Source organism: Dermacentor albipictus, chromosome 5, assembly GCF_038994185.2.
Source record: "Dermacentor albipictus isolate Rhodes 1998 colony chromosome 5, USDA_Dalb.pri_finalv2, whole genome shotgun sequence".
Lineage (NCBI taxonomy): Eukaryota > Metazoa > Arthropoda > Arachnida > Ixodida > Ixodidae > Dermacentor > Dermacentor albipictus.
The window spans coordinates 147,103,723-147,227,881 of NC_091825.1; the positions used below are offsets into that span (position 1 = coordinate 147,103,723).

Genomic DNA, 124,159 nt, shown 5'->3' on the forward strand with positions numbered 1-124,159 from the left:
CAGCGGAGGATATAAATCAGAGAAAGCGAAAAGAAATGAAGAAAAAAAAACGTAAAGCTGCAATTGAGGAGTTCAACCATGCGTTCCAACTTTCGGAAGATTTACCATCGCGAGTGCGATCCGCTGTGCGCACTTTAACCTTTCATCAAAGCGCGAGCGCCGAGTTACCAGCGCGTTATAGCCTAAAAGAAATGAGGAGCAACGAAGTAAAGGAAGGTTTTTATCAACACCGGCGCGTTCTGAGTCACGTTCTGCACACGGTGCCGTAGCTCAAAGGGCGTTCAAGAGTTTTCGTTCCCCTCCATAGGGCGCGTATAAAACTGAGCAGCGTCGAGTGAGCGCCGGGTTGTATTGAGGTGGCCTCCAGTGCGCACGGTGCCGAGTTATAAGGCCGCTCACGCTGCATATTTGTCATTGTCAAATGCGCCTACTCGTCAAAGCACTTCCACTGCATGCCGTATGTTTTGCAGCGTCGTCTGCTTGCCGTAGCCAAAAATGGACGACGGGGTTGCATACGTGCGCAACCGTATGCAATAAAACTGTAGGACGCTTATAATAGAATTACACAAAGAATGTTGTCGATGTGATATTTGTCGCTGAAGTGATATCATTTGCTGTTCTAGGATTTAACAAGGGTAATACGTCAGAGTGAGCTGTTGCGTTTTGTATGTGCTCTACTTGCATGGGGGTATACCTGCTGTGGAGCACAGATTGTCTTGCATAGATGTCGGGATCCCGGCAAGGTGCAATGCACTGTTAGTCCTGTGCCCTTTGGGGTTCCTCTGTTGACAAATAAACTTTTTCGGCGCTGTACACAATTTTAAACGCAACAGCCCCATCATCACTCAGATTACAATTATTCTAAAGGCTGTGTGAACTCAACACTTTATCCATATTTATCCATCGTCGTAGTAGTTCAGTGCATTCTGATCCTACATACGGCGCCGCAGATTCCAATGCAGTATGTGACAATCACATTCCGGTGGGAATGGAATGCATAATACCCCGTGTACCTAGATTTGTGTGCACAACACATGAGCCTACAGTTAGTCTAACTTAACCCGGAATCGACATATTGACGAGGTGTAGCATCGGGACGTTTGATGGTATACATAATAAACGAGGTTTACTCTATGCCTCGAAGAAAACCATCAGAAAAGCAAATACGTGTCCTCGACCTCAATATACACTCTCATGATCTACGTAGACGTCAATACGTTGCAGCTCACTGAAAGCAAGTTCGGTGTTTCGTGCAGTGTTGGTGGCACTGCCACGCTTCGGGGAAACGCATTTCAGGTGCACACTTCCGTTGCTGGTTGGCTGACATACGCCTCTGTCATGCTGCACGCTTTTTACGACATAAAACGCAGACGATCACGGGACCTGGTTACACGGCCCGAAGCATCAAAGATCAAAGTGCGGAGGCAGTGGAGAAGGGTAAGCGGTATCCACTCTCTCGCCCGGGTCTCCAACCTTTCCTATCCCGTTTGCAGAGGTATCGGGCAGGTATTGCGACCTGAAATGAGCGTGTACAGGGCACAATAGAGGATGAATACAAAGAGTATCCGTTCACTTCTGGCTGGGCTCTTTGGAAACGCAATCCCTCTACATGAATCGCGAGGGCCTCTCGGTTGAACTGAACACTGAGATGCCGGAAATCGTGGAGGTTCACCAATGAAGCAAGCGCAGTTTCGTGTTTTGTAGTTCGATATTCGTTGGCGTAGTTAAAGAAAACGAGCGATCCAGAAAAAAAACGAATGGTTCCTGAAAGCTTGACTCCTTTTTGAGAAAAAAGGAAACGGCGCATTTTGACGAAATGCGTTCCCTGAGAAGGCGGATCAAGTGAATGGGGAAAAGAATGAAGCGTTTTATACAGTTGCGTGAAGCACACACAGAAAGGTATTTACAAGATATACTTGCAGTGTCACAGCAAGCGGCATCAAAATGGCGGTAGACTGAAATCGGCACCGATTCATCTCCCGCCTGTTCACAGCAGCCACGCTGAGGCGCTATTTATCTGCGGCGGTGCCGTATCTATATTACCTGTAAATACAACTCTTTTTAGAAGACCGTGAGCTATCTTTTTTGAAAGCCAGCCAATGAGCGCGGGCAACTGTCGGGTATATGCTAGAGCGTTAGTTCTTCGATCTGAGTGTGTCTTTCCAAACAAATAATGGTTAAGCTACCGCAGCCATGTTTTGCGTATTTGCATAGGCCATTCGCTACTTGGTCCCTTTGTCTTCTTTTATTTCTTTGTTTTTTCGAGAGGGGGAAGGGTGGCAGCTGCGTTGTCTTAACTTTTTATCCGTGTATACGCAATCTAATGCGTAATTTCAAATATGGTAGTAGCAAATTAACACTTGAGGTTAGTTACTGATTGTACTATAAATTCAGATGTCCGGAGAGGCCCAGTAAAGATGTGGTTTATTCCCACACAAGCTTTTTGCTGCTGTACTTTGAATGCAGCGATACCCGCAATCCCGTAGCATTACTTGAATCTTGCCATAAATTGGCCCTATCCGTGGCTTTAACGCACACTTCGCAGTAAGCTTGAGAATGGAATCGTTGCGAGGCAATGTTGAGCAACCCAATGATTTCGAAAGCACCAGCCAAACGTAAGCGACGTCCAACCTTTTCCTTCTTTTTGCCACACTTTCTGCCATTTCATTTTGCCGTCTCGCAAAATACAACAAAAATCAAATCTGAAAATATCCAAGTATGCGAAATAACAGTGAACACGGAAAAAGAACTGCGTGAAAGCCTTTCGCACGTCTGTGAAAGCAATAAGACATGCTTGATTATGTGGTCGAAACAAATGATAATACGTGGGCTTACTGATGAGCTTCGCTCAGAAAAAGAAAACATTACTGCAAGTATATCGACCCCAAGTACCTTCCAAAGTATGCGGTAAATTATTCAAGGCCCCCTAGCTAAAGTTCTCGGAAAAGCATCTGTCTCCACGCCGCGAAAATTACAAAACCCGCTTTCCTGGTAGCGATATTTGGCTTCGCCACACGCACGTTATTATAGCAGAAAAATGATTTCTAGTTTCGACAAAATTGCAAGAGGTTAGCACTCAGATGGCTTCGCCTCAAGAACACCCTAACCGCAAAAAAACACGCTTTACAGTGTTACACCCAATTGCTTTACAATTGTTTTAGTTTGTTTGTTTGTTTCATTCTTCCTTTCTTGTTTTCATTCTTTCTTTCTTTCGTTCTGCGGAAGCTACGTTCTGACTTGCGCGTCAAGGCGTAGCATGTATTGTACCAATATTTCGGCGGCGCACTCGGTGATACCACTTTCTGTGGAGCTTGGTAGCACGCCTGTGTTCGACCCCGAAACACACCGTTGACTACTTTGTCAGCGTAACAACAATTTTTCCTCCTGCGTGACAAATAAATCTATTTCGCAGTTTTCTACTAATTGTTAGGTCACGCGTGACTTCGGAAAATACATTTTGTTGTCCTGGCAGTGCCATAGTGCTTCGCTTAACTCAGGTCCAGCAATCATATCCAGATGTGCGCTCGCATTTAAACCTACAAGGACACATAGCATGGTTTCATACAACAGAGCGCTTTGCTCGATGGCAGTAATAAATACGTAAAAAAATGAAATAAACGAAAAAAGCAGCACAGCACGCCTCCAAACTTTGGCGATGGATGTTGCTATTGGCGCTGTGAAGTAAGAATAAAGATAACATCAAATGAAAGGAAAATTTTGACTAAAGCGCAATGCATTTTTTTTTTCTTCGGATGACCAGCGCAAGCTGGTGGACCGGGTGAAAAGGCGAGCTCGGTGCCAGGTGCCAAGGCTTCCTGCACTAAAGCAGACATCCCACCATAGGGCAACAACAACCGTCTGCTCAATTAAAGTTTATTCATCATCATCTGATGATAAGTGTTATAAGCATTGAGAAAAATGATTCGCACAACTGCTACGCAGGCTATAGGCAAATTTTGTTTAAATGTTCACCGAGGCTGGTTCACCGAGATGACCACTCATATGAAGCTAATATTATCCACCGTATAAATCCATCCTCACCGTCTCGTCTCGTCTCGTCTCGTCTCGTCTCGTCTCGTCGTGTATGGTGCGACTAAAGCGGGGGCTAAGTCGGTGCTTCACCAGTTCTTTTTGTAGTGCCCCGAAACATAAAAAAGTGAGCAAAATTACCTTCCAAGTAAGTGCTTCGGCGTAAGACGTTTCGTACAATAAGTTATATAGATGTGTCGAAGCCCATCAGCTTTCATCACGCCAAACTACCTATCCAACGAAGTAAATATTCCATCGTGCGCAACAGGTAGGGCACGCTCAGCAGATTGTCTAGCGATGTGCGAACGCTTAAAGGATATAAGTGGTCTCTCGAGAGCTGCTAAGATTCGCGAAGCGAATATAAACATCACATGTCGTGACGGATGGTGATATATAAGAGCTGCATGTTACAGAAGTAAAAAAACAAAGTCAAGGACTTCTGTGCTTTCTTGAAAGCACTGGAATTATGTTGACATTTTTATAAAAAGAACAAGTCCTCACTTGTTTCCTTGCTAGGAATATTTTTACTTGATAGTGTCGCTTCGAACAATCAAGTATATTTTGTGTTATCACAACGTCTGTTGTATACAGGCCTGCCATAATAAAAACGTGCCGTCTTTAATATACTCGCGGAATGGTTCTCCTAGCAGTGTAAGTGATTGTATCTACGTATAGAAAAGCATGTCCAAGACAAGCGTTTCACCGGAACATCTTCTGAAGGTTGTAAGCGCTTCTTGCAAGAGCCGACGGATTGCTTTAAACTGTGCGCACAGCGTAAAACTTCTGCCCTTACTGTAAAGGTCACGTTGATAACAGCGCGACCACGCAGCGCATGGGACGCTAGTGTTTCCAACACGCGCTAATGCTTCGCGCTTTTACGTTTAATGCGCGCACCATTTCTACGGCCCTCAAAGAGACTAAAATAACTCGAGTTTGAGTTCGTCCTGTATAAGGTCAGCCAACTACGACTCCGCTTGTCCCACGTCTACGGCTGGCGGCCAGCCTGCGTACTTTCTCAGTGCTTAGCACAGCTCTCGAAAAAGAAAAACGATAGTTGGCAGTTAAAAATGTTTAAATATAAGACGAACACTCACAGCGCAATTAGGGTACGTCTTCTGTGTATTCCAATTTTGCGTTCACCTCATATTTTGCACCCACGTACATGCCTGTCATAAGATTGTCGCACTCTATAGCGATATTTGTTGGCAGCGCTGCCGTAAGGCAATAAAGCAGGTGTGGAAGGTTTGCTTTACTGCACGCGTTGTCACTAAACATGAAATAGTGCTAAAGATACAGCGCGTGTCAGAATACCGTCACGTAACAATTATTTGTTGAGTAAGAGTAATAATTAATAACTGAGAATACAGCAATAATAAGGCGAACGAGAATACCGGCGCAAACGTTACGCGGAGCCAGACGACGCTGAGCATAATCGCGACGTAATTAATAACGCTTATTCGATGCTCGATTTGATGCGCGGATATTCCGGACAGTCTTCATTACATTGAAACACACGATCCGTTACGCTGTACTTTATAAGGTGGAGCACGCAATATTGTTCACATCGGCGCTCACCGTAGTTTCCGCAGTAGTGTACACCACTAGTGAGAAAGGATGTAGGTTGCGGCTCCGGCTCCAAAAACGAAAGGCTCTTATAGGCCACGGGAGACTCGGCGAAATTGTTCCTGTTGGCCGATACATAAAGCACGTTCATCAAAAAAAGAAATAAAGAAAGAAAAAGAAATGGAAATGTAAAAGCGAGAACCTTCCACCGAAGCAGTAGATGTTCAAACTTACGTACGCGCGCCTTGGGCAGAACGGACGGTTGTAAAATCGCCACGAGGCTGCGGCCGGATCTCGTACAAGGGTGTCACGTATCCGCATTTTCATAGCCACAAATTTTGGCTTCCCTGCGACGGCCCCGTAGCCTCGATGGCGAAATAGTTTCTCCTGAAAAGAAAAAAAACAAGAAGAAAAAAAACGAGGTATGAAAGACACCGCCAAGAGGAAGGAGGGAGAACTCGCGCACTAAAGAACGCCCGTTTTCTAACGTACGGGCACTTTCCGAAAACAGTGGCGAGTTAAAGGCGACGCATATCAATTGGTGTCTGCACCATGTGCGACTAAAAAACGTGCAAGCCACGAAAACTGAGAAAGAGCTGCCACAAGACACACAAGGGACAAGTCCGCACATGTGTTGGTACACAAGAGCGTTCCGCAATGGCCTGGCGCAGTGCACTTTACGATACTGTGACAACATAACACCAAATCATGCCTGTATATAATCCTTGCATGCTGCCGGCACGTCTTCATTGCTGCACAAGGCAATCGAGCTGCAATCAGGTTTTGCTCGTCTAGTTCTTTGACATTGGCAAGAAAGTATGACTTACACTTGTTCGCGTATACAACGGGAGTTGTGACTGACAGACGCCAACTCGCTCGCTTCTATCCTTATGTCTCACTTTATCTCAAAGCTTGCGCTTCGTTTCTTGATAATCATGCCTCAGCAGAATTTCGTCCATTGTGGAAGAGTCAAATACGCGCTACGTATCTCAGCCAAGATGCCATGTCAGGCTAGTACATGCCAAGTCATATTGCACGGCACAGAGAGACAGAGCGCAGGTAGAGATGAGGTAGGTAGAGATGTTTGTCTCCCTTATGTCACTAGCATTTCGCCGCCTTCTAAAGTGGCGCTTCAATCGTGTCTACAGCGTGTGCACAGTGTGCCGTTAAAATTGCCGCCTCGTGATTAAGCATCCTCAATTAGTTGGACAAGGTATGGACAATTTTTCTCTTTCGGGCACTTTCTTCCGCCTTGCGTGTTTCCGCAGAACTGATTTGCATAATGTAACATTAGAAGACTTCGAGGCCAATCTTCAATAAATCTAAACGCACGTGAAGAACAGAGCAACTAGCGTTGTTACGCCAATTGATGGGAGCAAGTATAAATAGGCCGCATGGATCCGAAGGTGAAATAGAGCAGCTGATATTGTAGCCGATATTGAGAGAAAGTGGTGATGTTCGACCACTTTTACATTCGTATCTTCAGCTATTATTCGGGTCTGTACAATCGATGAAAACTCCGTTAGAAAGGTGTTGTCAAGCACTTACAGGAGAGAGAGGGGGGGGGGGGGGGGTAGGCATGTTAAACAGAAAAGCATCTTGTTGGCTACATTACGATGGATGAGGGGCTAACGTCAACTTGCTCCCTGAACAAACCCAGCCGCCAAATCAATGCTATGCCATACCACTAAGCAAACACCAGTACAAGCTTCACCTTAGAAAATAATGTGGCAGCCTCTTCCAAGACATATCTTTCTTTGCAGAACATAAGCGAAGAATACATCACCGCAGATATCTTAAACAGTCTCGTAGCACACTGCGCTGGAGCTCAATGACGCTTATCTTCCACTTAGATTTCCGCTATCTTTCGCGCTTCCACTACATGAACCACACACTTATCTCAGCAGCGGTGCGTGGGACTACCGACTCCTGGCTCGGGCAGGCAAGGACGCAGCGGCCGTTCTTAAGCCTGAGCCGCCTCGTCTCCTTCCACTGGTTGGCGCGCTTAATGGTGCTTGGTCACGACACAAAACACTTGAAACGACGTAGCGTGAGGAATGTCTGCGTGCACATGGCAGTGAGAGTACTTTTACCCCAGCACTTCTTTAACTAAACTCCGTGCCTAAGTCAGATTTACGGCTCAACTTATCCACAACTCTTGAAACAACGATGCAGAGTAATAAAGAGCAGCTACGCACTTCACCGCTAATTCCGGACAGTTTCATAGATGCTAACTCCAACTCACTATAAGTTTCGCCCTCGCTCTGCTGTTTGCGCGGCAGAAACGCTCTCGAATGACCAGTGCCCATGTAACGAAAATGTGATTACCGACGATTCGAAATTGCGCGCTTGCTGTGCAATGCTGCACTAGCAAAGAGACTTAAAATAAAATTGAGGACCGCGCAGCAATTCATGTAACGAAAACTGATACAGGTAACATTGAGAAGTGGAAAGAAGGTAGAGTGAGTTGGACAGTAAACGCTGGTAGCGGATAGTGTAGTGTAGATTAAGAGGAATATGGCAGACATGTCATGTAAAGCCTGGAAAAGCTGATTGGTAGTTCCTTAAAAGGAACTTAAAGGGGAAAAATAACTTCCTCAGTTTACACTGATAAAGTAATTTTCGAGCCCAGCCTAAACTACTGGTTGTCCGAAAGGTAACTGTGCAGTGGAAGTGGAGGTATTAAAATTTGAAGTTTTACCAATGGCGTCGCAGTGATCACAACAGCAGTTGCTGTATATGTCCGCTAACGGCTTGAAAACATGTCGGCACATGACACTACGTATATTCAAGCATTCGGTGGAGCCATCTGGGAAGTGGCAGGAGTCATCTGGGAAGTGTGTTGGGTAAGGACTGGCTGTAGCCCCAACAATGTGAGGAAAATTGTTCTCGTACACCAATCTCTTCAGCGCATCCAACAGACGTTATCAGACAAACTACAGGTCTTTCGCTATAATACCGCATGTGAAACTGCGATGTCATTCACCATTATAATCAAATTATTGTTTCGGTTGTCACAGTATTGTTATTTTTATACGCCCAGTATTTTTCTCTTTTAGTGGCACATTAAAGCAACATAACGGGTTCCAAGAGTGTGAAAACGCAGTCAAGGGCGACATAGGATGAAATAAAAAGGCAAGAATGAAAAATCTTCACGGACATGGATTCAGCTAGCAATTTGTTGCAGATTCATGGGGGAAGCCTTCAGCCAACAGATGGCCTAATTCGGCTGCTCATATAATGCACGCGTACCAGCACGCTTGCAAATCAGTTGTGCGGAAGCACAGGGATTAAGGTGGAGAATAAATCCCGAAGGGAAACAATGCTTCATTCACCCGAAAGTAGCCGGAACTGCAAAGGAATCCCATACCAGTATTTCAAAATAATAATATTAATAAAAATATTATTATTATTATTATTATTATTATTATTATTATTATTATTATTATTATTATTATTATTATTATTATTATTATTATTGTTGTTGTTGTTGTTGTTGTTGTTGTTGTTGTTGTTGTTGTTGTTGTTGTTGTTGTTGTTGTTGTTGTTGGTGGTGTTATTATTATTATTATTATTATTATTATTATTATTATTATTATTATTATTATTATTATTGATGATATGATGATGATGATGATGATGATGATGATGATGATGATGATGATGATGATGATGATGATGATGATGATGATGATGATGATGATGATGATGATGATGATGATGATGATGATGATGATGAAGCTTAGAACTTGCGTAGGCTGAGCAACCAACACACTTGCGGGTCGGTTGCTCTACCATTTGAGCTAACAAAGAAGCTGGTCGATCTTATTTTGTTGTAGAGCAAGCTCAACGAGAAGGACAACAGAAAGGCACATCTGACACACAAAGCGCTATGTGTGGGCCAGATGTGCCTTTCTGTTCTCCTTGTCGTTCAACTTGCGCTACAACAAAATAAGATGTGCCGTACCAACAAGCCCCTATAGCTATGCTCAGCTGGCAGATCGCAAAGTGAGGACCAAATAATCGACAACGTGAAGCACAGGAACACAGAATATTGCAAATTGGTTCTGCAGAAGCTTGCAAGGTTGGAAAAAAATCATAAAAGAAGTTTGTTGGTTGTCTCATTCAACAATTTTTTTTTCAAGCTGCACGCTTGTGCCCATTGCACTCTGCGCAATAGTTACAGAGGAACCAGTAGCTACTGAAACGTAACTTCAAGGCAGTGGCAGTCTGCTTCATACTCACGTAATAAAATAAACATGATAGCTGCTGCGATCCTTACAATCGATCCCTACAAGTGGTCACATGCAAACAGCTTTGCGAATCCACATTCTGAAGTAGCGACGACATTTAACGATACTGCACAGTTTTAGTAAAACGGATAAAGTGTGGTGAGGGATGCGTCCGAAGACTGGAGCGAACACTGGCACAAAGAAAGTTATCGTCTGCGTTGAATGCCGTCCTTAGGGGACCATATGTTTCCTCCACCATGCCACGGCAACGACACGGAAAGAGCCTCCCGAATCTTCCTTTCACAACACTCCGCAGCAGCGTTCGCCCCGAAATTGGAGCCATCGTTTTCACGAGCTCCCATTTTCTCTCTTGTATCTATCTAGCTCTGCTGCAACCGCCATTTTGATGGCTGCTATGAAAAAAAGCTCCGTCCGGGGGAACCCCTGACCTGCGCGAGTGGACAAGCTAGTGTAACAGTCCGTGACAGATATGAGCAGTCACGGCTTTTTTTTGTTGATTTGCTTTTTTTTTCGACGCAGAAGTGACAAATCGATGCGCCTTACCAATATTTGTTTCTTCCACCGCAGTTTCCTAAGTACGTAAAGCATACCCCATTTAAGCGCACCTCAGAGGCGACCAAACTTGTTTTCCTTTAGCCGAAGTTTCGCTTAGACGAAGCTCACAGTGTCTTTCTTGTATGACTCCTTTATGACAAGGTACTATTAGCTTCACTAAAATGTAGAATTTAGATCAAAACAGTCTATACCACATCTTTCGATGCCTTTCGCAAAATAATGTATGCCGTACAAAAACGTTTCGTACACGTCATGTGTCAAAATATCTACAACTACTAAGCAAGAAACAAGAAGTGTCGCCGGGCCCTCTTACAGAGCCTCCATGACGCATCGACCACAGTCGAGGGACAACATGGCCAAAATTAGTACATGACCGGGGTAGTTAGAGAAGTATGGGAAAGGCCTTTGCCCTGCAGGGGGCAAAGGCCTTTCCAGGCTGATGATGATGATGATGGTGATGTAAGTGAAACAAACAAATTTTGCACAAACGAATTCACGCTGTTCAAGCGCTCATTCTGTCTGAATACTTGATCACAAGATCGTATTCGGAACGCGCACTCTTCAATAACGCATTAACAAGCAACTTTCTTCAAACATTCATTCCTCCATTTTTATTTTATCTGGCCACGAGCAACTCTATCACATAAAAGTACTGAAATAACATTGAAATCGGGAGGCAGAAGTTGCCCACGATGCAGCTCGAACAAATGTAAACACAAAACTATGACGAGATTCTTAGAGCTTTGTTTTGCGCCTATTTCCATGGTCGTTTATAGCCTATACTTCGTTTTGCTTCTTGGGGGGATATGTCACCACAAACAAAACGAACAAGCTAATTGACCATGAGAGCCGAAACTTGGCATCGTACCGAAAACAGCCAAACCGTCCTGAAGCCTATTCCGCTAACAGCACGTTTCTTATCTTTTTCACACATCTCGAACATAAAGTGGGCGGTACTTCAAGCTGGCCGTGTATATCAGTGTGCGTACATATGCACCGCACCCGTCAGCCTCCGCACCCGCAGCAGCCATAAAAGCCGCAATGCATTCGCCGGTGCCCTCACCGGACCTCCATGGGTGCTTCTCCAAAAAACGCAACGTTCGTCTGCGGGAAAATGAGCTGAGCCATTTGGACGGGCTGGGGTGTACCGCACGTCACTACCACAAACAATACATGCTTCCATGATCAGGGTTAAATTAGTCATGCGCCATGAACGTATTTCTCCGTGTTTTCGTTTGTTGCTTTTGTCTTCTTTTTTTTTAATGCGCAGCATTCTTTGGCTCATCACAGGCACTCTGAAGCATAGATACGCAGGCAGGTTCCTGTCTCGCGTCATTTCGGGCTTCATTAGTAAAACGAAAGATTCGAGTTTTAGATGGTGAGATCCACATTTTTGTTTTCTTTTAATCAAGTCAAATTCAACTGCAGCCAGTGCTTTAAATGCGAATTATTCAGAAATGAGCAATCAGTCTTAGAACACGTGTACATATTTTACACTGTGCTTCGTTATCGCATTTCACTAGTGTTTCTTGTGTTCTTATTCGTTTGCTTATCTTTTACCAGCTTTCTATTTGTGGACATGCGCTCGTGTACGTTTCATCGCGTCCGTGCGTGAGTACACGCGTGTGAGCGAGCTCAAATGTTTGTTTGGATGCGCGCCCGCTCGTAGCTTCTTGTAGTTTCAAATTTCTCTAAATTCTCGTAATTGTTGCCATCACGACAAGTACGCGCCCCACGTCTCACGCGCAAACAAACACGGAATAGCATTGCCCTTTTCTGAGAACAAACGAGAAATAATTCAACAGAAAGTGAACATTCGCTTTGAACATCCCGGGCGATAATCTCGTTAGGACAAGGAAGTTAAGATACTCACGGAGCGTTGCCTTGGTAGATTGCCAGTGTCCGAAGTAATCCAGTTCTGACGATATAGCATCCGTGTTCCCTCTCACTACACCTTGAACAGACGATGCGAAACGAGGAAATCCATGGCAACAGGAACAAACAAAGTTACCGGCTTAGTGTTTATCGTCCAGTACGATAGTCGCCGCAGACGACACCAAACTATTGTCTGCAACGCACAGATGGTGCCCGGGCGAAAAGTTGGTCATTCAAGCAACGCGCGAGTGCATGACCTTAGTGGTGACACGCCGCGCAATCCCTCACAAGCTGGCACTCCCGACACACGAGGCCGCGCTTTTAGCCGGAATGACAAATCGTCCGCGTGGGACAAGAAAAATAAGAGTACGCGCAATCTGATATCGGTACTCAGAGTGGTGAATGGCTCGACGTCACAGGGTCAGCGCCTAATGCGAGGGCCGCTGAGGTTGCACGGCTGTTTTCATTCAGGAAACTTCCACGGCGAAGGGAAGAGAAAACCGGCCCTGAGTGGCACCATTATCGTTCGCATCGATGGCTGGATTGGCGCGGACAAGGAGCCGACGATGATAACAACGACGTCGGAGAGTCGCGAGTTCAGTTGCATCTACACGCCGCTACTCCATCAATGATCAACGGCCGGGGAGAGGGGAGCCGAAGGGAGCCGAGGAGAGGGGAGCAGCAGAGGTTCAGCTTTCTAGCAGTGCGCTGATCACGCGGATCGAACCTGCTTCGAACCCTTCTTTCGCGTAGAGGTCACGCCTCCCTCTCTCCTCCGACACGACACACGTGATGAGAGGCGCCTTGGGATCGCGCAGGGAGTCAATGCGAGCGCAGTGCGCCACAGGGTCGTTTTAGGGGCGTGCCCGCCCCTAATCGCTGTCGTTGATGCTCCGAGTGTCACTGCTTGTCAAGCAGCGGCCATCGCGGACTTTGCATGCCGGCGCGATCCGCCGCTTGCTTCAGAGCAGCATGTACGCCGAGCCACAAGTGGTCCATCCCGAGTGCCATCTACACCATTCCGTGCACCATCCCGAGCCATCCCGTGTTGGGAACAACAGCAAAAGCGAAGCGCAGATTCCGAGACCCTATGCTTCACCGCTTTCCGCGGGCTTTCTCAAGAAACGGCTCTTGCATACCGAAAAAACAGTAATCTCGGATCCATCACGACGTTTGAGAAAACCAGTGCTTCCTTTGCAGACTGCGTATAGTGACGAAAAAATTCGAGGACGATTAAGCTTGCGCTTTAAGAGTGAAACGCGATAACATTCAAAAATCCCTGACTGCTTCTCATGCTTCCTGGCAACTGCAGCGTATGTAACCGTAATGTTTAACGCGAAACGCTGGCGGCGAACGCTATGCACCAAGGCGGGCTTTCTGATTGAAACGCGGCCTCGTGCACAGGTCGCGATGTGGTGGAGGCGAGCGCCATCTGGAGGTGTTGCAAGGAACCGAGTGCGCCGCTCCGTGGTCTTCAATATCTGCGCGCGCCGACTTGCGCAAATGACAGACGCCGTGGCCGGTCTATGAATGGCAGAAACGTTGGAAAAGGAGTTTGTCTGAGTTTTCGCGTAACGGAATTGTTTTCTCGTATATTCAAAGTAAAATCCGACGCTATCATTTCTGTAGGTTGTGTGTAAGTAGTACTTTACGATTTTCTGCGTATTTTAGGTTGAGAAATTCAGTTAGTTCAGTAACTTCCTTGCGTCACATGGAGGGCATGGGTATGCGTGGTTCGAAATTCCTTTTGCCAAAACGACGTGCGACGCTGGACACCAACGCCGAATTTTCTGCGACACGGGGCCCTTAACGTTATCGCGTTAAAAAAACATTCACTTACTGTGTCTGTCCAACAATATTAGTCTGTTCGCGCGTGATACGCCATAGTGGCTCAGTCGCTGTGCCATTCTGCTGATACGCACGAGGTTGTGGGTTCAATTCCCTGTCAGCATCTTCAATGGGGGTAAAATGTCAAAACATTCGAGCACCATGAGTTGGGTGCTCGCCAAAGGAACCTTGGCAATCAAAATTTATCCTTAATCATTAACTACGACGTAGTTTATTTTTAGCCTATTTGTACACGATGGTTGTAATGTTTCAGTTTATATTGGCAGCCTTCATGTCCTCCGTCTCACAGCTCTTATCCATGACACCGGCATTAAGGAAACATGTCTAATTAAATAACTGGGTGCTAAGCAGCTTGGTGCGACGATACATCCAAGTAAAGCCTGTCTTTTTCTTTTGTCTTCCTTTCTTTCATATTCAAGACTTACTCTTGCACAGTGAGTGCAGAGGTATTATTGTGAAATGAGTATATCATTACAATCATTACGCAAGCACTAATGCCCACTACAATGGTGGGTTAATAGATATAGCTGTGCCCTCGGCACGTTCGGCCCTTGAAGAAACAATGCTTTCCATCCCTAAGCAAATATTGCACCTCCGCGATCACGCACACAAGACGTTCATATAAACACCAAGGATGACTCTGCAACGTTAAATTGGAGCGACCGGTCAATGTGAAGCATGAATAGAAGTTATCATCCCTATTGACTCATGTCGGTATATACATGAAAAATCCTGAAAGACCTAAGTCTGCATCCGTTTTTTGGGTACGGACCATATATTTCAAACTGGCAAGTTTCACAATTTACTTCGCATTCACAGTTTAGTTCGCAAGCTAGAGTGGCCATTTTTGACAGGATGTGTATCACTACCGAAGCAACCGCTCAATAATAAGCAGTTCTCACGAACGAAAAGGTTCGTAAATTCGACACTGAAATGCGCGATATGAAGAAACAATCTCTCACATTCACTTTCATCTTCCATACTCAGGAAAAACGGTTCTCCAATAAACTCAGCAATGGAAAAGGCGAAGGGGTAAATACTGGAACGGGCACAACGACCGGGGCAGCAAAAGATACCCTCGAAATCTAATTATCAATTTTTTTCTGAATTCTGGGGTTTTACGGCCAGAACTGCGATATGATTATTATACACACCGTAATGGAGGAGTCCAAAATAATTTTGACCACCTGGCGCCCTTTGACCCAATGCACGGCGCATTTCTTTTTCACTTCGCCTCATCAAAATGCGGCCGCCGAGGCCGCGATTTCATCGCGCGCCTTCGGGCGTAGAACCCCAACACCAAAAACCACTACACCACCACGGCGGGTCTACTCTCGACATCCGCCATATTCTGCACTGGGCCCTACTTCTTTCTTTCTTTTTTTTGGTTTATAATACGTCGATTTTCCGTATTTTGTGATATTCGGCCCCCAATACCTTTATTGCTTCAATTTTTCTGGACCTGCTGTGACCAAAGATGAGTCTTCTGTTATCAATATTTCTTTTTCCTCATTTTTTCAACTTTTTCGCAAACCATAAAATTTGTCGTGTTAACATATTTGCGTATGTATTGTTTTTACGGTACTAAGACAATGTGATGCCCCCTAACAGCGCGACACATAACCGCAGCATATGTACAGCAAGTACATATGCTGCGTGTTCATGTGAACATAATCATGTGTAACGCAACTTATATGTTTTACTCAAGCATTGCACCAAATCTTAGCACCAAATTATCGATCCCATCACATCGACCACATCCAGAAAGTTGGAATTGACATTTGTAACACTAAGCATTTCTTTCACTCTTTTTTGCCCAGGACTAGTCCCGATTGGAATCACCTTCCTCCTGATGTTGTATCTATCAGTGATAACCAACACTTCCGAATTTTTCTAGCTAACAATGTATAAACCGGGGCTTTGTAATGTTGGTTTTTCATGTCAATGTGCTAATACTCTACGTATTTTTTCAATGATATAGCTAACATTGTATTATGAGCGAATATTGTATTTCTTACATATTGCTTGTATATTAAACTACTCCCCTCTAAAATGCCTTTGGCCCTAAGCGTATAATAAATAAATAAATAAATAAATAAATAAATAAATAAATAAATAAATAAATAAATAAATAAATAAATAAATAAGTGGTCTGTTCTGTGAACGTAATCATGTTGTGGTCAAAGCGAACGTTCTCGGCCCACGCAGCATCATGTAAATAGGCACGCAATTCTTGAATATATCTGTTATGTCCCTGGTAAGCTGGCTGGAGCACATTATACGCCATCTTAGAGTCTTCGCTACAATTAAACATCGAAGACGGCGTCTACTTGCATGCAGAACTTGAGAGATGCAACTAAGAGCATCGCACAGGCAAAATGACAAATGACAAGTGAAAAGCTTACCGCTGCTAGCGCAAGCATTTCTGCAGTAGCTGCGTCTCAACGTTCAGTTTCAGTGCATCATTAAACGACTGAACGCTGCAAATATACGGTGTGCTCAGGAAAATAAGATAGACAACGAAAGGAGTTCACCCTATGGCTCACATTTCTTCGATAATTGAAGTTTCAGAAACGCGTATGGCCGGAATAACCTTCGAGTCAGAGTGGTGTACTGCTGTCTCGGACCCCCAAATGGAATGGAAAGCGATATCTCTCAATGGCTTGACCTGTATGCGACAGTTGCGGAGCAAGTCGTTTTTGCTTCTCTGCCTCTCGTTCCCAGTGTTTCACTCTGCATATCAACGAGGTTTACGAAAAAGCAACACTAAGCAAGAAGAGATCTTAGATTAGTCTGGTTAAGCTTTTCTTCAAGACTCTTATTGCATTCATTATGAGGGGAAAACTTCGCTATTAGAGGGGGTGGGGGATCAAACGTAAAGATTCTGTTCTTGAATTTTGCGCTCGCACCGGAGCGCCGGTACATTAATACGTGGTCATGGATTTCAAAGTATTTTGGGTGTTCGGGCTGTTTCCATTAGTTCATAAAAAAGTTACCGGAATTCGCTCGGTCGATTACTTAGTTGCCTTAGGAGTCAACGCAGTCCTTGTTCATTGATAATCTAATAACTAGTCCTTTGTTCGTTTTCTAGAACGACTGAAGGAGGTCTCAGGTGAAGGCTTTGTGACGACGAAACATGCAGCGCTGTTGAAACTAGAGCAGAGTTCGGAGTTCGACTGCCTTCAAAGGATCCTGGCGTCAGCAACCCCGATTCCGGCACGCGATACCTCCTTTTTCAATGATCGTGGACTGCGATCGAAACAGATCTTGCCTAACGCATATTAAAAAGCATGTTTACATGCGAATGTACTGCTCCTTGCTTTGAAACTTTAACTCGGACGTCTGGTGAACAACCTGCGGCCAAGACGGAAGTTTGGCAATTACAACACGTACGAGAAATACTAATTTGGGCCATAACGCAGGCGCCAAGATATTGCATAAGACTTGTTATTTCGCGCAGACGGATTAATGAATTTGGCGTCTAGTTAGTCGGCGCTATAGTTCTGGCTTGTGCGAAGGCGCCCGGCTTATTGACGGAGAGCGCAGCGCATGGATTTCTCTAGACGCAGGAAAAGACTACGGATGATAACGATGGCCGGATAGACGAAGTGGATTCGCGCAGCAAGGCCGACTCCAATCGATGCTCAGACCTGCTGAGAGCATCGCCACGGTCGTTCATACCGGTCTCAGGACCGCCAGCGTCATTAAGGCTTGTCGGCAGTGCCACTTCGCTCTCTACTTGATCATTTGTATTGCGGGAAAGAAGGCTCTACAAATTGGCACGCATCCGGGATTTGCCACGGCAATATCCCTCTTACTGGTCCAGTTCGGAAGGAGCGACTAAGAACCGTAAGGCGGAGCGGAGTTATTGGGCGCTAGGCGGTGGCACTGTTAAGTAGTGCCAGAAGCAGTTCGTAACGAGAGAAAAAGAAAGGAAATGCAGAAGCATCAACAAGGCGCCGGTCCGGTTTGCTGCCCTACACAGGGAAAAGAAAGAAAGAAAGAAAGAAAGAAAGAAAGAAAGAAAGAAAGAAAGAAAGAAAGAAAGAAAGAAAGAAAGAAAGAAAGAAAGAAAGAAAGAAAGAAAGAAAGAAAGAAAGAAAGAAAGAAAGAAAGAAAGAAAGAAAGAAAGAAAGAAAGAAAGAAAGAAAGAAAGAAAGGAAACACTGAGAGTGTCGCTTCATCTGTAGGCTCACGTCTAAAGCCGCTCGCTGAGGTCTGTAGACTTCGGAAACTGTAGTAAGGTGCGATGCCATGTAGCCATGATCCAAGTGCTTTTGTCACCGTGCTTGATCCTGGATTCAAGTTATCTATGACGCGGTGCGTAGTAGAAGGCGCTGGTTGTCGTGGCTGGGACAGCTGCAGAGCAGACGCGCTACAAAGTTCTCGACAATGTAAGTGTCGGATGTAGGCGTCGCTTGTCGCGTTTGTAAAGGCCTGCTCATTCATCATGGCGAACTTGGGATGGGTATAACGAAATAAACAAACTCAGTGCCCTTTCGCTCCGCGAAGAGGGATGACCAGCGAAGCAGTGTAAGTGGGCCCCTTAATTTCGATCTGGACCTCCGCCTCGGGTAGGCCCGGCATCGCACTATTTTTGAGATCGGCTCACGTACGGACAGTATTTAACGCCTGCTTCACCTCAGCCGTGGGTCGGCTCGGCATCGCACTATCTTCGGGACTCTTTTCTACAGGCGGACACGATAGCGGGGAAACCAGCCCTTAACAGCTTCGCTCTAAAAGGACATTACATGGAATGACGTACGTACTTTCTGCGTCGTCGTAGAAGGGACAGCTGTCCGTTCCACGTGCACCTGTCCTTCAATTGTCCCACTACAGTGGCATTAACCCCTTACTGCCGAAACACATGAACCAGAATTATTTATTATTTTCGCGAATTACGTGCCCTATGTAGCAGCGGCACAAGGGCCTACACTGTCGGCATCAGAAGCAGTAAATTAGGACACAGTAAAGAAATAGACGTGGTTCTTTGACACCTGTATACCCACCTCGCGCTTGTGGATGAATATTTTGCAATTGTTTTATGTGCAAAGCTAAGCATTGTATTCCAGAGAAGCCAGAACAGAGGCCTTCTGAGCAAGCTCGCAAGCCTGGGGGGACCTGTCCTATGCTAGCACAAAAATATTTTTTCGATTTCGTTCCTACAGGAACGCTTACTTTACGGAAAATATCAAACCAATGATGCCCATCGAACCTATCATCATAGTCGTCCGCTTAATGCCATGGTCGTGCGTATTTCGAGGCTACTGCAAGCGAAACTCTGCATTTACATTTACAAATTGAACATGCACAACCTTTTACATCATTTTGATTGCTATACTTGTTCTGTTCCGCATCTATAAGTGTGGACGCGAAAAAGAGGAAACAGTAGTAAAGAGATGAGCCTAATGTAAATAATAACCATTGTGTAACTTCCCTGCAATACCCGAACTCAGCAATATAGGAAGCACGCAAAATTTAAGGAACACTGCAGCACCCCACCATAATATCAAAAATTTAACTATATTTTGAAACTTGGAACCATTGTTTTAGCCTTACACTGTCACGCCGATGCGCGAGTCCGCCTCTTGTGCCGAGCAGAAACCACCAGCTCTCTCTGTTCCCTTTCGATGTTCGTCTTTATTCCGTACAGGGCCCCGTGGAAACCAGCTACCACAGGATCTTGAAATCGTGCATAAGATAAGGTTGACCTCCCTACCTTTCCTTCCTTCTTTTCCTCCTCCTCCTCCTGCATAACTAAACGAATTTTTCAGTCATGTCGCAACGACTTGCATTACCAACAAGGACAGCCGTTTGTAACTTGTCCCTGACATCGCCCTCACCGTCAATCCGCATTCTATTACACTGACAATTCCAGAGGTGTAAGCTAACGAAGTCTATGAATACCTGTTAATGTGGTTTCAACAACACGCACCGTGCGTGTTCATTAGGGCGCAGATGTCGCACCGGGGTCACTGTGAGGCTGCACTCTCGAAACCATAACGCACAGGGAACGTCACCTGGAGTTAGGTGAGAAACCGTTGAAACACCGCCGGGAGCACATGAAACTTTCACGCATTGCGGCGTGGCGAGTGAGTCGTGCTGATGAAAGCCGGCGTAGTCCCTGGGAATTACAATGCTCGCAAAGTTTCGAAAACGCAGTTGTATCGGCTCAACGAAGTTCGCGGCTACAAAGAAAATGAAGCTTTTCAGGCGGAGCAGACGTTGAGCACGTGATGTCTGCTTCTGTGGATGCCACGTCGCCAAAGTTAGTTTGGCGTCTGCGATGGATAATATACTATTAATGTTTGTTGTTTAAGAAACAAATGCTGCAGCTATGCAGCCGAATTACGGCAGTCGTTGTTCGCGTAGATGTGCTCCGTCTGGATGACGTTGCTGACTTCACAAGCTTCTGAGCACGTCTGCACCGATATTGTGAGCGCGCTTTCATTCCGACCTTAACAGTGCCTCCGAATACACTCCGCACGCTGAAGAACTTATTTTTCCCCCCAACGATAATCGTCATCAATCTTTTGTACGCTTCTTCTTAGCGCGTTGCACTCGCGTGTCATCACCGTCATCTCACGCTGACACGCGTATAATGTTCTTGGCTTTGAAGTGTCGGGCACTCAGCGTTAAGGTAAGAAAATACACAAGATAGATTACCATTATTGTTTCGGGACAAGATAGGGCCCGAAAGGTGCTAATTTTTTATCAGATGCTATGAAGTGTTGAGCCTATGTTTTGAATCATGCATGACGGTATCACACAGTTCTTCTCTCTGAAGGTGCGTATAACGTGGAGAACCTATTTTGCGCTACTGAGGCCGAGGTTCCGGGTTCGATTCTATAGCTACGGAGACCCCCTTTATATGGGGACGAAACGCAAGAAACGCTCGTGTACTTAGATTTCGGTGCATTTTAAGAACCGCAAGCGGTCAAAATTACCTGAAGTCGCCCACTACGCCGTGCGTCACAATATAATCCCGAGCATCGTCTTCCCAATTTCATTTGTGTCCACTGTGAAACAGTCTTCGTCGTCAAGGTGCTTAGCTGATATAGATTATTTACTTAAAATCCACGAAGTGAATAGCAGGACCAGTAGATGACCGTGGTACAAGTCTTCTAGAAAATGTTGCCTCTTCGATCAGAAATTATTACAAAAATTGTTTGCCTTGCGCATGGAGGAAGCACATTCCGTTCGCGACGTAGGCTGTTGGGAGTGTGTTGTGGAACCTTGAATATCTTAGGCGGGGCCCGAGTCGGCCTCGCTGTGTTATAGTGTGGTCTACGTCACCTGAAGAACTGACAGTTGGCCAAGGTAGTACGGGTGTTCGTTTTAAACACAGCGCCACAGAAAAGCATGGACACTGCTTTTGTGCTATCGCGTCATTTAGTGTCCACGTTTTTCTGCCGCACCTTTTTAAAATGAAAAGGAATAAGTGAGGGGCTGTTTTTGGCTAAGGAGAAAGGATACATGGTGATCCAAGCATCCTCGTTTCCACAGCAACTGCGCCCGTGAAGTGCTCGTAGCTATCGGCCTACGAAAAGCGAGAACAGTTTTCGTCCCGGGCCTATCTCGAAGCACATACCGTTCGCGACACAAGCTGTTGGGAGTATGGCGTGGAACCTTGAAAATTGTCTTTGGGTCTGTGAACTGTGAGTGTTAGCCACCGGTGCGGGTCCTTGTCGTCTTCTCTATCGTACCACGTTGAAGGAGACTCACAGGTTTCATTCTGATGCATGTCAGTAGCGCACACTGCCGGCGGATCGACAAAATACAAGTTCGAAGTTCGCACAAATATGTTCCGGCGAGATGATTGGAAGCGCAAAAGGCAGAGTTTCATACAATAATTACTAGACGTAACTCTGAAGCTAATGTCTACGAGAGCTACAAGCGGGATGCTTCAGCCAACATGGGAAAAATGGGTAGTACATGTATTTGGCCTGAACTCCATCTTTCTGGCTTCAAACGGCTTCGTGACGTTGTAAACTCGTCATTTACAACAAGGCACAGTGTGACAAAGTGTTTAATAAACATTATCAATATTTTCTGACGGCAGAATTTGAACATAGGACCTCTAGCGCAGAAGCCCAATATTAAGACGAAAGCCTTAAATGTCTCATCAGACGGTGGCCTTGAAGACGGGGCGCGCGGTACAGAAAGACATGTGAGCTTGCCTGCGCAGACATGCGCTCGTGACACAGCTCGCGCGTTTGTCGTCTTCTTCCACAGCTGGCAACGATGCCGCTCATGATGCCAGCGTTCCCATACTGCCACTCGCACTTGTGCCACTACGCTGGCGTTCGTCGTCGCCTTATTCCACAGCTGGCTCCTATGCCGCTCATCATGCAAGCGTTCCCATAGTGACCCTCGAGCTCATGCCACTGCTCTCGCGATTATGAAAAGTGAGTGTTAGCTCCAGTGTAAATATAACACGTCTTCGAAGTAGTTATAAAGAAAATGGGAAGTAGCGTAGGAGAAAAGGAAAGTAAAAAGAAATAAGGAAAGCAAAGCTTACACAAAGAGAAGATGATCATAAATAGAGTAAAGGCAGAGGTGGCGTTATCAATCTTCCGCTGTAGCGTCGCAAACTATAATTTTTTTCTTGCTTACTAACATTTGTTAATTGTGCAACAAACCAGAAACAATTGATCTGGTTTCATTTCACCACTACTCCTTCCTCCGCTGAACGTTCCTCGTATTTCCTACTTGTAGTCTAGGTTTAACCTTATCAGCATTAAACTTATTGTCCTTTGGTGCGTGTAAGTTTGGCACAACCCACAGGCCCATTATAGCAGCTAGGCATAAGTTCATTGAATGGTGCAGGAGGTTACGCTGCTAAGGGTGCTGATCGGGGTGCATTTTCTCTTTTACGAGATCTACCCCATCGTAATTTTGTTGTCCTTATGTCACCCAGTGTTTCCTGTTGATGTGACTCGTCTGTTTCTTTCATTTGCCCTTGTGTGTACTTTTCATCGCATTCATTGGGGCCGATTTTCCTCGTGGGTATGAACCATGTTATGAGACCGCAACAGTAACGACAGCTTTTAGTAAAGGCGACGTGCTCTCAGGTCAACGTAAAAAGAGTGAAGCTGAAGAGCATAGTCACTCAATTCCGGAATTCTATAAGTATTAGTATGGCTCAAAACAAGCTTCGAAAAGAAAATTTCTCAGAACGTGATGACAAAAGAGAAACCCTAATACGTACCATTGTCTGCTGGGCTGGTTGGTATGTACTTTATTTCGCTGTAAGAAGGCGCAAAACTATGTCAAGAAAGATCTGCGGGGCAGCAAAAAAACGTCTGCATTGTGTGCTGGAACATTCCCCAGCATGCGTGGCAGCCAAGAAAGATGCATCAGAACCGTCATTAACAACTACTCCATGCAAAAGTCGTCGGAACTTCCTAGTTGAACGCCCATCTGCTCACCACCCTGCGCCGCAGTAGAATCGGTGAAATTACATCGATGGCGTAGGTGCGCATCCTGACCTTGAGGATCGTGGCCATTGCCTCTGCCTGAGGCTCCAAAAAATTGTGGCTAAAAGCGTGCGTCAGCCGCAGTGTCTCGGGAACCATAATGGGCCGGCGCCAGTTAGGTATCCTCTAATTAGGCGCCGCCTCCGCCTCCTTCGTTAGCTTCGTGTCGATGCCCACGACTGCCTCCATCGCACCCTTCTCTGCACTCGAATCGAAGCACGCGAAGATTTCAGGCACCCCAATGCACAGAGCTGACACGCGTTTTTTGTTTTGTTTCGTTTTTTTTTTTTTGTTGTTAACTGCGGGAAGCACAAACTTCCCAGTAGGCGTCGTAGTTGGGAGGCTTAGCCGCAGCTGCTGCAGCCATCGTGAGGAAGAGAGTCGAGCCTGGCCACTGTTGCAGAAGAGTCTATGACGTAACCGACCTTAAGCAAGAAACAGGGTTCTCCCCTCCTGACCTGATCTTCGGCAGTGGTATTTACCATGTTAACGAGCGTCTAGGCTTCCTAAGCGAAGCTTCTCGATACAGGTGCTGCAGAAACGGGGCTGTATTTTTTGTTATTAAGGTGCAATCCTTAAGTGCCCCATGGGTCCAAAAAATCCGCTGTTCAGCCTTATTGAAAAATTGACCGTCAGGCGTTATGGCACCAAAATTCAATGGCACCAAAATTGATGGTGCCACCATTGATGGTTGAACCCACGACCATTGGAGTGAGTCGAACCCGCATTCTTTGGTGTTAAGGCGAAGTTAATTAAGGCGCAGTGAATTAAGATAGAGTTAATGAAGGCACTCGAAACTCACGACCTTTGCTGGGAGAAAGCAAGTAATAGGAAGTAACAGCGCATTCGAATGAGAATGTCAAGTAATTTAATTAATGTATCGAGAGCACGCAAGCGTTTGCCTTCATCCTCTTTAGCGTATGCTAAAGTGACTGCCAGCTTTTTTAGCTGTACTTAAGGAGGTGTTGGGGCATGCAAGTGACGTCAGCTACTCCTTTTCTATACCAGAATAATTCTGCTCTAAACTATTATATTATTACAAGAAATGACTAGAAAAATTCGGCAGAAACGTGAAATATGATTGTCAAATTAAGCTATAGTTTTTCCGGTTACCCTGCTGCGTTTCTCATGCTGCATTTCTTATGTCTAAATGGTTCTTCCCGTTGCCCGCCCTTCTCACCTGTTTCCTAAACCTCATGGAGTGCCATCAATACCTGCGCCAACCAATCACGCGTCTGCCTTTCACCTTCACCTCTTCTGCGTTCGCGTTTCCTTCTAAATTAGTTACTTTTCTCCTTAACCGCTCCTGCGCTTACTTTTTACTCTCCTCCTCGTCATTACTGTTACCCTCTGGCCTGGTGGATCGCCCTCCGCCAACCACAAAAATTAGGGAAAGTAGCTAAGGAAAGCAGTCTCCTAAATACAGAGTCATCAGTTCTGTAATTCACGTATAAAATAAAGTTGTTCCTGGGCAAGCGCAAATGCGGCCCTTCGTAATAAATGTTTACGCGCATGTGCAGATGACGTCGCTTTTGTGTGTCACATCCAAAGCACAACACTCGCGAACACACACGCAAGAAGCTCGGAAACAGCAAGGCACTATGAATTAAAATTATGAAGCTTTACGTACCAAAGCCCAAAACCTGTTTATGAAAGATGTCATAAAGGGGGTTCCGGAATAATCTTGATTTGAAGCCTATTCCTAACGAACGGAATAAGTTATTTTCATTTTCCAAATAAACAATGGGATGCAGATTCGGGAGTTTGTTAGCATCTGCTAAAGTTAAAAGTAACAAAGGCCGCAGTATGGCCGATGCACTGTCATGAATTGCGTAACTAGATCTACACGTTTACCTCAGAGAGTTTTATCTAAGATAACGAACCAGTCACAATGCCCTCTACTACTAACGCTGTAAGGTATACAAACACGATTCCCAGGTTAACTCTAACCACACTCGAACAATACCATTGTATTGTGGACGTGGAAATCATCAAAGATTTAGCAAAAAAATGGACAGGCAATAAACTTGGTAGTATCTTGTGCTGTAGCGATAACAACGACATCTCTTTTTGTCCAGTGGCACCGCACACAGTAAACCAAGAAGCGAAAGCGTGGTCTAATGGGAAGTGTCACGAGAAATCTCTTTGGTGATCTTTCTATTCAAAGTCCAACTATTCAAAATATCAGCTGCCAATACCTAGCACCGAGTGACTGTATGATTTGGTCACACACACTCGCGCGCACATGCACACACACAACGCACACACACGCGCACGCACACACACACACTGCCTGCCTGTATGTCTGTCATTTACATTCACGCGTTATCAGCGCTATGAGTGAGAACTTTAACTGATGTGACCTAGCAGAACCTAAGTCCCATCAAGCAATATCAGCTGAAGATAACCACAGTGAAACTGTATAGTCATGTTTATTTTGCAGTCCGCAGACATCCCACGAAAAAAAAATTTCGAAGTTAATCAGGGATACCTTAGGAAGGATATGTTTTCAGAGTTCACCATGGAACCTTTTTCTCTCTCTCTCTCTCTCTCTCTCTCTCTCTCTCTCTCTCTCTCTCTCTCTCTCTCTCTCTCTCTCTCTCTCTCTCTCTCTTCTTGTTCTCAGAGCACCAAAATTCAATCGCAAAGCAGTACGAGTTCATCCCAGGGATCGATTCTTCGCTGCAGCCTAAGGCACAGAAAATAAGATACACAGCCACTCCGGAGTTAAAAACGACAAGCCAAATTGCGGCAGTAAACAGGCCGGAATCAATACCACGGCCGCCGGCTCATAACAATGCTGCCACCCGACGAGAAGCGCGAAGGAACAGGCACGAAAGCTGGAAAAATAAATGCAAGGGGGAGACAAAAATGCTACAGCCAGGCGAGAAGCATAGATCAGGCGCCATGTTCCTGCCCCCTTCGCAATTTTTCTTCTCTTCGCAGCGAGCCAAACAGCAATCTTCGTTCCACCACATAGTGCATGGGCCTCACATTTCTTTCTCCCTCTTTTTCTTTTCTGTGCAGTTTCGGCAGTACTTTCGCTTTATTTCCTTCTAGCTCGCGGCGCCGTTAGCGTTGTGCTTCTCTCTCTCTCGTCCCCCCATCACGAGCCGGTTCTTTCCTGCGTAAACACATCCCGCGATCGGCAGAGCTCGCGTTTACTCCCTTCATACGCATCGCGCGAGTTATTTTCATCCCACGCTCGCCGGAGCGTCTTCCCGCCGCATGCGCCTATCCCATCGATGCTCCCGATTGCTGTTCGGTGAGCCGAGTGCCATTTCTCTGAAAATGCATCACCCACCCGAGCCCTATACGCGTGCTAGCATTTTTTCTGGAGTGCTTGCGGGGCCCGATTAAGGACCCAGCTCGCAAGCCGTTCGATTGCCGAGCTCTCCTACCTTTTCGTTATTTTTCCACCAGCAAGTTCAGTTCATCAAACTCGCATCTCGAGTCAGCTTTCTTATGCACTGAGTTTGCTTTAAAACTTTCGACACCACTTTTGGTGTTTTCGTGCAGGAACGATAATTTTCTGGGTTTGTATGTGGAGTTGGGACGCTAAACTTGCACGTGAGCGTACTTTTGAGCAGTGGCCCTTAAGTGGCTGTATGCTATCCACAGGGGGCAAAGTACCAAACAAAAGTCACAGGCCTGGTCGGCACACGCAGCGCGGTCACAGCGTAAGCTGCAAGCGCGGCTCCATAAAGACCGTTATAAACTGCTTGATGACGCTAACTGCAAGTACTGAGTATACGGGAAGTAGTGTTTTAACTTGCATTGCGTCTATCGAAACACACTCAAGTGTTCTTTACGATCTGAAAAGTAGGTCGTGAGGAACATGCAGGGGAAAACTATGGGTACCTTGTTGTTTGTAAATACAAAGTCCAAACAATACTCTGTGCACGAATAGCTGCACTTTCTGCAGCACTCATTTTAGGGTCTTCGGGGAAAAGTATCTTTGCGTTGTTTTAACAATAACGAATGGAACTGTCTGCCCGGCGCCGATGGCGACCTGCGGCTTGTACTGCTCTATGCACAATGGTCTACTGCGCCCGACGTCATCTGGTTGAAGCCGCGCGCGTAGTTCTACAATTCGCTTCTTCAGCTGTGGTTCGTACCTTGCGTGGAAACGCCATAACGTGTACCGAAGAGTAAACACAGGTATCCAGACGACGCGGCGCATACGTCGCATGCTTTGACCCGTGGCACGATACGATGAAGCTGCTACTTAACGTGCCACCTGGTGCAATAATATGCAACTGCAATGCAAAGTGTGCCCGTATCCACGCTGCGCAGCGCATCTCATATTGTGTGACACATCGCGAGCTAGGAAGCCTGCCGGGCATATTTCCGCAGCAGCTAGCAAGCGCTGCCGTGGTGCAGTGGTAGAGTAGCTAACTCCCGCGCAGAGGGAGTAAGGCAGAGACTCTCGTGTACTGTGCTTTAAGTGCACGTTAAAAAAACCCAGTCGGCCAAAATTACTCCTGAGACCTTCACTACAGTGACCCCCGTAATTCACTGCGCAGTTTCGGGACGTTAAACAATCCCACAATTTAACTTGAGAGAGTGCTAAGTTGGACCGGTTTGTGCCTAGTTGTATGAAAAAAGAAAGAGCGCTTTAATATAGTACCACCACAGTCAGCGGTCGGCAGCAGAGAACAGGCAGCGACAGATGACTGCACAACGCAGTCTGCACTTGTCCGGTTGAAAAGCGTGGGTCTTACTAGTTACCTGCCTCGCTCGATGCTGACGTCCTCGGCAGAAGGAGAGCAAACAGCGTATCACTTTTCCAGACGACCACGCCACAAGTACAAGATTCACCAGCTATGTTCGGCTAGTTCACAATGATCTGATAAGAACCGTCGCATAGAGCAAAACATAGCCGATGACTAGTAAGAAGACGTTGTACAAAGTTCTAGTAAATGTAAAAGACTATCTTCGAATATACGTAACGAATAGATTTTATAGAATATGTGATGCGACGATTGTTTAACGCTAAAGCTAAATTTCGATTATAGTTTACGGCGAATTCACGCTGTAAACTATAATTTACGCAATAATAGATATAGGTTCTTGAAAAACAGCCCGAAAGCCATTTGGAATGGCAATAATAAGTGAAATGTGGCTTGATTGTTTGAGTAAGTGACTGACCTTTATTGTGAATTAAATAATGTCGGCAACTATCATGCCGACGCGCAACGCAAGACATATTACGAAGGAACGCCCACTCAAGCAATTACGCTTCAAAAGTCTGGCGGCGAACGAATTCACGCGATATTCTGTTCCATCTGCAAGCAACAAACATAAAAGCACACGCGCACAGTTTCAGCCCCATGCCCACCCCTGCCCCTAGTATAGGCGGCACCTTGAGCAAAATTACGGGCAGCGGTAAACGAACTTCAAGAAGTCCGTGTGGGCGGTGGCACACTAGGACACCGTATGTGCCCCGCGAGTGGCTGCAGTTAACGCTGCGGACACAGAAGTCATGTGTTAAAGGATATTCTTTATCAGGTTACCACAATCACATGGATAACAATTTTCCTTTTCGCGGACTGTCCTCCACCTTGCTGGCTTTTGCAGAGCTGATTCGGCATATTCAGAGTCCCCGTGCTTCGAATTGTCGAATAATTCCTCTCGCTTTGCGATCTGCTAGCCTCCTGGTTAGTTCAGACGGTAGAGCTACCACCCTGCGAAATGCGTTGGTTCCCGGCTTCGAGTCATGGACCAGGACGAATTTTAATTCAACTTTCTTGCTGGAAAAACCGTTTAGTTTTTTCTTTGCAGCTTCGGGCTGCAGTCGGGTGGACGACAATGTTTCCCTTTCGGCATATTCTTTGGACACAACGGTGGAACTTAGGTCAATGTTACTGAAATTTCAATAACAATGACGGGCCTCTTTTTCAACTGGTCGGCGAGCAACTGTGAAGCCTTAGCCTGGAGCCAACTTTTCTAGAAGGGAACTTGCCTTCTGTTGCCCTGATGATGACGAGCCCCCTTGTCGAAACAACGGCGTTAGGCTTTCAATTCCTACGGCTTTGCCAGCGCGTCCATTCGTCTTTTCGTTTTATTTAGTTCTTTTTTCAGAGCTTCAAACTGTACTGGGAGACAGACGGGTGAGGTCATATCAGAGTTCTGCCTTTACACAGACCTATCGAATTACACGTCGTCTGTAAGCTTACTTTCAATGGTATTTCAGCATTTACTTTGTACAAAAACACACACGCGCGCGCACACACACATATGAGGATGCTGGGACAAGCGCAAGAAATGGCTAAACTGTAGCTTTGCCTTCTTGCACCACATTGGACGTTAGCTATATTATCTTCTTGTACCGTAAATTTGGTAAATGCCAAGATTTTATTATACTACATTTTGTCGGTCGCGGTCGTCCGAATCAGAGCCCCCAGAGAGCTCACGAACACAACAAAAATCTATGGTCAGCAGCAATCTCTTCGTGACTCCGCGCCAACACTAACTGGTAAGAGATATGGTTGCGTTAGTCAGCAGTGAAGCAACCTCTGTTTCCACGCTGTTTACAAAGAGGAGCGCAGTAATGGATACAGGCTCTTGGAAAACAGCCCGAAAGCCATTTGGCCTGAAGTTTATCTAGAGGTCTCTGGTTTCAACAGGCCTTAACAAAAATAAGAACACAACAGGAAGCCTTCCAGTATTACGGCGCTACACGGAGGCTCAGTTGCACGCTCGAGATACGAAAAGTGACTGTAAATGATAAAAACAAGAAGCTCTTTGTATGCCCAGTGCTAAAACATCTTCTGCTGCTTAACTATTCTTGTTCGCAACATTACACGCTTAACCCGTTGGTTACTTCTTGTTCGTTGTCGCGTCCTGGGACCGTCGCGCTTTCAACTGGCTTGGACTTCCTGGCTCACTCAATATCAGGCATAACTTGATTTACTTATCAAGGTCTTGAAGCTCGCCTTACGAAAATAAAAGTCAGGCCAAAAGGAAGTAGTGGCATTGCTACGTGGCAAGGTTGGAGTCAGAAAGAAAACAGTGCTTTCATCTCTCTCCAGAGTATCTTAGACATCGAATGTCATTTAGAGTCGTTTTATTTCTCTCGCGTGGTTCTCCGCCCACATGCAGGCCCATTCGTTCCCTCAGCTGCTGTACCGTTCACTCGCTCAATCGCCATACAACTTCCTCGCTATCTTGTTGTTTTTTTTCCCGTCAAGTTTTGGATGTGGTGGAGGGTATTCCCTGCGTCCAAGCCGATAGTGCTGCAGTAGTGCTATACAGTTACACCTGTCCACAGTGCAACGTGCCAGACACCCATGGCGCGCCTCTTCCTGCAATGCAAGAACACCCGAGCAAGCATCACAGCGACACAACTAGTAGCCAGCAGGCGCAGGCCCAAACCTCCTCGCTGAAACGTGGGAGGCTGCGATCTCCAAGCCTGATCTGGTCGACCAGCGCAAACTCGTCGCCCGGGCCCGGAGGGCGACGCAAGCCAGAAGATTCCTGGAATAAGGGACCCTCCCACTACGACTAACAAGTCACTGCTTCAAATAAAGGTTTAATTCTCTCCCTCTCTCGTGAAGTTCTTGCGAAAAATATGCTGACACCCTGGACGAGAAGTGCACGCGTGCAGAAGGCCACAAAAGCGCTACGACACTTCGTGAAGGAAAGTGCTATCTACGGCCATATTTGACTGGCGTTAGGGAAGGTTCGTTTGAGTGGCTGAGCGCAAATCACCTATCCATCTTTCTGCCGCGAGCTTCCTTAAGCCGGTGGGACAACGACCGCTCGAGTGGCCTAAGTTACCTGGACTCTCGTTTCGAGAGTCGGCTACCCAACTTGGTCGCATAGCCCTTCTCAAATTATTAAAGTCGAACTGTGCGACCATCTTTGAATGCGCAGGTAACGCCGTCGTAGCTGCGTGGGCGCGCGCATCACTTTGATACTTTCTTTTCTCCTTTCCTCAGTGGCACTGTTCGAGTTCACCAGTGCAAAGTATCAAACTGAAGTAGTGAAGTAGTAAAGCCCGCTTCACCTCAGTGCCTTTGGTTGGTAGACTTATTTTTGTACGAATTGAAAGTGTTGACTACAAACACGCTATGTAGCCGGCTTCACCCAGACTAAAAATTGTTAAATAAATTAAGTTGATGATTGGTGAAGGGAAACATTTCAGCTATATAGCGGCTTCCAGCCAAATGCAAAGCAGTCAATTTTGATCAAAGTAAAATAAATAAATAAATCAATAAATAAATCCTGTTCTTCATAGTCTGTCGTGTGGACTGTTTTTCGCTGCCTATTTTTCCCGCTGCCTCTCTCCCTCTCTTCATTCACTCTCTCCCTTAATCCGACTGCCGTTCAGTCACTCATTCACGCTCTCATTCCCCATGTCAATTACTCGCCCCCTCTTCCCGCACGCCCTTTCTCCGGCTCGCTTCTCTGTCACGCCCCAGTTCACGTCCCATATTAGCCTATTCGCTTCGCGTCGGCCTCCACGGATCCGCTGTCGAAGACAAATTCTCCCCCGGTGGCACGCTGCTACAAAGACAACCGCGGAGCGGCTCACAAAGCAGGTCTTCCATCACTGACGTTCCGGGTGCAGCCAGTGCGTCGCCTCCGCGATCGGCGATCGTTAAAGCCTCCTTCGCCGAGAATGCGGCACGGGGATACGTTCTCGCACCCGTAGTTCTCGGGGGGTCGTTACGAAAGGAGGGGTGGTCGAAGGGAGAGGCGAGAGAACGGATGGGAAAAAAAAACTCCCTCGTTTATTCGCAATCAGCTCGCTCGACAAACGCCAGCCTACTCGTTTCTCGGAGCTCACAGCGTGACGCTGATTGAGCGAGGCTTCGGTTTCGCAACGAAGGGGTATAAAGCGCTGGAAGATATTGCTGGAAGACAGTGAAGAAAATTTCAAAAATAAGACAGCAAGGATCGAGCGTAAGTGCGGTGAACAGTAGCGAAAAGAAACATGACAGAATTTTCCGACCACCCCAGTTGCAACCACTGTTTCCAAAACGACAATGACTACAAAATCCAGGAGTGGGTATTTGTATTTTCACAGCCGATGAGACGTAACGAATACCACCGGTGTAAATAGACAGTGCAACGTCTCTAACCAACAACGCCCGCTCTTACCAGACTAAAATCCTTATTTGGGAGATCCTAACACACAGTGTCTCGCGAATTCATCGTTCTGCGATCACGTACGGTGTGCTGACTCCGCTCCGTCGTGTCGAAGTGCATACTTGCAACGCTTCCATTGCAAGAGTGCGCCCCTGCATTCAAAGGAGATCTTCAAGTGTGTTCAGAAACGAAAAAGAAAAAACAAGCCAGAGCTTGTTCAGTGGTCGCCGCTTCGCTTCTCGGGGCTTTTGATAGAAAACACTTATAGGTGACCACTGGCTCGAGGGACCTGCGAGACGATTTCAATCGACGTAGCCACAGTGAGCGCGCACTTCTACTCCGCCATCACGAGAGCTTTTCTGTTGAAATTCGGTATGCACTTAGCCGAAGTTTAACTAGAGGATGCAGAAGGAAAAGAGCGAAACAAACGCATGTCTTCGTAAGCACGTACAAAGTCGCCATTTCCTAACGTCCCGTAAGAAGTGCTTTCTCGTAACCACCGGCATTCGGGTTTACCATAAAAACAAAAGCGGCAAGAATAATAATAAAAAATCTTGAAGTCGATACAAAGGAAACCATGGCATGACCTCCAATGTCCTTTCTTTCTTTCTTTTTCTGTTCTCAAAGTCCGAACCCTCGCAACCCTTAAAAGAAAACGAAAAACCACCGGCAAGCCTCTGAACGTCGTAAACTATTCATTCTAATACTTGTCTCTACGAGCGAGTTTCGGTTTCAGTAGCCAGGAGGAGGATGCGTCATGACGTTAAGATAAACTGGCGTAACGTCACGATAAACTCTCTCCTTCCGTTCCTCCAATCGCCGCGGCTCCAACACGCAATAAAGCGCCACCAGAAGAGCTGCACTCAGCACTATTCTTAATTTCTTTATGACTGAAGTAATCATACCTGGCCTTACTACTGCACGATTTCAGCAAATTTTGCTTCGCGTCATGACGACACGGTAATATCGATGCCGAGGTGGCATTTCGAGAGCGACTTTGTATTAGAATAAAATATGCAAGCAGCGCTATCCAGACTTCATAGTTTTCCAAATGTACATTCCACTTGTCGACTTCGAGCGCTTTGGCGCGCACTCACGGTGCGGTTTACATTCGGCTGATCGAATTACAGCGTTCAGACTGTATTCGCCTAGCTCATTCAGAGCGCCGCGCTGCCATCTTGAACCTGAGAGTGCGAGCGAGATCCAAAGAAAACTCGATCACGTGACTACTCCCTTTGCTCTGGGAGCAGCTTGCACGTTCCGCTGGGAGCAGGCTATTCAGTGGCTCCAGTTTCGAGAGGGATGCTCCGCACCGCTACAAACCGCGTTGAGCGTTGTAGAAACCAGTCGAATGTACCGTATACAGAGTGATCATTTTTAAGTTTTATGGAATTTTTAAAGATTACCTGTGGGAGATAGCATAATACTTGTCCATGAGCTGGATTACTCGAAGAAGCCGAGATTACTAGCGCGAAAAATTGAAACACGTATTCAACAAATTAACTTCTTAATTAATTACTTTTTGGCACATGTTGAAATTTCCGAATAGTAGCCAGGTGAGCTTGAAGCATGTATCCACTTGAAGTTGATTTCCAGTATCACACCGTTCCTCCACGATAGAGATGAACTGCACAGTCCAGGAACAAAAAAAGAAAAGAAAACGAAGAATAGCTAAATTGACAAACCTTGTCTGCAGGATGACATGAATACATTGGTTTGGTATCGAGAACGTGAAGAAATAAAGTCCCTACTCGGAATTATTTATCTGAATGAATGCGCCAGATTTTACTGGGAGCTCCTCAACATCCCAAAGTACACTCTCAGATGGCGCAGACAGCAAGATAATCTCGTGTACTTCGGACTTCCACACTCCAGGTAGCGTAATCAGCATAAAAGAAAGCATGCAAATCGTGCCTAGTGAAAATCTCGGAGAGATAGTTCACTTCCATACCACCTAAGTATTATAAATATTTCTTGTTGCGCTTTCTTTCTTCAAGTGGAAATCAAATTGCAGCCATAATTCCCAGCACTTCAAGAACTGACTGGTGTCGTAAGTCCGACTTTACTCCGATTTTTTCTTACGCTTAGGGAAACGCTCGAGTCATGGAGGGTTCGTGTCACTTATATTACTACAGAAGCGAACACAAAATCAAAGGACAAAGCAGCACCAGAAAAAGGAAATACTTTACAGAATCTATATTAAACTAACGCGAAAACAAATGGAAAAATATTAACTGCACGCCTGACAGCACACAACTTATTGATGCGCATCAAATGCATCGTCGGAAGGTATGCTTCAATTCCTTCCTTAGCTCACTCTCTCTCTCTCTCTCTCTCTCTATATATATATATATATATATATATATATATATATATATATATATATTCGCAGCACTGCTTGTTAAGCGACGCAGGGTCTTCGTTTGACATGGCACTCCCATAGCGGGAAAATTAAATTGCCGCGAGAGATGTTCGGTACTTCGTCTCCTGCTGCTAAACATGCAAATGAAAATCAAGGTCCTTTCACATGCGTTTTCACGCGTGCACGGAAATGCAACGGATTCTCCCTTTTCTTTCTCTCTGTCTGCTTTCGCCTCCTGTGTATTGGCGAGAAAAGAAAGAGCGGGTTTGCTGTATATCAGAACGCGCCCGACTCTTTGATGGAAGCGCGTTCATCATTTCCTGCATTCGCGCGATGCGCGTAATAAGGTTCACGAGCACTGACATGCCGGTGCAGGACACCGAAGTGTGCGCGAAAGAAAATTTTCTACTCGGGAGTCACATTAATACGTGTGCACAGAATCCGCGGAGGGCCTTCCGCCGTCACAAAATTCAGTAAAACTCAGTAAATTCAGTACGTAGCCGATTAAGCGCACGAGAATTTTGCATTTTTTTGTGACGTAGAGTGCCTTGAGCGAAAAACATTAAGTAAAAATATACTTAGCTTAGAAGGTGATTATATTCTACAAGTGCATACCCGAGCACTTCGTGAATGGCGTGTCAGATTTCGTTAAAGCTTTCTCTCTGACCGATATCATTACAAAGATTGCATGTCGATACAGCCGCAGTCATTAAACCACAGCAATCACATCATAGTCCACTATTACACCCCCTTCTTTTTTTTTAGTGTTTTCCTCTCTGTCATCTTTCTAACCCCTATCCCCCATCCCCAGTGCAGGGTAGCAAACCGGAGACTCATATCTGGTTAACCTCCCCGCCTTTTCTCTTCATTCTCTCTCTCTCTCTTAATAGATGTTAAATTCAGAAGAGAGAGAGAGAAAGACCAAAGCAATTGAAGTGTATAGGGGGGGGGGGGGGGGGGGGGCTAACGAGAGGGTATCCGCTGTTTGCTTCCGAGTCTTCGGAAAGGATACAAGGGATATGAAAGCTTAGCTTCTGGCTACCATATGAAAATAAGCTATTGAATGGTGAAACAAACACATTGCTTTCTTTCAGTACAAAGACACCCTTCTCTTTTCTCCAGACGATTTCGGTTTTGGTCATAATATATCGCTTTTATTGGTGCTACCATGGCACTGTTTTCTATTGGCACTGAACGTTGTTCTGGTGATGCATAACTTAAAGAAACTGCTTTCCTTGCCGGTCCTATATTGGTTTAAACGAGAATTCTCAAGCTCGATACTTCCTTTCTTCGATTTTTCTTCCTTTCTTTCTTTAACGGGAGCAAACAGAAACTTGACATGTTTCCAAGAGGGCCGAAACTTCAGCGACCTGCATTATATACACCAAATTTCAGTCATTCTTTTCCTCACAATGTCCCTAATTACGCCTGAGATTGCAAAACGAATACAGCAATATTCATAATTGCCAAAGCGAGCACTGTCTCCTTACTGCAGAGTCAGGCGCTGATCAAATATTGGGTTCAGTTATTGTCGTTTGACTGCAGAGCAGCCTCAAGAGGTTGCAAGCGCCTATTGCCAAAAAAGAAAAAAAAACCGAGTGACATTGTAGTATCTCGCATATTTCTGGCTCGCAAGACGTAACATGCAACTTCCGAAAGAATTTTCGAAAAATGACTCATTCGAATAACTAATATGTCTTCTTCAACCGTATTGTTAAACAGGCAATGTATATCTCAAGCCCAATGGCCCAGCGCACATCCTTGAACAGTTTAAGGAGAGTTTAACCAAAGTTGCCATCACACAAAAAAGCAACTACTTCCCCAGTTGCTTTAAGAACAAATACTTCGTCTGAGTTGCTTTAGCGAGGAGGAAGTGCTCACAGACGACGCCAGACGCCACCCGCATGTAGCCAAAGCGAGACGAAAGAAAATAGGCATAAATGAAGGCACAGAGTCAAATACATGGAAAAAAAATTGCCTTCGTTCCGGCCAGCGCTGTCGTAGATCATTGTTCTCCCACGTACAGCAGGCAACGTTAAAAAGTAGAAATGCAAAAAAATGAAGGGTCTGACCACGGCTATGGCTTTCACGGCTCTTCGTGGTTATAGTTCCTTGCGCTCTCTCTCTCTCTCTCTCTCTCTCTCTCTCTCTCTCTCTCTCTCTCTCTCGTGGTTATAGTAATCGAGGGAGTGTACAGGACATATGGAAAGACAGCGATTCACAAAATAAAAAACAAATAATAAATTAACAAAGGACTGCGAGTGAAAGTTGCCAGGATGTGCAGTAATAACATTTGGTGCCATGCTACGTCTTGGGTGGTGGCGCCCCAAATTAACAGCGCCACGGCGAAAAGTAGAAGAAATGCCCCTCCCCCCCACCCCCTCCCTTTCCTCGACCAGAATGATATATAATGCAAAAACGTTAAACCATCAATAAAATTTTGAAAATAATAAAGCTTGGGTAAAAATTGAGTCAGAAGGATAGCGACAGCGATGAACCACGCAGATTACATCGGCTATTCACAACGCCGAAGAAAAAAAAAGACGGTGAGTAAGACAGGGGGGAATATTTTTTACATTAATAACGCTAGAAGCAAACCATGAAGATGGAATACGCCAGGCAAACGCGACGGAGCGTGGTAATAACGGGCGACGAGCCGACTGGAACTTCCCAAGAGAAAAATGATCTTGAAAGAAAAATAAACAGACAACGGCCCGGAGAGTAGAATACTGAAGAAGCAGCAGGCAAAAAGAACAATGGAGGCGACCATGACAAGTGTGAGAAAAGTAACGCACGGATTACTTAAAACAAGCAACCAAGATTATGCATGTAAATATGGAAAGACAGCAGCTGCAAACACTACAATAATTAAGAAAGCGCTGAGTAAAACAATCTTGCCCCCCCCCCCTCCCCCATGCGCGTATTTCGCGTTCATAAAGCATGAAAAAATATAGATGCTAGAATGCTGGTTTCCTTGGTGCTGGCGGGTTTCTGCCGTCGGGGCTATCGTTATCTGGCTAATTCTATGAGTGCCTAGCAAATATCAGCAAGGGAAGTTAATGTCAAAGGCGAGAAATTAGCTTTACAAATACGCGGTCGTTTGGACGCTTCTGAAGTTCATGCATGCCTAAAGGTGAATGACACAGGCAATTTTCTCGGAGCGCTCCGATAGCAAAACCAACCACAAAAGCATCAAATAAACTTAAAGAAAATAAGGAAGGTAGGCTGGTTACGCGTATACATAAAAAAATATGAAAAAAAATCAAATCTATAGGAGGCATGCAATTTGAAGGAGTAGAGAAAAATGGCGATGTTATATAAGCACTCCTCATCCACTGCGAGATGGCGTCTCAATTATCTCTCTCTCCTCAGTGCTTCACAATTATGTGCACGAAGTTTGTTTCGTGCATGAAGGGCAAACAAATTTCTGTTAACCCAGGCATGCAAGAATTCTGGGGAATGGCCTCATAGGTGCAGTCTTGACCACTCTAATGTCCTTCAATTTCCTGGGATTTTCTGCAAAATGAATTCGGTTCATCGCCCTCGGTCAATCATAATTATTTCGTTACAGACCACACCAGCAAGCCGGTCCACCGACATTTCTGTTTCTGTAAAGACCGCACTTTCACACAAAACGTGCCTGTGCAGGCGCGAAACTTTTCTAGCAAACACTTTTCTCAAAGAAATGAAATTTATTTTCTTCTGACTCTTTCATATATAGTATTTTTTTATATTATCTGCTTTCTTCCTTGCCCCTTCAGTTTGTTCTTCCTTCTTCTCTATTTTACTTCAGTGATATGTATCGAGTGAGAGTAAGCCGCATCAAAAAAAAAGAAAGAATCTTGTCTGAAAGTTGGATGCAGAAAACGAGTAACAGCGTTGAACTGAGACAGACAGCGCTTCGTCTGTCTCAGTCACGTTCGGTTGTTCAGCTCTGTTACTCGTTTTTTTTTCTTTTTTTCAGACATGTACCAACCAGCCCAAGTTAGCACGTTTTTGAAGGTTGGAGCTGTAGCTAACTTCTTGTTCATTATTCACACAACCCTCAACCAAGCCACAAAAGTTAAACATGGCTCGACCTTGAACATGTAAGCATTGCTATAAGCTGCAGGACTTTCAAGTGAAAAATAAATGCTCCTCCTATACGCCTTCTAATCTTTTTTTCCCTCGTGACAGAAAATAAAACATTCCTTTAGATATCAGCACTTGTGACAAGTCTCACATTCATCGCACTACCTTCACTACCATTTTTAAAGATGTTCGCATATCTTACGCATTTGAGGAGTCAATGTTATTGGGAGGCATTTTATCTCATAACGCATGCCAGGAAAAATTGGGGAAATGTTTCTTACGTATACTGCAAGTAATGTCGGATCTGCATATGATATGTTAAAACGCCGGGAATTGGTGAAATCGGCACGCGTCTGTTTAGTCGGCAACACTTGAAATCCTACCCGCTTGCTGCACCGAACAGTCCTTTATTAACATTTCGAAGTGTTTATGCTATGATTATGACACAAGTAGTTTGAGGTGCTCCGGTAGACGGATCCATGCTGAATGCCTCATTGAGGGCACGCGCACTTTCTCGTACTAAATGCAAGTCCTGTCAATTCTAAGCATTGAATGATTCGTACGAATGAAGTTTCTTAAGCGCGGATACAACACAATATTCTTAACAGCACTGACGATACTTGTACGAATGATAGATACGTCTTTTCGTTCGCGTGGCGACAACAGAATCGCTAAAGAAACAGACGTGCTATCGATGATACAGAACGAAATAAGCACCACCTGAAAGAGCAACCATTTCAATATGTTCAATGCGCAAAGCACGGCGCTCCCTTACGCAACGCTTTTTCCTGCTGCTCGCTGTCGCGTAATTTCTACGAATTTGGAATAAGTGCTACGCCTGAGAGAGCTTCGTGCCTTCAGGAGTAGAGATCACAGCAATCGTGTAGTTCAGGAATCGTAATTTCTCGATTCGACCACAATGCTCAAACATCCCCAACATATCTGAAAGGTTGCGACACTAAGATCGCCTTTTTCACAGTCATCTATTTACCGTAAAGGTGGTGTGCCAGCCCACCTTCATTTCGACACGGAATGTAAAGGGGGGGGGGGGGGGGGGGGGGGGGAATTGCCCTCGACTTCATACCCGCTGCAAACATACCCTTTCGAGCTTCGCCTCGTCCTATATCGAATACTATAAAATAAATGGGTTTCAATGCAACAGAGGGCGCCCCATTTGTCTGGCCGCACGTCTTCTTTCGCGAAAGCAAGAGCCGTACAAGAAATGTAAGTGCGCAAGCAGCTGGCAGCAGTGTTCGTTTAGCGTTGCCCTGATATTCCATTCTCGTTAATGGCGTCTCGGGCAAAAAAAGAAGTGCGCGTCATCATTTTTTCCGCTAGCAACAGCGAAACAGATAGGAACGAGCACTGAAATATGGTGTCTATCAAGCTCTTCTGTGTTTTATTATGTTTATCACGACCATTTTCTGATCCCTCTATCTTAAAAAGTTGCGTCATTACGGTCGCTGGCGATTCCAACAAATGTATGTAGCACCGGCTACAACTACATTCATAAATAGAGAGCGGTCTCTTGTTTCTGCGCTTGCAATCCCCTCTAACCTGCAACTTTTGAATTTCTATTTCTCTTCAGACACGCTGTATCACTAAATCAGTACAGCATGGTGAAAGCTGGTGATAGCCTCTGTCTTAAGCACGCACCAAGGTCATTCTTGTCCGCGAAAAGATTTTGATCGAGAAACGACGCCCCTGTCGAAGTATCGTCTACTTTCAGTGCATATTACACAGTCACTGGAAAACTGAGTGTCATGTTTACACAGGAAAAGCTGCTATACGGCTGCCGTACACCTCATTACAACTGTTGCACAGCTACAGAACAACTATGGATACATGTATCGCTACCACTAATGAACAACTATTATGCAGCGATTGAACAGCCATTGCAACAGCTTCAGCACTAAATAGCTACAGTTACTGTACAGTTATTGTGCCACTCATTACAACTATTGTACAGCTATTCAGCAGCTAGTGCTACAGCTACAGTCACTGAACAGCTAGTGCCAATCATTACAGATGTTGTATGGCTATTAAGCAGCTATTGAATCGATATTAAACAGCTATTCCAACGGCTACAGCTACTGAAATGCTATAGCTGCTGAACAGCTATTGTACTAACCATTAGATAATGCCGGCTCTCACTGCAACTGCGCTACATCGTATTACAAAGTATAGCTTATAATTCACTTGTCGTGGAACTTTGTTTCCCTTACATTTTTGCTCCAGCCAAGCCCAGTTTGTTTCGAAAGTTGACGTCCCCACCAGACGTCCAGTTTCTGACCAGACTCACATCCTCGGCCCTGTCTTCATTTTTCACGCCCATTCGTTCTGAGTCGTTGAACACGAGCTGTTAACCAACGCCTTGCTTTTGGCGCGCAGAAAGAAACGCACAACGTCAGCTTACAAGTTCGTTTTCGTTTTTTTTTTTTTGCGTCGTACAGGCAACGACGTGTTTGCACATTAGTCGCTCCCTGAACAAAGCCATGCGCGACGTTGCGTGCAATTAATATTATTATTATTATTATTGTGTTTCTCCCGAGTCCTAACATATAACACGGACGCCTGGCACATACCAGTTTGCTATATTTACATGTTTTCCGGGAAAGAAGCATAATCAATTTCCACCCTTCTCCTCCCGCACCCACGTTCATTTGTTTTTTTTGTTTTTTTTTTTGCAATGCATGTTGTTATGTAGCTTTTCCCATTGCCTTTCATTGTGTTCAGCCATCTTCGTTTCGTATGCATTTTCTGTCCTCTCCTCTCTAAGCTAATGAGAGCGTTGTGCCCCTTCTGGAGGCATCTAGTAGCCGGTCTTCGAAACTTTTGTTTATGTTCCCACAGAGTGATGATAATGATGATTGATGACAATAGCGCTCATAATAATGGTAATAATGGTAATAATGGCGATGGAGGTGTTTTTTACGCCTTTGTGGCAAAATGTAGTCCGCTCCTTAAGCCTTCTTCCGTCACAGTTATATGACGATAGCAGAAAACAACCTTACCACTTTCGAGTAAAATATTATTGATGATGATCAACAAGGAGGAGTTCAGGCAAGTATTTCATGTGCACATTCAGTAAATTTAAGTGTGCGTGCAGCACAGAAACACTGATGAGGACAACATGCGGGATATTTGGTCGCCTATGACTAGGTGTTTTATCACCTTTAAGCTGTTATTGACTAGGCTCTTCTATCTATTGACATTGAATTATGGGACTCAACTTTCGGAAACTGCATAGTGGGCTTCAAAGGACACTAAACTGAAGAGCTCCGAATTAGTGTTCACCAAGTGTGAGTTATTTCACGTGTACCTATGTCTGAATGCATGAGCGGTTTTTTCTTTTATTTCTTTTTCCATTTGGGCCCCCATCGAAATGCGGCGGCCATATCCATGATTAATTCCCGCGACCTCGTGCACAAATGCAGAACACCACTGACACTGAGCCGCCCTGGCATGTCTGCTCGTACAACCCACAGAAGAGCTGAAAGCGGACTATATCACAACATTGTGTTTGTGTGAAGTTTTGTGCGAAATTGTTCGTAAGATATCGCGGAAGCATTGCCCAAGCGGCCGTGAATTGATTAGGTGCGCAGTAAGCAGAACCTTGGACAGACCAAGTTGATTATAGTGGGTATTTTTTTTTCATTCACGGTATTTAGTGTAACTGCCCATTCCCAAGCATTTTATAACGAGGGTAACGATATGGGCATTTTGTTTAGTCATCATGGAATGGTATCTGGTATAGCGCTTGTGTCCGTGTTTTGCTGCGCTACACCAGATATCATTCCATGATTTTATAACAGCTGATTTCGTGGCCGCTGCCCCCTTAGTGAATGAGCACAGTTCCTTCAGGAACAAGCAGGCAGGCAAAGAAGATTTCTGTCTGCACTGTGAGGGAATGCCGCTGTCGCAGAAATGAGTCCAGGGACGATGGAATCGCTGTAGTTTGCCGTTTCTTCTCCCCTCTCTCAGTCGATCTATATCTCGTTTTTTGTTTGTTTGGATTGCATGAGCAAAGATGGGCGTAATGAGCAAGGGTCAAAAAGATAAATCAAAAGAAAAATGTCAGAAGTCTTTTGTTTATCAGTTCTCGATTTATATTCAGCCTGTGCATCTCTTCAGATATATATATATATATATATATTATCTAGTAGACCCTCGCCTCGGCACAGGAGCATCAAGAACCGGTGAGCGAAATAAGAACACTGCCAGTAAATCAAGCATTCAAGCAATACAAGAAGCACGGACAAATAACGAATGTCAAAAATCAAAACAGAACCACAATTTTCAACAACCAATGTCTCGTTGGAAAAATGCTTCTTTTTGTATATCTTTTTCTACGTACAACAAAAGATTAAGAAAGCAGTAAGGAGCAAGTGAGCGAACAATTCAAGGTAAAATATAGTTGATGCAAAGAAAGAAAAAATCTGCGAATCTGCAGGCAACAGGCATCCCTCTCAGTCAAGCAATGCAATCACGGAGCCTATTGTTGGCGAAAAATAGGGGCCCGATTTGAAGAGCTTTGACATGAGGGTAAGATAAGACAAGATAGAGAGATGAGCGAACAGGAGATAAGAATGCACAAGAAAAAAATGAGGAACATAAGGAGTCCAAAAGAAAGAAACGTCGTAAGCATTCTTGTTATGTATCGTGCTGTAAAAGATGCCCCCTCCCCATTTCCTTTCTTTCTCTCTTTCTTTCTTTCTCTCTTCCTTCCTTCCTTCCTTCCTTCCTTCCTTTCTTTCTTTCTTTCTTTCTTTCTTTCTTTCTTTCTTACATGCCCCCGTGCGCTTCTGGTACACCCATCCGCGAAAGGCCTGCTCTCTGTAGGCCTATCTCTATGACCCTTCCACCCCTCACTCACTTGCCTTCTCTCTATGTTTCGCCCTCCTTTCATTCGAGCTCCACACTTCGAACAATTTTTATCCGACTGACACCTTCCAACAAAACTGCTCGGTTTCGGAAGGCGTGGAGAGAGCAAACTCACCGCCCGTGCGCACTCAAGAAATGAATTGTTCCACCCTCTCGCATTTTTTCTTTTCTTAGATTTTCCATTCTTTCTTTCTCTCTCTTTCTCTCTCTCTCTCTCTCTCTCTCTCTCTCCCTTTCTCTTTCTTCAGTTGTGTTTTCCGGCTGGGGCCAGTCCTGACAAGAAGAGAGAAGGGTGAGGGGGGGGGGGTTCTTTCGAAGTGCGCCACTAGTGCGAAGAGCTGCGCTGAAGAAGGCAGGGCGGCACCAAACAAGCGGAGCAATGGCGGGGTTAGACAGTGCGCGAGGCACAAACCGATTGTCCGTGTTATTGCTTCCAGCCGAAATTGGAAAAAAAACACAATAATAAGAGAGGCGCTCCGTCGCTGGCTGCTTATTTCATGCGGCGACGCAGAGCGGCCGTGTGTGCCTTGCCCCGCCTTGCTCGGCACGGACGTGTGACGGTGAAGAAAGCGAGCCTGGCGTCGATGATCACCTTCAGAGACAGCACGAATGTTCCAGGAGGAATGCGTTCTCTTTCGCTTTCTTATAGTTCCCTTTTTTTTTGGCAACCAAACTTCTCACACGCCGGCTGCGAAAGTAAGAACTTACGCTCTGCATGGTTCTTTTTTTTTACTTCATAAACGCTAATGTTTGCACAGCCGAATTCCTTAGCATACGGAACGTCATTGTGCAAACAGCGAAGCGAGCGTATGGGTGCATTAGCATATGGACAAAGAAACACTTTGTTCCTTTTCTCTTTTTTCTCTCCTTTCCTTCTTTTTTTTTGTTAGTGGGCGTTGCCTGCGACAACACACGGACAGCGTTCCCCAAACGTTGTTTTTAATGCAGCTGCTACTTTCTTGCATAACACCAGCGTCCCCCTAGGGGCAACAACCGTTTCGGGCACATGTAAGTGCTGCGGCGTGTAAACAGACCAATAAACAAATGCGCGCTATACGCCTTGGCTACAGAAAAGTCACGTACGACGCGGCAATTCTCATTCCGGTGAGGGCTTATAAGCAAACTCCGCAGTATACTTAGGTGAAACATACAAATAACATGAAAATGGAAACGATGTCCATCGAAGAAAACAGCGCTAAAACACGGACTAGAAAGCGAGAAGACAGGACATACCGACGAGCTCGCGTTCACGCCCTTTTAAGAAAACAATATAATGTTGAGCACCTGGCATAAAACAAAACCTCTGATCATCCTTTCTCCTATAACCGTTCGTTTTCTCATCTATATCGACGCAAAATTTCCCCAAATTTTCGAAGCTGCAACACTGCCGCATTGGATCGGAATTAGCTTTTAGTCAATATTTCGAACAAAACGTCCTGAACCAACGATGCCCCCACCACGTCCCAACGAAACTACAAGCTAAACCAAACTTACACTGCCCGTGCCGACACGTCAGTTTTGGTTTGTAGCTTCGTCTTCGACGTCTACGCAGGCAGCGAGCCAATTAGGCCGCAGGCAGAGCGAGCCGCGGTGCCATTAGCTCGTCCAGATACTGACGCTGCACTGATGGCCTCCAAAAAGAAAAACATAAATATTGACATTAACGAAGTTTACTGTGTACGTTCGGTTTCGGGAATCGGTTATTTCGGAATGGCACCGAAAACGGCCCACAATGCGTTGGAGGGAAAGAAGGATAAATGCCCAATGACGCGTGGATAAACAAAAAATATAAACGGGAAAACGCAAGGACAACACAGTCAGTCCCCGGGGCATCCTAAGCGAACCCCATGGCAGCAATTTGTCCAGAGGTGCCAGCGGGCCCGCGCTGTGCAAACACAGCCTGACACAGGCGCCAAACCGTCGTGCTGTCGTATCGAGCCCTGCGGAACCCACATGGCGTTCTCTCAGCTTGATGCCAATGTCAGCCTCTCCAATCAACGGACTCCGTATCCCCGTGTCTTTCTTTTTTTATTAATTTTCCTCGCAAATAGACTCCGGAGAAAGTAACAGTCACCCCAGGGTTAATCTCACGGCCGAAAAGCCTGCATTGCACCAATACAAAACGTGTTCAATTCAGCGGCATAAAGAAAAGTGGTCAGGTAAGCGCGCCAGAATCTACAGAATAACTGTTTTGCTTTGGCCTTTCTCACTGAAGCAAATCTTGAGGCCGTGGTCTCGCACATCTAAGCTGCAGAACGCCACAAAGCTAGTGCTGCATTTCTCGAAGCCAACCGAACTGACCGACTGACTAATCAATTATTCGCCTTCTCTCTTCCTCTTAATATTTTCCACTTCTTATTCATTTCCCATGTGCGGAGTAGTCAACTGGCCTCAGTCCTGATTAACTTCCTTGCCTTTATTAGGAAAAGCGAGCTAAGCAAGTTTGTATGGATTGATGTCGAAACTTTAACGCAGCCACAAAAAAAAATTTCAGCCTTCCATTCATTCTTTTTTCTCGTCCGTCCGTCGGTCCGTCCGTCCGAACAGCTTAGTACGGAGCTATAAGTTTGGACCACAAAAGCAGTGTCAGTTGCAGAAGATATCTGCGGAGACGCACGAACAATGAGCCTTGGGCCACCACGGCTTTGTAATCCTGCCCTTTAATGTCCTGCGTTTATCATCTTCACACCGGTTTCACCCTGTGACGTAATGAGGCTTAGCTGCACAGAAGTCACCCTCCCATACAGAGTAAAAATAAGATTGGATTACACACCTGCCTGGGCGCTTAAGGTCGGTCGCGCTGCATCTCCGTCTTACACTGAGTGCAACGAGAGGGGCGTTCCAGAGCAATTCGTCTGGTCGCGGCAGCGCTTCTCTTCTGAAAGGAAGAGGCTTCTGCACAATATGAGAAGAGAAGGGCCTCCTCACGAGCGCGCAGAATAAGTAGCTTACGCTGAAGAACCGCGCATAGTACACCAGGATGTGTCGTGTGTTCCATTCACATTTCTGTGAGAAACTGTATTTATCGACTCATGATGATGTATTCACACCATGGAAAGATACCCTTAGGCGCAGCTATTGCCGGCCAAGTCTGGCAGTTTAACCTCATCTGTACCAACATGATCACCGCCACCATCATCATTTAGCGCCCTTCATTGACCTTGTCCGTGACTTATTTCTTTCTCGCGTACCTCTAGTTCCACTAAATCTGCTGCCTTGACTGTCGCGACGCCGTGCTCCTCTTATCGACTGTACTTTGTCGACGTCCTGTTGGCTCTGGTTAGCTTTAGCGTAATTTTTAGATACACCCATACCAGCCTTTACACAAAATGAGGTGGATTTTTTTATCTTGATTTCGCAAACATTTTATTTCAACATGAGGACATGCTGATGAGCATCGTCATGCCGTTACTAGAACAACGAATGACGCCATGGAAGCAGCTGGAGAATCCTCACAACAGTTATAGCTGCAAAATAGGAGGACCCACAACGCCAATAATATGTTTTTTTTTTCTAATCTGCCTCCATTCCACCCTGTGAAAGTAGATGCACCACTAAGCTGGTGCGGACGTTAGAAAATTAGCACCACCACCCCAACTGACGTTAGACGGCTTTACACAGGCGCCACCATGACAAGCGACGTACGTCACGCGCACACGCACGTGTGCACGTGACGCTATGTTTGTAATACGAATATACAAGAAAACATAATTCTGTTATGCGGCAACTTTTGAAAAACAAAGCCCTTTTCCAGCTGCCATTTGGTGTCCATCTTCACTCATCCTCATTCTGGTAGGCCCTCCGCCTGGCGCAAATGATATATTGAACTAATTGAGTTTCTTAGAGTAATATGTCACAAGATTCTTAAAGTAAGACTTACACACAACCCACAGACATGATAGCATCGGACTGTAATTCGAATGTACGAGAAAACGTCATTCTCTTACGCGGAAAATCAAACACAAACCCTTTTTCCAGGTGCCATTGTTTTTTGGGTGAGCACGCCACGAAAAATCCCGACCAACTAGAGGCTAACAGCTTCGCTGTAAAGGAGAAAGAACATTTTACGCTTGCTACTGCGGAAGATGTAAAAACGTCTACTCTCTGTTAGATATCACGTATCGCAGACGTTTGCTATTTAGAACCGGTATTCAAAAAACTTCGTCTTAAGGTCGTCTGCGAGTACGCATCTCTGCTTCGATTGTCTCTCAGGACGTGGATCGCACCATAAATGGTGGGCGTCCGGACGCAATAAAATGAGAAAATGTTCTCACGTAAGAAAAGCTTCGATAGTACGAGCTCATATGCGTGGAATCACGGTAAATTTAGGTGGTGCGGAGAAGAAATCTCATTACTGATGACTCAGTCTCCTACGCCCGTTCACTGATATTTATTGGCTTGAAACATTACGTGCTTGCCCGCGGCTACCGCTGCGCAAGTGAATCATTGCAACGCTGGTTGTAACACAAATGCTCATAATACGCCCCTTTTCATTTATAGGCAACGATTCGAATTTATCTTCTTCGGTGCAACATCCGCCAAAGTAATCTTGCTTTGCTAACGACGATGTGATACAGGTCCTTCCACGCACTGTGTATTAAAAGGCGCCACCTTTCTGCCTCTCTTGGTCTTCGCAGCTCTGCGATGGTAGCAGGACAAAAATCACGCGGCCCAGCGCTCACTTTTATCGTGAAACGTAGCAACATCAAAGCTTTCGGCTTAAAACACTATGATGTTGTTGTTAATATGTCATTGATTGTATTCTATAAAGTTTGGCCAAATGTAAGCTCATTCATCTAGCCCGATACCATTGCTTCGACATAATCACCATTGCCCCTGCCTTTTTCCACAATGTCTGCTCCTGCAAATTGTATTTATTGTGGCAAAGCACCCTTTACAGGGATGTAACGACTTCGCCAGACGATTACTGAGCTATATTTGCTGAAAACCTAAGCGTTCAGTGCGAGTTCCGCCTACAAAACAGCAATGCAACTGCCCTCCGGGACTCCACACTCCATAACGAAATTCCCGAGAGACTCCTCCACTGCGGCGGACGCGATGTTGAAAGTACGTCTGCGCCGTGACGTCGCGGAAATGATCGAAGGTAATTGGCCGGCTCATCAGCACACTTCATTCTTAGTTTGTCATGACATAAAGTTAGCTACTACCTTCATAGAGTTCAGCAGGCACATTGGAAAATTATTTAAAGAAAGGGGGGGGGGGGAGTACGTTCTGCATTGTTAATTGAGAAATGTGCCGGGCCTTTTCCTTCAGTGTCCAATTTGTCTGCAGAATTAAAGAAAAGATACGACGTTGATCGTCTGACTAGGTTGTATTAGCGCAGAATACGTATACAGGCACAAATGCAGATTTGATAAGAACGGGCATTACTAGCCACTGAAGCCATCGCACCATGTGGGGCGTATTCGCCCCGCTACATCCTTGCGTAACTGGATACTGGGAAACTGTTCGTAGTAGCTATAGCTGTAATCGTTGCTTGCAAAGTGCTGATGCTGACCTGTACGTATTTATTTATTTATTTATTTATTTATTTATTTATTTATTTATTTATTTATTTATTTATTTATTTATTTATTTATTTATTTATTTATTTATTTATTTATTTCGGATACTTTCCTGGCCCGAAGGCATTACAGGAAGGAGTGGTAAGAGAAAAAAAAACAGTACATAATTATACAATAATAAGTGTTACAAAACGGCAGAAAATACAGCAGTCTTGAAGTTGTCAACGTCAGAAATGCCAGCGATAGAGAGAGGAAGGTCGTTCCTGTCAGCGCTAGTCTTAGGAATAAAAGAACCATGACACACTTTTGTTCTAAAAAACGGAACACCAACTTTATACATGTGATCGAAGCGGGATGAAATGTATATTGGGCGAGTAATAAGATGATCCTTTAATAGTGTGTTAGGGTGATACAGCCTATGGAAAAGACACAGTGTGAAACGTTTACGGCGCAATGAAAGGTCCGGTAAAGTAAGTGTGTTTTTCATGGAAGTAATGCTGGCGTAACGGGAATAGTTAGATAAGATGGAACGTGCTGCGCGATTCTGGGTGGATTCTGGTGTGTTTATCAGTGTGATTTGATAGAGATACCATACTGTGGATGCATATTCTAGCTTTGGTCGCACTAATGTTTTGTAGAGAGTAAGCTTTATCGACATACACGCAGCAGAGAAATTTCGACGCAAGTATCCAAGAACCCGGTTAGCGTTATTAGTGACGTGTTTGATGTGTGTATGCCATGATAAGTTACGTGAAATATTAACGCCTAGGTACTTATACGAGTTGACGGATTCAAGATAATTATCGTGAAGTAAGTAAACACACGTGTTGTCAGTGTTAGTGCGGCCCGATACATGCATTGTTTTACATTTATTAACGTTTAGTCGCATGAGCCATTTATCGCACCAGTTGTATATGATTCTAAGATCGTCTTGAAGCTTATCAGAATCAGTGTGGTTAGTTATTTTGCGATAAATGACGCAGTCATCTGCGAAAAGCTTGACAGATGAATGGGGAATGCTTTTAGGAAGGTCGTTTATGTAAATCAGGAAAAGCAGAGGTCCCAGTACCGATTCCGGTGGTACAGTGCGAGAGGATGAACGTTCATTAGCCGAAACGTACTGAGTTCGATTAGACAGAGAGCTTCTTGAGCAAGAGATTTGAGCAAAGAAACACCGCTTTTGAATAGCAAACAGCAGACGCCACACACAATGCTCGTGTGTGTCGTTTCCTCCAGTCCCCTTCAAAAGCGCTGCTTCTTCGCTCAAGTCCTTGTCAGTTTTGACTTTGTTCTTGCTTTGGTTTTAGTATTTCGTGCTAACACGTCTAGGTAAAATGCCAGACAAAAATATTCTGGTAGAACGCATTTAGCGATGAATGTCGACGGTAATGTGATTAGCATTAAATTAATGGAGCGCCACACCGTAATGTCATCGCCAAAACGCGCCATATGCGCAGCATGTCCGCAGCTGGATGGAGTCTTCCTATTCGACCTTCCGCGGCCAGTTTGGCCAATGTACACTTGGTACAGCTGAGAAGAATCTCGAAGAGTACTTATGGGGCAAAGTATATTAATGTTATGATGTCATATGGTAATCGCATTACCGCCGATAGTTATCCTCTTCATATTCAAGCTCCCGCTGCTGCTTGCGGACGAAAGCAGCAGGGATACATGTTGGCGGCAAAGAAGTCCATTAGAGAGTGGCACATAGTCTGTGGCACATACGAAGAAGCCCATGTTGCCATGAAAGGGGGCACACTGAACAGCTGCACTACCCAGCTCTACATATGCAGTGACACGAGTTAGTTGAACGGTTGGTTTTGAGCCCCATTCGCTTAGCACAGCAGTCCGAGGCTCTACTCCTTAGGCAATGAAGTGATCCAAGTTGGCATAAAACGGTTAGGCGCAGACAGACAGAAATAAACGCCGCAAATTGGGTGAAGTTCCCAAACATCGCATTAATAGTCCAACAGTCCGTCCTTCTTCCGCCATCTGAAGAGTCACCATGGCCTTCACTGTTCCTGCAAACACCGTAGGCTGCGCTCTCTTTTAACCTTCTGGACATGTTCAAGCGTTGAACGTACTTACAAGTATTATGATATTGCAGCCTGTTAAACATGGGCTTGTTGCAAAAAAAACAAGAATATAAACTTCAATATCTAGGCCTCAACAAGAGATGCTAATTTTCATTCGTTCACGAAAGGCAAGAGCCCGTGCCGTTAATGTACGCGAGTGTTCTGCGTTACTGTAGGCCTTGCAGATCCGCTAAAAACGTGTGCTGTCAACAACAGCATACGTGACATCCGCACGCATAAAAGAAGGACATCTATATTTATCTCCATTGATGTACTTAAAGAACACAATATTTTAAAAATTTCTTGAAGCGGTATGAGCCTTGGAATAGAAGATGAAGAAGCGCAGGAGTCTGGGTTCAGGAGAAGAGAAGAAGGAAGTGAGAATAAAATGTAGACAAGATGGACGCCAGTTCCACAGCAATGCTTTACGTTTACTGTGTCCTTTAAGTAGGAACGCTACATTATTTTGGCGCAGTCGACAGCGAACTCCAACATGTGGGTGAGATTTTTCCTTGAGGAGACCTCCGCGGACAAGATCATCTTTTCGAGATACCAAGCTGAAGATGAACCAGCGGTGGAACTACCTCGCGAACTCAACTCGGCAGAACTCATGAACCTGGTTTTAGAGAAGGCTTCCATGGACCCTGATGATCTACGTCGGAAGGGTGCTGTGAACGTGAACTTGCCTCTGGTGATCTTCGACGAATTAGTTCTTCAACCGATGCGTCGGAAGGACTCTGGATCACAGTCGTCGACGGAAGAGGTGAGCCTCGTTTTGAAAGCACTTCGGCTACAACAAGAACAGATTTCGCAACAAAACCAGCTGGTGACATCGCTTATAAGCTCTTTAAACACTGAGAAGCCAGTGACTAAATTTGTAGAACCTGATGCATTCGACGGCATGTCATCAAGTCCAGAAGGTTGGCTTGAATTCTATGAATATGCCGCTGGAAAGAACAACTGGCACTCTAATGAGGACAAGATTACTAACATGCGTAGTTACTTAAGCGGTGTTGCACGGAAGTGGTATGATTTGCACATTATTGAAGAGGCTGGCAACTCTTGGAATCAGTGGAAAGAAAAATTCTTGACGACATTCCGAAGCAACCCAGTGCAAAGGTGGGACGCCGCGCTTAATTTCAAATTCAAGCAAGGCTCCCTCGTAGAGTATTTCTTTGACAAATGCCGCCTTTTAAAGCTGGCCGAGCCTATGCTTCCTCCGTCTGCCGTAGTAGCACTAATAATGCACGGACTGCACGCGCAAGTCCTGAAGCAAGTGCAACTACGGTCACCTAAAACTATGGACGGGCTCCTGGAGTGCCTTCACGACATATCATTTACTTCAGAAGAAAATATAAACGCTAGCTCAAGCGGTCACTTCACACGGTCCGGCACGGATTGGTCAAGCCGTAATCAGCGAGAACCGCGCCGCCTTGCAGGCGGCACAGAGAGCTTGGGTTGGCGCGCTCCCAGAGGTCGGGTGCATAACATCGACAGCGACCCTGTTCCCCTACTTTCGGACGCTGAAGAGGCTCCGACGACAAAAAACTGATAAACAAGGGTGATCAGTCCGACCCGATGACCACAACTGAGACTGTTTATTTAACTTGCTCTAGCCTACTTCACATCCCTGTGAAAGTGGGAAACAGACACATGATGGCTTTGGTTTACAGCGGTGCTTCTGTGTCTATAATAAATGCCAAGCTGGTAGATGCAAGTCACCTGCATAGTGGAAGAGTACTGCGGGTGCAAGGCTAGGATGGAAAAGTGACAATGCATAATCAGTGGGCCTCAGTAAACATAGAGTTCCAAGGTCATGAAATAGCGAGTGAAGTACTGGTGATTGAGGGGGTGACGTATGACTTTCTGCTATCCAGACCAGATATAAAGAAACTAAAAATCAACGTATACTGGGACGATGCGGTTTTAGTGGAAGGACTATCAAGGCAAGAGACACAGCCGGATAGAAAGGATAACCTGCGAGTTGTCAATTGCGCGGAGGATATTGCAACGACCTATCCTGAACTAGTATGCATAGGAAGCTATCCACCGGCGATGACGTCACACAAGGTGCCTTTCGAACTCACCGACAAGACCGTCATCCGAAAATCACCTTACAACATGTCAAGAGAGCGCAAGATATGGTTGAAGAAGGAATTGCAGGAGATGCTAGGCGCCAATATAATCCGGCCTTCGGTGTCACCCTTCGCCTCTCCCATAACTATTGCGCCGAAAGAAGATGGAACTTTCAGACTGTGCACAGATTACAGGGTTCTCAACCGACAGACAGAACCTATACCATTTCCCATGCCGAAGATAGACACGATTATAGATGAGACAGGTGGTTGCCGATGTTTTTCACGTATTGACTTGTGCAAAGGTTTCTGGCAGATCCCGCTAACCGAAGAAACAAAAATGTACACTGCTTTTATCACGCCCTTCGACCTGTACGAGTATAACCGGCTTCCTTTCGGCTGGAAAAACTCACCAGCATGGTTCCAGAAGATTATGAACGAAGTCCTGAAGCCTTTCCTAGGTGTCTTTTGTAACGTGTACATAGACGATATTATCGTCTTCTCCAAAACAGAGACGGAGCATCAGGCACACCTGTCCCAGGTATTAAATGCCTTGAGCTTGGCACACCTCAAGGTTAATTTTAAGAAAAGTGCGTTCTTTCAAAGAAAAGTGGTGTTTCTTGGAAGAGTCTTTGATGGGACTACCAAAAGCACGAAACAAGAGTCCGTCGAGAGGATATCCCAACTGGTAAAACCATATGACGTACACTCATTGCGTGTATTTTTGGGATTAGCAGGACATTTCAGGCCCTTCATAAAAGACTTTGCCATCAAAACAAGATGCCTCACGCGCCTAACACAGAAAGAAGTTCCATTTGAGTGGAATGAGGAATGTGAGAGAGTCTACCGTGATCTGGTGCACAGAATATCTGCTGACCCTATTCTACGCATACCAGATTTCACTTTACCCTTTGAACTGAATACCGACGCCTCACACTATGGGACAGGTGCAGTCTTGTACCAGAAATGTCCAGAAGCATCCGGCCGAGAAAAGCGACACGTAGTAGGTTACTACAGCTACACCCTCAAGCCACCTGAAGCCAACTACACCACTACTGAAAAGGAAGCTCTTGCAGTCCTCAAAGCAATTCAGTACTTCCGTACGTACCTAGCAGGTGCGAAGTTTACTTTGTTCACCGATCACCAAGCCCTCACTCATCTCTTGAATATGACCCAACCTAAGGGACGTATCGCCAGATGGGTGAACTATTTGCAGCAGTTCGATTTCACCATTTCCCACAGACCTGGACCCCTTTTGACTGATGCAGATGCATTGTCTAGACTGATGATACAGGCCAACAACGAACAATCGGCAGAAATCAATGAAATTAAATTGTGGGAAGGCACTGAACAATTGATTTTTAGGGAAGGTCGCTATCAAGTCCCGCCAACGCTGGTTTCCAGGGTGCTTTATTTGTACCACGATAGCCCAGAATCTGGAGGACACGACGGATTTTGGCGCACCTACAACAAGCTAGTCAAGAGATTTACGTGGCCTCACATGAAAGACGACGTCAATCGATACGTTCGTTCATGCCACATTTGTCAAATCAACAAAGTGAAATATAAGCAGCCTACGGACGCCATGATAATACCTTGCCACTCAAACGTGCCTTTTGAAGTTATACACCTGGATTTCGCCGAGCCAAATAAGAAACGAGAAGGAGTCCGAAAAACGCAAGCTTTTCTTCTGGCCATAGATGAATGCACCAGGATGGTCGCGGCACGGGCAGGAAAAGAAGATGCGAATAGTGTCATCGCCCTTCTCGAACGGGATATGTTTAGGACAACCAAGACAATTGTATGTGACAACGGTCCAGCGTTCAAGAGCGAAAAGCTAGCAAGATGGGCTCGAGACCATAATATATCAATCCAGTTCTGTGCGCCATACCATCCCGCAGCGAATGGGCTTGCAGAGCGTGCTATACGAGATGTTAAACAATACATCAGGATGTACGATAGTTTCCCTGGTGGTTGGAAATGCTCTTTAGAAGCAGCTGTAAGACATCACAATCGCTCCTACACCAGCGGCTTGGGATGCAGCCCGCAATTCGCTTCTTCAGGAGAAACCCCTATTCTTCAGGCGGACCGTGAACTTGGGCTGTTAGAAAATCTCCAGATCGTCGAGGAAAGGAAACAGAAATCGCAGGAGGAGAGGTACCGTAAACGAATGAAAAAAAATTTTGACAAGAGACATTGCTCAGATATTCCAGACATTCAAGTCACCGACCTCATTCTAGTTAGGAAAGGAGTAAGAGAATCCAATGCCAAATTTTATGGTCCTTACTCTATGACAAAGACGGCCACTCAGAAAGGAATATTGAAGACTGTGTGGTACATTGGCGAACGTGGCTCAGTTGAATGTGCTTCGATTGGAAACGTTTTCAAGTATTACCCCAGGAGGGGTTAGCAAAAGAAACCTGGAAGGGTGAAGCGGTATGAGCCTTGGAATAGAAGATGAAGAAGCGCAGGAGTCTGGGTTCAGGAGAAGAGAAGAAGGAAGTGAGAATAAAATGTAGACAAGATGGACGCCAGTTCCACAGCAATGCTTTACGTTTACTGTGTCCTTTAAGTAGGAACGCTACATTTCTCCTTTTTGCCGAGATTCTCGCAGAAAACAAATCATTAGAGATTCAAGCGCATATTGATAGCGTAACGCAGTACCACGGTTCACCCAACAGGCGAACATTAGAAGGCACTACAGAAGAATACAAATTCGTAGGAAGGAGGCAGACCTTAAAGCAGTTTACACGTGGCTCAGCAACATGATCCAAAAAAATAACGTAAAATTGATTTCACGAGGATATGATGTTTTTCTCATTGCTTTGCGTGCTTGAAGTTTACTTTTTTTTCGTATATATTTGACATCCGGTGCAGCGTGGAAAATCGCTCGACCAAACGGCACGCGCTCCGGGCGAGTAAATAGAAAGGAGGAGGTTCCATGCCTCCTTTGTACACGTCTAGCGCGCGGCCACGTATTTCTTCATGCTCACGTATCGGCTTCGGCACAAAGTTCCGCAGAGCGTGGACTACTTCGATGTCAGCGCGATCACCCCCCTATAAGAGAAAAAAAGGCCAGCTGAATACCGGCGGAAGGATCAAAAACATTCGCAAAAGCAGCACAGCTATCCGTGTTGCAATTTTATATACATTGCGATGGGTGGCTTAAGTAAAAACAGAAAGCCAGGAAAGTAACGTAAAGTACAACGCATGTGTTGTATCCAATTTCAACTGCGGCATTCACGGGGACATACTTCGTATTACTTTCGCTTGCCTCCTATTTATGCTTTCTTTATTCCCGTGGAGCTTCACTCGTGCAGTTCCGCAGAACGTTACTGGCTGTGTGTCTATCGTGCGCTTCTGTCCCATGGACTCTGGACAGTTATGTGGTGTGCGGACTCTTCGAAGTGAAACTTATTTCAGCATTTTCGTGACATTCTTTCTCCGCTTTACTTGAGACGGGGTGGTGCCAACAGCTGCTGACGATTCTGGATTGTCAGAAAAAGCTGTGTTCACGCTTGTTCTCACCACATAGAGAGAATCACCCATGAGATTAACCGCAGAAGCCTTGATTTTTCACTTCGTCTTCCGAACTAAATACGTATACCGCAGTAGAAATGCTGCATTTTGTATAGCACTGACTTGTTAGCCTTTAATTTGCAAATATATGTTCACGTGAACGAATGTAAAAGCTTCGTATTGTGCATCAGTTCCGAATCACAACAAAGACGAATAAAAAAGAGAACATGAAAGTTTCCTAGCTTCCTTGGGCCGTTACACGTACCACCAATGGTCGCTGCCCCTGTTCAAATCGAAGCCCTGAAGTTTTGTCGCAGACGTAACTTGACCTCGTGACGAGGTGCTCCTCGGGATCTCGTCTATGTGGAACGAAGCACTTGACTACGGTGAGCTAGGCAGTCTCAAACCAGAAGGTGAAATAATAAAGCGCCGGTTAAAGCAGGGAGGAGGGTGCGGCCTTACTCTACGGCACACCTGCACTTTGCGGTGAAAATTGCGCTGCAGGCGGCATACACTGGACAGTGATACGTAAACACAATATGGATTCAGGCTGCATGTAGTTATCAGCATGATGCCAAAGCTCGGTTTCGAACTGATTACTGTCCTACCACACATTTTACAGCATCACCTTTGTGCACGTAATCTTTTGCTATCGGTCAAATATATACATGTATGACGAGTGCCAAGCGAAATGATAAACGGCTGCTAGCACGATAGGTCGCAAATTAAGCCTTGCCACCTAGCCCGCCTTGAAGCACTTCAGAACATCTGAACGATTCCGCAGCCAAGAAGGTACTATCAATACTCACTGCGCTCCAAGGTATTTTTCCTCCAGAGAACTGATCCTCTTAAATACCGCTTAACTTCAATTACCTGTCGCCATCCGGCGTGTTCAACTTTACAAAAACGAACGCTGCAAAAAAATATATATAGCTCCACCTATTTGCACGCCAATGCGCCACATATGAGTAGAATTGAACGCACTCGAGACGTGTCCGACTAGATTCCCTGGATCATACATTACGACCTGGAAAGCTTTCGCTTTTCATTAAGTCAGCCCCCGGAGAGACGCTAACCTTTTGTACATAGTATGGTTGAGCGTGGCGCTCGCCAACGCGTTCAGTATAGTGATATCGGACACCGTAGCTTTTTGGCAGTTGCAGTGACTAGGAGGCTGTGCATCATATTCTGTGTCAGTGCCCGCAGAACAGTGCACACAGACGCTCCCTCTCAATCAAGTTCAACCAGTTGGACGACCGACCTCTGCCGGAACCGGCAATTCTACAGCATCGACGGACTCATTTGTGGCAGCAAAAGGTCGCAGAAATATTAATGCGCTTTTCGTGATTCTCCTGCCTGGTTGAGCGGCTGCAATGGGAATGCCTTCTTCCCATACAATACTTTGCAGCTGCACACAGTTACGCGTATCTCCTCGAATTCTTGTACACAAAACAAAGGGCGACATCACGTAATATCAGAGGCATCATAAAGTTAACTTATTTATTTATTTATTTATTTATTTATTTATTTATTTATTTATTTATTTATTTATTTATTTATTTATTTATTTATTTATTTATTTATTTATTTATTTTTTGTTTTATTTTCGTACACTGAATCGCCCGAAGGCTTCTAATAGAGGAACGAGTAAGGACGAACATGTGTGCATTAGCGGCTGTCTCGAAAGCTTTTGCAGTTAGAGAAGACAGTGAGGGGGCCAAGTAGGTAGTTCTAGTCTTCTTCTGAGTTGATTGTGAAAATGCATCTCAGTCTCTCGTATAGGAGCTACAGCTGATGAACTCCTCCTATAAAGGCGGCGTCCGCTTTTGAAAGGTCACTTGCAATGCATATATGCCTCGTCGAACAGCCTCTTACGTGCGAAAAAAGAAAGACTGACCGCATATCAAAGCCCCACCGGTCTGTGTTGTCGCCGCGTTGAACACAACGAACGGAACAAGGACAGGGGAAACTAAGAACAAAGGGTTCCCCTCAGAATAGAAAAATAGACATGCACTCACGTAAGCACACGCAGGAAGCAAGAGAAGATTGACGAACGTCGAGAGCAAACCTGATGGAAGAGCAGTCGACGAGAAAAGGCAGCTTCAGACCAAGAAGCGAGATCAGAGACGGAAAGAAGGACAAAGAGAACCGCGTGGGGAAGTGAATTCACGCTAGCGCCCTCCAGTAATCAGAACCGCGCCGGCCACCATTAGGGCTGATGAGACTTGCACCAACCTCCCACGTGCAACACATCGTTCGCGCTGCTGCAGTGGTTTGCGCTTCCAGATTGAGCGGCCACGCGTTTGGCAAGTCACAGGCCGCGCAACACGCCGGTACTTCTTCTTTCCGGTCGCTAAAACTTTGCCTTCTGCGAGTGTTTAGTACTTGTTAATTCATGATGAGTCGATTCTCGTGGCCTACTGACTCAATTTGGACCCACTTCCGCATGGGAATATTTGAGAGCTGAAATGACACCGGTAAATGGAGAGGTGTAAGCGGGTGTAAAGAATGTCTTAGAAAATACGCACCAAATTCTAGCATTCTGCGAAGCTTTCAACTCATGATTCTTCCAGGCGAACACTCATTTGAAAAAAAAGAAGCGGAAAATGAAACAGTCTTCTCACTTCAGGACGAACAAACGATGTTGTTCTTGCACTCACCTATAGAAAGAAAGAAAGAAAGAAAGAAAGAAAGAAAGAAAGAAAGAAAGAAAGAAAGAAAGAAAGAAAGAAAGAAAGAAAGAAAGAAAGAAAGAAAGAAAGAAAGAAAGAAAGAAAGAAAGAAAGAAAGAAAGAAAGAAAGAATCGGAGTTCTTCCGTTGTACATTGTACCACTTTGAGACATCTGGCTTATGATGATGGCTTATTAAATCGACGAATGACATGACAAGATCACGGTCGCAACCTTGTCTTGAGCTTCGCTTGATTGCGGAGTCGTTCCTTTAAGATTCAGCTCGTCGTGATTAGTGCAAGCACCACGTTTAATCAGTCTAAGTAGTTTCACCTACTCTATGACAGGGCAGGGCCCGCTTCAGGGTGATAATCCCTAAACATTTCAACACTTCGCCTTCGGAAATCTTCCTTCGCATGTCTCCGTAATCAGCAAAGTTGAAGCAGTGATTTCTGTTTCTCGCTTTTTTTTTTCTTATTCATTTTAGCATGCGCTCCTCAACCTCGATTCCTAACTTGAGCGACGGCGCCACGACGGCGTCGCCTTGGCAAAGGAGCTCGGGGAAAGGGAAATCATAACGCGGGGGCAGGAACCGGTATTAATGCGGGTACATCGCGCGGATAAGAAAGGCTCCAGGGAACCTTTTAATTGCAGCGTTTTTACGGTCTAAGCCCCGGTTTATGGCAGACTGAACATAACCCGGAGTCACGAAACACGGCCGCCGACGTTTCCTTTGTTTCTATTAAAAACCCATCGCCCCGTATTCATTCCTTTGTGAGAGCCTTGGCATTTTCTTCAGGTGCTCCTCGTTACCAGTCGAATGAGTGAAAAATAAAGCTCAAACACGACGTTCTCTTTCTTTTTCTTTTTTTTTATAGTGAAGTGACGCATATATGCTCCAGCACATTCGCAATTAGTCACACTCTTCGTAACAAAGTCGTTAAGCAGCTCTGCCGGGTTCCTTCTTAGTGCAAACTCGTTAACGAGGCTTCATCACTGCAAGACATCCAACCCTCGGAGCCAAGCTGCTGCGAAATCTTACTCAGTGTGCTTATTATGCTGTTAAAAACGTAAGCTTTCTGACACCCCGGAGCACTTAATGTGGAATGAAGGTGAAGAGATTCGCACCGTATAATTTGCACTTACAGGCGCCTCGCAGCCCAAAGTGTTTCCCTAAAAATGTTTTCCTTAGTGTTTGTGCTTGGAGGAGGCCGAGAAAGGGAGAGGGCGTTAGGGTTGCACCATGGAGGCAATTTTAATTTCGGTGTGTTGTTTTATGCTGGCCCTGCTGACTACTTCATGAATGCAAATTTTCAGTGCGACAGCTCTTAAGTGTAGCCCAACCAAGCAGTACAGTGTTTTCAACACTTATCATCATACAGCCAATTACAGCAAGCTAGCACAACAGGCAATTATAGTATTGGTCCTCGGCAGTGGGATGCCAGTAAAGGGAATGGTTCAGAACCATGCTAAGAACCATACATAGAAATTAATCCAACGAGCTACGCTCGTGCGGAAACTTGTAGTAAGCTTGAGGTATTATGGGTTCGCGAATCCTTTTGACATAGTTCTTATTAAAAAATACCTGCGTTTAAAAAAACGATAGCTGCGGTGATCCATGTGCTTACACCAATTAGGGCAGAAGAAAATATAAAGATGCTGCGTATAGCAGGTATTTTGAAAGAACTTAGTGATCATTTCAACAACATCAACAGAAAGAGGAATTATGTTATAAATGGGAAAATGGTGCGCAACAGCTGTTTTTAAGCACCAATGAAATTTTCTTTATTCATACCGATCGTACATGACGTTTTTTTTTCACTCTCTATATATTTGCGCGGTGGGTGGCGGTGGGGGGTGTTGAGAGAGAGGTACGCACTAATCCTCAGAAAATTATGTTGGTTTATTATGTACTCGCGTACAAACTAGAGTCTATATGTTGTGGCACAAGCTGTTTACGTGTGTCCCTGTACTACACCAGCTGCCTGGCCTGCGTAAATACACAATGCCCTTTGTTTGCCAGTAGATAATACTTGTGTAAGTTTTCTACGGAATAAATGAGATTTTATTTGTATATTTAGGTTGACGAACAAGTCACCAGAAAATAGAAATACACGTTCCGGATCAGGACTCCATCCCGTGCCCGCGTTGTTCAAGACCAAGTTATCGGGTTAATTTGAAAAGCGCTTGCACTGGAGATGAAACCGCTGTAGCTACTCTGATTGACACTTTAGCTGCACATCACGAAAACCAATAAGGCACGTGATCACGCTAACGCCTTTTGCAGGGTATGCATACGAAAAGCAAGCACGAGGTGTCCTGTTCATCGTCCCTTTTCCTGCTTTGCGTTATGCGTATGCATGTACAACAATAACGGGTTACTAGCCGGTCCAGTTAGCCATCCCCCCCCCACCCCCCACCCCAGAATTCCTAAAGTACGTCTAGTCTACACCCCCCATCCCGCCCGAACTTCGTCTACAAAACCAGAGCATACCACACAGCATCCGATCCAGTAGTACGTTGTAATGACGCAGTGTGTACTAGTGCGAGTTAAATATTGGGATCAGCGATTACTCATTCTTTAAATTATGTTTTTATGGTTGTAACGGTTTGAAACTGCTAAGTGGGTTATAAGAGACGAAGTCAGAAGCCCCAGATAAATTTGCACCATCTGAGGTTCTTGAGGTTGCACCCAATGCACGATCCACGAGCGTTCTTGTTATTTTTTTTTTGCAGTGCTTTTTTATGGGAATGCGGTCTTCGCGGCTGGGATCCAACCCGCTACGTCGTGCTAAGCAGCGCAGCGCCATTGCTACCGAGCTACCATAATGGATCAGCTGTTGTCCTGTGCACCTGCATGGAATACGTATAGCAAATAAGCAGCAATTATAACACACGTGAAATAATTTATCTTACATACATCGTAAACCACACGGTGCTTGACGACATATATGTCGTCAAGCACCGTGTGGTTTACGGTGTATGTAAAATAAATTATTTCACGTGTGTTATTAATTGTTGCTTATTTGCTGTGCCAAGTTTCTTTTTTCTTTCCTACAGAGCATCCGCTATCTCCGCTGTAATTTTTTATAGAATGTTCACGCCACTGCTGAACGGTGTGTGGGTTTCAGGGCTTTTGTCAGGCAGTCTTTTCTGGCTTTAGCCGTACGTTCCCCAGAAATGTAATGTGTCGGAAACTATGAAATTAAATTAAAATTTAAAAAAACTGGTATAAAGCCACGTTTCTACTCTGTCTACAAGTGCAACTGGAAATTGAAGACTGCACTACCAAACTCTGCATGGCGAACTTTCCAGTGCACTCGTCAATATCTGTTTGCGAGTCTGAATTAGTGAGAATTCGTTTTATTTTTAGGCGAGCCCGTCATCCGTATAATTTTGCTCGCGAATGTACGTTTGTTGCCGAATAAATACATGCCGGTAGAGCCCGCGGCTGTACCATAGGCGACCACGGCTAGAGGCATTGCTTTCAGCCCTCACTGCGAGAGTATATACACGCTTTCATAGGAAAGGCCGACCAGCGTCGAACAAGTGCGGATGCTCAGCAGCGAAACGACGCTGTCGTGCAACGCGCTGGACGCACTACAGCAAGCAACAAACCCGTCCCTCGATGTAGGGAGCCCTCCCACTGTATACGGTCGGGGAGACAATCAGCGAGCACCACCAAATCTAGTGTTTGGTGCAAATGCGACAAACTCGTGCTGGAACGCAGGTTGCACGAACATAGACGGTGAATGGCACAGCCGGATAGAGAGAAACCGGTGCAGAAGACGCCAGAGGCGTCCGTGCCTCGCCATCGCGTGAGCCTTTCGAACCCGGGTTCTTTTCAGACCCCGGTTCGGGACACAGTCGACGCAGCAGCGGGGCAAGGGCACAGGGGCTCCACGGTCCTCCGGCTTTGTCTGGGACACGGCCAGTGAGAAACAATGGGTGTCCGACGGACGTCGCGTGCACCCGACGGGGAAACACCCTCGGGCGCCGCGGATCAGCACAACCCGGCCCCACATCACGCACGCCCCGACACGTACGCAGCATTGCCGTGTAATTCGCCTCTACACGAACATGATATCTGTCCTCCTTCTTCGGCTGAGGTCACGCCTAGAAGGGGAACGGCGCCGAGAACAACTGAAAACGAAAAACTTCCGCGGCTCCTGCGCTACCGTCCCCACAAAGAGAAACGGTTACTCGGCAAAGTAGTCTATACGATAGCGCTCAAAGAACAGGTGCCCTTTGTTCGACATTCCGAATTAATGTTTATAGTATTTCATTTTGCATATTTCGCTCTAGCTTAGTGTTCGCTTCCTAGTCGCAACAGCCTCACACTGACTGTAACTGGAATGCAAGTACCCCTGGCAGACAAGTTTAACACGCAGCTCTCAAATAGCCATATGTGCAACTTCGGTACGTCTAACACCAAATTTCTTGTTCTTTATTTCTCGTTCTTCCTCTTGAATACGTTTTTTTTTTATTCACATGTCTCCATATTTCTTCACCGCCCCCCCCCCGCCCCTATATGTGTCAATCAACATTTTTGTTTTGTTCTTTAAGTGTCTTTGCTTTTACGTAAAAAATACAAGAGTCCTCAAAAGTGTTCAGTGACATTTACGCGTCTTCAGTCGTGTCCCAACTTTACCCAGCAGAAGCATATAACAAGGGTCTGCAGCGTTTAGCGAAACTGACACAGAAAACGCTGTCTGGTGCTTTGTGCGCATTCCTGCTTTACTTCTGCGTTTATTTCACAACCCACATTTAACGCATAGCAGTCAGAATGAAGCGTATGCCTTCTAGGCATTCCCTGCGACATAGCGTCAATGCTTCGCAGATATACCACCATGCCTGGTTTTGTAATCGATATCAATGTCTGCCATTTCGCGCAGTTTAACGTTGGAGGTGGCCACAAATTATTTCACAAGAACGCAACGTCCGTCGTGAGAGTTTAAAATTAAGAAAGAGAGAAATGAGAGGAGGCTGACGAAACAACGTTCGTTTCGTCGCACAAGCGCACCTTAGACGTATTAATGCAATGACGCGAATAGGATTCATTTCGCTTTGCTTCTCAGGCTCACTGGATGACGTCAGCGCAAATGTAGGACAGATAACCAGCCAACCTCGTCTTCGGTGCGCAATCAATAACCGCGTAAAGCTTCAATTCTTCGAAGATATTCCTTAAATATTGTGTCCCACTGACCTGCACTAAACCCGCAGAAAGAACGTGAATTAATAACGCTTACTACCTTTCCATACGTTTCTATTATTTCTGCGCTAGGAAGCATTCATTCGTAACCTCGTTCACTTTTATGCGCTTCGTGGCCATTTTGTTACAATTTCATGCTACACAGATGAGATCCCCCGAGCGTCTTTAATTAGGAGATCCGAGGCCGGTAATTAATTTCTAAACTTCCGTAAGGTCAGGGCGCGAAGAGAAAGAACTAAATAATGTTGCAAACTCACGGCAATGACAAACTCACAGCAGTGTTGTTTGTAGCTTATGTCGATGTGAAGTTGTTTCCAGTAATGTAATTTACTGCAAACATTGTGCTTTTTTTTTTCCTCAGGCGGAGTGACCTTTATTGCGCGACTGAAATTGCCCGTGCTTCATGGTTTTCTTCCTTGCTCAAGAAGCCACCTTGAGAAACGAGAACGTGATATTTTCTATACCAGGTGCGGCGTGCAGCTTGCTTTTTTTTTATACAGTTTGTAAATCAATGTACATGATCTCTTCTTTACAGAAAGAATGCGCACGCATTCTCGCACTATTTCGTGCTCTCCGCGTTTTTCAAAACAACACCATTAAGGGAATCGTCACGCGTTCATTACCTTAATTTGTTCGGTGACCGTATTGCCCTGGATTGTGACTGCAATCATGTTCTCGCTCAGCAAAAAATGCGCCCAGATTTGTATCCGAAATTTATTTAACACTGTCGTCACTTCTATAGGGAAGTAGACCTGTCGGGTCAGACTGCGGAAGCGACGCAAATATTAACGATGTATTCCCTAATGCACGCGAGTACCAGAGATTACTCTGGAACGAGTGGCGATTGTACTCTGTGCGTTTCTTGCATTTCTCAGCAGAAGTTTGCCCAACGGAGAGGTAAATCTTTAGCTCACACATATGGCAGTGTTAACTTTTTCATCGTCACTACAACGTGAGAACATGAAATTCCACGTGCAACAAATTCAGAGGAGTTAGGACTATTGTTCGAACAAATCAGTTGCACACCTTTAACGTATTCTAGCGACACGCATGCTTCGGCATGCCATTGCGAGTTTGTTGCAGTGGTGAATGTGCGCTTTTTTTCAACGGTTGCAAAGCTTGAACCCAGAACGCGCCGATTCGTACTAGCCGCAGAACCTAATGCTGCGAGCTTACACTTTTAGTTAGGTGCAGATGCTCCGAAATGAACGAACACTCTGACGTTCCTCGGATTTTCATCTCCATGCACATCGTGTTTTTACCCCAAAGTGAAGCGAAACGAATTTGGAGCAGAAACGCGTGTCCTTAAATTGAAAAACTGACCTTTTCTTTCGCCAGGTAGAGCACATCTGCCTTTTGCCCTTGTATCCGAGACCTTGTTGTCTGAAATAAAGAACCGAATGGAACTAACATGAATGCATAAGAGTCGTTCTGCAGCGTGACACGTACATATGGGAACGCAGTGCGCGTAGAAGCAGCGAAGTCATGAACCTTTTTTTCTTTCTCATTTTCGCACGTTAAGGAACCTCGTTAGATGTAATATTGAAACACGACAATTTGTCACGAACGGAAGCTCGGTACAAGCCATCTCGCGAAATAAAATACGCGCAAAACAAGCGAAATTATTTCCGAGAAGCTCCCGGCAGTGCAAATGAACTTCGTCAGTGAGACGGTTTGCTTCTTCCTTCGTTAATCTCTCTCTCTCTCTCTCTCTCTCTCTCTCTCTCTCTCTCTCTCTCTCTCTCCATATAATATGGCATTTCTCGCCGGCAATGCTTGCCCGCAATGTCCTAATAATAACAAACCGGAACGCGAAGCGACGTCACGGCGCGAACAGGTCCTGCTTACACGCACCTTTCGCCTGCTCAGCCGCTGTACTCCGTTTCAGCAGTTCCGTGCAGCACAAGGAATTAGGTGGTCCGCGTCAGCTAAGCAAGAAAAATAGCTGAAAAAAACGCTTCTTTTATTGTCAATTCTTCACCCACTTGAGATAACGGCGGCTGCCTAGAAGGACGACTGAAATATGAGTGACTCACAATGGGCAGAGCTCGTCGCCTTTGTATTTCTAGGCCCTTGATTGGCTCACGCTGCCCATAGCTGTCCCCGCACTGCACTAAATTGGTGGGAAAGAGTATTAGCTGGTCGCGGCCAGCGGTATCGAGGCCATCACTTCCGTTTTCCCATTAACTTGTCACGCTGCCGCTGCGGCTGGCTGTACTTCCGCCATCTCGCATCACGACTCGGGAAAACGACAGCGCGTTGCGGAGACATCGCGACAGATGTCCAGCTCCTCGGACCCCGCAGAACCAAACTCGACAATCCGGCGGTGTTCAATACGTCGAATAGTTCTTTTTTTTTCACCTTTTTTTTCCTTTGGGGGGCCAGGACGGGAAGAGGGGTTGGAGTGCTGTCGCGCCAGCTCACGACACCGCCTCATGAAAATACACAACGTGCCCTTCCGAGCACGCTCGAGAGCTACCTCGTGGCATCGTTGTCGCAGTGACACCGCTCACTTAAGCTTTGTGTTCTTTTCGCTTTACCAGTGTCTGACGTCATCGCTGACGCACGTTTCAATGTCGTCCCCTTCTTTGAATTTTCCCATTATATGGATGCTGTCACGAATAAACTCATTAGCTTCAGCTTCGGCGATCAGTCCTCATGATTACGAAAGAAAAAAGAAGTGAAACTTTGCTCAAGCAAGCTTGCGCGGACTTGAAACTCTTTGGTCATGGGAAAGTTCATTAAATCTGAAACGTAAATGCTTCACATGCTTTTAACTTTGCGGTCCTGATTTTTTTTATTATTGTTTTTAGTATGCGCAGGTATGTTCGATTAAATGGTTCCAGACACACACTTGTTTCCCTCTTCTTACTCTTCTCACTCTCCCTGTCTCTCGCTATATATATATATATATATATATATATATATATATATATATATATATATATATATATATATATATATATATATATATATATATATATATATATATATATATATATATATATATATATATATATATATATGCTTTCTCTGCTCAAGGGCAAATTTAACTGTCCACTTATCTAACCTAGCCATCATCTATCAACAGGTGGACTCTTAGAAGAAGCTAAACTTACTATCTACGCAACTACGTAAAGATATACTTAACACCCCAGCTGTCAATGACCCCAACTGTGCATCCGTCCATTCGACCGAGTGCCTGTCTCGCACTTCGCGAGAACGGGCGGCCCGTCATGCCGATCCTGTGGCGACAATCCCAGTCTCTGTTTCTTGAAAACAGGCCTGTCGGTGAAGTGCGGCTACGGAGGGACGCCACTGACGCAATGTAAATGCCAACGGCAAACACAACGACGATACAAAACTGAGAGCTATTTGTCGTCGCGTCTCCCGCGGCTCTCAGAAACAGCGCAGCAGCTTCCACTGTTGCTGCGTTCTTTTCCTTTATTTTATTTATTTATTCATGTTTTTTTTTGGAAGGGGGGGGGAGGAGATTGACGCCCGCCCTGCGACGAGAAGCGCCGAGCCGTAAATTATTCATCTTGTCATCGTCGTCGCTGCCTTCGCTCTTGAGAAATATGGGGGCGAGGCACGATAAATCGGGAAAGTGTCGCACGATAGCTGCTTTGAAACGGAGCAAAGGAAGAAACTACGAACCGAAGTTGAAGCCAATACTGCTGCTTCGACAATGCGGTCGTTGCCCCTTTACGTATTTTCCCAACAGACGATTGCGAAGAAGCGGCACAGCGCGCCAACATCGTCTAAGTGCGCTGTTGGCGCTCCCTACAAAAGCACCTTCAGTTGCTGAAGAGCGCGGAAATGTGGCATAAATGTGCGATCACCCCATTTTGGGCATTACGTGGGGACGTCTCGCCATTAACGTCAACGTCAATGTAGACTCACTTTTCTGGTACGGAGGTAAAAATGAGCGAGCGCAGACTCCGCATGCAGCAACGAAACGCGTTTTTTTTTTTTCAAGGTGTTCTCAGCATTTTCCAACGTCCTGGAGCGAGCACTCACTTGGGCGCTTGACAACGTTACGATTCTTCACGGTTGTAGCATATGGCCTCTCTCAGAGGCTATGGTTATAGCCATTCGTTCGGAGTAGAGGCATAAAGGATGCGACCATGAAATAAGACAAAATGTTCACTGAACGCTAGTGAGAGTAGAAATCTGGTCCCGGCGATGTACTGTTTCTATGCCTTGGAATTCTCGATTATTTTTTGTACATGAGACGGCACCTCATCCACTGGTGTTTAGGATACATGGCCTCCTTCCTAACACTTGTCACCTGTATGTGCTGTCATTTAAGCAACGAATAGAAAGGGGCAAGTTTGGAAGGGTGATACATCCGTAACATCTTGACAGGGTTCATTACATGGCTTATTGTGTGAGCTCCTGCCTTACAACCGCGTTAGATAAGTCGTAGCTCATTTCTTCGACATGCACTATGGAAATACCAAGCCCTTGCCAGAGCACATATTTCCATTCTCTCTCTCTCTCTCTCTCTCTCTCTCTCTCTCTCTCTCTCTCTCTCTCTCTCTCTCTCTCTCTCTCTCTCTAAACATTGCTCTATGCCTTTTGAAAGGCAGAATCCTTATGACAGTTCCGTTTCGTGAGCCTATTGTGCCGACCATTCTGAGCAACCGCCATGCGCGCTAGAAAATATACAGCAGTCCCTTTTTTGCGCCATCCGAAAGATGATTTATCGTTCAAGATTCGAGAAGGAGGCCTGCGCCACCCGTGCCTGCCTTGATGTTTACCTGACAGAGAACGGACAGACGTCGTCTTATTTGGTTTACAATACCGATTTTTCTCCCTGCTTCTCCTTCGCCTTTTCCTGCACTTCATGAAGTGAACTTCCGTTGGCGCGGAGTAACACAGCCGGAGCTCATTTCGCGCTGCTGGTGCTTATGAATCGAGGAGGTGTGTCAGGAAGACAACGTCTCTGCCACGAAGTGCTGCTCCGCAGTCGTGATTCTTCGACTTTCCAATAGAGGGCGTGCTGAGTTTTGAAAGCGGCATTTCGCTGCAGTAACGTTGCATTTTTGAAGGTGGTAGCCCCCGCCCCTGCTGTCTATTCGGAGGGGCTTCGATCGGAACTGTCAAGGCGTTGTTGTCTGTGGTAAAGATGCTCGGACGACATTCGATGAATTCGTAGAAAACTTTCATGCCCCCCGCGAGATGGGCGCTCCATCGCTGGGGAATATAAAACCATTTTCCTGGCTTAGAATTTCGGCGTTCGTTCCGTAGTCGTTGTCTTTAGAGGCGTGGAAAATTCCCGAAAACTGGGTTCACTACAAAGAGCGCGACACAGGTTTACAGCTAGAATTTTTTGAATTGACACCGACCCCAACCGGCAGCGACAGAAACAGACATCAGGAAGATGTCGTTTTATTTTCCTTCCGCTATCTTCAGCTTATAATGACTTACGTGCTTTGAACAAACCAAGAAGCGAAAACAACTACACCATATAAGAAATAACAACACAAAACCAAGAGACATCGAGGCTCTTTATGGGGTTTAAAACCATTTTTCCCTACTTAAGTACCATGTGCTTTACACATAAGTAATGCGCACAATGAATATAGCACGGCCATTCTGTAATTTCATCGAAATTATGTCTCTTTAGCTTCCTGTTATGGCGCTTTCTTTTTCTCTTTGTTAGGTATTCTACAAGCTGTTCTCACTCTTTCTGTTTTCTCAAGGCACATGCACCACATAGGTGCTCCAATAAACATAACCACTAACCAGCTGAACGTGTGCGCCAATTTTGTGACTCTTTTCCTCAAATCTATCATAAATATAAATTGAATAATTATTTCATAATTTATAATAAGCCAAAACGCCAGGAATCGGCTCCATAGAGTGCGAGGCAAAGTTACAATTACGTTATTTCATAGGTTCAACATACAAAGCAGTGCGATGAACAGGATACATCTCCAGGCTTGGAATGGCGCCTGACACCGGAAAAAAAACGCCGAGAGCAAGTGGGGCTATACCAATCCAGGTACAAGCAAATTAGGAAGACCCACTAAGCTTCAACACGACACTCCCTCAGCAGAACAGGAATTGGCCTCGCTGGTGCAGTATTCGGCCGCTTTTTCTCAAAAGACTGATTCGATAAGCCAATGGCCCTCAGTGAGTGAGTGAAGTAACTTTATTTTAATGGCCCTCAGTCCCAAGCATCTGCGCAGCACCTGACCAAGGCGGCGGTCAGACCTGTAACGCAGTAGAGGGTGCTAAGAAAGTCTGGAGCCGGGCAGGCCGCTAATGGAAACTGACCCTGGCAACCTTCAACCCCCAAACTCTGTCAAGTGCGGCTAGCGTAGCAGGACTTTTTGAGGAACTATCGGACATTGTTTGGGATATCGTCACCTTAGTCAGGTTAGAATAACTGGTGAGGCTTATACAGTGCTGATAAATGGCCACGTCCTCTGTTATAGAGGACTACCAGATAAGCAGCAGTTCGAAGTAGGATTCCTAATTTATAAGGACATAGTGGGCAACATTGACGAAGTCTACAACACTAATGAGAGGGTAGCAGTAGTCGTAATAAAGCTGAATAGGAGGTACAGAATAACGGTAGTACAAACTTACGCTCCAACCTCCAGTCACGACCATGAAGAAATGGATAAGCTTTATGAAGATGCTGAATTAGTGATGCGAAAAGTGCAAACTGTTACTGTAGCCATGGGCGACTTCAATGCAAAAGTGGGGAAAAAGCAGACTGGTGAACAAGCATTTGGCAACTACGGCGTCGATTCTAGGAACAGTAGAGGAGATATTTTGGTATAAAGTGCGGAAAAGAATAAGGTGCGAATAATGAACACCTTCCTCATGAAGCGTTGGAACAAAAAGTGAACCTGCGAAAGCCCTAATGGTGAAACAAGAAATGAAATTGATTTCATACTTTCTACCGATTCCAGCATAGCGCAGGATGTAGAAGTGCTAGGTATGGTCAAGTGCAGTGATCATAGCTTAGTGAAGGCTAAGATTAACGTCAATTTGACGAGAGAAAGAGTAACATTGGTCAAGAAGAAGCAGGCCAACCTAGATGCAGTAAGGATAAAAGCAGACCAATTCAGGTTGGCACTTCCGAACAAATATGCAGCCTTAGGACAGAGATGAAGATGACATAGAGGCAAGGTATGAAGCCGTAACTAGGCTGGCTTCACAAGCAGCAATTGAAGTGGGAGATAAGGTAGCAAGGCAACCAGTAGGTACGTTCTCCCAAGTAACAGAGGACCTAATGAATAAACGACAAAGAATGAAAGTGTCTAACTCAAGAGATTAGATAGAATTCGCGGAAGTCGAGGACGGCAGAAGAGTAGGTGGGGCGAAAAAATTAAGAAATTCGCAGGAGCTAGTTGGAATCGGTTGGCGCAGGACAGGGGCAATAGGAGATCGCAGTGAGAGGCCTTCGTCCTGAGTTGACATGAAATAGGATTATTATTATTATTGTTGTTGTTGTTGTTGTTGTTGTTGTTGTTGTTGTTGTTGTTGCTGTTGTTGTTGTTGTTGTTGTTGTTGTTGTTGTTGTTGTTGTTGTTGTTGTTGTTGTTGTTGTTGTTGTTGTTGTTGTTGTTGTTGTTGTTGTTGTTGTTGTTGTTGTTGTTGTTGTTGTTGTTGTTGTTGTTGTTGTTGTTGTTGTTGTTGTTGTTGTTGTTGTTGTTGTTGTTGTTGTTGTTGTTGTTGTTGTTGTTGTTGTTGTTGTTGTTGTTGTTGTTGTTGTTGTTGTTGTTGTTGTTGTTGTTGTTGCATTATACACATTCTTTGTCTCGCACACACACACACATACAAAAAAGCTTGATGAATAAACTTCAATGGAAGCAACCCAATGCTTGTCATTGTGTATTCTGCCTTTTTCGAGATGTTTATTGCTTTATGAATCGAACAATTCTTCTTTCGCTGTCGACTGCGTTGAGGCATATTTTTTTGATCATGTCTGCCTCACTCACTTCCCCTAGCGTTCACTCTTCCTATCGCGTTAGGAAAATCAGCAGGCCAGCAGAAAGAGCAGACGCAAGCAGAGCGAGGAATACACCGCCAGAACCGCCTGGCCAATCAACAAAAGCGGCAGTCGGTATAGCCGCAATCAACCACAGTCGGCAGCCCCTTTCTGGTTTGGCGAACACATTTTTCTCACTACAAGTAACTTTGGCGCGTACCGGTAAAAGCGAGAGGCAATAAAGGTTTTCTGTGCAGCGATGCTGAGCGCTTGGCTACAGTCTCGATGAGGTGCCGCAAAAGGCAGCGACTGCCGCGTTGTCGAAGGATTGGTATCGCAATCTGCATACAGCTGCCACGCAGATGTGGCAAAACCTTTACCTCGGGAAAGCCTATCTAAACGTATGCGGTAACGGAAAAACCGCTTTCCTCAGCGTGAGACCTGCTGAGAGCTGCTGTGCAGAGTCATATGATCGTCCTATGCATTGTGCTTGTGCGGTAAAGCCCGCACAATGCGAGGCACAAAAAAATAACGTAACACCATAACTTGTTGCTTGACTATTTAGTTGATGGTTAATTGCATATTTAACGAGAGCATACCTAGACCGAAAAAAAGAATGCGGTTTGTATCAACTTTATATTTGCCAAATATGGCAGCCAATATTTCGTATTTAGGTAATTATAGCTTTTAACAAAAATTGCCAGAGATCTGACAATTCCAAAAGAAACGGAGCGTCAAGCTTACAAATACACAGATAAAAAGACGATTATTGAAATTATCTAGACTGCACCAGTTGACGAATGTAAAGAGGACAGTATCGACACCTGATACACCGCTCTGAAGTGTACCACTGATTGGTGAATTTGTGAAGAGTGCTTTCGCAGAACTGGAGTAAACAATACAATAGTTTCCCATAAGATGTGGATTAATACATCACGTTTGTCCACTTCGATTGACCTAATGCGTGCAGCCTACCGAATCGTGGTACCTATGTTTAGTGCAGAGTTGCGGATTCGTACTTTCTGCTTAAAATTATTTTTCGATTGTACCAATTATTGTCAATTCTGACTACAATATTTCACGCTCTGAATTAAAATTCTGCTTCCAGCAGTCGATATCATTCAAGTTTCTCTTAAAATTCCATGAAATAAATTCAAACAGGTTCAGCGATTGTCTAGTGCGAGCACATCCACGCTTCACGTATATTTGAAAAGGGAAACCGGATTGCGTTCCAAGCTCCTTCTCGACCTCTTTTTTTTCAATTGCATACGTCACTGCTTTACCAACGAATTATCTGTGCGTAACGTACGTTATACATCCTTTTAGAAGCGTCTGTAATTGAGGCGTTTGTGCCGTTTCTAATTGCTACGTTGCGGGAAAACTACCAACGCTTTCTTGATCTGGGGAACTGAGCCTGGAGGCGCTACGCGTTTAGTTCCTCCTCGTATTACTAATTTCGGGGCTTCTGCTTTTTCTCTTGCGAACGCGACATCGGACTTACTGTAGAGGCTACATGCGATACCATCAGGACCTTTGTCGCCTATTGTGTTTGAAACTGCGTCAAGATACAAACAAACAAACAAACAAATTCTTATAGCAACAAGTAAGCTCCCTGTGCAGTTACCCTGTACTGCACATAACTTCATTTGGGGCTATGTACGAAGCCGCCCGCCTGCACCTTTTCGGCGGGCACTCATTTATAGATCCATCTGTATTCCGGCAGGCCGTGGAGTTTCTTCTCTACTGTCCCGACCCTAAACCGAGCATAGACGTGGACGCAGGGAGGAAGCAAAAATGTAAAACGCAGGCACATTCCCATGAGCTGGCCGAGGCAGGCGGTTCGAGCGGAAGACGCAGTTTGTCAACAGCAAAACGAAGCAGCACGACTCGCCTCCCCGATCGAAGATAAATGAGAAATCGAACAGGATTGCCCATGCATACGTCAGTGACGTTCCGTTCATGTTGTACGCAGGCACGCTTCTTCGGTTCCATCTGAAATAAGCCTAGGAATAAGCGAGCTTAACACTCATAGGAACGCAGTTACAATTCGCGTCCCATCTCTCTCTCTCTCTCTCTCTCTCTCTCTCTCTCTCTCTCTCTCTCTCTCTCTCTCTCTCTCTCTCTCTCTCACTCACTCACTCACTCACTCACTCTCTCTCTCTCTCTCTCTATCTCTCTCTCTGAGCTATTGCGTGCTGGCTAGCTTCATTCAGAAACGGCTAACGACACCGGGAAGCCTGCAATGCAGGAGAAAAAAAACAAGCACTGCGCCTTTTCTCAAAGCTGCTTCTTAAGGAACATCCAGACGGTCCCGAGAAGCCGAATCACTACAATATCCGGGCTTCGAGAGAGGCTCAATGACCCCTTCCTATTTGTATTGTTGTTCACTTGGTGAAAACAAGGATGGGCGGCTGTTAAGCAGAATCGAAAACTTATGATCAAAGATGGATTGGGACTGGCTTTTACGAAATTTGAAAACAGAAGCGGAAGGATGGGCAAAATAGTATTTCTTTAGCATCGAAGAAGCATCGCCAATAAAAAAAAAAAAAGTCGTTCCACATAGATTTAAACATGTGTGTTGGATCGGCATTTTTTGTCTTTTCAGAGTGGTAAATTAGGAAATAAAATGCACGCAAAATGAATGACAGCCACTGGCGAGGAAAAAAATAAGACCGAAGTATGCAATTCTCTTTAGAAAGTAGAGCCAAAATAATCTTATAATTCTATTTCGATTTTGTTGTTGTTGTTGTTGTTGTTGTTGTTGTTGTTGTTGTTGTTGTTGTTGTTGTTGTTGTTGTTGTTGTTGTTGTTGTTGTTGTTGTTGTTGTTGTTGTTGTTGTTGTTGTTGTTGTTGTTGTTGTTGTTGTTGTTGTTGTTGTTGTTGTTGTTGTTGTTGTTGTTGTTGTTGTTGTTGTTGTTGTTGTTGTTGTTGTTGTTGTTGTTGTTGTTGCCGCCGCTCCTCGGCTCGGCCTATAGGCCAATCACGTGAGACGTAGCTGAAGGCTAACTGAACGTGCGTTTCGGACAACGATGTTCCATCGCGCCCCAGGATATGCCGGTTGGGATCGGCAGGTGATAAAGAGGAAACAAAATTGAGTGAAATGAATCGATACGTTATAGTAACGTAGCATGCTTATGTCGGCCTTGTTAGAGCTATTCCAATCTCTGCCTGACTTTTCTCTTCTTCTTTCTTAAACATTTGTTCATCTTGGATACAATTTCCAGTGAACTACGAACACGCGCCAAACTATCGCAGCTGTTCCCTCCTCCCTCACGACAGCTGAGTCATTTCTCATAAGAAGAACAGACTCACATATCTGCCGCTCGTGAAGCTTTGAAGAAGCACTTGAACACCTATTGCGTTTTTGTCCTTCGTTTAAGATGCCGAGCGCGACCCTTCATCGTAACAAACAACACATGCTGGATTACAGAACATTGTCAGAGTCGAAAAATAAGTTCGGCCACGACCTTATATGTAGTCTATGTATTGCAATAATTTTCATTTTTCATTTGGGCAGATTAGTTACAGTTCCGAAAGTCAGTCACATCTCTGCTGCTAAACAGAAGGTTGTGGGCTCGATTTCAAGCTGTGGCTGCAGCATTCTGACGGGGATGCAAGGCAAGAAAAAGAAACGCCCGAGTGCGAAACCTTCGGAGCGCGTAATAAAGAATTCCGCGTTGTCAAAATTATTACGGAGCCCCCCTCACTCCACCACGTCTGTCTCTTAGTCAGCCGTGGCTTCGTGAGGTGACGTGCACGTGTTCGTCTTCAAATCGACTAACCATCGACTGTCCTGTCCTATCGACACCGCTACGCAATGGATCAATGGATCAATGGTATTGATGGATGTTGTAAACAACCCATTTGAGACGGGGGCATCGCGGCCGGATGCGACCAGGCTCTTTGTTTTTATCTTCTTTCAGCGCTTACTATCGGTCCCTAATGCCTATGGTTTGAGTTAACCATCGAAACTGCCAGGAGTTTATTGCCCAAATATCTATTATTTATGTTTCTTGTTCTTGAGCCACCTTGTTCCTTGTTTTTGTTCAGCCATATTCATGATGACGATGATGATTTACTGGCATCCCCTTTGAAACGGGGCGGTGAAAAATAGTCCCCCAGATTGCTTGAGCTAATCAGGCACTTGTTTATGCTTCTAGCACCCCTTCGCCTCAATCTTTTCTTTCTTCCTTAAAAGGTGTACCTCGTACAGTTCCCTGTGCGTGTTGCAGATCTGGCCCTATCTATCACTTCCCTATTTTGTTTTTCACTAGTATACTATAATTCTCTGACTTATCTCGGCTGCTCACGGGTAATGCTTCCATCCGCTTTAAATCCCCCTTTACTTAGGGGTCTCGCTGGGAATACCTTCGCATTCCCTTAGGATGTGCTGACTTGTATCCGGATTTTTGCTGCAGCAGGCAAATGGTTCATCTTGTTGCGAGTATTTGATCGGTTATGTTTTTGTTCTTAGGCAACCACCTCGGTCTACAAATAGCGAGGCACTTCTCTTTCTGTTAACGTGCAGATTTATCCCTTATAATCAATTTCTTGCCATTCTTGTAAATCTCCTAGATCCTCTTTTCGTTCCATCCCTTGCATTCAATTTACTGCGTCTGTTTCTCTCACTTTGTTTTTGATGACTCCTGCTTGTCTATTTACACTTTGAATTACCGTGCTGATAACTTTCTTCACCTCTTCCTCAATTCTGTCCCCACGATTTCGAGGAACAGCTGTTTGGGCACTTAAGCCACTCGTTTATTTTCATTACGTTCATTATCATCTTCATAATTCACGTTCCTCAGTAGGGACATGACGATGATAATGATTTATTGGCATCCCCTTCCAAACGGGGCGGTGAAGTACAGTCACTTAGCCATCTTGAGTTAATCAGGCATACTATAGCTGCTTTTTATTCTAGCATTTTTGCATAAATCTCCCTGATCAGTTCTTGGATGGGTGCACGGATGGATGGATGTTATGAGCGTCCCCTTTGGAACGGAGCGGTGGGTTTCGCCGCCAAGGTCTTGTTATTTTATTGCCTAATGTCCTACCTATGTTAAAAAAATGAAAAAATAAAAGGAAAAAAACATCCACGATCAATTCCCACAACCAAAGTTTCTGAACAACTATCGTTAACTTTGGTTTTGCACGTCTCCTTTGTTTGTCCTTTCCCTACTTTTCTTCCGCCAATCATCCAATAGTCTCTTACTAATCTCTATTGCGGACATGTTTACTTTCCCCCTGCTCTCGCTGAACCCAACTGACTCAAGGAAGCCAGTGATTCCTAAATTGACCGCTAGGCAGATGTCTTCACGTTCTAATAAAACATGCTCCATCGTTTCCTTAGCTTTACCGCAGCCGGCACATGCTTCTTCTTCTTTCTTATACCTCGCTTTATAAGTGCGTGTTCTAAGGCATCCTGATCTCAGTTCAAATGGTAATGAGCTTCCTTTTGAATTACCATAAATTGTTTCTTTCCTGATTGCGTTTTTTTTTTCATCTTAAGTAGTTACTCATGGCAAGTTCCTTTGTATTGCCACCACCCATCAGATTATCTCAGCCTATCTGACTTTCCGCTTGACCTTCTTTGTTGCTGTGTTGCTTATCATACAGGCTGCATACTTGCTGGTATGTTTCCGAGTTCTTTTCCTCCCCTGTAAATAAATGTTTTTTCTGTAGAGATACCTGAACACTCTCCCAGCTCATTTACTTTCTTCCATGTTCCTCAGTCGTTCTTCATAATTAATTTTACTGTGAGCTTCCCTCACTTCAAAACTTCTCCAGCCCATATCACCCTGCACAGCTTCATTTGTAGTCTTCCCGTGAGCGCCCAATGCGAGGCGTCCCGCCGACGTTTGGTTGCCATCGAGTCCTGATTGTACCCCTGATTTCAAGCAAACAACCGCATTTCCAAATGTAAGTTCTGGAGTCGCTACACGTTTCCACATACCCCAGAGCACCTCTTACCTATTGTCTTTTTTACGTCAGCCAGGTTAAGATCAGATAACTGCAGTTCTTGTATCGTCGTCAGCAGTCAGATCTTTTTTTTTTATGTGAGGACCGCTTGCTGTTAGCTTGATTTCTTGCCCTTCGATTTCTAAAACACGAAGGAGCTGCAAGGTTATTAAAAGGCGTCGCCTTCAAAGGCAATGTCCATTTTCTTAAGTGTACTCTGGATAATTGATCATGGAAGCCAAAAGAAAAAAACGCCCAACCGCACCCATATAAAAGAGGCAACCACTGCAAAGAAGAAAAGAAAACGCATGCAAGACGGTTCGTCGCAAACTAATTGACTGAAACGCACATTTAGTCAAGGTAATACATTCAGACATCGGCAAGGCGCTTAAAGAGAAAAGAAGATATCTTTATTGTCACATCAAGCGGTAGGCAATTTTAAGCGGTTCAAGTACAAGCAAAACCTGCAGGTCTTTAAGCACCTTCAAATATAAAAACAAACGCATACGTCCAGCACTCAAACTAAGTCTATATACGAATTACGCAGACCAACCAAAGAAGCAGGATTGTGAGCGCGAAAGTGAGTGACGAATAATTTATGCGGCTTTCATGGTTCCTACATCCAAGGCTAGCGTTCAAAGTCAGCTCGCGGCAAGAAAGGCAATCGAAGCGTGCGGTCCTGTTGGGAAGTGAGGCAGCTGCCCTACGCTCGCATTGGAGGGACGTCAAGATGGCTAAACGCTCGTAACGAAGGACAGTGCGTTCAAGCTTAAAACGTCGAGAAATGACTGTCGCAGATGTTCCTTTTGTTTGCTCCTCATCATTCGATACTGCAAGCAGGTTGCTTTATCGTCTGTGCCTTGATAATTATGATGATGATGTTGATTTATTGGCATCCCCTTAAATATGGGGCGGCGACAAATAGTGATCTGGCATGCTTGCGCTAATTAAACAGTTTATATAGGTGTGAGTCCAGCATTTTGACTAGGTCTAACATTTTATCCATCTTCATGATGATGACGATTTATTGGCATACCCTTTGAAAGTGGGCAGTGACAAACAGTAACCTATAGCTTGCGTAAGATAATCAGGTGCGCCGCAAATGCTTATCGTTCTAGCGTTTTGACAGCATCTTCTTATTATCAGAAGTATTGCAACACTTGTAACGACAGCGACATCTATTCAGTTCTACACCATCATGAGGGCACCTTTGTGCTTCTTAAAAAAGGGCAGCTTAAGTGTCGCGGTGGCTCTTGATGCATGGAAACGAATAAATAGCTATTGTCGGCTGCCGCTGTCTAATATTTAACAAAACTTTGTCTGTGTCAAAAAGTTGAAATAAGTTTTGTTGTAGACTGACGAGAGGGGGAGGGTGGAATCGCAAACTTTTCTTTTTATTTTCAATGTTTTCTTTTGTTTTCGTGCGTTGAGCAACTCTTACTTACATATCAGATAACATTAAAGTATGTTCTCTAACTTTTGGACTAAAGGCTGCACTATCAGCGAATGCGGCTGATGACAAACAGTTCGTAGGGGCGAAAAACTTGGGGGAATTCCTCGTTAGGTCCCACTTTGCGTGCATCATTGTTGCTTACTTAAATAAGTTCTGTGGAATTACGCGCCAAAACCCCGATCTGATTATGATGCACGCCCTAGCGGGGTATATCAAATTAATTTTGACCATCTGGAGCTCTGTAACGTACACTTAAATCTAGGTACACGAGTGTTTGTTTTTTTTTTGCACTTCGTCCCCATCGAAGTGTGGGCCACAGCGTCAAATACCGAACCTGTGAGCTCGAACGCAGCAGCACGTCATCTCCACTTAGCTAGGACCACGGGTGTGTGGCTCACTAAGTAATGGCATAGATGGCGACCCTGTTTTAAGAACTCAGCATTGTAGACGTTCGCATGACCAATAGATTGCTTTTATAAAACCATGCTTACACTTACGTGGTAGAACACTTACTTCGTGCGGCATACGTCGAAGTTGATCAAGTTCACGTAGCGCCTGTGAAATAGAGCGTCTGTGTGTATTGTACGTTCCGCGTGACCATGGGCTTCTGCACACGTCCGTACTGTATTCCGCAAGTGCGAATGCATGTTTCCTTGCTCACGTGACTCGGCATAATTGCGTGCATGGGCCTTCGTGCGCATGCACTTCCGCTCACGCGTGCAATCGTGCTCGTCAAAGACGCAATATTAGGAATGCTCCTAAAGTAAGCGTCTTTCATTAAGCCCAGGAACAACAAGAGCGGGATCACGTAGGCGGCGTGGCTGCAGCCGCCAAAAAGGCTAAAGCAGCGACCTCGCCGTCCGCTGCGAGAGCTCCTCTCCTATACGACACGGCACGAACGAGGCAGCGCATAGCCGTGCGTGCATCGATTTCGCGTTAGAGACAAAAGAACGCAAAAGGACAAGCGTGTAATGTAGCGAGCGCCTTAACTAATTACTCGGGCGCGCTTGCTACTCCTACTCGGTGAAGCAACACGGCTCCGAACAAGCCGCTCCGGGTTGCCTGCGAAACGGCGCAGTTGGCGAGAAACGACGACTACCCTGTGGGCCGAAAACAAGAGCAGTGCGGCGAGCGACTAGCCGAGCACGCTTGTCTTGGGACGTAGACGCGATGGTGATTAAAGCGAAAGAGATGGCTTCGCAAAGGGAGAGAGAAAAGAACGGGATATGCAACTTGCTGGACCGTTATTCCACAGCTGCTTCCTTTTAGTAGTTACACGCGCAGTTTCTATTACCAGCATAACTACCAGCGCAGCTAAGTATCGTTAACATCCCTGCCATCTCTTGCCTCTCTACCTCTCTTTTGCTGACACCGGTGTCTCATTTATATGTGGGACGCGATGACCAGGCGTAATACGCATTGCTGCATCCACATATATTAAGAAGCGACGAAAGTTTCCAACCATAACATCGATTTATTATACAACGAGAGTTCTACGTACTTCGGGGGAATGTGGCCTGCTCTCAGTACCATCCGCCTTTTATTTCACGCGCTTAGAGCTTCTTATAGGTGGTCATGTTCTGCCACCTTGGTCTATTCTGCGTGTGATTATGTATTAGACCGCTACGCCACAGACACACATTTCGGTTCGTTCTTTTTATTCTTCCTTTCTGATGACAGCGCCATACACTTTCTATTCCTTTCTTCTTCCTCAAGTGCGCGGTAACCAACGCCGCGTGAAAGCTGTCAGCCTCTTCTTTATTTCTCTCTGTCTTGGTTGGATGTTTAATTTTTGCGTTGCCTACGTCCGCTCTTTTTTTTTTTAGCTTCGGTGGTGGTGGTGATAAATTTTATTGAAAGGGGGAAGGGTAAAGGGGGACGTGGCTGACGGTTTGGGCTCAAGTAAGGCCCTGGGCCTGCTTGGCCTTCGCCGCCCAGTCCACCAGTTCAAGCAGTTCAAGCAGTTCAAGCAGTTTAGCTTCGGTGTCGTTCAACTCCATAAAATCCCTAACTCCACAACCCCATAGAAGACGCCCTACCAGCGCCATGCTTCACGTTGCTATGGGTCATATACTTTCGCCATGCCAAAAAATATAAGCGTTTCTTGCAAAAATTACTAGAGAGGACTCTGGCGCTAGTGTCTATGGAAGCTGTGAGCAAGCGTGGTGAGCCAAGGTGCAGGAGGTTAGCACATGCATTTGCCTAAATGAACTTGGTCCTTCTGGCCCGAAAACGTCTTTGGGAGTTTGAAATTTGATTATTTTTTTTACAAAATATTGAGTTACAATAACACGCAGGATCGGCAGAAACGTATGCTATTCCTGTTAATGCTATACCACCACGAGATAGAAATAGAGTAACGCTATACGAGAGTGGCAGTCGAAGAAGAACCGCGTGTCGAGGCCTGCTTATGAATGGCGGCGCGAGAGAGAGGCACGCTCGAGAAAAGAAAGGAGAGGCAACACGTGCACGCGCTACAAATGAAATGCAAATGCCCCTCGCTGCACGCGTGCGCTTCTGCGCCGCTTGCACACTCGCTTCATTAAGCGCGCCGAGACCGACACCCAAGATCCTGCGCAGCATCCGAAACCGTTGTCCACGACTGTCGCCACACTGGCGTTTTTCACTTCGCTGCGTCCCATGGATGCGGAGGGAGCCAGCGTAAGGTATCATTTTACTGCCTGGCGAGACAATAACACAAATCTAGGTGCGCACGCCGGACCAGCAGAAGTGGTTCCACGGAAGAACGCGGAAAGAAAATGAAAAGCAAATTGAGAAGGGCAATGGGTAGCGGGAAAGGGTCATTGTTTCCGGAGAACACCCGGCATAGCCCGTTTGGCGGCAAAACCCTGCCCCGACTTCCTGCTGAGCTCGCCCGCAGAGAGAAAGACCGCGATGTATAGTGAGGCGCGTGTGGGGTCACCCCATACGTGTCTCCGTGGGATGAAAATTGTCTCTACAGCAGCGTTGCTCCCATTTCCGCCCGCGCATGCTTCAGGCTTCTACCACTGTTTGCACACAAACTGTGCGTGGCGTGTCACGAAAAAAAAATGAAAAAAAAAACAGAACATACACGCATCGTTTAAGGACGATTGTTAGACGACGCCGGAGAAGGGGACGCTTAGTCACGTGAAGCCACAGTGTACGTCCTTTCGCTTATCCTTAAAGCTACTAAAGGCGTACTCGGCGGGGAAGGTAGAGAAGAGGAAAGTGCGACTGGCTATGAAAAGTTCCCCTCACTTTTGCGCATTTCATTAGGCGTGTTGTCCTTCACGCGTGCGGTTGTCGTTGGTGTAGCGTTCTAACCGCATCTCCCTCGATAGCCCAGTGGCCAAGGCATTGCGCTGCTCAGTTTGAGGTCGCAGGTTCGATCCCGGCGACGACCTCAAAGATACTAGGCGGGAGCGAAATACAAACACGCACTCCAATTCGGGTGCACTTTACAGAACTTCACGTTGCGGAAATCCTCCCCTACGGCAAGCCTCATAATCAGATCGTGCTTTTGGCACGTAAAACAAACGGTAAGATCTAAAAGCTGCATAAATGGAAACGGGGATTTTTCGCACCAACCTTTTCATCCTTTTTCATCCCTGACCCACATATGTCGGCTCGAATCAGTTGCGTCGAGAAGGGCTGCGAACATCCACACGTGTTGGTGATGACCGCACTATCGGCCGCCACCATTCATCTCTCTCTCTCTCTCTCTCTCTCTCTCTCTCTCTCTCTCTCTCTCTCTCTCTCTCTCTCTGGAAGAATCAGCGCTGCTAATGACTCTGAAGAGTGATTTATGCGCTGGTTGCAGAGCAGATGACGCACACTAGATGCGGATGCTTCGGTGAATCTCACCGCAGGTCTCCTTTGGCTCCCAAGTTTTCCGTTGTTCCGTTCAGGCAGCGAAGAATAGCTACCGCGCATTGTACCTCGAGCCATAGCGTCGATCCACCGTTCGAGTATCACATAACTGACTAGCATTCAAGACGGATGCGTCTACCAAGAATGTCTGGCGAACTTGCAACAACGTAAGAATCATAAATGAACAAAGGACAAAGTTCGCAGCACTTTTGTTCCTGCCTCTAGTATGCAATTATGTACAACGTCACCCCGTATCAAATTTCGTTTTCTTTGTTCACCAGCAGAATAATGATACCAGAATGTTTACCAGAATGATCATAAATCAGTGTTCAAACAGACGAGATCAAACAGACCAAAAGTAAGTAAGGGCTGGCTGGCTAGGTTCATTCTTGTTCGTCGCTTACGTGGTCTACGTATTCTCGTAACATGTTATGCGTCTTAACACCACGCACATAGCCACATAGGAAGCACGAACATTGTACGATGGCACTCGTCGAATGGGCATAACATGCAAAGTGCTCAACGATTCAGGCACGGTACTCGGAGCTCGTGCCCACGCTTTACGTCACCGGTTGGCGCTGGGCCCACGGAGCTGATGCACTGTGGTGTTGCGGTACACAATAATGCGAAAGCCGTTTGCGACGCGTTGCAACTTCACTTGGTTTCAACGATCAGCGGGGCCCGAGCATGGCGCATAAGTGCGTGCAACGTGGAGCTGAAGGACGAAGAAAGGAGGACGCTACTAAACTCGCATTTTATCAGTCGAATGTACATTTTTATATCTCAGTGACTCCACTTCGTATTGCAACGTTTTGCCCGTATCGAATTCATCTATTTGAACTGGATCCCGGCCACGGCGGCCGCATTTTGATGGGGCCGAAATGCGAAAACATCCGTGTACTTAGATTTAGGTGCACGTTAAAGAACGCCAGGTAGTCCAAACTTTCATAGTCCCCCACTACGGTGTACCTCATAATAAAATCGTGGTTTTGACACGTAAAACCCCATAATTCAATTTTTTATCTATTTGAACTATAACTGCTGACATATTGAAGTCATACGGATTCCCTGAGGCAAATACACATTTCAGTTGTTTTCTGTGGCTTCGTGTGCCTTTCTAGGCAGGTTTCTTTTCGTCCTTCGTTTGAAACGGACGACGCATCTTAGTGCGACATTTGCAGTGTTAAGGAGTGTGTCGAACATCTCTGCATCGGCCCTGCTACGACCAACCAGTGCTTTCAACCTCGCGCCACGTCAATTCAACAAGGTGACTGGATGTACAAGACGCAAGACAGACGCGAGATTGTAGGCACCACTAGCTTTAAGGTTATCATCATCATCATCACCATCATCATCATCATCACCACCACCATCACCACCACCACCATCATCACCACTCAAAGTGAATGTCACGTCACAATCAGCTAAAGTCACGCTAGTGTGCTAGCGCGCATCACATATTTCATGACTCCAGCACAAGATTGTATGAAATTATTAAAGGCCGTCGGACGTGATTTCATTACCGCATTTGTCACTGCCTTTTCGTTCTTTCTTTTTTTGGGGGTGCCACAGGGGACCTTCTCCATCGGCGTCGCCACCGCTGGGAGGTGGCTCTCAAAAGTTCAGAGTTGGTAGACCAGCTTTGGACCGCCCGGCAAGCCGAAGATTCCGCCCGAGTCCAAGGACTTCGAGCCGCCACCTGAGGCCACCACAACGAAACTGCCGGACCATTCAGTAATAATGTTTTTTCTCTCTCCCTTTTCTTTCTTTTTTTTTTGGTTCGGGATGTAGGTAACCACAGATTTTCTATTATATCCGTGTACGAAATAGCTCTAAATGTGTGTTCACTACAATTCAGGCTCACCACGAGCATCAGGGAAGATGCTCTCGCAAATTAACTCCTTCCTGCCGATTTCTCTGGCTGACCCTCCGTCCCTACAAAAAAAAAATATAAAAAGACGCAGAACGATAACGCCACCAATTCAGATTATAACGCCCCATCGACTTCTCATCTTGCATGGTGCTCTTTCTTTTCTATCTTTTTTTTTATCTTTTCCGCTTCCAGCGCTTATTAAATGCAAACTATTCTCAGCCCTTCACAAGTCATTCCTGGTTCAATATCGCACACAACGCGAAGAACGTGCGCTGTCTGCCGGGTGGTCCCGACAGAACAGCAAGCGAGGAATTGCGGTGCCGTGAAGCGAAAGAAAAAGGATTGGACGAAATGAATGCAAAGGAACCCGTACTCTCTTTCGCCGCGACTAAGCGTAATGCAGGGGATTGGCATCGCCGCGTTTGCCCCGAGAAGAACTGGGTGCGGCGAAAGCCCTCTATCCCAGCAGTGCTTAAATAATGCAGCGCACGCTCGAATAAGCCGCACAATTGCGCGGCGCCCGATCACTTCGGCTTGGCTTGGTTTGAGAAGGTCACGCTTTTGATCGAAGGTGGAATGCGCTCGCCGCGTAGGTATAGCTGCATTCGTTATAATACATTTTCATAGCGCGAACAACATAATCGTGTGATCACGTACAGGGCAGAAGAATTGACTCGCCATCCCGCCCCTGTGGAAGGGGGTGTGCTGCGAAGCTGTTGAAAAACCACCAGTACAACTGCTAGGGGGGTACGCAATGCTTTATTGCGTTAGAGTAATGGTAGTACTAGTAACTTAGAACAATGGTAGTAATGGCAGTAATGGTAATTTTGGCAACACGCCGCCACTGGTCGTATTGTCGTTTCTTTTCCCTTTGTCGCTCCTCGTATTCACGCTGCTCAGTTTATTATTTAAAATAAATTATGTAATTTACGTGCCAAAACCACCATCACATTATGAGGCATATACCGTAGTGAGGGACTCCGGAAATTTGGCCCACCTGTGGTTCCTTTAACGTGCACATAAATCTAAATACACGGGTGAGGTATTTCTTTCCACGAGGACGCGCCGTTAAAAATCCCGACCAACTATAGCTTAAGAGCTTCGCTGCAATATTTTTGTGTGATCACACTCTCATGATTAAGCAGTCAATCACTCGTGACTCTACTGTTCGTTGTCAATGATTTCAACAGCAATAATTCCTTGCACACTGAGCGGACTATACGTGTGAAAACACGAAGTATAGGCCCAAGTGTACCGGCTGCGACCTGGACTCCCAGCATTGGTGCTCGCTTATAAGTTTTCCTTTCGCCTAGGCGGTATACTTACGCTGCGCATAGGCTCCGATGACGTCCCGCTCAAATACCTCCTCCCCCGCCCTCTCCCGTCTTGCCTTACCGAGCTATTCAGGCAGACACATCCCCATATATACTGAGCGCAGCTGCATAAAGCCCAGCCGCCTCCCGCGGGCGCAAGACAAAAAGATGCGGGCCGCGCCACCGGCAGCTTCTGCTTCTCGGGGAATATGAACGCTGCAAACAGCAGCGGACTCGGTTGGAAAATGCCATCCGGCGGTGCGGCTGCATTATTCAGTGGTTGGTGCCTCCTTCCCCTTTTCCGCCCCCTCCTCCTCTCCCTCCCCCCCCCCCCCACACACACCACTGCGCAAACTTCCCTTGCCCTCTCCTCACGAGTGAAACCGGGATCAAGGCGCCCGCGACGCGACCGCACACAAAAGCTTGATTCATGGCAATCAACACCAGAAGGCAGCGCGCGCCGGCTTCCCTGACACTCCCTCGATGTCTTCTCTTTGTTCTCTACAGTAGGCTATAGATTATTATTTTTTTATGTTCTCATTCTCCTTTTACTGATTTCGCAATTTTCGGATTCTTACGCCGATTGTTTTCACTGTGACGGCGCTGCTTTGCCGTTCGTATTGACGAACGCCGCTCTCCATTCCAGCCACGGGGTTCCTCAAATCAAAAATCGCATTCTGCGGTTTAGCCGACCAAATAAACGTACGTGCTATGATGGACGCACGTCGTAGCGCAGAGCTTCGCAATAACTTAAACTGTCTGAGTTTTCTCCCTTAAATGTGCTCCAAATCTAAATACAAGACTGTTCTATATATCTTTTTTTATGTCGCCGCCATCGATACGCGGACGCCGCTATCGGGAATCGAACCCGTGACCTGCACTCAGCTGCAAAGCGTCACGGTCACCTACCGGTTTCCTCAAAAATTTCCCCGCCTCGCGGCATGGCATACGCAGTGGCTTCTCCCAAGTCTCGCCGGATGCCGACAGATTCGACGGAATCCATGGCAATAATTACCGCTCCGAACCGACAGACAGTGAAGCCAAGCATTGCATAGAGAGAAAAAAAAATTAGCTTACTTTGGACTTAGTTCGAGTGTATAGCGTACGTAGTAATCTTAGGATTGGTGCAGAGGGGTGGGGCGCTAATTTTCGATGATCTCGTAAAGACTTACACTGGCAGCTATATAAAAGGACGAAATCAGCACGGCGATGACGGCTCATATTTCAAAGACGCAGAATCGAGTGTTAGGTGCGGGAGGAGTCGAGTTTTCTTTTCTGGCGACCTCGGACGAAGAAACGCGATGAGAAGGCTTAACACCACGAAAGCTGGCTAAAGTATCCTTGCAAATGTAAAAAAGTTGCAGTTGCGCCCGAAAGGCGAAGCATCGATTGCGATAGCAAATTAGTGGACAGCTATGCGAATTAATGATGGTAGCTTTATCGCCCGTATGAAGTTGTAGACATAGGCATACTAACTGAAGTATAACAAGCATGGTGTCACGCGCGCACATTTAAACATGAACAAATCTCACCCGACGACCACGGATACTCGCTGTCAAAACGCTGGAGCGAGGAAGCGCGGCAGCAGCAGCGAGCGAATCGACCTTCGCGCTGCGTCTCGCATCAACGCGAACTAAGCTGTCAAAACACTGCGCGCTGCGGACTCTGTCCCCGTCGCAGATGGCTTTACAGATACAGCGGCCCGGGCCGCGCGGGGTACACACTAAACATTTTAACACCCTTTTAACATTTAAACATTTAACATTTAAACATTTAGACAAACATTTAACACACATTTACACCCTTAAGGGTGTAACACAGTTTGTCGCCAGACGGACACCCTAAGGGTGCTGTTGTCTACACCCTACAGTTGGGGTGCAATTATAGCACCCCACAGGAAGGGCGGCCCGGGCTTTCCTCTCTTGTGTACGCGAGATTGAGCAGCGATCGCCGGCTCACGCTCGCACTTTTTCACTGACGCATACGGCATACAGCGCGCGGCGACGATTTTATCGCCCTTGGACTTTACACGGAACCTCACGAAGATGCCGACGCCGACGGCAGAAAATGCGCTTGGAGTGTCCGTATAATTGCTATCGTGATACGAGAAAAGAAACCGTGAAGGCACTACGGATGGCTCTATGCGACAGCCAGCGCAGAAACGAGGAACAGAGATATTAAAGAAAGAAAGAAAGAAAGAAAGAAAGAAAGAAAGAAAGAAAGAAAGAAAGAAAGAAAGAAAGAAAGAAAGAAAGAAAGAAAGAAAGAAAGAAAGAAAGAAAGAAAGAAAGCGGGAAGGCAATAAATAGCGGTCGACCTACTTGAAAGAGGCGTTCTGGGACGCGTATTTAAATTCACTTCCTTCCGGTGCAGCGGCGGTTTCACCGCCACCTGCTCGACGTTCCCGCACTTTTATTCCGGACTTAAACGCACTCCGCGCCGTCTTCCCGTCCTCCCATCTGTCCTAGGGCCACGTCCTTTTTCATTCCGTCAAGCAGACAGCTGTCCTTGCCGCCTGCACTAGGCTCTTATCCCCAACCGCGCCTTCTGTCTTTTTCTCGACGTTCCACGCCCGGCGACATTGGAGGCACCTACGCTTCTTTCCCGAGAGTAAATAAAGAGTATAGGAAAACCTAGTAGAAAGGTGTGGTAAAAAGGGGACAGCGACCGAAATTCTCTGCCTTCATTTTTTTTTTCTCTTTTTCCATCTCTTCCACCATTACTACTACCACCAACCCCATCATGTATAGTAAGTGAGCTTGAACAGCGAAGACTCATCAAAGTCCCCATTATCGGCACTTTCCTCTCATTTTCTTTTTATCTCCCATTTCCCTCCCTAAATGCTGAGTAGGAGGTCACAACTTGACTCAGGCTGACCTCAATACTTTTCTATCATAATAAATCTCTCTCTCTCTTTTTCTCTCTCTCTCTCACACAAACACACACACACACACACACATACGCACGCACGCAAGCACACACACACACACGCTAGCAAATAGCTGCTGAACATCGCGCTGATCTTTCGGATTGTTTTCCTTTTTTTTCTTGTGTCGGCCTTTTGTTCCAAGGCCTTTTAGCCAACTCTCCTTTTTTCATGCCATGGATTTACTCTGCGACACTCGAACGGAAGGAAGGGGGACAAGCGCTTCCGCAAAAGAGGAAACGGAGGACCGTCCGGGAAGCACTGGGCTATGGATTTCTTGCGTTTTTTTGGTTGATCGGTAGTGTTAGACACATATTTAAGGAAACGCGGACGGCAACACAAGGTATGACGGTGCTTACGGAATTCGCATTTGGTTGAAACATATCGCGAAAAAGAAAAAAACACAGAATAGAATGGAAATGGAAACACAAACGAGAAGCTACACAAAAACTCTTCTATATATAAATATATATAGGTAACCCTCATTGTCGATAATCGCAGATGGTCGCCGCTGAAATAAGCTCTATGCGGGCATAGTATTACCATCGCAGTTAATACAGTAACGTTCAGGAACGCGTTCAGGACGAGCAAATCAAACTAACGTTGCGGTGAAGCAAGCAACGGGAGCGCAATATTGCGTGTTTCTTTTTTTTTTTTAACGTGCACAGACGCATTCCGCCACACCAACTCCCACGCAAACACCTACTCGCCCGCAAAAGCATTTGCATCTGCGCCGCGAAAAAAGCGAGTCCGGTATTTAGAAGGCTAGGCACGCTGGGTCCGACGTGAAACAGAGAGCGCCACGCGCGCCATTAACGTAATGCAGCCGGCAGGCTCTTCTGCGTACGCTTGCTAATTAAGGCTACCTACAAAAAGTACGACTGATAATTATGGTATACATCGCTAAGCACCGCGCAGCATAAGTGTAATGTTCTTTAGGTAAACAAACGCAAACACTTTAACAGATCAATGCAAACGCTTAGCAGGCACACGTCGAGAACGGTGTCAGTCGTGAGCAAACTTGCAAAATGACTCCAGGATGCCTTAAGGTTATGTGTAATAATTGCGAGCTTTAGCATTGTGCTAGACAATCATCGAGTACCTCACTGGCAGCTACAATGAGTCTGCTATATATCCTCGAAGTTCCACCTCGACATAGCTAAGCTCTTGCCTGTGAGAATTCTTTGTGAATATATTTTACGAACATAGATCCAGTGATGACCGGATGGGGACGAGCTGAAGATTACGCTCAGTTGTCTCTGTAAAATGGGGCGAAGTAAAAGCTAAAGCACGCAGATGAGAAGGACGATCGCATATTGTTTTAAGCAATCGACCAATCAAATTAAGATACAGGTGAGAAGCGGTATGTGTAGGCAGTAAACGTGGGTTAAGTTAAAGCTTCGCTCACCCGTTGGAGCAAGCTCCTGTAGTTGATCATCTGTGTTGCAAATTTCACAATACATCGGCCAGACCAGATCACGCAAGCTGCAGGCTTGACAGTGATGTAGTAGGCACCGCTGTAGTCCTACACCAGGCATCAGCCTACGATGGTAGAGAGAGAGAAAGAGAAAGCATTTATTTCAATCATCGAGGTCGTTGCTCTTGAGGTCGAGTGGGTGGCGTTTTCATTCCAGGACTCCACCGGCCATGACTGCTCGACTAACTAGCTGGACGAGCGCTTCTTGGCCCGGCAGGGTATTCGCCGGTCATCTGCACCTCCCACCGCTCAAATGACGAGCTAGGCGTCTTTAAAGGCTTATACACCATGATGATTGTGCGTTACAGCGACGAGCGGTGGTATTCGAGCGATGGATCGGGCCGTCGCTTGAACAGGTCTCTAGGACTTGTAGCGCGATCGCTCGGTTCTGCAAATCTAGAATTCGTCGCTCGTAGCCCGGCAGTGCTATGAGCGAACAGCCAATAGCGCTAAGCCGGAACTGGGTGTACATCACTCAAGTACTACCAATTGTGGCACGGAAGGAGCAAACGATTGAATTGTTATAGTGCGAGGATAAGAACCTACTGGAAGACCTTCAGAAATATTTTATGCTGCTTTTTACAACATAAGTTAATAAAGCACGCGTCATGCTAGTTTCGGCGCCTATATTGCTGCCTTCATACTAGTAACACTGAGGAGCCGTCGCTCGAAGTCATCGCTCACATGGGGTACGGTGCGATGTTTATGTAACATGAATCCACGATACTAACCAGAGGGAATAAAGTCCACCTATAATGATTTCTTCATAGGAAGCTCACGGTTGGGAATAGTACAAGCCGTGCGAGAGAAAAAAAATAATACGCATTTTTCGCGCTGCTTGTAACTTGCTCCACCATAAGTGCATGCACGTCAACTCGCCCAACTTTCAGTACTTCCGAATGAAAAGCTTCGTGTACATCAGCTGCAGACTTAAAAAATTAATTAAATTATGGGGTTTTACGTGCCAAAACCACTTTCCGATTATGAGGCACGCCGTAGTGGAAGACTCCAGAAATTTCGACCACCTGGGATTCTTTAACGTGCACCGAAATCTTAGCACCACAGGTGTTTTCGCCCCCACCGAAATGCGGCCACCATGGCCGGGATTCGATCCCGCGACCTCCGTGCTCAGCAGTCCAACACCATAGCCACTGAGCAACCACGGCAGGCCAGCTGCAGACTGCGAAAAAAAAAAGAAAAAGAAAGAAGCCCGCAAATCGTTATACGCTATTCCCGCCGCCAACAACAGTGTCGAGGAGGCCACATAGAAAGAACGCTGAAAATAACGAGTTTCTTAGCAAGGAAAGAAAGCAAAGCGAACTGCAGGTTAACGCGAGCAGGGGATGATGCGCCGTTGCATGAACCGAGCACGGGTGAGTCGTGCGCACGCTGCATGCATGCACGCGCAGTTAACGTGCGCCAAAGAGCGCGCGGCCGCCAGGCACGCTCCGTCGCGGCAGTTGATGGCGATCCGGCCGTTTCGCGATAAAGCCGTTCTCCGTGACCATACCAACCATACGTTGCCTCGGCGATACGGCGCAGCGTTGCAAAGCCTACGACTAAAATACTCGCCACGCTCCAACGCCCCCGGCGTGCCTTCGCAGAAACCTATTCAGTCGTTCGTTATTTGACTAAGAGGGACTCCCAGTTATCTACATGACTGAATCTATCGGAAAAGTTTGTTGAGATTATGGGTATCAATTGGCGGTATAAAGTTGCGGTGTTCGCAGTTTGTATTTTCATTTGTACTTATACAAATTGTGATAACGGTTATACGCATAGTCTTTGCTGGGTTACTCTGATGTGAATTTCAAGCGTCATTTTCTTTTTCCTTCTTTTTTTTTATTCCAGCAGCCCCTCTCATGGTACAATGGCGTGCACGTGGCCTCGGCGTGGGCGGAATAGGAAGCCTCGCACACGGGTCACGACGCTTACGCGGAGTATATATTTAGCCATGTGGTTACATTTAATAAACATACTTACATACATATGAAGTCTAGAAGCCGCACGTAATAGAGTATGGCGCTCTGAATCAATTTATGTTACCTGCGGTTCCCTGACTGATATGCTTAAATATAGACACACCCCCGGTGTCTGTGCGTATTACTCCGCAGCAAATTTCTTGTTGAGTGATGAACAGTGATCGAACGAGGGAAACGTTTTGCTTATAAGAGCGTTATTTATTTTTTTTCCGTGGAAGCGTGAGATGCGTGATATCATTGCTGCTCGCATGGTTGGTTCGAGAGTTTCTTCGCAATGTTGGTGTCTTCGCAATGTTTCTTCGCAACTAGCCCGCCAACGCATTGTGCTGAACTATCTTTCTGCTGTGGGCCCTGATTTCTGTGTGTCTGTGTCATCTCCTGAAACTGATGTTCTGGTAGCGCATTGTCCTGTCGTCTTTCTTGTGTCTGTTGTTTTGCGCTAAACAAAGCAGTTGGTGGTGTTGGTTTGATGGCTTCGTGATAACGTTGCTGTGTGTCCAATAACTATTCTCCTGCTCTTTCTCCGACAAAACTATGTGAAAATGCACTCAAAGCTATATATTAGCTGTACCAGCTTCTCAAGAGCGAAGCAGTAGCCGGCGTCTCATGTGTGAGCCAACATCTCCTTCTATGGTGTCAATGAAAGAAAGCATACCGATGAAGCCAACTACTCTCCTTGTTCGACGATTCCTTGCAAAATAAGCTATTTATATGATGTTAAGCTTCTGTTGAGATACTGCTACGGTTTCTGTAGAAAAGCAGTTGAATGGCATGCGTGATTTCTTACGCGTCTGTTGATCACTTCCAGCGTCTATGTTTTCTTTTATTGAACACCTGCCTTGTTTTGAATTCTTACATGGAAGATTGACGCTTACAAAATCAATGAACTGCCGAGAGCGCTAATTTCTGGGGCGCACTTCAGCGGTAGCCTCGGTGCACCCCGCAACTTGCGCAATGCTGCACATATTTAAGCGACGCGTAGCCCCGCGGTCCACCACGCCGCCAAGCAACGTATGCGGCACGAGTCACAACCACGCATGTGCAGGTCGTTCCGATCAAGCGAAAGAGAAAACACGTTTCCAAGGTGAAAAATATCGTGCATGCCAAGCGAGGCAAAACAAAAACAGCGTAAGCGCTTGCGCTGAGGACCGTGTAAGGCGTTGAGCAGGGGTAGAGAGAGGGCGCAGGCTTCAGAACGCAATACGCGCATGCTGTACAAGCGAGAGGGATCTGCGGGAGAACCGTCCGAGATGATGGGCCAAATGTATTTTTTTTTTTACGCAGCACCCACGTAATCGTGTTTCTTTCAGGCAATTCCGCTTCCCATTACACAACCCCCGCCAAGTTGCCTGGCTTCAGTAACTGAAGAAAGGCAAGAATACTGCGGAGAGTGAAGGAATAAACAACGGGCCATTTTGGCGTTGTATACGGGCAACGATAGAGAAGCTGGCTCTATAGTGGGTGGCGCATTACGAGCCGGCCCTACAAGGCTTCCTGCTGCTTTCGTGCAAAGCCATGTTGTAGGGATGCGCGAGATTCAGAAATGCATATATGTAAAAAAAAAAGAAGACGTAAGGGTGTGCGAATAGTGATTTTTGAGACCGAATTGAATACGAATTGAATGTAACATCGAATAGTATTCGAATAGTTTTCAAATAATGAACAGTCGTTGGCACAATTTATATAAAACGATGTTTACATCTAAAATTATTCTTCAAGTTAGCACGTTTCTGTCGTTACATGAGGCGTTGTTTATCAAAGCCACAAACGGAGCATTAAGAGCAAACAAGTAGTTCGTTTGCATGCACAACACTGTTCAGAAAGTGCGAATGATCGCTGTATAACCTGTAATTTATGGCTACTTAAGTGACGTAGCCTGCTCCCCTACGCAAGTTCTCATGTTTCATGAGGCCCCAGGGGTGAAAATTTAACGTAATTTTTCTCTTGTTCTATGTTTATTGAGATGTTGATGTTTTGAAATATTCGAAAGGTATCTGAAAGACATTCACATTCATGAATAGTGACCATTCGATTCGAACACCGTATGTAATAGGACACTATTCGATTCGTTATTCGAAAGTTTTGAATATTCGCACACCCCTAAAGAGACACAAACAGCGGAAATAAGCCTCTCCATTTCATTTAGAACGGTTACGAAAACGGTAAAGCCTAAACTGACGAGCATCCGAGTATTGCTCTCTTAGGGGAATACCCAGCGAGTAACATTCTTCAAGAAGAATCTTTGTGTACCTATACGTTCACGTAGCTGTTGGTTTAGCTGTACAGCGACAACCGAGTACGACTGGTAATATATCCTGTGTTTAGAGGGGTGAGCATAGTGTTATTTGCCGACCGTTCAACTTGGAAAGAAGCGGTGGAAAGAGTGTTCGAAAATCGATATACAGTGAACATTTCGTTTCCTTTAGGAAGTACTAGCACCTACAAAGGTAAGGTCACTTCAACACAAGCGATGGTAGACGTTTCTTTTGAACGACAGCAGGCGCAAGAGTAAAATATGCAGCTAGACCATGATGATACTGCCGGCAAGCGTACCACCCGAGGGCTACTTGTCCAACAAACACTGAGCCGTTCGACAAACACGCAAGTTGAATATGCGCGGGTCAAAAGCGCCTCACGTCCAAGCGGTGAAGTGAGGGAACACATACATACGTGTGCCTGCGTGCGAGAGCGTAGGTGTGCTGACCCCACAGCAAGTATAGAAGCCACGTGATACAGGTTCTATATCAACGCAACTGCACGTTGCAATTCTGCAAGGTCGTGCAGGTCTAGTGCGCTTTGTTTTCCGCTAGATACCTCCAGTGCGTGACCGATGGGGGTCGAACCTCTGTCTTCCAATGCTGCTGCCCAGTGCTCCAATCACTAGGCAGACCACGATCGCACACGTTCTTCACTCGCACCAAGATATCGCTTTGATATGCTTTTTAACACGTACTGAACTGCCTTCGGGATCGGCCCATGAAAACAGTTAGATACAAGGAAAAAAACACTGATCTGATGAGCTGAAGGAAGCTATTCGCTTTAAATTTGTTTGTTTGTTTGTTTGTTTGTTTGTTTGTTTGTTTGTTTGTTTGTTTGTTTGTTTGTTTGTTTGTTTGTTTGTTTGTTTGTTTGTTTGTTTGTTTGTTTGTTTGTCTGTTTGTTTGTTTGTTTGTTTGTTTGTTTGTTTGTTTGTTTGTTTGTTTGTTTGTTTGTTTGTTTGTTTGTTTGTTTGTTTGTTTGTTTGTTTGTTTGTTTGTTTGTTTGTTTGTTTGTTTGTTTGTTTGTTTGTTTGTTTGTTTGTTTGTTTGTTTGTTTGTTTGTTTGTTTGTTTGTTTGTTTGTTTGTTTGTTTGTTTGTTTGTTTCACTTTGCTGCTTCCTCTAAATGGGTTATAAAGCCACACATTCCTTAATGAGAGGCATGTTATGGGAAGATCTATATACAGTAATTGCCGGAAACGACGCGTTAGAGCATTATACGCGCTGAATTAATTACGGTACCACGTACAGGGCAATGGCAGGCAATATTACCTGGTAAATGTGGTGTCGAAGTCTTTTTTTCTCTCTCTCTCTCTCTCTCTTTGCTCACAAAGAAGCGACGATGTGGCAGCGCCGAGTTACGGGCGAAGGCCAAATCGCACCACCCAGTAAAATTAAGACTTGCCACATCTCTCTTATCTTTATTTCTTTTTTTTCCTACAGTGCCGGCTCCTCGTGCGAGCTTACCAAGATTAATTACCCATCCTTTGTGCGCGCTCTCGTAGAATAACTTCGGCTCGCTGCGGGCCAGGAAGACGCTCTGCATGCAGACAATGCGAGGCGGTCTCCCTCCTCGCCGGCTTGCGGCAAGTCTAATATAGGAATGCCGTACGGAGGGAGCCGGAATTGATTAACTCCGACCCAAAAATCGAACAATTCCTTCTTCCTGCGAAGAAAAAAGAAAGGCGCCTGCGCCGAAACAAATTAAAAGGCGCGCTCCTCGGGAACAGCCTCCTCGAGAGTCTGGCTGTGACGCGGCTGCAAAGCGAAGAGGTGTTCCTCCCGTTTAGATGGCAAACTGGGGCCAATCAAAACCTTCCCGTGGAGGCGTGCGCGCGTCTGTCTGTGTGGTTAGCAAACGCGTGTGCTTTCGCTGTACCACATGCTGCGTTCGTGTACAGCATTCCGGCCCTGTCACGTGTATACGCTCGTCGCGGGGCGCTATGCAAATGTACAGTTGGCGCCGAAATTCTACGGGGCTCGGGATCTGATAGAAATGAGAATATTTCTCACTGCCTGGGCACGGGCAGCCTGGGTTTCAGATTTGCTGCGCGTTCCAGCTTACGCGATCATTGTGGCGTTCATCTTATTTGTTGGCTGCAAGCTCAAGCTGGGCTGAAATTTTGCCTTTTGTCTGAACCCGCATCTCGAAATTTTTTTTAAGCCGACTGTACTACCCACCGCACAAAATTAGAGAACATGATTAATTCCTCCTTCTGTTTTCATTGATTGATTGATTGATTGATTGATTGATTGATTGATTGATTGATTGATTGATTGATTGATTGATTGATTGATTGATTGATTGATTGATTGATTGATTGATTGATTGATTGATTGACATTTAAAGGCTGCCCCTTTGCATCGGAAAGTTCTCTGATGTCGTCTTGCCACAAAGAAACGTTGAAAGGAATTCAAAACACAGCACCTATGACATGTTTCCAGTTCTACAATTGCTTCTGGCACACGAAGTCATCAAAAGCATGGCCATCAAACGAGAGCGGTTACTTCACGACCTTCCCCGTGTTTATCTCAGCCCTTCTGCTTACTGTTCTGTCCATAGAAGAAGGAAAGCATAGGAGAGGCCCCGGCCAGCCTGGATATGTTGGACAGAATATGACGGAAGTCACGGGCTATTTTTCGCAAACAAGCTATGGGTCTGGCGTTCCTAACCAACGTTAGGGGCAAGTCTAGTAACGTTGTTCCAAACAGCATCGTTGCCATAGCAACCGCGCTCCTGAAACTCACTTCTGCCCTCGGCCACCGAAAAGTTAGATAACATGTTTAGGCTAGGGTCTTTCTCTAAGGACATTTCGTTCGCGAGACAAGCTGAATTCGGTATGTGGTGTGTAATCTTGCAAGTTGTGTGTTGGGTCTGCGAGTGTGAGTATCAGCCAGCGACTCGTGTTATCACGTTATCGAGTTATCACTCACGTTATCACGGGTATTCGTCGCCTTAATCAACGTGCCCCAAAAAAAGCATAGCTGCACGTCTGGTTCACTAAATCTATTACCGAAATTTTGTAGGCTTTGTTCTGACGCGCGTCAGCAGTGCACACTTCCGGCGGCTCGTATAGCAATGCAAGTTAAACATTCGCGCCGTTGGCTCCGACGAGCTGATTGGCTGCACACTGCGCCAATATTGCTGCGCTTCCGGCTTCAAAAACGTGACGTCAAGGCCTCGCCTATTTTATTTCCTGCACGATACCGTCTTTAGAGACAATTCTTGCCCTCTGTAGGGGAAAGTGCCAAACTAGAGCAGATCGTATATGTGGCCTCTGAGATCCAAAGCTGCGCCGTTGTTTTTGGCTGTCATTTGTCATCAATCAAGGATGTTGGTGGCAATGGATGCGCTGTCCAAGTGCTCTGGCTCATAGAGTTCCCTGCAAAAATTACTAGAGGCCGTGTGCACTGCACACGGCCAGTTACTAGACCAGTGCCGCGGGCACTGCAAGTGTGGCGCTTCTATAGGCGGGGAAAAGATGGGCAGTACATGGATTTGCGTGTAAACGTCGTCCTTCTGACTTCCGACGCCTTCGTGGTATTTTGAAATCAAGCATTTTGAAGAAAATAATGTTTTATAAATGCAGCAGTTCGCAATTATTTCGCGTGTGCGCAGAGTCTGATTGCCTTGCTGTGTTTGAAAACTTAAGTAAGATAAAGCGCAATAAATAGGTGGTGCCAGAATCGGCTCCACCCCGTCGATTGTCTCCTGACTTTAGATGTTACAGAAGATATGTAGCCAATTATAATTACTTCATTCGTAAATGTAACTGGTTACAGTGATCAGTTACTGCCCCAGGAAAGTAAATGACCCCTGACTCAGATGAGATTAACTTTACGCTATTGCATTTCCTCCCCACGTTTATTACGTCGCGCAAATACACTAAGTAAAACAAACTGGCCTGACTTTTTCAGTGTGTCTTCTGCGGCTCCTCAGACTTCTTTTTATTCACTCTTTTTTTATTAGTATAATAACAATTGCTTTTCCAATGCTTTCGTCTTCATATTCATTTCTTTCCTTGAAGAGGCAGCGACATTTCAACCCCCTTCGATGGGTGCGCTGGAGGGCAAGATGGTGTCGAAACGTAAGAATTAAAAAAAAGATAGATTCTGGGGTTTTAGATGCCAAAAACACGATATCTGATGTTGAGGCACGCCGTAGTGGGGAACTCCGGATTAAGTTTGTCCACCCGAGGTTCTTTAGCATGCACCCCATGCACGGTATACACGGGCGCTTCTGCATTTCGTCCCCATTGGACATACGGCCGCCGTGGCCGGGTCCCGCGACTTCGTGCTCACAGGGCGACGCCACAGCCGCTGAGCCATCGCGACTACAGTGTAACGTAAGAATACAATGCGTGCAAGATAGTGGTAACTCAGTGCCACGAAGTTCGCGTCTGGGTCCTCTATAAAACAATGCGCTTCTTCATTATTGCCGAGAATCGGAGAGGGCGCTTCCGGTAGGGCCAACCTAAAAGCTGAAAAAAAAGATCGTTCTTTAGGTGATTTCCTAGCATCAACGACCGAAGTGGCCATCGCTATGGAGCCATCGCGGCGCTGGCCGGCCAGCGTTAACCGACGTCTGGTGGAGCTGTAGACGGGAAACGAATGCTGAGTGCCCGGATTCGCCTTTCTGAACATCAGCCTGTCTGAACACGCGCTGATGTGTGGCGCGACCACGGGCGTTCTACTCTGGTTGCCGCAAAATTCAAGTGCTCGGAGCGGCGGCGCCATTTTAAGCTTGTTCTCTTGGGGAATAGACATTTCCTCTGCTGCGTTGTTCACGCAGCAATCAAGGTTTCTTGTTGAGTGACTTGTTAGATGTAATAGGTTACTGAAAAAAAAAGTAATTGAATGACGGTGAGCCTTTCAGACTAAAAGAATGTAATCGATCTATTATAAAAAAAACATATAGTGTATTTTACTACAAGTTACGTGCAGTTAGTTGCGTACAAGTCTGCTCGTCTCCGAGCAACGGAAATAAATCTCAAAGGCTATGCTTTTGCTGGCTGCGTGCGGCGGAAGTGGTTGCCGAGCCGAGAACACGTCGTGGGCGCCACGTTTGTACGTCACCCATAACGCCACAAAGATGCTTGAAGACAGAAGCACGAAGGCTGGACAAATGCAGCTCACTCATCAATTCTATGGAGAAGCTGACCAATCGTAGCGCCAGAGTTCTCTCTAGTAATCCATGCCAGAAAATATGCTCGGGCGCCCGATCATATTAGTGTGCCTTCGTGCAACCTTTACAGTCCCACAGCGGCCAGAATATGAGAAGATAATAACAGCTCTGGCCCGAAATTCAAAAAATGAAAGTTAGCCCAGTCAGCCCTTTACATTCTCTTCGCGTAATCAACATCTCACCGCTTTGTTAAAGAAAATACTCCACCGATGTAAATTGTTTTATGTTTTCTCTTTAATGTCTTCATAACATTTGTAACTGGGTGAAGTACCATTAACGGCTGTGGCTATCGAAAGCTGCACGACAGCGTATACAGAGGCTCCATTTCGCCAAAAGAAGAAATAAAACACTACCATCACCCTAAGCTTAATGCCGGATAGGATACCACTTTCATCCACCGTGGTTGCTCAGTGGCTATGGTGTTGGGCGGCTGAGCTCGAGGTCGCGGGATCGAATCCCGGCCACGGCGGCCGCATGTCGATGGGGACGAAATGCAAAAACACCAGTGTGCTTAGATTTATGTGCACGTTAAAGAACCCCAGTTGGTCTAAGTTTCCGGAGTTCTCCACTACGGCGTGCCTCATGATCAGAAAGTGGTTTTGGCGCGTAAAACCGCATAATTTAATTAATGCCACTTTCACCCAATTATATATATAAAGAGCGATTACACCCTCGATCACATATATACGTTGCGCAGACGCAAACGTCAACAGCCCCTCACAGGTCTCAAAAACGATTCCTATATGACAGGACACTTGGCGGTGAACCATTCTGTAACGACGCGCTTCATTTTCCATTATGATCTTTTTTTTCACCCCATTTTTTCGTCATCGGCTCGTATGAACCCGCGAAACCGCTATCGCGTGTTATCGGCCACTAAGTGGGACGGATACCAAGAAATCAACAGGTCGAGAAAACAGACATTTCCTCTGCTGCGTTGTTCACGCAGTAATCAAGGTTTCTTGTTGAGCATGCGCACTAACGAAGCGTTTGATCACGTGGCTCGAGGACCGAAGTGTCCTGCTGAGCAACTGCCACCGTCTGAGCAGTGAGCTACCGCGACAGCGCGGCAACGGGAGCGTGCACACCGGTCTAGAAGCTGCAGCCCCTGCACGTAAGCCGAAATGTTCGTTTCCCATACGAGCCATTTTTCGAGCGTCTCTCGTTTCCTTTTTCTTTTTTCTTTACTTCTTCTGTGCATTTCAATGGCGGTCCTTACTCGAACAGTGCAGTGTGTTATGGGTTCTCTTTATAAATTGATAAAATATTTCATGTTATGCGTTCTCCGACATCCTAACCAACGCTGTAGTCGGGGGCCCTACGCGCACATTTTACGTCTAAGTGTATACGCTAAAAGGCAAGCGTCACGCTTGCAGACTAGTGACTCAAGCCGTGCGAGTTCTTTTTCTCCACGAAGCAAGGGTCATTTCAGTCAGGGCTAACGTGCTTGCCTCTAACCGCACTATACTCGCAGCTTTGTAGCGTTCCTTTCCTTCTCTCAAGGTGCTTAACGAAATATTCCTTACGCAGTGCACTGGCGGTGAGCTATTCTTCTGCAATCAGTGGTTCGCACCTCCAAACGCACCTAGTCTAGCATCTCTCTGATTTAGAATTCATCTTCGCCAACTGTACTTAGCTCACCTCTTGCAGTTGCGAAATCATGGCTGGTCAATGCCGAGAGCCCCGTGCATTTCGAAGTAACCTCGACTACCACCAGCCTGTAAATTCTCTCGCGAAATCTTACGGGAGGGGTGTACGTACCTGTGACCCGCTGCTGTTCCGAGAAGCGTAGGCGAGGCATCGTCCGGAAATACCGCGCGGAACGTCACTGCTTGCATTTCGCCACTGACGGGACTGGTCCCTCTGAAACTGGGCTAGGCTGGTGTCACGAGTCCTGCATAGTAGGTGTCGTGGGCGATGGCAGATGCGAATTTTCGATGTTTTAAGACTGCGTCACTATTGTCAGACCACCCCCCCCCCCCCGGAGGGGGGAGGGCCCAGTGCCTCTGAATATGCACTTTGCTGAGCACGAGGGCCTATTCCTGATCGCGACTGCCGCATTGCTACGAGAGCGGAATGAGGAAAAAGATATAAGGACGCTCGTGCCTGCCTCACTTTAACTGGCTAAGCGATGAAAACCGGGGCCAATTGATGCGGAGCCTTTTACTATACATAAGGCGTCCAGCCCCTGTACTGTTTCGGCACGTTAAAGTGGTATTGGAAACAATATTGCGCCAGCTTAGCTGTATTAAATTGCATCGGCGAAAGCGCAACGGCCACTCCTTGCGTGAGGATTGGTTGACAGGCGGGTGGCAACGCAGCCCTGTGGTTCCTGCACGAGCGTGCCTTCGCGTCGCGGCTGTTCACAGCATCCACCGTAGTTTATAACAATTTCTTTTTTTTTGCTTTATCGACATACGACTGCACTGCACCCTAAACAAATCGGGCACTCTGCTTAGCAAGTTCAGAGAACTTTTCCTGCGACAAAACGGTCCAAAAACGAGAAAATACCTTCAAATATCTTGCGGGTTGATTTTGACGTTGTGGAAAAACATGAGGCCTCACTGACGCACAGGCTTCCTTTCTTCTTTTTTTGCGTGAAATTCAGGAAAAGGTAGATCGGCTTTCATATTCTCCATTAGTATCCAACGCTTTCCGCTAAGTGAGTGAAGATAGGATTTTGAAATGGTTAACAATTCGAAACTGGCTTCGTGTCTTTCAGGGAAGCGGCTATAAAGACGGCACACGGTGATTGGCGAACACCTTGAGCGCCGACTTCGTGTACCTCCTTCCAAAACACAGCCGATACGTCTCGTAGACGTCAGAAAAACGTCTCATAGACGAACAGCAAGCGACCAGGTGACCTGCAATTAAAGCTTTGATCATTGGTCATTAGCAGGCGTGGTTAAGCAAAGCTCAGCGAAAACGGTTCCCCCCTGTTTTGTATAGGGGCTCATTAGACGCTATAGGTAACCACCTAGCACTGGCAATTAGCTGACTACAGCGTAACCTTTTAGCAACACAGAAATGTTTTAACAAAGGAAAAATTGGACTTGGCGTGTACGTTTTCGATTCGATTTGCCAGGCATACTACCTACCCCGCCCTGGTTGCTTAGCGATATGGTGCTGGGCTGCTAAGCACGAGGTCGCGGGATTGAATCCCGCCCACGGCGGCCGCATTTTGATTGGAAGCGACATGCGAAAACAGACGGGTACTCAGATGTACGTTACAGAACCCCAGGCGGTCCAAATTACTCCGGAGTCCCGTCCATCCTATAGTGTGCCTCATAATCAAATCGTGGTTTCGGCACGTACAACCCCATATTTTCGATCATCTTTTCTAAAGAAGTCGCTGTAAGTTTTAACGTTGAGAAAAACAGGGAGTGTGGAAATATTCAGAACTTCTGAACCATAAATCGGATGGTGTCCAATTCTTTCCTCGAATCGAATGGTTATTTGTAAATTTAAATGTCCTTCGAATAAGTTTCTCGTATACGTGAGATATGCAGCTGTGCCGTGATCAAGCCTGTAACTATTATAGAGCTTGATAAGCTATATATTAACTATAAGCTAACTTAGTTAACTGATAAGCTCTCAATAATTAATAAGCTATCAAGCTTGATACAACGTTCATACCGGCACAGTGGCAGGAAAGAACGCGGCGTAGCCTAGTCAAATATGACTGCGTCACTCGGGGAGCAAAATTTTTCTGCGAATACAGCAATCAATCGCCCTCGCATCTCCCTCGCATAGCATGCCTAGGTGGCAGATTGTTTGTATTGCTTGTGGATGCTACATCGGTGTTTTCTTCTTATTAGTGTGAATACGTCTTCTTGCAAGGCTTGTTATAATGGCCGAACCATTTGCAATGACCACTTCAACGCAGACGACATGCATACGCTTATTCCTCGGTGGCGTTCAGAAGTTTTAACTGGCCAACAAGCCTTTTCTTTTCTTCTACAGCAAAGCCGTTAAGGGCTATTCCCCGCTATAGTGTCGCGTGCCGAAAAAACTCCCCATAGTGCAATGCCGACCCGCGGCGAAAGTGAAGCAGGCTTTACACTCCCCTTACGTGAGCCGATCCCAAAGATAGTGCAATGCCAGCCGACCCGGGGTGGAGGTGCAGTTCGCCATTGAGGGACCTACATACACAGCTTCGCTGGTCATCCTTCTTCAGAGTGGCAAGGCACTGAATTTTTGAACTTCCTCCAGGTAATGCATGACAGCCTGTGTTCCGGAAAGTTTTCGGTACGCTAACAGTTTTCGGTACCCCTTCTAAAAAATCGCCGCCCCTTCCAGTCCGTGAAGATGGTCGAATAGTGAATCCGTGTTAGTTAAACCGAGTTCTACATCATGCAAGTCACTTCGCAAGCAGTCTATATATTAAATCTTTTGGTTCACCATTCTTTCACCTCATTTTCGCTCTTGCGTGCTTCGCGTGGTGAGCATGCTTCAGGAGCGATTTTTTTTTTCGTTTCTCCCAATGTTCCTTTTTTTATTTTTATTTATTTCTTTGCGCGTGAGGTTAGTCTTTGTTTTAAGAGGCCGTTCACGAGCCAACTCTCAATCACTCGCGGTAGGCAGCTTCTTCCTCAGGAGTATACGCACCACTCTTGGTCTTCCCATGGTTACAGCTGGGATGGAATGCGCGGAACTACTAATCCAAAGCTCCCTATAATGGGCTCAAGGCCCACCACTGAAATCGCGGGCGCTGCAATCGTTTTGACGATTGGTTGGATTGGTTCGACGATTGACGCGGCTGCCGGCACTTCTTGCTGGCGCAGGAAATATGGCGTTTCAATCTCTGGGCACTGCTCGTTGGCCGCAAACCGCCAGCGTAACATTTGTTTCTTTCGCAGCAGAGTAAAATCAATATGAATTCGATGCCGCTCTGGTCCAATGGCCGAAAATGCATCGTGTGACAACCGTATGAGATTCACTTATAAGGTGGCATTCTCACAGCGGGAAGGCGGTCACTCCAACTCCTTTCCCGCTGTTGAGCTATTCTTTTCCTCTCCCGCTAGGTCACGTGGCTTTTTAACGACGTCCGACAACGACGGCACAGGTTCCATAGTTTCGCTGTGCAAACCGCGCTTCAAGATAGGTAGTGCCAACAAACTTTCTGACGTCGTGGGCACTGGGATATGGACATTGTTCTACATGAAGGACGAAAACCGCTGCTCATACTTTGAGATTCTGTTCGCTTCCGGCACTGCCCTTACGAACTACTTGATCAAGATAATAATAATAATATTTGGGGTTTTACGTGCCAAAACCACTTTCTGATTATGAGGCACGCCGTAGTGGAGGACTCCGGAAATTTCGACCACCTGGGGTTCTTTAACGTGCACCTAAATCTAAGCACACGGGTGTTTTCGCATTTCGCCCCACTTGATCAAGATGTCGTGCAGAGTATCACGTTTACGAGTTTCACGTCTCTGACAAAGATAGGCTCGCCTATCGAAACCTACTTCAGCCTTTCTAGGGCACTTCGTTCCTGTTTAACTTTTTTATACGACAGTGTGCCACTCCATCTGTCGACCACCTTGATTTCACGCCTATTTGTTACTCTTTTCGTGTTTCAACTGCCCGTTTTCGCCTTCTTGAGCACCTTGCCGTAAATCACATAGGTGACGCATATTGTAATTCAGGGGTAAGTGGAAAATTAAAAATGAAATCAAATTTATATAATTCGCTAAAATAACAATTGCACGGACTCCGCAATGAATCCAAGGACGGTATAGCAAGAGTCAATATATTGTTGTTTGATAACGTACCTCTCCAACACCAAATTGCTGAGGGTTACATAACCAATAAAAAAGCATGCTCGTTAATGCAGCGACATTGAAGACAACTTTAATTATGCGCATAGGTGCTTTGATTCGAGTACATAAATTCGCCAAATTTTCGTGCATGTGAATTGAGTTGTGCTTTTGGCGTTCTTTTCTCGATTTGTTTCTAAATCTTCATGCAGCTTTCTAAATATGCAACGCAAACTAGCCTGCGCGCACCTGCGCACCCATTGAAAACTGTTGCTTAAATCATGGCGCAACATTTTGTTGAAAGCGATCAATGTTGCGAAGACGTCAGGCTGTTTGCAGCCAGTATGACGCAGTTTTAGGCAAATTTGCGTACTGCCCATGATTTCCCATGCTGGCTGGCTGAGCCAGTACGCTTTTAACTCTCCTAGACACTAGCGTCAGTTCTCTCACGCACTTGTCTTCAGCAAGCTTTTGTCGCAAGCACCTTCTCTTTCCGGTATACGAAAGTTAGGCTATTCATTGGCCCGGAACAAAATTTTCATCACGATAGCGCGTGCCTCGAGGTCTTGGTCACTCTCCTTTAGAGATAACCAGGGGCAACTCTATAGGGCTAGTATCTACAAAAGCTCTGAACGCGGTGGTTCGTCTAGCACGGGAATGATGGTTGGTACAAGGGTTTGCTAAACATCGGTATTTAGGCTTCAAATGTTATGGCAGCTTCGAAAACGGCATTTTCAGCAGAATATCGCGTTATGTATGGTATTCTAGGTGGTAATGCATGCGCACACTATCAGCGTCTAAAAAGTTTGACTCTTATAGTGGTTTAAATAACGTCCCGATTACGTCTGACGCTACAATCGTAGACCGGTCAAATCCACGTTCTAAGCATCATTTCCACGGTGTAGCTGAACGACAACGGCGTGAAAGTTCTATCTAGTAATAATTCGTAGTAGAAAGATTTGCGGTCTTCGCATCCTAATGTTCACGTGCAGCGCCTAAGCGATCGCACAGATTTTAAGCTCACCCTGCATTTCTGGCGCATGCAGCATGGCGGCACCCTATCGTGGAGGACCTTCGCCTCCAGACAAGAATGGTCCCGCAAGGAATTGGGGCTACCCACAACAGGTCCCAGACGCTGACGGCCGTGAGAGACAAGCCTTGAACCCTTACACGAACGCCGCGGTGCAGCCACAACAGCAACACCAAGGGCAAAACGGCGCTCGTGAAGCCGTTGCCCCGCCAGCAGAAAACTCGCATCAGCGGCCCTTCCGTGAGCAGCATCAGCAGCAGCATCAGCGGCCCTTCCGTGAGCAGCATCAGCAGCAGCATCAGCGGCCCTTCCGTGAGCAGCAGCATCAGCAGCAGCATCAGCGGCCCTTCCGTGAGCAGCAGCAGCAGCATCAGCGGCCCTTCCGTGAGCAGCAGCAGCAGCATCAGCGGCCCTTCCGTGAGCAGCAGCAGCAGCATCAGCGGCCCTTCCGTGAGCAGCATCAGCCGCCCTTCCATGCGCAGCAGCAGCAGCAGCATCAGCCGCCCTTCCATGCGCAGCAGCAGCATCAGCCGCCCTTCCATGCGCAGCAGCAGCATCAGCCGCCCTTCCATGCGCAGCAGCAGCATCAGCCGCCCTTCCATGCGCTGCAGCAGCAGCAGCAGCATCAGCCGCCCTTCCATGCGCTGCAGCAGCAGCAGCAGCATCAGCCGCCCTTCCATGCGCTGCAGCAGCAGCAGCAGCCCTTCCGTGAGCAGCAGCATCACGCGGCATTTTCCGGATCTCCTCAGGTCCCCGTTACCCAGTCTTCTGCCGTTAAATGGGCTAGTGGTCACGCCATTCCCGGGAATCCTTCCATTCCTCAGCAGCAATCGCCTTCCAAGCAGATGTCCAGTTCACAGGGCTGGGGCTCGAACCAACAGTCTCTTTCAGAGCAAGTTTCTGAGCTAGCGCTCGCCGGCTCACGAGGAATGGGCCCCTACGGACCTAAACGACTGATTGGAGGAAGAGGGCGCGGCAGCCGAGGGCAAAGCCAGCAATCGCGTCCTGCAGCAGGCGAACACGCAGACTGCCATTCCCAAGCGCCGATCATGTCCCCACGTGGTCATCTAGTACAGCCTACAACGTTCGCCGGCCAGGGAGGGCAGGTGGGCTCGAACGTGCACCAGAGGAACGCTGCACCCAGAAGTCCCGCCACGCCGCCTGCTTCCTCGACTCAATGTAAGATTATCGTGTTTTGCGCATACGATACTAGCTGCCTTACATAACTGAATGCTGCGTAAATGTCACAGGTCCAATTATGCATACAATTTTTCAACAAAATCAGTCTTCAAAGTTCGAAAGTTTTTAATTGTGGAATTTATCTTAACCTTGCAAAAGGAACACTTTTACGAAAGTAAGTGGAGGCCGTCAGCACCATTTTGTAAGCGTTGCTCCTTCGCGACGCTAACAAAATAAAAAAAAGGGGGGGGGGGGAGAATATCCAGCATGCAACCCAACGTCGAGTAGAAATGAACATGCAAGAAATATGGTGAAAGTAAATTTTCTAGACATAATTTGCGCAAGAATGGGTTAAAAGCTGACAGTGTGTTTGCGCTTAGCACGGAGTACAGCGCTGACGGCGGAACGTAAATGTGTGACAGGACGGATGAATTGTGTTGGTCCTTCTCTAGTGTTTTTATATTGTACCCTCCCCATCTGATTATCTTTGCTCTCGCTGCCTTTCATTGTCACCTGGCCGAAAACTTTTCCATAGCGTTATGCTATTTGCATCATATCTCGTATACGGTAGCCCTCAGTTGATACCAACGCATCTGTTCGTATCGCTTGTACCGTCGTCCGTAACATCGCATTGTTAACACTATAATGTCGAACGTTTCACTTACGCTACGCAACGCCTGATACCTTAAATTGTTCAAGTCTGGAGGAGTTAAATCATTGCCCATAAAGAGATTCGATATGCTGAAGCGAAGTTTCAGTCGTGGACAGTTCAAGCACCAATTAACAATTGTTTATAGTACTACTTGCACTTGCACAAAATGACTTTTTGAGCGCAATCATCTCTACGTGCCCAGAATAAAAGCGAACAAGTTCTTTTCTTTTTCTTGTGGAACTATTCGGTTATACCACTGCCAGCTGCGACACTAGACAAAGCGGCCAGTAGGACTCCATTGCTTGATTCCGTATCTCTTTAATTTTTTTTTAATACAGCAGTAGCTTACTTCTGCTGCAGGCTCTTCTCCGTCGTCAGAGGCAACTGGCGCCACCAGCAGCTGCTCCACATATTCAAGCGGAGGGGCTTCTACTTCGCGAGGCTATTTTTCTGAACCGCAGCGTTGGAATCGCCCAAGAAGTGCTGTCACGTGGAATCCTGCAAACGCCCGTCAAGGTAGGATATGAAACCAGCCGGTAACTTAAAAGGGCTTGGTTCTTTGCTTTTTCTTCGCATATGGCCAACACAAACGAGCATCAGGGACGCGCAAATGGCGCAAAATTAACTCATTTATCCTGAATTTTCAGGGTATAAGTTTGCTGAAAGTTCGGAAATCTTTCCCGCCCAATTTCCCTTCTCTCGGTGCATGGTAGCCAAGCGGGCTCAGTTCTGATTATTCTCCTTGCCTTTTATTAATCGTTTTCCTCTCTCTGGGTGACGGAGCATCTGGACGGGTATACATATAGCACTGGACTGGAGCTCCGCTCTTTGTCTGCTGTCCTCAAAATTTGCAGCGATGTTCATTGCCGTTTCCGCACAGTGAAAACTGCAGTACAAATAGCTATAAGCTAGCAGTCGCCATTCTGCGACTTCACTACAATCTCTTGTATTTTCCTGAACTGCCTGCACTGACAGAACGGCCCAGGGGCATACTTTGATCACTGCCGGATTTTATCGTGCAATTACGGCCTGTCCCGTAAGTTCAACAATTCGAAGGTTAATTATTGAAAACGTAGCTGATGTGCTGCCAATTACTGCACAAATTCCGATTTCCGTTCCTATGTTCAACTACAGAAATCGCAACGTATCATTGTTTATACGCTCAGTTCGATGCCTCAAACCGCTGATTTAAGCGCAGGGAACTTAAACGCAATACCCATATTGATGTTTTTGACATGCTGGCTAGAGCGAAGTTTCAGTTGCAGATGTCCCATCAAACCAGGTACCCATATCGCAGTTCATCTTTTTTACGCCCTCTTGCATGCTGTGAAGTGTCTAGCTAATTCGTTTTCTTCCTTTATTCAGTGCCTTCACCGGGCCGATCTCCCATGCCGGGAGCAGACACCAGTATATCCTCCGCCGGTGGAATTTCAGCCTCCAAGGAGACCAAAGTCACGACACTCACCGTTTACGCGAATCATTTCAAAGTGCACATACCGAAGGAACTCGCCGTGAACCACTACTCGGTTGCGATATATAAACTTGGAAAAGACGGGAAGGAACGAGAACTCACGCGTATGGCCTCGAGTGACAGGCGACGCATATTCGTGGAGTTCGCCCGCAAGTACTTAAATACCCAGGCACCGATTTTTGATGGCCAGAGTGCATTTTACTCAGCAAGGCCTGTAGATGTCAGAGAGAAAACCGTCCAAGTGGAAATGGTAAAAGATAAGTTCAGCGACTTCTGCGTCAGAATCCAAGTGGCGGCCCTTCGGATCAACGAGCATTGCGGACCTGGTCGCGGGACACCTCTGGTTCAAGCGCTGGACGTTGCGTTACGCTGCGCTCTCTCGCATAACCGCGAGTACCTTGGCAGGATCCTCGTGAGCCCTGTGGTGAGCCCTGTGCACTCGGACACGGAGGAGGTGCGCGCTGCGCGAGGTGAAGCTCTCTACCACGGCGTGCTTACCAGCGTCCGCTCGGGCGAGTCGGGAACGTTCGTAAACGTGGACACGCTACAGACTGTCCTCCACAAACCTGACCCTCTTATAACTGTCGTCTGCCGTTTGCTGCAACGTGATAGTTTTTTACCTCAAGAAAAACTTCTAGATAGGCACATTGAACTCCTCAGCAAAAAACTGAAGGACTTGAAAGTGTGCGTCGAACATCTGCCTTACCGTCGGACTGGCAAAATCGAGAAAATCGTGAAGGAAAGCGCGGACGAAAAAACGGTAGGTTCAACGAGTGAGACAGTTGCGCAATATTTCAGACGCAACTATTTTACGCTTCAGTACCCCAAACTGCCGTGCGTAAAAATTCTAAACAAAGACTGTTACTATCCTCTTGAGGCCTGCTTCATAGCTCTCGGACAGCGGGGGGCAGAGACACTTCCTCCTGTGTTTCCCAAAATTAGGTTTACTAGAGCTGAATCGGTTGCAGCCGAAATTGAAAGGAAGAGCCGAGCAGAACTGGGCGAATTTGTCACCTCTATCTCTGCATCCCCTGTTCAGATCACGGCGAAGCTTTTACCTACCGTCTCGCCATTGAGTCCTCCACAGGACTCGAAAGAAATGAAGTGGGTGATGCTGAGCATGTGTGACAAGGCAAAGGAACGTATCACGAAGTTAAAAGATGGTATCATCGAACAGGGACAAAAACTTGGTATGGAGCTCTCTCACGTTCAATTCGTTGAAAAAATTCCAACTGTCGAGGATGCACTTCAAGCACCAGAAGAAGGTGCCGCTTTTATTGTTATCGTTCTGGAGAACACAAACTCTGATGACTACTACCGCATCAAGTACTACGCCGAAATTCAACTTGGCCTGATCACACAATGTGTCGCTCTTTACAAGAACAGGAAACCGCAAAATTTTAACAAAGTGTTTTGTATGAACGTAATGCGCAAGATAAGAGCAAAGCTTGGATTCGTCGACAAAGCCATGCCATCTAAGATCAACAACTTCGACTTCAAGGACGTCATGGTTATGGGCGCCGACGTCAGTCACCATGGCCCGAATGACGCGAAGCCATCCGTGGCCGCCATCGTCGGTAGCATTGACGCGTGCGCCTTTCGCTATGCCGCTGCGATTAGTCTTCAGCAGCAGCAGGAGCAGCAGCAGCAGCAGCAGGAGCAGCAGCAGCAGCAGCAGCAGCAGGAGCAGCAGCGGCAGCGGAGGCGTCCTGAAATCATCCAGAACATGGGGAGCATGGTTAGAGGACTTCTGGATGTCTACCAGAAGAACAATAATACTGCACCGAAAGCCATACTTTTCTACCGCGACGGCGTGAGCGAGGGACAGTACAGTCAAGTTTACGATAAGGAGCTTCCCTGCTTGGATGATGAATGCAAGAAAGCTTTCCCCGGATCCACCACACCGAAGATTACATTTCTGACCGTGCAGAAGCGGCACAGAACCCGCTTCATGCGCAAAAATCCGGAGGTACAGAACGTGCCTGCAGGCACGGTCGTGGACACGGTCATCACGCACCCTTCCGAACAAGAGTTCTTTATGTGCTCTCACACTCCCGTCAGGGGCACAGCTCGGCCCGCCCACTACCACGTGATTCGAGACGACAACGAATTCGACGCCGAGACTCTGCAGAAGATCTCCTTCAGCCTGTGCCACATGTACGCCCGTTGTGTTACGCCCGTGTCCATCCCGACGCCCGTCTACTACGCCCACCTCGCCGCAGCTCGCGCCAGCTGCTACATGACGGCTCACGCAAAGATCGAGGGAAGCAACAGATTTGACGCCAGCGTCGTCCAGCTCACGGACAACCTGAAGGACGAGATGTTTTTCGTCTGAGACCTATAGGCTGATTCATTCTTCTGCTCAACGACGAAATGTGCCCCTTGTTGTGCCTGGCAGGGTTTACGCCACTGCAGTTACCAGACCGGCAGGGCTCTGTTAAGTGTTGCATATTTACTGCAGCCGACTTCAGCCGCACTACGTCTGTGCCTCGTTGGTGTCTCATGACAAACGCGCCGACATCGCTTGCACTTCTGATGGGCCGCGCCGCACTTCCAACATCAACACTTTCATATTGGTCGTCAAGTTTGTGTCCCTCACTCGCATGTTTAGCTACCTGAAGCGTATGTTCATGATTTTATCCGTGTGCATGGCCAGTCATTTTATGCTATCATGTTCAAAACTTGTTCCTAGGCACGCGTATCCGCACACAACGAGTGCACTAGTCTTCGTGTGCCACATGTGTTTGAACATAGAGTTAATATATTGTGACAAGTGCCGGGAAATAAAGACTGCTCTCTGACTTGTGGGTCTTGCGTACTTTATTCTAGTGCACCTATAGTGCTCTAGCAGAGCCAGGTCGGGTCCACGCTGCAGGAATTTCGCATTGCTCGCAAGTATAATGGTGCGCTGTCTGTACGCGTTGCGAGACATCTGCCTATCTTACTCAAACTGTGGCGAAGCGCGGTTCGTTGGTTAAAGGACGTATACATCCAGCAATGCGCCGTTAGCAAGTCCTAGATTGCCTTTTTTTTATACCGACGTCTACACTTCTCTGGAGTAGCGGGCTGAAAAGCCGGGAAACCTGTGCTCCTCCCTACCTGCTCGGTTTTAACGAAAGCATGTTGTTCAGCTGCACGTACATCGTGTTCACCACCCAGAGTATTCAATTTTAAGGATTCCGTTGCAGTCCTGTCCTCCGAAGCGAAGTGCTATGGACAACTGTGGGTGTTTTTTAATGAGCTAGCTTTTTCTCGAGGACACATCTGGCTCGATCTTAACTCATTCACATAAATAGTATGCCTACCTTCCTTCAATAACGTCCCAATATATGCTGGCGGTGCTTGCGAGTTGTGATCAATGTAATAGAGTCGGGATTTTTTTTTTACGCCCGCTTTATAGTTGTCGATACGTAAGTCGAACTCTGTCCCCACTTGAACTTCTTACCAGGAGGCGATCTCGCTCGTCTGTGTCCCGTGCAACATGGAACAGCGTAACCTATGGGCAACCGGCGCTGTAACCTCGCTTGCCAACAGTGGCAGCGCCGTATAACAGTGACTGTAGCGATCGGGCAAAGCAGTTCTTAGTACAGCACACGCTGCAGTCTCCCGTCGGTGAACTGTCCGCTCACGCGGAGGCACACGCGTCCAGCTTCTCGCATGACCGCAGGGCCCCGGCGTGCTGGACAAAGCGCGTGCGCCCGCCGCGCCATGCATGCAGGCAGAGGACACGCACTCGGAGGATCGCTCTGTGCGATGCCATCGAGCGGCACGGTGTACGTTTCAAACGGCTTTGTGGAGCCAGTCAATAGGCGCCCACCGATGTCTCTGAAAATTACCGTCCCAAGATACGTCCCCGGCTTAGAGCTTCGTTGGGGGGCATCGGGCGAAAGCAAACGTTGACACCGGCGGTGTTCAAAATGACGCGAGATTTTCGCCCCCCCCCCCCCTATATATGGAACGCGCAAGTAGAGCACCTCCTGGACACCGCTGGTTTAAACGCGCTCACCAGAGAACAAGCGTGGGGTGTGTAAACAGCTTCACAAATTCGAATGCAGCCATTTTCAGGCCTGTCCGGACGGGCGTGCGTGCAGGAAGAATACGTACAGCATTACTACTCGCTCGCACGGAAAAGACTGACGCCACAGTAGACCACGCGCTTACACCCTGTGCTTTCGTTTTAGACCACGCAGAATTTTTTATTACTAATTCGCGTGTGCCAGATCGCATAATTCTAGTCGTGGAGCTGGATTGCTCAGAGGCGGACATTATTTGCACAACGAATTGAAATAAGCAACCTACTAAACAATTTCGCTAAACCTTTGAATTAGTGCCCTTACTGCACTGCACATATTGCAATTTACGAAACGCAGCCGGTGAGTCTCCAATACACATCCACTTGGAAAGGATTTCCAGGATGACACCAGTTTCGATATATTTCGTACCAAAGTGTGTAACGAAATACATAGGCGTTCGGTACTTTTCGCTTTATTTTGTATAACTGCGGATTGTTGAGAACAAAAGTGGAAGTAAACTTCATTTCTACACAACGTTTCACGGCGCATAACTCTAAACCCGTGCGATCCTTCGAATTCGTTCGAAGTGTATATGCCTGGCAATCTATGTAGATAAGTGACCCTAAATTTCCCATATAAGAAATGAAAAAAATTAGAAATCCCGAGAGCCATCGATAAATGCCTCCTTGGTGAAGAGAAAAATGGGCTAAATAATTTGCATCATGGATAAAAACTGAGAACATATAGAGCACATAGTAGACTAAAAAAGAAACGAGACAAATTAGCATCCGACATTAAACGCGCATGTAACTTGTTTTGTTTGAATAAATTTGCTAGTATTCGCAATGATTCTAGGAAAGTATGGAATTGCGTAAATTACCTACGCCACAACAACGATAAAGCGCTTCAGAAACCTTAATTGAGTGCGTACCATGCACAGGCACTTGCCTTCATTGATCGGTAGTGTTAGCTGTACGTCTTGCGTTTATCATAATACAGATTCGTAATTTGTTGTCTCCTACGACAGCATCCGAGATGCATCGCCTATTGCAAAAATCTCAAAACACAGTAGTGCTTGCGGTGTCGACGAACTAAAGCCACAACCTCTAAAACCGGTCGCCCACATTATTTGTTTACCTCTTTCACACATGTGTAGGGATGTGCGAATATTCGAAACCTTCGGATAACAAATCGAATAGTGTCCTATTCGATTCGGTCTTCGAGTCGAAGTCTCTATTCGTAAATGTAGACATTCTTCAAATACTTTTCGAATGTTTCAAAACGTCAGCTGCGCCCACTAAACATAATACTAGAGCAAAAGTACGGTGAATTTTCACCCCCGTGGGCATAGCCAACGTTTATGGATATTTTTTTTTTTTTCGTTTTGAAACTCCTCCTCTCGAGCCAGGTCCGACTTGTTCCTAGGGAATGTGGGGGCGCACAGATGTGGCGGATCCATGGGTTGGGGGGCAATCGCTCCCCTCCACTTCCCTCGACAGCGATTTTTCGGCACACGAAATTATTTCTCCGCTGCTGCGGCGAGCAGAGCCACCCCTCAATTGTACCTTTTCGTAGGACTGGGTAACGAAACCGCCGCATTTGTGGAAGCGAGCTCATCGCTTTCTCACCACCTCCCATTAGAGAGTAGAATGCCGTTTAAATAAGCGGGGCCATCAGCGCGGCAGCAAGGAGGAAGCCATCAGGTCTCCCTCCTTTACTCAGGGACACGTGTTCCCTTACTGCGCACTGCTATGTTAAGAGTCCGTACTGGTGCAAGTCACCTTTCAGCATCAATAGATCTGAAAACCGTTCAGTGCCACTCGAACTCGCGCCTTTCGTCGCACAGAGTGGGCTTCACTCGTGCTCCAAAAGAGGACCGCCAAAGTCACCTCCAGCGGCTGATATAAAACAAATCGGCGGCGACCACATCGCGCAGTGCGTGGCGACCAACGCGTAAGCTTTTTCCCGTTTTCGCAATTTTTTTTTTAATATGGAATACGGCGGGTAAAAGTTATAGCACTGTGCTTTGTGAATGACTTAACAAGGCTCCAACGCACTAAAAGCCAAGATTCGCATTTATCAGACGTGTTCAAAGCGCGTCCACGTTTGTGGACAGAAGTTGTAGGTGTGCAGATTTGGTGTCTTTTTCCGCGTTTCGCAGCACGTTATCTCATGGATTATATTTTAACCTCTCCAGATATGTTCGCGTTCTTTTTTTTATATATACACTGGGAAAGATACCATCCTCGCTAACGACATGAAAGCCAGTGGCCTAGGCGGAGCAGTGTTAGTACGGCTTGTGGAGACCACGGCGCAGCAGTCACATATCTTCACTAATCGATATTTTACCGCAGTGAAGATTTTTGATTGCTTACTTCAAGAGAAAAATTTCATGCCTAGAAGAGCAAATACAAACCGCACTGAGGGCGCTGCTGTGAATCTTTCCAATGAACAGCAAAGTAAGCCGTAGAGAATCGAGCCCCCTCGTGTGTGAGAACAGAAATGTGTGTCTGGTCAAACGGAAAGATAGCAAAGGCGTAAATTCCTTTTCTAGTACTGTCGGAATAGACCCTACGTCTTCATGCAAGTGGTGGTCGAATTATGAAACGAAAAATAAAATAAAAACATCATTACCGCACCTGAGAAGTGTATCGGAATATAACCGATTTATGAAAGGAGTGGACCTCATCGACAGATATATGTCATAAGGTATAGGACGAAGATCAACTCTAGGAAATGGACCGTTAGGATGCTCACACATTTTCTTGACATTGCTGTCTGCAATGCGTGGGTTGAATACCGTCGCGACGCAACAGCTTTGCACCTAGGACAAAAAGAGGTGCGGTCTTTCCGAGATGTAGCCGAAACATTGACCAGGTATAACCCAAATCGAAATGGTACCAGGAAATAAAGGTACGAAAGTAGACCAGAAACTCCAGAGACCGGACCAGCGTAGCTGCCGGACGGCGACACGAGAAAATTATTTTGACCAATTCCCAGAATTTTGTAAAAATTGAAGTTGCAATACGATCCAGGAACAAAGATTGCAAAGCAAGGTCGAAAGTTTTCAGCATGCAATCCAATGTTTTCTTGCGCCTGCAAGGATACAATTTTCTTATATATTTACCCTGCTCCCAAGTAATGTCCACGTTCGTGGACACTCATTTGCATCGTTTGAAAATGAAAATTTTCTCACGATTTCTTTTTCTGCACTTCTGAAAACATTTCAAATGAAATGTTGAAAATATATCTGCTTTCTCGCTTAATTTTTTTTCGGTAGTGAATAGGTTAAGTGCGATTTGTCCTTCCCTTTCCTGTCTTCTTACACTTTCTTAGTTTTTAGTACTATTACAAGGTGTGACCATGCCCACCGGTGTCAATAAATTGTTTTCAAACTGGTCACATGATTGTCTGCAAGGTTGTCTGCGAGATCGCCTCGACTGCGTTATACGACACGCGTGACACGCCCTCGGCTTACCAATACGCACATCCACCGAGAAACTCCAACTGGCAGTTCGCAACACCATTGATGAACTCATTGAAGCGCACCGCACATCAGATTCACCGCCTCCAAGGTAGCAAGACAGGACGCTGGGCCCTCGCTGAAATGGGCCTCAGAGCGTCCCCGACGGGCAGTGACCCCGCCACCATACCACCACACATAAGGGGCATGTTCGTCATCAAACCGCTGCCCAAAAGCACACTCACCGGTCACCACGACGGCAGAAGAGCGAGAGCCCAGGCTCTGCACAAGACGTACGGGACCAACTCCGCCGTGGCGTAAGTCGACAAAGCCCAGTGCTCTGATCGACCCCACATCTAAGCCATTTGCGCCGTTCTAGGCCCAGGATTCAAGGCACGGACAGCTTCGAGCTCTCTACGCGCCGACACCCCCACCAAAGCAGAAGCCGCCACTGCTTTGGCCGTGGCCTCAATAGACGCCTCATACTCATGCCTGAACCCCCGAACCCCTGCTGCTCTAGGCACCGGCGACGAGTATGGCTACTGCGTATCAGCCGAGACTGGCCGGCTTCGACAGGGACCAGAATATGCGAGAGGCGTTGTCCTTATTTGCATTGGTGAGTTTGCCTTGTTTACACTAAAGCAACATTTATCTCGAGTAACACCCCAGTTAACGCTGAGATGCGCACGGGTGGCATGAAAGGTTCACTTGTACGCTTTTTGGCGTATATGTGAAGCGCGACACAGACGCGGGACAAAGAATGAACGGCATGTCTCCGTCGCGCTTATACGCCAAGAATGTTAACTTACCAACGAGCCCGATTCGCGGTCTTGCTTGTACGATTGTTCTGACTATGCGTCTCTGGAACAGTGTTTTCAAAACAGAGTTAGTACAAGCGGATACAATTCGCCCTCTGCACCTAATTTTTTTGTCGGCGTTCTGATTTTTTCATGTAACGTTGGTTGATGTCCTAGTGTTCATTGTTTTGTAGTAAGGGAAAACCTCGCGTGCTCCCGCTTACGAGACAGCTGCATGATAGCGTCAGCATTTGCCGCCCGCAATGTCTCGCTTGTTCGATCGGCCTATAGTCGACGTGAGCAATGCAAAATTCTGCCTGTATGTTTAATAAGCGCTGTATAGCAAATTGGCCCGAGTAGTGTGAAAAGATAAAGAAAAATGTATCATACTGCAGTCTGCAACGTGTGAATAATTACTTTGCAAATTTGCCATCTTGACGTGATTAGTGCAATAAAAATAACCTGTTGTTGCTCTTAATAGCTTTTTGCCTTTCCATTTGCTTTGAATTCTGCCCCACAAGGCTCCAAGAAACGGCACTCTTACCCTTCTGCCTGCAGCCATTGGTCATCCATTCCATAGTACGAAATAAATTTGACCTTCACGCTCGTCCATCTTTAATCTTTTTCCCCTTGATGATTTGCTGCTACGAAGCGGCTGGTAAGTCTGCGGTATTAATGAATCGTAAAAATAAGCTGTGCATAAAGGGTGCATGTGCATGTAAACATTTGAAATGATTTTAAATCTACGTGTAGCCGCTGTGAACGACGGTTAGTGATCAATGACGCTCTGGTAACGGTTCCTGACATTACTACAAGCACGATAGTTCTCTTGGCAACGATCATTAATCCGCTGGTATCGGCAGCCAAAATATGCTCACATAATTGTCCACCTTACGTGTGTGAATACTTAAACACCCTTTAAAACATTTCTTGGCTTCCAGCCTCGGTGAGAAAACTTCATATGCATGCTGGAAAACATTGCACCACTTTTTGTTGCAAGGTACAACGCGTTTGCACGCAAACGTTTGAGCTGTTTGAGCCACGGGCATAGCCAGGATTTTATTTCGGGGGATCGAGGGGGGTCATACCCCTTATATGTACATTCGTGCGTGTGTTTCTATATGTGTGTATATATGTACATACGAACAAAATTTCGGAGAGTTCGAACACTGCCCCATTCCGGCTAGGCGAATGGTTCGAGCGTAGCCCTACTTTAAAGAGGGCCACATGCTCAGCGCTTGCGGACAATTGGCGAATGTAGCTCGCGACCAGCAGGCAAAAAAGCAAGTGGAACACCGCGAGGCATTTGCCTCCTGCGCGCGCGAGGAGTGGCTTCACTGCATAGCTGGAACATACTGGCGGACCTATGCGCAACTCTGCTCTCTGCGGGAGCATATACAGGGACACTGTCCGAGCCGTGGAGCGAACCGAAGAGGTCGCCGTCACGCATCGCCTGGCGGCCACCTGACCCTCCTGACGAGCCCATGAATTATATAGCTCCCCACTCTGACGATTAAAATTTCCTCTCTCTCTCTCTCTCTCTCTCTCTCTCTCTCTCTCTGCCAGGTGTCAATGAAAAGGCACTAAGGAATGCAACTCAGAACAAATCATGACCATTTGGTAACAGAGGTGTGGTTAGGTGGGCAACTCACACCCCCAACCGCATTACGGACCGCCCCCCCCCCCCCCCCCCGCCCCAAAGTAGGCACCTGGATCTGCCCCCGCAGCATAGTATAGACATAACACATGACAACTTGCATAGTGAAACAGGCTACGTCACTTAGGTGGCCATACTGTACAGCGATCATTCGCACACTCTGAAAAGTCATGTGCATGTGAAGAAACTACTTTTCTTGCTCCTATAGAATGCTCCACCCGTGTTCTTAATAAACAACGCTCCATAGAGTACAATGTAATGACAGAAACATCTGAACTCTAAGAATACTAGGATGCGAACAACGTTTTATGATTACTGTGATAACGGCTGTTCATTATTCAAGAAGTGTTCCATATTCGAGTCGATTCGTATGTGGCACTATTCGATTCGTATTCGATTCGGTTTCTAAAGTTACTGTTCGCATACCCCTACACATGTGTAATCTAATTCTCTGCTCTGGAACGTTCCCTGGCCAACTTAAGATCGCAAGGATATCAGTCACTTTCAAGAGAGGTGATTAAACGACCCTAACAAGAGACCAATTTCTTTTCTATCACCTTTTTTTCGAAGCAGTTCTTTTTGTGACTTACGATTTCTTTCAGGAAACGAACATTATCGTTAAAGGTCAATGCGGTTTTTAAATGAAGCAACCTGTCCAAGTGGCCTTACTCGACATAAAACATAAAATAATTGACAACTTCGGACATAAGTTACTTAGAATAAGGTTATTTCTTGATTCGAAGAAAGCCTTCGAATCTGTACAACACGACATTCCTATCTATAGCATACCGGATTCCACACTTCCTGAACAAACTCGAAGGTAACCTAACTCCATGTTTACTGCTTCTGCCATGCATACGTCATGTTTTACTATCACATTTATGTTTCTTTGCCGTGCAAAGCTACGTATGGTGTTATATTCCGTTCAATTATGTTTTGATATATAAACCATCTGCATATATTTTTACGTATAAGCGGTATAATTCTAGTATAGGCTCACTTTAATACAGTCAGACTTAGAAATGCTGCGTCATTGCACATTCGAAAATCCAACCCACTTGTTTTGTTTAGTTTTCTGTTATCTCAGCCGTGCAGCCTTAAATGCTCTATTTTGCGGTAGGTTATTAATAAACACTAACCTCTACCGTACTAGATACACCATAAATACTGGTGTAAGAGCCGCAAGATTTTTTTTTTCACTATTTTTACGAAGAGCGGCGTTTAGACGGGACCGAACCTTTTGGCCGAAATGATACCGGCGCAGCCCGCGAGCACACCGGGAATCCCCGAATGTACTATTGCATCAGAGGTCGCGAACAGCCACATGCAGGTCTCAAAAGACTGATTTCTATAGGACTACGGTAAGAGCCATATTCTGTAACAGTTCGCTTCTGTTTTCCTTCGTCATCGGCTTGCGCGAAGCCGCGGACTCCCTATTGCGCGATGTCAGCCACTAAGCAGTCGACAAGAAAAAAAATGAACGAATCAAAAGAATAAACCTTGTATTGTGATACTATCCAAGTAGTAAACGAGATTTTTTTTTTTATCATGCGTACTAGCAAAGCGTTTGATCACGTGGTTCGAGGGCCCAAATTTCCTGCGCAGCAACAATCGCTGTTTAAGCAGTGACAGCGAGAGCGCTTCGAGGGCCGCACAAGTTGATTCGGGTGAGTCGAAACTGTCGTTCACCGTATGCGAGCCATTTAACGCTCCTGCTTTTTTTTTTTTTGCACGCCCTTACGATTTGCGTTATTAGCGGTCCTTATTCGAGCAATGCAGCCTGTTAGACATTTCTTGAGGGGAGCAGCGCCAATAAAAGGAAATAAAATAAGATCGATGCAAAAGAAAGGAAACCGAACACGGCGCTATCAGCTGATGACTACGTGATGAGTCAATAGTCAGCGCTGTGTTCATCTTCGTTCCCTTCGTATCAATATTCTTCTTTCTTTCTTTTTCGCGCTGCTCGCCTCAAGAATAAAATACCATGTCGCCCAGCAAACAATATACATACTCCTAACGTTGGGGTTTGTCTTTAGTTTTGTTAAATTCGACTTTATGCGATTTCTCAAATGCCAACCAACAAACGTTGTCGTGCGAATCCCTTCATCCAAATTCCCTGCCCTTTCATGTAGTCAAAATTTATAAGCTGCAAGGCAGCAATGGCGCTTCGGCACATTAGTAGCACAATCCATTCCAGTTACGTTTAACTCGCTGTTAATCTACATGTTACGTCACCACACCATAGCTTCACGTAAAAACTGGTCGCTTCGAATGCTTCCCCGTTTTTCTTAACTAAGCTTACGCATAGCTTGCTAGCTGCTCAATAGCGTTACTCAACATGCGGCGTTCCTTCTCTTTTATCACAAGTGTTTGCTATCACGTGCACACCCTTCATTTTTTTTTTTTAATCCAGAACGCGCAATCGGCCTCGTAAGCGGCGGCGTCGGCGCAAGCCGGTTTCCAGTTCGAATATACGCTGCGTCATTGACTTCAGGTGTGCGCCTCGCTGCCACAAGGCCGCTGACACGCCATGCGGTCGATGGTCGCACGTTCTTATTAAAACATCACAAGGGTTATAGAACAAAAGTATTTAAACAAGGAGACGATGGTGAGAGATTACTTTTTGGCAACACGCCATTCGCATCTGCGAACACGCGAAATTCTCTCCACAGTGGCTTTACGATTTAGCTTCACCAACTAAATTTAGAGTAAATGTGGAAGCTCCGAAATTATGGCTGGTCAGCGTTCAACGCATATACACTTTGAAAGCAATGTGGACTTTTACCATGCAGCCTTGAGGCAATTTTCCGAAAATT

At 46.1% G+C, this 124,159-nt stretch overlaps 2 protein-coding genes across 4 annotated transcripts; one reads left to right on the forward strand and one right to left on the reverse strand.

Annotated features, from left to right (window-relative positions):
* Positions 1 to 1,470: 1,470 nt before the first annotated feature.
* Positions 1,471 to 103,901, reverse strand: LOC135906248 (uncharacterized). Its single transcript, XM_070539148.1, has 7 exons — positions 103,081 to 103,901; positions 91,827 to 91,960; positions 80,968 to 81,009; positions 66,415 to 66,474; positions 5,831 to 5,979; positions 5,605 to 5,714; positions 1,471 to 1,516 (listed from the first exon to the last, which is right to left on the reverse strand). The coding sequence occupies exons 2-7, from the start codon at positions 91,854 to 91,856 to the stop codon at positions 1,479 to 1,481; spliced, it is 429 nt and encodes a 142-aa protein (XP_070395249.1). The 5' UTR covers positions 91,857 to 91,960; positions 103,081 to 103,901; the 3' UTR covers positions 1,471 to 1,478.
* Positions 102,278 to 114,214, forward strand: LOC135906247 (protein argonaute-2-like). 3 transcript variants are annotated; one of them, XM_065437546.1, is made up of 4 exons: positions 102,278 to 102,433; positions 108,128 to 109,290; positions 110,303 to 110,458; positions 111,308 to 114,214. In XM_065437546.1, exons 2-4 carry the CDS (start codon positions 108,129 to 108,131, stop codon positions 113,746 to 113,748), a joined length of 3,759 nt encoding a protein of 1,252 aa, XP_065293618.1. In that variant the 5' UTR covers positions 102,278 to 102,433; position 108,128; the 3' UTR covers positions 113,749 to 114,214. The 3 variants fall into 3 exon arrangements, with proteins under 3 accessions (XP_065293618.1, XP_065293619.1, XP_065293620.1); XM_065437547.1 differs by having other exon boundaries at positions 102,327 to 102,445; XM_065437548.1 differs by lacking the exon at positions 102,278 to 102,433 and adding an exon at positions 104,039 to 104,178.
* Positions 114,215 to 124,159: the final 9,945 nt, after the last annotated feature.

Excerpts from the sequence above, each read along its gene's own strand:
- LOC135906248 (XM_070539148.1), bottom strand. The coding sequence starts at position 91,856 with ATGATCAACTACAGGAGCTTGCTCCAACGG. Across the intron at positions 81,010-91,826 it reads ACAGGAGCTTGCTCCAACGG|GCGCTACGTGAACTTGATCA; the intron begins GTGAGCGAAGCT and ends TCTATTTCACAG. Across the intron at positions 1,517-5,604 it reads ACACTACTGCGGAAACTACG|GTCGCAATACCTGCCCGATA; the intron begins GTGAGCGCCGAT and ends CGCTCATTTCAG.
- LOC135906247 (XM_065437546.1), top strand. The coding sequence starts at position 108,129 with ATGGCGGCACCCTATCGTGGAGGACCTTCGCCTCCAGACAAGAATGGT. Across the intron at positions 109,291-110,302 it reads GCCTGCTTCCTCGACTCAAT|GCTCTTCTCCGTCGTCAGAG; the intron begins GTAAGATTATCG and ends CTTCTGCTGCAG. Across the intron at positions 110,459-111,307 it reads TCCTGCAAACGCCCGTCAAG|TGCCTTCACCGGGCCGATCT; the intron begins GTAGGATATGAA and ends TCCTTTATTCAG.